Source organism: Vanellus vanellus (genome assembly GCF_965231255.1).
Source record: "Vanellus vanellus genome assembly, chromosome: 25".
NCBI classification, from domain to species: Eukaryota; Metazoa; Chordata; class Aves; order Charadriiformes; family Charadriidae; genus Vanellus; species Vanellus vanellus.
In genome coordinates, this window is record NC_138930.1 from 5,307,475 (window position 1) to 5,446,259 (window position 138,785).

At 57.2% G+C, this 138,785-nt stretch overlaps 2 protein-coding genes across 2 annotated transcripts; both read left to right on the forward strand.

Annotated features, from left to right (window-relative positions):
- The first annotated feature begins 42,753 nt into the window (after positions 1–42,753).
- On the forward strand, positions 42,754–120,775 carry TCF3 (transcription factor 3). Its single transcript, XM_082495219.1, has 19 exons — positions 42,754–43,281; positions 50,398–50,470; positions 86,234–86,307; positions 87,371–87,467; positions 96,006–96,073; positions 99,307–99,436; positions 101,126–101,175; positions 107,084–107,186; positions 107,477–107,616; positions 107,798–107,924; positions 108,809–108,867; positions 109,624–109,702; positions 111,304–111,377; positions 111,870–112,073; positions 113,440–113,563; positions 114,039–114,186; positions 115,248–115,486; positions 119,350–119,494; positions 120,321–120,775. The coding sequence occupies exons 1-18, from the start codon at positions 43,207–43,209 to the stop codon at positions 119,490–119,492; spliced, it is 2,007 nt and encodes a 668-aa protein (XP_082351345.1). The 5' UTR covers positions 42,754–43,206; the 3' UTR covers positions 119,493–119,494; positions 120,321–120,775.
- An 11,236-nt stretch (positions 120,776–132,011) lies between these two features.
- Positions 132,012–134,724, forward strand: UQCR11 (ubiquinol-cytochrome c reductase, complex III subunit XI). The gene is made up of 3 exons (XM_082495225.1): positions 132,012–132,106; positions 132,883–133,017; positions 134,451–134,724. Exons 1-2 carry the CDS (start codon positions 132,057–132,059, stop codon positions 133,001–133,003), a joined length of 171 nt encoding a protein of 56 aa, XP_082351351.1. The 5' UTR covers positions 132,012–132,056; the 3' UTR covers positions 133,004–133,017; positions 134,451–134,724.
- Positions 134,725–138,785: the final 4,061 nt, after the last annotated feature.

Here is a 138,785-nt window from a genome sequence, read left to right on the forward strand (position 1 = left end):
AGCAGCTCTGTGGAAAGGGACCTGGGAGTGCTGGTGGCCAACAGGATGCCCATGAGGCAGCAATGTGCCCTGGTGGCCAAGAAGGCCAATGGCATCCTGGGGGGCATCAAGAAGAGCGTGGGCAGCAGGTGGAGGGAGGGCATCCTCCCCCTCTGCCCTGCACCAGTGAGGCCACATCTGGAGCGCTGTGTCCAGTTCGGGGCTCCCTGGGTCAAGAGGGACAGGGAACTGCTGGAGAGGGTCCAGCAAAGGGCTACAGAGATGGTGAGGGGACTGGAGCATCTTTCTGATGAGGACAGGCTGAGGGACGTGGGGCTGTTCAGTCTGGAGAAGAGAAGACTGAGGGGGGATCTTATCAATGCGTATCAATCCCCAAAGGGAGGGTGTCAGGGGGATGGGAACAGCCTTTCCTCAGTGGTGCCCAGTGACAGGACGAGAGGGAACAGGCACAAACGTGACCATGGGCAGTTCCATCTCAACCCGAGGAGGAACTTCTCTCCTGTGGGGGCGGCAGAGCACTGGCACAGCTGCCCAGAGAGGGGGGGAGTCTCCCACTCTGGAGCCATTCCAAACCCGCCTGGAGGTGTCCTGTGCCACTGCTGGAGGTGCCCCTGCTCTGGCGGGGGGTGGGATGGGGGAGCTCCAGAGGGCCCTTCCAGCCCTGACCAGTCTGGGATGCTGTGAAGGTGAGGCAGGATGGATGGGATGGGGCACCGCCTCCCTGGCAGCCGCCCCGAGAGGGGAACAGGGACGAGCGGCTGCGGGTCCCGCTTGCCCTGGGGGGGTGGAATTTTGCCGCGTAGCACCCAAAAACCCCCACAGGCAGAGCCACATCCCCCCCACGCTCACCCCTGGCTCCAACCCGGGACATCATTTGGTGCTTCCCTGCCCCGTGGGCTGCGTCTGCACCCCGCAACCCCTCCGGCACCCAATCCCAACCCCTAAAGAGCCCTCCAGGGTGGGCAGCTTCCCCCACCCCCACCCCCACCCCCCAACACCTCCCACCCTTCGCGCTCTGCATCCCCTTTCCTGCGGTCAGCGTAACGGCCGGGCTGCGGCCGGGCTGCAGCCTCCTCCCCGCGCTCTGCCCTCGTTTCATTTTTATGAGCTTTTTCTTGCCATAAATATGGTTTTGAGAGCCCATTTATCAGGTCCTGCAGCTCTGGAGTCAGCCTGCCGAGCTGCCCGTGACAGGTCAAAATTGACTCGTATGATATTAGAATTGCTATTGATCCCTTCGGCACCTCGCAACGCTCCCGGCTCCGTGACCCGGTGTCAGGCTGGGAAGCCATCCCCGCCTCCGGCCGCCCCGCGCCTCCTCCTGCCTGCTCCCTGCTTCATCCCTCCGTCTTGAGGTTGGGATGGGGTCTCTCGCCCCCTGCCCGCCGGACACCCTACGGGGACCCTGGGACCACGTCCTCCTATGGCCATCAGCCCCTCCATCGCCTTCCCCACCGCTGCTTCGTTGGGTGATGCTGAGTGGGATACGGCCTCGGAGCTGCTCTGTGCGCGGCGCTGGGTGAATCCCAAAGGGAAATCCTGCTCCGGTCTGGGTGACTTTCAAGGCTCTCGGCCCCTTGCTCAAGGACTTTGGGGTTGGGATGGGCGCCGCACCCCAAAAAGGCCAACAAATCCTCCGTGCCTCAGTTTCCCTGCCTGCAAAGTGAGCATCTTTCCGCCCCCCCCCCCCCCCTCCTTTTCCTGCAGGTTTCCGCGCTGGAGGCGAGTGAAGACTGAGGCTCGAGCAGTTCTGGGTGTTGCTTTGATCAAAACAGGCAAACGCCACCACCAATTCAAGCTGAATTAACCTGGTTTCTTCCATCCCCGTTTCTGGGCGATCCATGCAGGTTCCTGCTGTGTTCCAGCCCTTCAGCAACTTCCCAAAAGACAGTGATTTTCACTCCCTGGTTCTTTTGACCTCCTACTAAATCCTCATCCTTTTTTCCTCTGTTTTCACCCCGGAGAAGGAGGCGAGGGAGAGACAGCTTTCTGACCCTTCTCACGTGGAACGAAGGGCATCAAAGGAGAAGAGCAGGTGGTAAGATCAAACCATGCAAGAGAAGGTCCTTCTCCACTGATATGTCACCCTGCGATGACAAGATGCTGTAGGCACTGCGAGGGTGGCCACGGCCAAGAAGCACATCAATGGGAGACAAACCATCCATGACCACGCATGACCAAGACACCAACCCAGCAAGAGAACCCCTGCAACTGGGGAGGGGGCGAGGGAATAGCTGGGGTAGAGTGGTTGCATGTGTGGTGGTGGTGGTGTGGGTCACATGTGGTCATTTCATAGCCATGCATGGTCATACGTGGTCATATACAGTCATGTGTGGTCACCCATGCTTGCGCATGGTCATGCGTGGTGGGGAGTGGTCATGTGTGGTCATGTGCGGTCATATGCACCGGAATATATGGTTATACACGGTCATGTGTGGTTGTGTGTGGTCATGGATGGTGGTGAGTGGTCATGCATGATTGTGCAGAGTCATACATTGGTGGTGAATGGTCATGCGTGGTCATATACAGTCATGTGTGGTCACCCATGCTTGCGCATCGTCATGCGTGGTGGGGAGTGGTCATGTGTGGTCATGTGCGGTCATGTGCACCGGAATATATGGTTATACATGGTCACGTGTGGTTGTGTGTGGTCATGGATGGTGGTGAGCGGTCATGCGTGGTTGCGCAGAGTCATACATTGGTGGTGAATGGTCATACATGGTCATATGTGGTCATATACAGTCATGTGTGGTCACCCATGCTTGTGCATGGTCATGCGTGGTGGGGAGTGGTCATATGTGGTCATGTGCAGTCATGTGCACTGGAATATATGGTTATACACGGTCATGTGTGGTTGTGTGTGGTCATGGATGGTGGTGAGTGGTCATGCATGATTGTGCAGAGTCATACATTGGTGGTGAATGGTCATGCGTGGTCATATACAGTCATGTGTGATCACCCACGCTTGTGCATGGTCATGCGTGGTGGGGAGGGGTCATGTGTGGTCATGTGCGGTCATATGCACCGGAATATATGGTTATACATGGTCACGTGTGGTTGTGTGTGGTCATGGATGGTGATGAGTAGTCATGCGTGGTTGCGCAGAGTTATACATTGGTGGTGAATGGTCATACATGGTCATATGTGGTCATATACAGTCATGTGTGGGTCACCCACGCTTGTGCATGGTCGTGTGTGGTGGGGAGTGGTCATATGTGGTCATGTGCAGTCATGTGCACCGGAATATATGGTTATACACAGTCACGTGTGGTTGTGTGTGGTCATGGATGGAGATGAGTGGTCATGCATGATTGTGCAGAGTCATACATTGGTGGTGAATGGTCATGTGTGGTCATATACAGTCATGTGTGATCACCCACGCTTGTGCATGGTCATGCGTGGTGGGGAGTGGTCATGTGTGGTCATGTGCGGTCATATGCACCGGAATATATGGTTATACATGGTCACGTGTGGTTGTGTGTGGTCATGGATGGTGATGAGTAGTCATGCGTGGTTGCGCAGAGTCATACATTGGTGGTGAATGGTCATACATGGTCATATGTGGTCATATACAGTCATGTGTGGGTCACCCACGCTTGTGCATGGTCGTGTGTGGTGGGGAGTGGTCATGTGTGGTCATGTGCAGTCATGTGCACCGGAATATATGGTTATACACGGTCATGTGTGGTTGTGTGTGGTCATGGATGGTGATGAGTGGTCATGCATGATTGTGCAGAGTCATACATTGGTGGTGAAGGTCATGCATGGTTCTACATGGCTGTGGTGACACCCAGAGCCCCATCTCCGAGCCCCCAGCCTGGAGCAGGGCCGAGCGCCAAGGACACGCGGATGCTACCCGCTCCCGGCTGCCACGCTACGGACGACCGAAAAGCGAGACCCGGTTTTCCGAGGAGTTTATCCGGAGCCAGGGCTGGCGATCGATCGAGGGGAAACTCCGCATCCTCCAGAGCAACCCAGGATTAATTTATGTTTGTCTGAAGGACGCTAATTAAGCCTGGTTAAGAGAAAGTTAACTTTAATACTGTGATCTAGTTGATATTAAGAAGCTGCCAAGGAGAGCTGGAAGCAGCTGATCTGACGTCTGGCCGCCGGCCGCCGTTTCGGAATCTGCTCGGCACGGCCCCAGGACCGGAGTCGGCTGCCCCAGGCTGCTCCCCGGGAGATGCCATTCCCTTCTTTAACATCCAAAGGGTACAGAAAAAGGACCTTGGGCTTATCAAAGAGGACCAAAAAAAAAAAACCAACCCAACCCTTTTTTTTTTTTTTTTTTCTTTTTCCAGTTTATTGGCAATTTCTCATGCCCCGCCTCAAAAAAATTAAATAGAAGTAATTAGATTTGAAATGAAAACCGGTTCGAAATCGTTACCAAATCGAAAGTCAAGCCAAAAACCCATTGTTCTGGGTCGGGCAGCAGGTTTGGGTTTGATTTCAGGCTTCGAGGCGCGACTCGACCATTTTAAGGTCAAAGTGAAGGAAATTCTTCCAAACAAATTCGCTCCGGTGGCAGAGCTGGAGCCGCTTGGCGCAGGAGCTGCTCCACCGCCAACCGGCAGAACGGGTTGTGCCGGAGCCCCGCGTCCCCCCGGGGAGGGGGTGGGGGGTGTCCTATCACCCCAGGGGTAGGGACAGGGCCCGATCCTGCTCCCCTGGGTGGCGCAGGGAACCCCGAGCTCCCTCTGGTACCCGCGGCCCCTGGTTACACCCGCCTTGGCGGCGGCGGCTCCCCACGCACCCCGGGGCTGCGACGGAGGTCACCGGTCCCCGGGGACGAGCGGTGACGGCAGCTTCTCATCCCACCGCAGCCCCGTCACCCAGGGCAGGGCGACATCCATCGAGTCAACAAAAAAATCTCCTGGCAGCTCCATCTCTTTTTTCCCCCCTTAAAGCAAACATCTTCATTACAGCTCGGAGTTGTTTAAATAAATGAATTAATATTGACAAACCATCAACGAGGCTAATAAATGATTAGTTAAAGGCATACATACATCACATTACGGTTAGCATTAGCCGAGGCTTAATTACTTGTGGAGAGGATCCCATTAGAGTAGGTGCTACGTCGCCGTCACCCTCCGCAGCCCTCCACCCCCGTGGGGCTCCGGCAGCGCCCTCGGCTCCACCGGGACCCCCCAGTGTCACCGCAGGCAACCGTCGCGGGGCCGTGCTGGGACGGGGGTCGCTGGCGGGGCAGGGGACGGCGGAGGAAACGTCGCCCTGGCACCGCGCTCCTGGGCACGGCACATCAGCGCGGCGAGCGGGGCAGGTCTCAGCGGGCGGCGGCGGCGCTGGGGTAAGAGCCACCGGCTGTCGGCAAGGGGAATTTCGGATGGTGGGTTGGCAGGAGGTGGTCAAACAGGCAGATCCATGCAGCCGGCGAAAAGAGACACTGACAAATAAAATAGGCAATAAATAATAATAACAATATCATAAAATTTTCAAATTTATTGAAAACCGGTCCACTCGCAAAATATTGGATTTTTCTATTATTTACACGGCTGCTGATTTTCTGTAAATATTTAATGCCCCATGGATTTTTTTCAAAGTACAAATCTGAACAATTTCTAAATTTAAAATCCATTGCGCAGCGCAACGCCACGAGGGCCCGATCCTGCCACCCACCCTCAGCGGGAGCCATCCCCGGAGCCGGGACGGGACCTCCGCCGCACCCCGAGGTCTCCACGGAGGCTCCTTCTGACCGGTGACGTTTTGCGTCTTCCTCTCCGTCCTCAGATATCAGAAGGGACAGACGGGTGAAGCAAAACCCGTAAAACCTCCTAATAACTTTCCAGCGTGTCCCGTGCCACCCATCCCGAGGGTTTGAGGCCACCGCGCCGGTGACACGGCGTCACTAGGATGGCCGTGCCCCAGTGCTGAAGTTGGATGGGGGGGGAGGGGGGAAAGAACCGAACAACCCAAAAGGCGAAAATTGAGATGAAAGGCAGCGTGCAGCCGGGCTCCCGTCCATATGCATTTCGGCTTCGAGAGGTTTGTTAGGACTAAAGAGGCCCTTTCATCCCTTTCCAAGGTGTTGTAATGTATCCCCAGCTGGCTTTCATCTCCGCCTGATTGATACTCAGGGCTCTAATGAGCGTGACGGGAAAAGTGGCTGAGAGAGGGGGGGGGGGTGTCTGGGTTGGGGAAGGGAGGGGGGGGAAAAAGGGAAAGAGACCCCTCTGCAAAGGTTTCAAAACGCTTTCCGCGTTGCAGCTAATGAGGGGATGAGGAGAGGAGAGCTGGAGTAAAGCGCCGGCGCTGAGGAAGGCGACGGGAGGATGGGGCTCCCCGAAGGCTGATGGGTCTCTGCCCCCACCTATGGGTGGTTGAACCCACGTGGCCATGGATCACCGCCCCCACCCCACCCCGGGATGCCTCTGCCCCACAGCCAAAATGGAGCATTTAAGGCCAAAGAAGGAGTTAAACCCTTCCGTTTTTCCTCTTGTCCTCCCTGGCTGTGTTTGTCCCCAAACTGCAGATTGGTGGGAGAATCCCAGACTGGTTTGGGTTGGAAGGGATCTTAAAGCTTATCCAGTTTCACCCCCCTGCCCTGGGCAGGGACACCCCACTGCCTGCAGAGGGGCAAGAGAGGGCTCAGCCATCCTCCGCCATCCCCCGGATCCTTCCTCTTCCCATCGGTTTGTAGATTCAACCGTAGAACAGCCCAGGTTGGAAGGGACCTTGAAAGGTCATCTGGTCCAGCCGTTTGTGGGAAAGGGAACGAGAATGGTTAGAAGTGTAAAAGGGACCTTAAAGCTCACCCAGTCTCACCCCCTGCCCTGGGCAGGGCCACCTCCCCCCAGCCCAGGTTGCTCCCAGCCCCGTCCAACCCGGCCTTGAACACCTCCAGGGATGGGGCAGCCACAGCTTCTCGGGGCACCCTGCGCCAGGGGCTCACCACCCCCACAGCCAAGAAGTTCTTCCCGATATCTCATCTCAATCTCCCCTCTTCCAGTGTCAAACCACCCCCCCTCATCCCATCGCTCCCCTCCCTGATCCAGAGTCCCTCCCCAGCTCTCCTGGAGCCCCTTTAGGCACTGGAAGGGGCTCTCAGGTCTCCGCGGAGCCTTCTCTTCTCCAGGCTGAACCCCCCCACCTCTCCCAGCCTGTCCTCCCAGCAGAGGGGCTCCAGCCCTCCCAGCATCTCCGGGGCCTCCTCGGGCCGTTCGTTCCCCTCTCCCCGGGGTGGAGAAGTGAGAAAGAAGCCCCATGGACAGAGCACCTTGATCCCAGGGAAGGTCGGATGCTCAATAGCCATCACCCTGCCGCCTCTCTCAGCCCCCTCCTCGCTCCTCGGCTGAAAATCTATATGAACACTCTATATGAACCTCTGCCCCCCCCCCCCCCCTTCCTTCACCTCCTTCCTCCCGGTCCCTTCCCATTCACACCACCATGGTCAGCGGGACGGCAGCCCTGGCACCACTCCACGCGCTGCCGCGGGGAGCAGGGAGGACCGTCACCTCCCTCCAGTCCTGGCACCCACTGCGGGTTCTCCAGCTGCCTCCCAGTATCAGCACCCCCAGTCCCAGTGCCACCAGCTCCGGGTGCTGGGGCAGAGCGGGAGCGCTGCCTTCCCGGGCTGCGGCCGCATCCTGCGCATCGTCACCGCCGAAACCATCTCACTTCAAACTTCATCAGCCCGGGAGGTCCCTGGCCAGGGCCCGCGTCCGTCCTCGTGTCTCGGTGGCCCTTCGGGATGTGGGAGGGATGGAGGCACAGCTACACACTTAGTGAGGTGTGGGGGGGTTGTCCTTGCGACCCCTCGGCACATTGTCTCTGCTCCCACAGGGGACGCATCCTGCCCTCCCTGCTGGTAGCTCAGCCCTGTACCGATGCCGCAGGGGATGTCCCCGAGCGCCCTTCTCCCCCCCCCCCACTCTGGCTTCTTCCTCACCCCCTTTCCCCCCACCCCCTCCACCTCCGGCGTTCACCTGTTTCCATTCCCAGCTCTAATGGGATGCTGAGGGATGACCACATGCCAATATGGACCGTGACAAACGCAGCCGGCGCAGGGGTCCTCTCTCTTCCCTCCGCCCCGTTTGTTTTTCCTAACGCTCCACTGGGGCCGGAGCTTCTCCCAACTTTTCCAGAAATCCCTGAAGCTGTCTGGTTTCACAACCTCCTCATCCACCTGCACCCGCTGGGGCCGGATCCGGAGCTGCCGCATGGCAGCACCATCCCGGAGACCGCCGCATTGGTGTCACCAATGGCCAAAGTGGGGGCTGTGTCTCCGTGCCCCCAGGCTCTTCTCCCTTCCAGAAGACCCTCAGGTAGGATTAACCCCGCTGGGTCTCAGGTCTTGGCTACCTCTCCCATGGAGAGGGCCACCAGAAGGACCCCTCCTGGCCCTGCCGGTGGGTCCCATCAACCTGAGCAGGTCCTTGACCACAGCAAGCGTGTGACACCCGGGCTGGACCGACCCTCACCCACGGGGCACCCGAGCAGGGTCCAGGGGCTGGAGCTGAAGGACGAGGTGGCAGTTGTCACTGGTCCAGGAGGGACAGAGCAGGGCTGCACCCTTGGGGACAGCAGGGAAAGGCTGGCGCGTCCCCATGGCGGAGGGAAGGGAAACTGCCCCTGGTGGGGATCCTTCTCCCTCCTGCTCTGCTGGTACCTCCCGGGAGGGAGAGGGAGAGGGAGAAGGGGAGGGAGAGGGAGAAGGGGAGGGGGAGGGAGAGGGAGAGGCAGAGGGAGAGGGAGAGGGAGAGGGAGAGGGGGAGGGAGAGGGGGAGGGAGAGGGAGAGGGAGAGGGGGAGAGGGAGAAGGGGAGGGAGAGGGAGAAGGGGAGGGACAGGGAGAAGGGGAGGGGGAGAGGGAGAGGGAGAGGGAGAGGGAGAGGGAGAAGGGGAGGGAGAGGGAGAAGGGGAGGGAGAGGGAGAAGGGGAGGGAGAGGGAGAAGGGGAGGGACAGGGAGAAGGGGAGAGGGAGAGGGAGAGGGAGAGGGAGAGGGAGAGGGAGAGGGAGAGGGAGAGGGAGAGGGAGAGGGAGAGGGAGAGGGAGAAGGGGAGGGAGAGGGAGAAGGGGAGGGAGAGGGAGAAGGGGAGGGACAGGGAGAGGGAGAGGGAGAAGGGGAGGGAGAGGGAGAGGGAGAGGGAGAGGGAGAGGGAGAGGGAGAGGGAGAGGGAGAGGGAGAGGGAGAGGAATTATTAGCAGCTTCTCCCTTTCAGCCAGACTCTTTAAATAGATCTGAAGGAGTCGGAGCGCGTTGGCTTAATTGATTGGCAAGTGCTCCAAGCTGCGTATCGGAGATGTGCCGGGGAGCCAAGCGCTATCGCCTCCCTCCATCCATCACCCCGGCACGGTCCTCTCCTCTCCCCCAGCCCGAGCAATACCTGCTACCCAGCGAGGAGACCCGGCACTGCCAGGCTCACTCCTGGCTCCGGCACTGGGCACCTTTCCCTGCGGTAGCTGAAGCCAGCTGGAAGGAAAAATAAATATAACCAAAACCAAAAAAAAAAAAAAAGGCAATCCAAACCACACACCGTTTCCCAGGATGTGTGAGGGTTTGGGGCAGAGCACCTGTGCGCACCCACAGATGTTTGCATACGCTTATCCAAGGGGAACAGGGATGGGGTTTTCCTCATTGTGTTACGCTTCATATTTCATTTTCATTCTCTTCCAGCCCTCGGAGCTGGCCAGGATGCAGGAACGGGAATTAACACAAGGGAAAGCAAGGAAAAAAAAAAAAAGAAAAGAAAGGAAAAAAGAAAGAAAAGAAAGGAAAAAAATAAAAGAAAGGAAAAAGAAAAGAAAGGAAAAAAGAAAAGAAAAAAGAAAATAAAAAAGAAAAGAAAGGAAAAAAGAAAATAAAAAAGACAAGAAAGGAAAAAAGAAAAGAAAGGGATAAAGAAAAGAAAAAAGAAAAGAAAATAAAAAATACAAGAAGAAAAAAGTCAAGAAAGGAAAAAAGACAGAGGAAAAAAGAAAGGAAAGGAAAAAAGAAAAGGAAAAAGACAAGAAAGGAAAAAAGACAGAGGAAAATAGAAAAGAAAGGAAAAAAAGGAGAAAGGAAAAAAAGGAGAAAGGAAAAAAGGAAAGGGAAAGAAAAGAAAGGGAAAAGAAAAGAAAGAAGGGGGGACAAGCAGGGATCATCACTTGCACAAGTGTTTGGAGCTCAGAGGTCAGCGCCACCAGCCCGCTGGGGAGCGGGCCCGGGGGGTTCGCCCGCGCCGGCGCTGCTGGGGTGGCGGTACCCAGCCCCCATCCCGGCTCCCTGAGCTCCCCAACCCCCCGGAGGCGCTCACCCGGAGCTCCACTCGGGCAATTCCCCGTGCGTGGGAAAGCCAGAAATGCACTTCAAAACCTCCCCAAATTCAGAACCTGAGGCTTTAAAACCCAAACCCCAACCTGGCCGGAGGCAATCCCTTTCCGAGCAACTTCAGCTCCCAAAGCAGCTCAGCCCCACGACCTCAGCACCGGCCCGGAGCTTGAAGACGAGTGGTTCCCAGGCCGGTCCCGCGGTCGCAGGGCCAAAACTCAGGGCTTGACGGGTCTGACTCAAGCCCGAGTTGGCAATTCCCATCCCTGCCTGTCCCGCAGAGAGCTGGGAGATGCCCGTGGGCAGCCGGGATGGAGGTGGCACAGGCGCTTCAGCCGCTGGCATCTCGGGCAGCTGCGACGGCTGCATCCGTCCCCCTCCCGTCGCGCGCATGCTCGGAGCGCCCGGTTGAGTGATCGATAGGTTTTGATGTTACATTGGGAGGAAGAAGAAGGGGGGAAAAAAAAAAAAAAGGAAGGCGAGGGAGGAGAAGAGGGTTTATTTAACACCGGAGCAGCTGCTGATAAGTGCCTGGAGTGAAACGTCTCCACACCCGGTGGCGGCTGGACCCAGAGATCCCGGTCTCGGTGCCGAATCACCAGCTGTGAGCGCTGCTGCCCGATGCACAAGGCAAGAAACAGCCTTGTTTTCCCCCCCAAATTCCCTTCTCCCATCTCTAACCAGTCTCCCACCACCACACACAGACACCGCCTTCCTGCCCTGAGGGTCCTGTCCCCTTCCCTCCCTGTCCCTGCCGGGGTTTGCTGGCCTCACCCCGGACACGGTGACTATGGGTCGCAGAACCGTGGCCGGGATGCTCGGGGACCCCCTCGTGGGGCTGCACCGGGAGAGCCGGGGTGGCCCCGGGGCAAAGGGGCGTCTCCGGGGCAGCCGGGGGTGGAAAAAGAGGGGAACAGCCCCAACTCCCACCCAAGCGCCGAAGCTGCTGGGGGGGGGTCACCCCAAAGTACATCCCACCTCCACCCCCCCCCTCCCGGCAGCTCCGTGATGCTCCCCTGGGCTGACCCTCGCCTCCTCCGGCAGCTGCCTCTCCCCATCGCCTTCCCCTCCCTCTCTGCTTTTAAACGATTGCAAAGCCTCTCATTTTCTAAGCCCAATTACTCCGGCACAATACCCCCGACCGCGCTCTAAGCACGGCGGCACGGTCCGTTGCCTCCCCAAGCTGCCCCGCGGCTGGCCGCGGTCAGCGCCGAAAGGTGACGGCAAGAGGCCGGGATCGATACGGCGCCTTCATCTCCCGGTCCCACCGCGCATCGAGGTCCAGGCACCTCCGGGGTCTCCTTTTGGAAAGGACCATCCGGCAGAAGCGGGATGAGCCACGTCCTATCAACTTGCCAGCAAGGGAACCGGCATGCCGGGGTTTTGCTGGGATTTGGGAGCTTCCTCTGCCCGAATGGGCGCTGCTCCCTCCCGGCACTCCCAGGGGAGGGGTGTGAGTCGACCCTCAGATCCTCATCTCATCTCATCATCGAAGAAGGCTCTGGAGAGACCTGAGAGCCCCTTCCAGTGCCTAAAGGGGCTCCAGGAGAGCTGGGGAGGGACTCCGGATCAGGGAGGGGAGTGATGGGACGAGGGGGAACGGTTTCACACTGAAATAGGGGAGATTAATATGAGATATTGGGAAGAAATTTTCCATTGTGCGGGCGGTGAGCCCCCGGCGCAGGGTGCCCCGAGAAGCTGTGGCTGCCCCATCCCTGGAGGTGTTCAAGGCCAGGTTGGACGGGGCTTGGAGCAACCTGGGCTGGGGGGAGGTGGCCCTGCCCAGGGCAGGGGGGTGGCACTGGGTGGACTTTAAGGTCCCTTCCAACCCAAACCAGTCTAGGATTCTATGATCTGGTTCCCAGGAGTCTGCCCAAAGTCGTGGATGAGACTGGAAGGATTCTCCTCTGCAAGCCAAGAGCACGTCTGAGATACGGAGCTGCAGGGCTCGGACTCGTTGAGCGACGCGGATTGCAAGCGGCAGTTGGCAGCAAAGGAGGTTTTTTGGTAAACCCACGTCCCTCGACGCCCACCTGCCCCCTCCGTGCCACAGCGATAGGAAAAACCAAAAATGGTGTTTAGCCAACTCACCTAAATAAACCCGAGGTGAAGCCCTGGCAGATGGGCTACAGAGGCTGGGGTGAACCCAAATGTTTCACCCAGACTGTTTCAATGGGGCTGGGTCCTTCCCTGGGGGGTTTCATCTTTTCCAAGGAAGCCGGGAGGTGGGAGTCGCCGGCGGATGGTTTGGAAGGAAAAGTGGGTTTTCCCACTTTTGACCAATTCCACAGGTATTCCCACCCATCTGATAACGCCCTTTTGACCACAAACCCTTCAGCCTCCATCCCTTTGACCCAAAGACGCCCCCAGCCGTGCCCCAGAGCACCGGATCCCACGCTCTCACACGTGCATCGAGCGCTGCCCGTCCTCAGCGCCGGTTGAGCTGCCGCGCAGCGGACCCTTCGCATCCCAAACCCTCTGCGGGGAGCTGGTTTACAAGAAGAAGAGTGCTGGCTTCCCAAACAAGCCTCCCACTCCACAACACATTTCCAGCCATACATAATCTAATATACGTTACCATAGCGCCAATCAATAACTCAGTAGGCCAGCTCCGAAATTATTCTCTTAAAGGGCCAGCACACCTCTTCTCCCCCTCCCTCCGTCCGCCTCGTGGTACCCAACGCTGGGCCCAGAGGAGCCGCTCGCCCTCAGGTCTCCCGTGCCAGGCGTAACCGGGCAGGACGTGACGCCGGGGCTGGTGGTGACACCCTTCTTCACCCATCGCACCCCCTTTGCGCCGCGTCGCTGTTGCGTGGTTTGCGGTGGGCGCGTGGGCGCCCGTCTCCAGGGCACGGCTCTGCCTTTGCCGCTCGGCAGCATCTTGCCTGCACACACACACACACACACACACACACACACAGTCGCGCTGGCAGTGGGCAAAGCGTGCGAGAAGCGGGTCGTGCTCCCTCACCCCATCCTCTCCCCAGGTTTTTCCATCCCTCCGGTTCCCGGGAGCTGACGGCATCCCGGCTGCGTGATGGCAGCACAAGACCGGGCAGCGCCCGAAACCGCTCCAGATGCTGCCCAGCCGCTCCTCCTACCCGTCACCGCGGGCACGGGGACGGGCACGGGGGGGACCTCAGCCCCCTGCCAGCCCCTGCCCCTAGGCAAACCCCCGGGAGCTGCCCCTCTGAAGCAGCCGGGACCCCCCGGGGGGGGGCGCGTTCCCAGCCTGGCTCCCACAGCATCATTAGCAATAGTTTTTCCTCCTGCTTCAACACCAAGGAGGAGGATGGGGGGAAATAAAAAAAAAAAAAGAGCTCTAAAAACTCCAGAAATGGCAATCGCCTCCCCGCAGCCCTCGCTGGCTTTAATCCCCCCCCCACCCCACCCCACCCCCCCCCCCCGGCGAAAAACCTCCTGAGAGAGCAACCTCGCACACGCGGGCATCGCCGTAACAAATCCCATCCCGCATCCCAAATTATGGAACCCGACATTGCGCCCTCCAAGGCATCACCCCTTTCCTCGGGCACCCGCCGTCCCAGCGGGAGCTGCTTTACAAAGGGGCCCTGCCGACGCTGCCCCCAGCCCGACTCACCCCGCTTCTGCTCCCGTTGGAAAAAGAAGGGGCAGGACCTGGAGACAGTTTTTCAGGCGGCCGCCGTGTCTCCCCGACCCCCTCGCTGCGCAGCCTGAGCAAAACGAGCCAGACACCCCCTACCCCGGGGTCTACCCGGGTGGGAGCTCTTCCATTCCCTGCCTGTGTTAACACTGAAACCTAATGATGCCAGCCAAGGTTACCTCTTCGCTGTCTCAATCCCAGCAAAGATGGAGCGCGAGTAATTACGCTCTAAGACCCTAACGAGCCGCAGCAAGTGGCAGGGGCTGCGTATCGCCTCATCTTGGGGGTGGGGGGGGGAGTTCGGGAGATTTCTGCACCCACCACGTGCTCGGCAGGTGGTTCTGTTTAACTTCCGTTACCAGTAACAGGAATCCCTCACCTGTGAAGGAGAAACGTGGGTGCTCGCGCCCCCCCCCCCCCCCCTCCACCGCTGCGGGAAGTGCTTTTGAGGGTTGGGGGATTTTTGAGGCTTGGCTTGGTTTTGGTTTTGGGGTTTTTTTTGTTTTTTTTTTTTTTTTCCAAGCTTACCACCAAACGCTCTGCGAAGGCAAATGAGACGTGGGAAACCTTTGCGCTCACTCCGTGCCCGTCGTAAGCGGGGTCCGGGTTACCCCCCGGCTTCCGGGGGTGCGGGGAACCTTCTTGAAAGAAAAGCCAACAGAATTTTATTGAAAGCTGGGCGGTTTTCTCTCCTTCTTTTATTTTCGACACGCACCCCGCCGAATGTATGATGAAAATTCTGACCGAACAGTCTCCCTGACAGCTTTTCCGTTTGACACAAGAAAACCTCTCGGTTTTAACATCCCCCCCCCCCCCCCCCCCAACCAGATTCGTGGCTCCGGGGGGGAAACGGATCCAGATGCGGAGCCGAGCACCTTGCCATGCCCTCGGGGAACGATGCTGCCTTGGCAGATCCGGGGCCCGAGGCGCACCAGAGGATCCCAAATTTCACATCGGGGAGAAGCTCCGTCCCTTTCCCTCCGGGCAGGATGAGAGCCAATTTTCCCCCGAGGGGGGGGGGGGTGGATGGACACCCTTTTGGCGACACCGCCAGCTGCCTTCAAGCAGCCCCCCCGAAGGGCAGCCCGGCCTCGGCAGCGCTGTCAGCCGGCCTCTACGTCTTCCATTAATTCACTTCACACTGTCCGTATCGATCGGTTCTGCTCTCTCTCCGGCTTTTCCCCCCTCCCTCGTACGTCCTCTCTCTTCCCCCCCCCCCCCCCCCCCAATTTCTCCCCGCCGGCTGCTGCACCGCTGGGCAGCCCGGCCCGCGTGCTGCCTGATCCATACAAACTCACTTACTCAGGGAAATCAATGGGCTCGAAAGAGCACACGCAGCAAGGCGAGGAGTCTGTCTGGGGATCGACCGCCCAACAAGGAGACACGGAGAGAAGAGCAGCCCCTACCCCGCCTCGCGCCCGGCGCCCCAGCGGGGCGGCCGAGGGACACCCCCCACCCCCCATCCGCCCCCCATCCCTGCGTCGCCCCGCTCCCGGGTGGGATGGGGGTGAGGGTGGCGCGGGGATGCGGATATCCTTGGGTATCCCTCTTTTCCCACAAAGGACTGGGAGGCAGCGACTTGGGTAGGAGCAGGGGGGTCTGGCGGGGGATGGGGGGGGGGTGGGGGTGTCCCAGCAGGACGCCTGCCTTTTTCCTCCCAAATTGAAGAGAAAGCGCATTCCCCCTTTTACCCTCCAGCCGGCAGAGCCTCCCCTACCCTCCCTTCGGTTCTCTTCACCTTCAGCCAAGTCAGGCTACATCCGTGCCTCAGTTTCCCCATCTTTAACCAGCAGGATGCCTCTCTCCCAGCCGGTTTCGGGGCTCTGCCGGGCCGCCCCGATTCGTGGCCAGGCCCGTGTTCAAAGCACCAATAGACGGTACCGGGCTGAGCGGAGAGCTGAAATCGAGGATTTTTTTGACCCCCCTCTCGGACCACCGCCGGCCCTATTTGCCCAGGGAAATAGTTTGCCGCTGCCCAAGCAGCGCGCCGGGGTGATTAATAAATCCTGCCAGAAGAGCTGCTGCTGTGCTGAGTTCGCCCATCAAGGAAGGAAATCTTTATTTATATATATTCTATAAACTAATTTTTGCATCATTGCAATAAATCCATCTTCCAGCCGTCAGCTACAATCTGCCTTCGTTGCCATTCACGTGCGGCTCCGGGTGGGATGCTGGGGTTGGAGGGGGGGGGGGGGAGCAGGCGCAGGAGCATCCCAGCACTGCTTGGCACTGGTTGGGGGAGGGGGGGGTGTCCCTGGGGTCCCCGTTGGGGCTGGAACCAAAATGGGAACTTGGGGTAATGTTAACGGGGTGGGGGGAAGGGAAAGCAACCACTGGTACCCAGTTGGTCCGTCACACCTCGGCGGAGGGATTGGGGGGGTCCCCAAGAGCATCAAGTGACCGGGATGTCACCGCACGTAGGACATGGGACCCCCGAGGGGCTTGGACCCTCTGCCTCCCTGGGGAGACCCCGGAGGAACCGGGAAGGCCCCGAAATGGTGCTGTCAACCCAATACCGGTAAATCCCAGCAATGCCCCTGCCTGCGGGCGACCTGGCGTGGAGGAGGGGGGCGGGGGGGGGGGGAGCCTTTTCCCAGCAGCCCCCCTCTCGGAGGTGAGTGTGGTTGTGCGCTGGAGACACCGTGTCTGTCCTCCACAGGCTCCAGCCCCAGACCAGAGCAGGGGAGGAGGGGGGGGGGGGGGGGAGCATGGTGGGCAGTAGCAGCGCTCCAGGCATGGCCGCTGCCCCCTGCCCAAAGCCAACTCCCCCCCCCCCCCCAAAAAAAAAACCCAAACCTGGGCTATCCCTTGGGGGTTCAGTTTGGGGGTCAGGAGGTGGCAATGCAGTGCCACCCTGAACAGCTTCTGTTGGGACCTTGGGGGGGGGCCATTTTTTGACCTGGGGGGCATTTGGGGACCTGGGGGGCATTTTCAACCCCGGGGGGTGGCTGCACCCCTGTGCCATGGAGCATCTTGAGGTGGGAGGGGGCAACAAGAAGTTGGGATTCCCACCCCACTGCTCTCCTGGGCAGCCTCCAGGGACACCCCCCATCCCCCCCGGCAGGCTGGGGTGCTCCCGAGGAGCGGGACCCAGTTTTGGGGGAGATTTCGGTGCTCCAACCCATCTCCCTGCCTGGGAGGGGGTTCCGCTGCCCAGACTCATCCCAGCGCTGCCCGGAGCCGGGACCAGTCGGGGCAGCGGCCGATCGAAGGCAGCCGAGCGCCGCGGGCAGGGCAGGCAGGAGGTGTGGGCAGGGATCCCACTGGGGAGATGAGTCTGTTGGGCCTCAGCCAGGGCAGGAGGCCCCATAGCCGCGGCTGCCAGCCCAGGGTTGGACGGGGATGGCAGGAGGATGAGGAAGCACCGAGGGGGGGGGGGGGCTGGAGGAAGGCTGCCATCGCTTCTTCTGCCTGAACCCCATATTTTCCCCATTGCTGGGGGGGCACATGGCTGCCTGTCCCCCTCCCCCTCCGGGATGGGGCAGGAGGAGGCTGGCTGGGGGGCAGCAAAGCCCCCTCCCCTCTCCGCTGCCCCTTCCCGCAGCCGCCTGCTGACGCTCTCCGGCAGGATGCGGTAACGCCGGTGGGAGTGGGCTCACCCGCGTGGGCAGGGGGGTTTCGGGAACCAGCAGCCCCCAGACACCGGTGTACCGGGCAGCACGGCCACCCCCACCACCTCCGCCCAACCCCACGCACCCGGACCCCCACCCTGCCCCGCGACACCCACCCAGGGCACATCCCTGCCCGGTCCCGAGACCCCCACAGCCCCTCTGCCCCAGAGGTCCTCTGGAGGGACCCGTCTCGGGGGTCCCCTGATGGGGCAGGGGCTGGGAGGGGACTGGGGGGCCACCGGAAGGGGACTGGGGGGGATGGGCTGGGACAGGCTTTTGAAACAAAATTCTTGGAGTGGTTTTTATATATATTTTTTTCCCCTTTTGTCCCTTTTTCTCTCCCTTTCCAGTGCTTTGCCAGCCCTGGCACTCGTTACCGGCACTGGTGGTAACGAAGGGCTCTGTGCATAGCAATGAGATTGATTGACCCCGGTGACCCCGGCCAGGGCCAGGGCTCCCTCCAGGGCGCCCAGGTCACCGGCTGCTGACCATCACTGGTTGCCACGGTGACACCGGCGGTCCCCGGGGATGGATGGGGGCTCTGGGATGCAGGAGGGGATGCCGGGGCAGGTCAGCGTGTCAAGGCTGGTGCGTTACTGGGATGCTACTGGTTTGGGGAGGGCGAGGGTTAAATTCCCGGCCTGGGGGGCACCCCACGGGGCAGGTCCCCTCCGAGGTGAGCGGGACAGGGGGTGCCAGAAGTCACCGGTGAGGGTTGGTGGGGTGTGTTCCCTGGGGAAACTGAGGCACAGCGAGATGCTTGGGGGGCACAGCAGGGACCCACGCGTGCTGGCCCCGGGTGGGAGCCGGCGGGGGGGCAGGAAGAAAGGCCGGGGTGGGGTGGGGGAGAGGTGGGGGGGAGAAGAGAAGGGGGGAAGGGGAATCGGTGTAGGGTGGAGACTGGAGGGTTGGGTGGAAAGGGGGGGGGTGCAGGGTGGAGGGGGGTGCAGGGTGGTGGACAGAGGGGTGCGGGGGGGTGCAGGGCAGGCTTCAGGGTGGTGGGGGGGTGGAGGGGGGGCACAGGGTGGTGGACGGTGGGGTGCAGGATGGATGGGGGGTGCAGGGTGGTAGATGGAGGGGTGCAGGGCAGGGTGGGGGGTGCAGGGAGGTGGATGGGGGGGTGGAGGGGGGTTGCAGGGTGGTGGATGGGGGTTGAAGGGTGGAGGATGAGGGGTGCAGGGCGGAGGGGGTGCAGGGCAGGCTTCAGGGTGGTGGATGGGGGGGTGCAGGGTGGACAGTGGGTGAAGGTTTGGTATTTGGAGGGGTGCAGGGTGGAGGATGGGGGGGTGCAGGGTGGGGGGTGCAGGGAGGTGGATGGGGGGGTGCAGGGAGAAGGGGGGTGCAGAGTGGCGGATGGAGGGGTGCAGGGTGAAGGATAGGGGGGTGCAGGGTGGAAGGGGGGTTCAGGGTGGTGGATGGGGGGGGGGTGCAGGGTGCGGGTCCCCCATCCCTGGGCTCCCGCTGCCCTCTAGCGGGCAGGTCCGGCCCGGCCCCGGCCCCGCCGAGGGCTCCGCGCTGCCCCCCCGCCCCGTCCCGCTGCCGCCGCCGGGGGGGGTCCCGCTGCCCCCCCCCCACTTTCTCCCCTGTACCCAGGACCACCCACTGCCCCCCCCCCGGTTCCCTCCCCCGCACCCAGGGGCTCCCACTGCCACCCATTGCCCCCCCCCCCGCGCACCCAGGGGCTCCCAGTGTCCCCGCCGGGTCCCCTCCCCTCTACCCAGGGCCACCCACTGCCCCCCCCCCGGGTCCCCTCCCCCGCACCCAGGGGCTCCCCCCACTCCCCCCCCCCGTACCCAGGGGCTCCCGCTGTCCCCCCCCGGGTCCCCTCCCCCGCACCCAGGGGCTCCCCCCACTCCCCCTCCCCGTACCCAGGGGCTCCCGCTGTCCCCCCCCGGGTCCCCTCCCCCGCACCCAGGGGCTCCCACTGCCACCCATTGCCCGCCGCCCCCCGTACCCAGGGGCTCCCACTGCCCCCCCCCCCCCCGGGTCCCCTCCCCGGCACCCAGGGCCACCCACTGTCCCCCCCGGCCCCGCGCCCCCCGCAGTGCCCCCATCGGCCACCAGGTGACGCCCCGTCCCCGTCCCCGTCCCTGTCCCTGTCCCCCGTCCCCCGGCTGTGCCTGCCCTGTTGTCCCCCCCTCCCCCCACCTCCCCTAACGCCGGGCTGATGCTCAGCATCCCGCGGTGATGACATCCCGTGTGACACCCCCGGGCGCTCCCCGCTCCCAGCCCGCCCTTGGTGGCATCTGGCCGGCTGGGTCACCCTGGGCAGCCCCGGGTTGGTGGCACCTGGGCCAGCGGTGCTGTCAGGGATGGACAGCCACACCGCGGGCTTCGCTCGGGGACGGGAAACCCTCGGTTCTGCTTCTGCCCCTCTGACGTGGGCCGAGACGTGGAAAGGGGGCAGAAGCCAACTCTGTCCCCCATGGGTTGGGGTCAGGGCACATTTGGGGACCGGGCAGCGGGGTTCGGCTGGATGCTGGCAGCTGGGATGCAAGCCCTAAACACCCTCCCTGGGACAGTGACACACGCGATGTGGGGTTCAGCGCCACAGGGGAAGCCAGACCAGGGGCAAAGCACCTTCAACCTGGGCAGCAGTGGGGCAGCGCCCAGCCCTGCCAGTTACCCCCGGGCTGCAGGACACCCCACCGCCCGCAGCGCCCGCGGAGGGGCAAGAGAGGGCTCAGCCATCCCCCACCGTCCCCCGGATCCTTCCTCTTCCCATCAGTTCGTAGATTCAATCGTAGATTCAATCGTAGATTCAACCGCAGAACAGCCCAGGTTGGAAGGGACCTTGAAAGATCATCTGGTCCAGCCGTTTGTGGGAAAGGGAGCCTGGATGAGGACATGGAATGGTTAGAAGTGTAAAAGGGAGCTTAAAGCCCACCCAGTGCCACCCCCTGCCCTGGGCAGGGACACCTCCCCCCAGCCCAGGTTGCTCCAAGCCCCGTCCAACCCGGCCTTGAACACCTCCAGGGATGGGGCAGCCACAGCTTCTCGGGGCACCCTGCGCCGGGGGCTCACCGCCCGCACAGCCAAGAAGTTCTTCCTCAGATCTCATCTCAATCTCCCCTCTTCCAGCGTCAAACCGTTCCCCCTCATCCCATGGCTCCCCTCCCTGATCAGGAGTCCCTCCCCAGCTCTCCTGGAGCCCCTTTAGGCACTGGAAGGGGCTCTGAGGACTCCGCAGAGCCTTCTCTTCTCCAGGCTGACCCCCCCACCTCTCCCAGCCTGTCCTCCCAGCAGAGGGGCTCCAGCCCTCCCAGCATCTCCGGGGCCTCCTCTGGCCCCGCTCCAACAGCTCCGGGGCCTTCTTGTGTCGAGGACTCCAAAGCTGGACACAATATTCCAGGTGGGGTCTCCCCAGAGCGGAGCAGAGGGGCACAATCCCCCCCCCCCCCTCGCCCTGCTGGCCACCCTAGTTATTTCGGGAGGTGGCACCTCTGTGCCCAGCCCCGTGCCCTGCCCTGTCCCGTGGTGCCAGCGGGAGCGGGGATGCGCAGGGCGGGCGAGGGACCGAGGCCCCGGGGGGAGGCGAGCCCCCTTACTCCCCCCCCAGCATGTTGCGGTTGGAACCGCGGAGTGGAAGTAACACGTGGTGACACCACGGCCCAAAAAGCCGCCGCCAGAACAATAGTCGGGAGCGCGGAGGACGCAGGCGGCCACGCTGCCCCCAACGCTCGCCAGGGAGCCGGCCGCATCCCCGGGACGCCCCAAAAGGGTACTCCACGCAAGGGACATCCCACGGTGCTGGGCGGCCCGAGCGGCTGACGAGGGCACTGTGCTAATGAGGAAGGTTTGACATTTCCGAGGGTGGCACTGGGACAGAGCCGGGCCATCGCGGTGGGGTCACGACCGAAGAGGCGCCCGCTGAGCCCGGGGCTGTGCCGCCTCCGGCCCTAACGGGGAGAAAATATGGGGAAAAGAAAATGGCAGGCAAGACAACAGAGGAGCGGGGGATGCTTTGCCTTTAAAATAATGCAGCAAAATTAGCAGCTCTGCAGTCATTAATATGCAAAAATGCAAATCAGGAGGTAATTAAGCCGCAGTCCTCCGGAGGATATTTCCATCATAATGAATTCTATTGTCAGGGAAAGAGCAGCCAGGCGGATTTATGTTGCTTACATGAATATAAAATATGAGTATCAAAGCGTCGTCCTTGCTGCCTGCTGCAGTCCCCTGCCCCGGACGGAGGAGGGCACAGACCACAACGTCCCCCGTCCCTTGCGCCGGCCTGGCCAAGGCAAGGTGGCAGCCAGGGGACTTGGGTACCAGCGACGGGGTGGCGGGGGGAGAAGGGGAATAGCGTCTCCCTTCCCCCTCCCTCTGCACCGCATCCCCCAGTAAAGCCCCCGACCGACCCCGCAGCGCACCAGTGCCACCCCCTGCGGTGTCCCAGCGCCGGGGGGGCTCTCCCCAGGGACCGAAGAGGGACTTGGGGACACCCAAGCCAAGGGGTGACTTTTCCCCGTGCGGTCCCAGGCGGTGGGGGTCCCCCAGCAGCACCCAGGGACGTGTCTCCGCAGGGACCCGGTGTCTGAACCCATCAGGATCCTCCGGTCCCACTCCCGGCTGAGCTCCCAGGAGAGTGGGATGCTAAATAACACTTTGTCCGTCTGTCTTTTCCCACCCCGTGCCGGGGGACCAGGACCCAACCAAGGGACTGGGGGCACAGCAGGACACTCGGACAGCAGGACGGCAGGGACCCCAAACTGGGGGGGGATGACATATGGGTACCTCCAGGGTTTGGGGCAGCCGGACAGCTGAGTGGTCAACCGAAGGGCCACCAGTCCTCGGCCACGGGGTCAGTCCCCATCCGCCGGGTCAAACCCTGCCAACCGAGCCACCCGGGGCTGCCACATCCCCCCCACTCCCCCTCCCCCACCCCCCCCACCTCCCCAGCAGCCCCCCGAACCCAGAGAACGAAAACCGGGGGTACACAGCCTTCCCCTTTCATTCCCGCCAGCGGCGGCCGCTGCGGAAAACAAACCGAAACCCACCCAAAAAAAAAAAAAAAAAAACCAACCCAAAAAAAAAACGCACCAAACCCGAAATAGTTGGCCGGGTGCCACCCTGCAGCTGCCGTCTCCCGGCTCAGCCTGGCATTTTTCAAATGTCAAGGCGAAAGGCTGCGGGGCCGCCAGGCAGCCCGGCTCGGGGGGCTCACGGCTGGGGCAGTGGGGGGGGGACGGGACGGGACATAACACGGGGGTCTGGGGACAAGGAGGGGGATGGGAAGGGCTGGGGAAGAAAGGGGGAGAAGGGACACCCGCAACCCCCCTACGTTGTCACCCTTGAGGTGGAGGTGGGAGGTTGGGGGGGAGGCGGAGGGAGCAGGTTCTGGGTTAGAGGGGAGGGAAGCGGCTCCATCTTAGCGGCGCTGCGGCCGAGGCGAGAAGATGATTTTTACCAAAAAAAAAAAAAAAAAAAAAAAAATTAAAAGAAAAAGAAAAGAAAAGGAGGAAAGGAGATGGGCAAACAGGAGCAGCTGCTCCCCGGAGACGCGGGGCTTTTTTCTTTCTTTCTTTCAAAGCCACAAAAGTTTTGGCTCACAGGCTCGGGAGCCCCCTCCCACGGCCCCTCCTGCCCCACGCCATGCTGGCAAGCGTGGCCAGACGGCTGGTGGCCAAAGGGCGAAGCCGCACTTGCCATCCATCCGAGGGCCGGAGGAGCTGGAGCTGAGCTCATCCCCATCCCAGGGGAACCCCTCAGCTCTCCCGGAGGGAGGGGTCCTCCCTGCCCGGGCGCTGGGGGGTTCGGGGCTGGCCGAGGACACGGGGTGGGTGGAAAAGGACCCTCTGCCCCCACCAGGACCATCCTCATCCTCAGCACTGCCGAGGGCCGGGTGTCCCTGCCCTTGCTCAGGGTGGCAGGCGGGTGTCTGAGCCGGCAGACACAACCCGGCGTTCCCCCCCCTCGCCGTCCCCAACCCGCCGCGGTCCCCGTCCCCCCCCCCATCACCGCGCTCAGCCCCACCGTGCACCTGCGAAGCCGGAAACCTTCATCTCCCCGGTGGAAGGGGAGGGGGGGGGGCAGCAAGGGGGTGCAGGGGGAAGGTTGCCTCCATTTCTCCCCCCCCTCGCCCTGTGCTCACCCTCTCGCCGTGGGGCAGAGGGGAAATCGTTGCCTTTTCCCAGGGGAGGCTCATAGCCCCGATGCCCCATCCCTGGGGGGGGGGGGGGCACTTCGTGGGTGCCTACACATGTGGGTGCCCTGTGGGTGCCTGCACAGGCACCGGGTGACACCTCCACCGAGCCGGTGTGGAGCCACGGTGGCCACTGTCATACCCGGGTGTCCCCGTCCCTGACACCCTCCTGAGCCCCATTAGGACCAGTGGGTGCCAGCGGGGCGCTGGGCAGCAACGGGGGGGGTTCAGGTCCGACGGGTGGTCCCCTCCTTGCTGTGTCCCGGCCCCGTGCCAAGGGTGGCAGAGCCCCACGGGGGAGGGGGTCCCGGGTTTCCCAGTGTTTTGGGGGGGGGGGTCATGCTCCAAGCGGGCTGTGGGAAGGGTCCGGAGGGTTACGTGGATGATGGAGGAGCAAAAGGGGTTTGCGGTGGTGACGGCCGACAAATCGAAATCAAACCGGCTCTTGAGGAGCCCAGAAATGGAGGGGGCTGAGGGCAAAACCCTAAATTTACCCCCTTGGCCCGGAGGACAGAGCCCCCCCCCCCCCCCTCCATGAGCTTAGGGGGTTGCAGCATCCCCAACGAAGCCACCAAATCCATCTCAGGGCGGGTGGCAGGGGTGGAGGGGTCGGGGTGCTATGGTGACCCCGAGAGAAGGGGACACCCTCGTGCCACCACCCTGAGAAGGATCCCTGAGGGCTTCAGGGCATTTTCTTCAGTCATTGTCACAGCAGCATCCCGATACGGTCCCCCAGGGGCTCCCAGTGCACCGAGGCCATTCCCTGTCCCTGGAGGGGACACGAGAGCCACACGGCCCCCAGCGAGGCTGGGAGGTTGTGGAAGAGGATGGTTGGGAGAGGAGCACCCGTGTTTACATAGGGTGACTTGTAAATCTGCTCTCCCCCTCCCCCCCGCACCCCCCCCCCCCCCGCCACCCCCGGCCCCGGCATCCCAGTCGCCCTCCCCCTCGGTGGCAGCTCCTCTTGAGGTTTGAGGTGACATCCTGCCTTCTGCGTCTCGCTGTCACCCCGGCCCGGGGGGCCCCTGGAGCAGGTAGGGAAACCGCAGAGGCAGCAGAGGCAGGGCTGGGGGGGTGAGGGGGGGGGGGGGGGGGCACAGCTCCCTGTCCAGCTCCAGCTGCACCCAAAATACGGCAACTATCTACCCCCCAAAGATGAGTCAAGTGCAATGACCACCCCCGCCTCATCCTCCCCGCACGGCTCGGGGGGGTGCACGTCGCGGGGCAAGGAGCTGGAGGGTTCCTCTCCTGAGCTGCCCATCCTTGTCTCCTCCCCTTATTCTGGGGAAAAAACTGCCGATATTGGGGTTTATAAGCTACCAGGAAAGGAGAACAGCAAGCTATAAATCAGGGTGACATCCTCCCTGCCGAGCAGCAGGTTGGAGCAGGTGAAGCCTTTCGCATCGGTGCTTTATTTTGGGAGCGCGTGTGCGCGTGCGGGGAAGCAGGATTAGAGATAAACGCCGGGCTCTGCCCCGCAGTCCGTCTCCCAGCCCCGAGCATCCTGGCTGCCCCACACCACGGTACCCGCGTGCCCTGGGCACCTTCAGATCTAGAGCCCAGCTGGTTTTAGCTTCACCGCTCACAAAAATAGAGACAAAGATGATAACTGGCATCTCAACCTCCCCTTCCCGGGGTGCTGGGGGATGGAGGAGGGATGCGGGGATGGAGGAGGGATGCGGGGATAAAGGAGGGATGCGGGGATAGAGGAGGCATGCGGGGATGGAGGAGGGATGTGGGGATGAAGGAGGGATGCGGGGATGAAGGAGGGATGCGGGGACGGAGAAGGGATGCGGGGACGGAGGAGGGATGTGGGGATGAAGGAGGGATGCGGGGATGGAGGAGGGATGCGGGGATGAAGGAGGGATGTGGGGATGGAGGAGGGATGCGGGGATGAAGGAGGGATGCGGGGATAGAGGAGGGATGCGGGGATGGAGGAGGGATGCGGGGATGGAGGAGGGATGCGGGGATGGAGGAGGGATGTGGGGATGGAGGAGGGATGCGGGGATAAAGGAGGGATGCGGGCATGGAGGAGGGATGCGGGGATGAAGGAGGGATGTGGGGATGGAGGAGGGATGCGGGGACAGGAGGGATGTGGGGATGGAGGAGGGATGAGGGGATAGAGGAGGGATGTGGGGATAAAAGAGGGATGCGGGGATGGAGGAAGGATGCAGGGATGGAGGAGGGATGCGGGGATGGAGGAGGGATGCGGGGATGGAGGAGGGATGTGGGGATGGAGGAGGGATGCAGGGATAGAGGAGGGATACGGGGATGGAGGAGGGATGCGGGGATGGAGGAGGGATGCGGGGATGGAGGAGGGATGTGGGGATGGAGGAGGGATGCGGGGATAAAGGAGGGATGCGGGCATGGAGGAGGGATGCAGGGATGGAGGAGGGATGCGGGGATGGCAGCACTCCCCATTCCCCTGAATTAACCCAGGGCAAAGCTGGCAGTGCCGGCTGCGAGCGCCGCGAGCGGAGCAGCCAGCGTCCCCGGTGAGGAGCAGGCGGGTGCTGTGCCGGCAGGATGCGGGTGCCCCAGCAGGCAGGAGCAGGAGCAGGAGCAGGAGCAGGAGCAGGAGCAGGAGCAGGAGCAGGGGGAGCCAAGGTGCTTGGCACTTGTTTAGCTGTGAGCAGAACAGCGAGATGCAGAGATAAGATAAAGCGTCTGAGGGCTCTGCCAAGTTAAACTGAGGTCGCTGCAAACCCTGGCAGGTGAACGTGTCCCCGCAGCCCCAGGTTACACACACACACACACACACACACAGACAGACAGACAGATGTATATTTTTCATTTCAGGCACATTTCTGTCCTTCCACCACCCGGCTCTCCCGTCCGCTTTGCTCAAAAGGCATCGTTTCCCACAGCGCCAAGCGACGAGCAGAGCTGATGGCAGGGCCGGGGGCTTCCAAACCAATTTTTGCCTGGTTTTCCTCAAAATCTGAGCAGGATGCTCTGCGGGAGAGGGGCAGCTTCTTGGGCAGCCGGGGTTGGGGTGTTGTTTTTTTGGTTTGGTTTTTTTTTTTTTTTTTTTCTATTTCACAGGTCGAGCAAGGTGGTGGGGGCTTCCCCTCCCGGAGCGAACGTGGGGCTGGGCTGCCAGGGCAGGATGCGGCCAGCTGCCAGCCTCCCCCTTGCTGCCCTGCTTCCCCCCCCCCCCCCCCCCCCCCCCGTGCTCCAGCCCCGTGGTCCAGCCGGCGGCACCCCCGGCATCTCCCGGAGCTGGCACCCTGCACCCCCTCCCCGGCAGCTCCCAGGGGGGCCTCCAATGCCGCCAACGTCACTGAAAGCTTTGAAAAAAGCCTCGAAAGCTGGGCTGGCCAGGAACCTCAGAGCGGGGGCTCAGCCGCACACGGGGGGGGGTTCAGAGCCTCCGGCGTAGCCCCGTGCACCATTCTGCCCTTTCCTCTGCCCTCTCCAAATGTGGTGGGGTTTTTTTTCCCTTTTAAGCTCCTGATTTTAAACAGAACTGTCACGACACACACACCACACTCCCCCTCCACCCCCAATTCCCTGACCTGGAGCTTTCCAGAGACCTCCAAAGAAGAGAAAGCCCCCGGGTGTCTGAAAACTGGGATGGAGAAGAGTCGGGAGCCCAGGCCGGGGGCTGCCCAGGGGAACAAAAGCCACATCCAGCATTTAATAAGGGTAAAAAAGCCCCTTCGCCACCCCAAGGCCTTACCCCCCCCCCCCTCCATCATCCCCTCCCCGAGGATGCTCCCCACAGCCGTCCCCGTCCCCCCCCCCCCGGGATGCGGGTTTGTGGGGTGGAGAGGGGATGCAGGAGTGGGGGGGCGACGCCGGGTTGGGGGGGAGGCATCGCAGCCGGGTTCGAACGGGAGACGCCTGACAGATGGGTCTGCCCTAGATTTCACGAGTGGCTGCCGTTAATCTGGCTTCCTGCGCCCTCCCCCCCCACCCCCCCCAGCCCACCTCCCCGCTGCCGGGGTGGGGGGTGGCAGGGCCCTGCGGGGATGAAGGAGGGGGGGGCGGTGTCATGTGGGGGGGCGGTGTCATGTCCCCAGCCCTTGGCGGGGCTACTGGAAGCCACGTGGCCAGAGCCACAGAGCACCCTGCTATGTCCTAAATGTCCCCTGCCACTCAGGCATGGCCCGAAATCCAGCCCTGGGGTGCCCATGTGTGTCCCCCCCCCCCCACCACTGGCAAACCCCCTCTGCAGCCTGCTGGCCACAGCCTGGGGGGGGGCGGGGGGGGAAGATGGGTTTTGCTGCCCTGTCTTTTCACACGCCCAGGGCTGAGTGGTTCTTCAGCCTCCTCCTCCTCCTCCGGTCTCCCTTCACCCACCTTTAGACTTCATCCCATCTCCCCTCCGCGCCCCCCCGCTCCCCAAAAACCCTGTGAAGCTGCAGGAGGGGAGAACACCCTGAAAAGAACACCCGGGGGGGGGACGACCCGACAGCACCCAGGCACCCACGGCCGGGCTGCAGGAGTTTTGGCTGCCCCCACGCGGGGACATCTCCCCGGTGACACCCCCCCCACCCCCCACCGCCCCCCCGGCAGCATCCTCTGCCCTGGCCGTAGCAGTGGGCACAGGGCACAGCGTGGGGCAGGATGCTCTGCTCCCCTCGGCTGCCCCTTGCCACGTCCTCTGGCCACCGAGGCGCAGCCCCCCCCCTGCCCCGGACCCCCCCCCCCCACCAGCGGTTCAGCCCTCCCGGGAGTTTCTGCTTCTCCTTCCTCTCCGCCGAAGTGACGTGAGCTCCCGGGGTTGCCGGCATCTAATTATATCACCGTGCCGGTGCGGTTGGCTCCCCCACCCACACGCCGTGGCGGCCCCGGGGAAGCGAAAGAGAAGCGGTGCCGCCGGCCGGGCTGGGTGGGAGGACGCGATGGAGATGCACCTGCAGCCGCGGCGAAGGAAGGGCAAGAGCCGGCAGAGCTGCGGCATCCCTGTGCCCGGCCCTTCTCCGGCGAGAGGGGTGGATTTGGGGGGTGTCGTTTGCCTCCGACCCCCGGCACCTGTCGGGACAAGGCGACGTGGGCCGCTGTGTCCTTCCAGGGGAAGCACATCCAGATCTCGGACCCCTTGAATAAATTTAGGTCACTCGGAGCCAGTTTCTCCAAGGCACCGGGTCGGTTTTTAAGTACCTGCTCACATCAGGTGGGTCTTGGAACCCAAGCCCAAGTTTTGGGGGAGTTTTCAGCATATTCCACCCGTGCCAGAGCCACGCGCGGTGGGACAAGGTCACGATGCAGCCACAGAGGTCCAAGGACTGGGGCAGTATAGAAGAAGACAGGGCCAAACTGGATCTTCCTCGTGCCGGTGGGGCTGGACCTGGCCGGGGAGGTGTGTGTGGGGGGGGACAGCGGTGCCCAAACCACCCCCCGGGCTGGGACCAGCAGGATGGAGATGGGACTGGGGACGGGACCCGCTGCGAGGAGGCTTGAGCCCACTCTTGCAAGAGTTGTCACCAGGACCTCCCCGTCCTCTCATGGCCGTGTCCCACCGAGAGAAGGAGGGGAGGGGGGGGGAAAGGAGCCTGAGCAGGGACTCACTCGGCGGGGTGTTTCTATTACTCCTCAAATGATGTTGAAACTCATGAAACCCGTTAAGGGAAGAAATCTGGGTAGGGAAGGGAAATCCCCCGGCAGTCCCAAAGAGGCACCATTCGTGTCTTCTCCTTCCCCGGCACAATGGCACAGAGGACACCGGCATTCCCAGTGTCCCGGCGGTGGGAGCGGCTCCACTTTGTGCAAATTGAAACTTTCTGCGCCTCTCCCGTGACGAGGAGGTATTTATTTAGCTCTTTAGCTTGAAGAAGCCGGGAAGGCTTCTGCGTTAACGTTAACCGGTCCCGACACGGTTACATCCCAGCAGCATTCCAACCCCCTCGACCCAGGCAAAAACCTGCCATCTCCTGCCCCGTCCTCACTGGGACTTCTTGGGGCCGGGGGGTGTGGGGGGGTGTGGAGGGGACTTTTCCAGCTGGCAGGGGGTTTGTTGCGGTCCTTTAGAGGGGTGCTGTCCACCTTCCTCGTCACGGGGAATATTTACCCTCAGGTGTGACAGCTCCTGCTGGTTTCCCTGTGAAAAGATGCTGGATGCCCTGTTCGGCATCCCGGCCAGCACCGATGGGCAAGGCTCCCATCCCTGTCCCTGTCCCTGTCCCTGTCCCTGTCCCTGTCCCTGTCCCTGTTCCCTGTCCCCTGTCCCGCACCCAACTCTCGAGACAGCTATTTCCTTTCCTCCATCTCCTCTCCTCTCCACCTCTTCCCTCCTCTCCCTCCCTGTCCCCATCCCCTCCCCGCAGCCTGTACCCAGCCCAGGCCGAGGACCCGCATCCCTTCACCCTTTTCCCAGCAGGATCTCCCCTCACCCCCCCCATTAATCTCCCCCCCACCCCCCCTTTAACCTTCCCACCCACGAGCTGTCTCAGCCGGCAGCGACCTTCACCCCTGCATCCCGGCGGGGGGGAAAACGGTCCCCACCAGCACCACCACCACCGCCACCACCCCCCCCCCGCCGGGACACCCCGCCGAGGGCTCCCCCGGAATTTCCCCCCTCCCTCTCCTCCCCTCAGAGGAGGTGCTGAGACGGTCTCTGGGTGCGGGGGTGCCTTTTTTTTTTTTCTTTTTCTTTTTTTTTTTTTTTTTTTTCCATTCAGAGGAGATTCCCCAGCTCCCCCCCCCCGCCCCCCCCCCCCCGCCCCGGCGAACGCTACAGAGGGTTTCCTGTTCGTAGGCGGATGCTATCCTGGGCCGCGGGCTGCAGCGGGGGGGTGTGCGTGTGTGTGTGTTTGGGGGGACTCTACTTGGGGCCGGGGACACCGCATTGCCTCCTCCGACACACACACTCCCCTCGTGACCCCAGTTCATTTTTGGTTGATTTTAAAGCAGCTTTTCCAAGTCCCGTCCCCCCCAACCCCAGGGCAGGATCGCACCCCCAGCATCCCCAGGCTCTGCTGTGCCGTGGGGACTGTATCCCGCTGCCGGGGGGGGGGGGGGGGGGGGGGATAAAGGGTGCCCTCGGGGGCACCCAGCGTGGGATTTCTTTACAACTGAGTCATCTAAACATTATAATTCGGGGACCACTTTCCCCTGCGCCCCGGGAGAGCCCGCGGGGCTGACGTGCGCTGCATCGTGGCACGAGCTGGTGTTTTCCAGGGCTCCCATCGGCACCCAGTGGTCTGCGGGTGACGGACTGGAAAACGTTATTCCTGGTGTAATTAGGGAGAGAAGCGGCACGGCGGCGGCAGGAGGTGGCCGGAGCGTTTGTGACCGCCGATGCAGCGGGGCAGCGTTTGGACGGAGCAGTTGTGCGTTTCTCAACCCTGGGGCCGAGGGAGGGGTTTTGCACACAGGAGAATTTCCCCGCTGAATTTTCCAACGAGCTGCCCCGAAGCTTTTCAACGGGCGGTCGAGAAGTTTCCATCCCGGCTCTGCCTGGGCTGGGAGGTGAGCGGAGGAGGGTGCTGCGGCCGTGCTCCTCTGCAGGGCTGGATCCGGCCGGTCCCACCAGCGCCCGGCTCTCCAGTGGGTCCCGAGCGAGGGCCGTGCCGTGCCCCATTCCTCCCCCAGTGCCTCCCCCCAGCATCTCTGCCTCCCCTCCATCCCGCTGCCGCTCCAGCGGGGATGTGGCCCTGCCTGTGGGAGACGCTCGATGGCCACCCAGTGCTGTTGAGGTCTGTGCTATGGCAGAAAAGCCGCTGCCCGTTCCCGTGCCTCAGTTTCCCCACCTGCAAACGGGGCTGGGGGCTGCGGGAAAGCCCCGAGCGGGGGACTGGAGGAGCAGTGGGGCTGCCTTCTGCCCGCCCATGGGACCCTGGGGACACACGTGGCCCCAGCGTGGGCTCCCTCCCCGGCCGGCCACGTGAAGCCATCGCTCACACCCAACCAGGAGCAGAGCCCGACAGAAGGGGATGTCCTCCCCGCAGTGAGGGGACCCCCGGGGTGCTGGCAGCGGGGGGTCGGGGCCACCCATGTCCCTGCTCCATGCTGTGCCTGAAAGAGAGAGTGGAGGAACAGAGGAAGAAGAGGGTCCTTGATGCCCTCATGCGAAGGCAGGGAGCAGGATGATCACTTCTGTCCCCACCACTGGAAGAAGAACAGCAAAATAAGTCAGAGAAGGGGACCCGTCACTGCCACTGGTGTCATAGAATCACAGAATCATAGAGTGGTTACAGTTGGAAGGGACCTTAAAGCTCACCCAGTGCCACCCCCTGCCCTGGGCAGGGACACCTCCCCCCAGCCCAGGTTGCTCCAAGCCCCGTCCAACCCGGCCTTGAACACCTCCAGGGATGGGGCAGCCACAGCTTCTCGGGGCACCCCGCGCCAGGGGCTCACCGCCCACACAGTCAACAATTTCTTCCTGATATCTCATCTCAATCTCCCCTCTTTCAGTGTCAAACCGATCCCCCTCATCCCATCGCTCCCCTCCCTGATCCAGAGTCCCTCCCCAGCTCTCCTGGAGCCCCTTTAGGCACTGGAAGGGGCTCTGAGGTCTCCGCGGAGCCTTCTCTTCTCCAGGCTGAACCCCCCCACCTCTCCCAGCCTGTCCTCCCAGCAGAGGGGCTCCAGCCCTCCCAGCATCTCCGGGGCCTCCTCTGGCCCCGCTCCAACAGCTCCGGGGCCTTCTGCTGTGGGCACCCCCCGAGCTGGAGGCAGCACTGCGGGGGGGTCTCCCCAGAGCAGAGCAGAGCAGAGCGCAGCAGAGGGGCACAATCCCCCCCTGGCCCTGCTGGCGAGAGAAGCTGACGGTGCTTTCCAGGAGCTGCCGGTGGCACACGCTCGCCCTTGGGCACAGGGACCGGCAGTGCCCCGGCGGGGTGGCCGGGAGGCGGAGGGTGCCCGGCTGTGCTGCGGGTGCTGCAGGGGTGGCCAGGAAGGAGGGGACACCCTGGGAGGAGAGGGGGACGGCGCGGCCAAAGGGTGCCTAACCGCTGGCCGAGCTGCCTGGGGAGCGCGAGCCCAACTCGCCGCCTGCCCTCGCCGTGGCAGCCCGGCCGCTGCGCCGTGGCGAAAGCCGGGAGGGAGCCCAGGATAAAGTCGCTGTAATGTGAGAGATGGGAGGGTTGGGTGTTTTTGTTGTTTTTTTTTTTTTTTAAAAAAAAAAAGAAAAAAAAAAGAGTTTTGAGGCCTTTTTTCTCTCTCCCTGTTGTTGTTGTTGTCCATAAATAATAATTAAACCACCATTTCCAGCCGAGGCCACTTGTTTTAAATTTCCTGGCTAAAGTGATGTAACAGCTGTGCGTGATGCAACGCCATGTGGAATGCATCATTCAGGAAACCAAAAACAAAACTGCCTTTCTGTCCAAATACTCCACATATCTCCTTCTCCCAACCCCCCGGCTCGGGGGTCCGCCGCCCCCCCCCCCCCCTTAGGTCCGGGCTGGGCACCCCCCGATGTTGCCGTGGGCCCCGCGGTGGCCGCAGGAGGACAGCGAAGGGCAGAGGGGGGGACGGACGACACACAGGGGGGAGGCAGTTCCCTGCTCTGTGCCGGCTGAGTTCCAGCTCTTTTTTAATTAAAAACGTTACAAATCGAGAACTGGCGCTTGGCTGAGGACAAATAAACCTGCGCAAGGCCGGCACGTACCCTGCCATGGAGCGGAGGGTCCGGTGGGCTTTTCTTGGGGGGGGCTGTTTCCTCCAGCTTATATCCCCCCACCCCCCCAAGTTTTGGCCTGTCCTGGGGCCTGACTGCGGTGGTCGGTGTAGCCGAAAGCTGCCGGTGGCTCCTGCCACCCCCACGTCCCCCCCCCCACCGTTGCTGGAGGGATGTAGGGGGCTCAACCCCCTCCACGGCTGGACTGGCTGAGGGGGTTTAATCCCCCCCTTCCCCCCCCCGGCTTCCCACTGCTACAGGGAAAAATAAACCCTCCGGAGTGCCCACGGCCATCCCTTTGCTCCGTCCCCCCGTCGTCCCCCCCACCAGCATCACGGCTGCCCAGTGCCGAATCCACTCCCATGGGAGCCCAACCTGCCTTCCTAACGGGGCTGGGCGGAAAGGACAGGCAAGAAAGGGAAGAAAAAGAGGAGAAAGGGAAAGAGAAGGGGGGGAGGGGGGGGAATAGGAAAAAAAAACAAAAACAAAAACAAAAAAAAAAAAAAACAAAAAACAACCAAACACACCAAAAAACCCCGAGGTTGCAGTGGGAAATCAGAAGTCAGAGCTGAGGCATTTCGGCAGCCGGGGCTGGAATGTCTGACTCACACTGTGACTAAATGCAAATATGAACTCAAACTTGCTCCTTAAAGCCGTCCGGATCCAGCGCGAAGCCCCGAGCTCCCACCGCGCCCCTCGCCCCGGGGAGGTGGCCCGAGCCCGGCCGCACGCTAGCCCACGTCTCGGTGGCTCCAGGACCTGGCACCTGCGGGAGCATCCTCCAGCGGTGACAGCGACCGGGCGATGCTCCGGCACCTCCCGGTTTGTTTTACCTCCCTGAAACTGGAATGAAGGGGGAAGCTGGGGGGGGCAGGATGGCACCCCCAGACCTCGGCTCCAGGTGGGAGATGCTTGCCCGCTCCTGCCCCTTGCTGGCCCCCACGCCGAGGGGACCTCCTCGGGCTTCCCTGATTTTTAGGGGCAGGGGGGGTTTGCGCAGGGACTGTGAGCAGCCCCCGGCCTCGCTGGGTGGTCCCGGTCCATCCTCTGAGCCGGACATCAGGTCCCTGGTGGTGCGGGTGGCTGTCACGCGGTGTCCCCGGTCGTTAAGAGAGTCTGGGTCCCAAACAGGCGGCAGGTCCCAGCAAGCAGTGCCATCCATACCCAGGGAATCACATCATGTCCCGGAAAAACAGTCCTGCTTGAAGGAAATTCCAGGGAAATGGATGGGGATTTTGCTCCAGTATCTTTTTGGGGGTGGTGTGTTTTTTTTTGTTGTTGTTTTGGATTTTGGTTGGGTTTTTTTGGTTTTTTTTTTTTTTTTTTTTAAGCTTGTTTGTTGCCCAGCACTGACCTGAACTTTCATTCATTTTCAGTTTGGTAAGAGGGGGGAGGGAGGCTCGGAGGGAAGCGGCAGCAGCCAGCGTCCCGCAGCCCCCGCCGGAGCCGCAGCCTCCCCCAGGCATTGCCGCAATACTTAGGCTGGACCAGCCCAGCACTCCCAAGCTCTCCTGGCCAAGGACCGCAGCGAACCTTTCCCAGACCCTCCCGAACCTCCAGGAGGTGACACGGGGACAGTGACAGGCCAGGGTGGGGGTTCAGAGGCAGAAAAACCTGTCCCAAAGATGCCTTTGAGCGAGTCTCCATCCATCCCGCTTGAGGATTCAGCCTTTGCTTTGGCACCAACAGCCCTTTCCCTGCAGACAGCAACGGGTCCTGCGCCTCCTCGGCCAGAAATTCAATGGCTGAGCCGGATTTTGGCTCTGGGAAGAGGTGGGGAGACGAGGCAGCCCCCTCCCACCCCCCCCTCCCCGCACACACACCCCGGGCTTGGGCAGGTTTCTGCTGTGAGGTTCAGGGTTCCCCTGCCCGGGGGCTGACACACCGCTGCCGTGTCCCCAACAGCACCTGCAAAGGTGCCATCCCACGCACAACCCCGGGCTGGGTGGGGGAGGGCTGGAGAGCAGCCCCGAGGAGAAGGGCCTGGGGGTGTCGGTGGGTGAGAAGCTCCCCAGGAGCCGGCAGTGTGCGCCGGCAGCCCAGAAAGCCCCCCGCCCCCCGGGCTGCATCCCCAGCAGCGTGGCCAGCAGGGCCAGGGGGGGATTGTGCCCCTCTGCTGCGCTCTGCTCTGCTCTGCTCTGGGGAGACCCCCCCGCAGTGCTGCCTCCAGCTCGGGGGGTGCCCACAGCAGAAGGCCCCGGAGCTGTTGGAGCGGGGCCAGAGGAGGCCCCGGAGCTGCTGGGAGGGCTGGAGCCCCTCTGCTGGGAGGACAGGCTGGGAGAGGTGGGGGGGTCAGCCTGGAGAAGAGAAGGCTGCGGGGAGACCTGAGAGCCCCTTCCAGTGCCTAAAGGGGCTCCAGGAGAGCTGGGGAGGGACTCCTGATCAGGGAGGGGAGCCGTGGGATGAGGGGGAACGGTTTGACACTGGAAGAGGGGAGATTGAGATGAGATCTGAGGAAGAACTTCTTGGCTGTGGGGGCAGTGAGCCCCTGGCGCAGGGTGCCCCGAGAAGCTGTGGCTGCCCCATCCCTGGAGGTGTTCAAGGCCAGGTTGGACGGGGCTTGGAGCAACCTGTGCTGGGGGGAGGTGTCCCTGCCTGGGGCAGGGGGTGGCACTGGGTGAGCTCTGAGGTCTCTTCCAACTCTAACCACTCTATGATTCGATGATCTCCAAGGGCCTGACACGGGCAGGGTTTGTCCCTGCCATCATCTCATGGAGGGGAAACTGAGGCACGGAGACCGGGGCAGCAGATAAATGAGAAAGACCCAACCAGAGTAATTGCTCGTCTTCCTCTGGAGACGCTGCGTGGCTCTGCCGGCTGTTGGAGCTCGTGGCCTCTCTCCGCTGACTTCTGCCTTATTACATGTAACAACCTGCCCAGGCCTCAGCAGTGAGAAGGAGGTGGCTGCGCCGGGAGCTGCGTGCCTGTGGCCCCGGCTCCACTTTGCACGTGGGGATCGAGACCCGTGGCCGGGAGTTTGTCACGGCCGTGGCCTCTGGACCTCAAGTCCAGGGCTAGAAAGGGATGTTTTTTCTCTGCAAAACTTTTAATGCAGGGAAATCCCCAGAGTGGGAACTGACACAGTGCTGCAAACACGGCGGTGCGCTGGGAGGAGGCAGTTGAGGAACTCGGGTTTGGCTCCAGTGGGATTTGTTTGGTTCCTGCGGAAATAGTAACTCACCCGCGCTTTCCAGGGCAGTCGGTGCCCTGTCCCGCGTCACAGCCAGTGGGTACCGCACTGCGGGGACCTGGGGCTGGAGCTGCTGGGGGGGGGGGGGGCAGGGGATGGGAATCATAGCATCAGAGAATGGTCTGGGTTGGACGGGACCTTTGAGATCACCGAGTCCAACCATCAGCCTGACACCGCCAAACCCACCACTAACCCACGTCCCTCAGCACCACCTCTGCCCCTCTCTTAAATCCCTCCAGGGATGGTGACTCCACCACTGCCCTGGGCAGCCTCTTCCAGTGCTGGACAACTCTTTCCATGAAGAAATTTTCCCCAATCTCCATCCTAAACCTCCCCTGGCGCAACCTGAGGCCATTTCCTCTTGTCCCATCACCTGTTCCTCGGGAGCAGAGACTGACCCCCCCTCGCTACCCCCTCCTTTCAGGGGGCTGTAGGGAGCGAGAAGGTCTCCCCTCAGCCTCCTCTTCTCCAGGCTGAACCCCCCCAGCTCCCTCAGCCGCTCCTCACAGGACGTGTGCTCCAGACCCCTCACAGCTCCGTCGCCCTTCTCTGGACACCTCCAGCGCCTCAATGTCTGTCTTGTCGTGAGGGGCCCAAAACTGAACACAGCACCAGCGGTGGGGCCTCACCAGTGCCCAGTACAGGGGGACGATCGCTGCCCCAGTGCTGCTGGCCACACTATGGCTGACACGGGCCAGGATGCTGTTGGCCTTCGTGGCCACCTGGGCACACTGCTGGCTCATACCCAGCCGGCCGTCCACCAACACCCCCAGGGAAGAGACCCTGGGAAGGGGACAGCGAGCAGCCCTGGAAGCGAAGCTGAGGGACATCGGCTGCGTTATACACAACAACCGAGGGACTCACTTCCACAGGAGCCGGTGGGACGATGGCAAACCCGGCGCGGGTACAACTCTTTGCTGGGGGTCCACGCTGGACGCTTGGTGAGCGGCTGGGCTGCTCCGGCCCCACCAGGTTCACCACTGGTTTCCAGAGCTGCGAAGCCCTTCTCAAAGGTACCAAATGCTTTCGCAACAACGACCGCTGTTCCTCTAAAGAAGGAGCATCATGTGGACGGGCTCTTCCCCTTCTACCGAGGCTGGGCCAGGAGCTGAGCCCCGCGGAATAACCTGCCCACGGGGGAAGGTCTCCGTGCCCTCCTTCGGCTGGGGCCTGCCCTGGAGCTTCCGCTACGCAATGTTTTTTTTTTTTCCTCTGGCTTCACCAGAGTCATCGGGAAATGTGTTTTATTCGTGCCCCAGCTCTTGGTGTCGTAGGGCTACGACACAATCTCAGCTCCATTTACTTATTTATTAGATGTGCGTTATTAGCGCTAACCGTCGCGAAGATGATGGAAACTGCTGTCCCCATCCCAAAGGTTCAGGGCACGGAAACACGGAGAACTCGAGGTGTCACCCATGCAACGCCGCTGGGTTTTATGCCGTTACGCAGGGGGAGGGGGCTGGGGCCAGCCGGTGTCTCACGTCACGAGGTGCTCAGGGGACATCAAGGTTGCTCCTGAGCCTGCGGACTCCAGCACATCTCCAGGAGGGGAATGTCACCGGAGCCCCTCCGGTGTCCTGGGTGGAAGTGTCTGCACAGCATCCCCGTGGTACCTCTTTGCGTATCCCCCCCCATCCCTTCTGCTTCCTCCTGCCCTACGCCAAAATAGCCCAAAATAGGAAACTAAGGGGGCCGTGCTGTGAACTGGAATGGGGAACTTCTCAGCTTCAAGAAAAAGCCATGATGCTGGAGGAGTTTTAAACCTCCCCAGGCCTGGGGACGGGCTCCTTGCTACCACGCTGCCACCAGGAAGGAGGAACATTCAAAGGCAAATTATTTTCAACATATGCAAAGACGCGCAGCCACCAAAACAGCTCAGAGCGGGAAAATCTCCTCACTGCTTTCACCCCGCGCTGTCCCAGTCGTGGATGCCCGGAGAAAGCCGTCGAGGCTCACGCCGAGTCCTGCCCACCGCGGCTCTCCATCACATACGTGGCTTTGCACAGCCGCCGGCGGCAGGATAGCCCGGCTCTGGGGTTTAATTGCCATTGTTGACAGGGAAATTATGGCCACGCACGCAAAATTAGAATATAATTGTGTTAGAGAAGTGTTTTACCTTCTCCTTGTCATCCCCGAGAGCGGAAGGCAGAGGGGAAGAGGAGGAGGAGGGCAGCCCCATGCGTGTCCTGCACGCCCTGCCACCCAGAGCCCAGGCAGCGATTCCCCCGGCCGGGCTCTTTCCCAGCGGGGAAGCGGCAGGGCCAAAGGGGGATGCTCGCACCACAGGCGGGATCGGTGCAGGATGCCCCCAGGGTGGCTGGATGGCAGCTCCTGGGGGAGCACACTCCTCTTGGAGGGGCTGCGTGAGAGCCAGGATCTCACCCCTGGGAATCTTCATAGACTGGTTTGGGTTGGAAGGGACCTTAAAGCTCACCCAGTGCCGCCCCCCTTCCCTGGGCAGGGCCACCTCCCCCCAGCCCAGGTTGCTCCAAGCCCCGTCCAACCCGGCCTTGAACACCTCCAGGGATGGGGCGGCCACAGCTTCTCGGGGCAACCTGCGCCGGGGGCTCACTGCCCTCACAGTCAAGAGTTTCCTCCTCAGATCTCATCTAAATCTCTGCTCTTTCAGTCTAAAACCATCCCCCCTCATCCCATCGCAGGAGGCCCCGCCGAAAAGCTTGTCCCCATCTTTTTAGCAGATCCACCCCCAGCTGACAGGAGATGACCTAGGTCACTGACTCCCCTTTAAATGCAGGTATTTCTTTCCTCTTTGGGGAGAAAAAAAAAAGCAAAAAAGCCAAATGGCCCCATGGTGCAGGTGACAGCTGGCCCAGGACCCCCGGCTGCAGAAGGGGGACATGGCAAAGCAAAAAGCAAAGCAGTTTTGGAGCCGGCCGGGCAGGGCGGGAGCAGTGGGCCGCGGCCGGGAGAGCCCCCGCTCCTGGCTTCCTTCTCCCCAGGTGCCATTTTCCAAAAGCCACCCAACGACGACCCGGCCCTCGTGGAGGGGGGGGAACGGGACACCCTGCCGAGCAAGCGGCAGCTCCCGGTGAACCCCGCGTGGGCAGATGGCACTGTACAGGCGGTACCGGGGCTCACCGGGCGGCACCTTTGATACAAAGCGCCCGCCGCCCGCCTTCCAAGCGCCGCCGGCAAAGTTAAACCGGGCGGAAAGATGTAAAGATGGGGCTATTATAAACTACGGACTTTATATCGCAACGCCCGCCGCGGTGGCGGGGAGCGGCTGCGGCTGCAGGCAGGAGCGCGGGCAGCGCAGACGGGCCTCGCAGCGCTCCCCGCTGCCCCCACGGAGGGGACCCGACGGCCACAGCATCCTGGAGGGGGGACTCGGGCGCCCCGAGGGGGCGGGAGGGGCCCGCTCGACCCCTCCAGCCCCAGGCGTGGGGCTGCCTCGGGCTATGCTACCCCATAGCAGGGCACCGAGGGGGTGTCCGGCTGGATGGGAGGGGGGGGGGAGGCGCACTGCCGGGGGCGGGACCCCCAGCCCGGGTCGGGCCCGCGGCCCTGCCCGCCCGAGCGCGGCGGGGGCCCCGTCGGCGAAGTCACGGCGGGGGGAGCTGCGGGCGGCGACGTAAACCAGCGACCGCCCCCGGCCCCCGCCGCGCCACGCCCCCCGCGCTCGGTGGGCGGGGAGGGGGACGGAGCGCGTTTTGGTTGGTCGCGCCGCCTGCCACTCGGAGCGGCGGGGCCCTCCCGTTGGACGGCGCCCCTCGGTCTTATCAGTCCATCTCCCGGAGCTCCCGTGTCGTCACGCCCTTCTTCGGAGCTGAGAACGCTTGTCCCCTTCCGCCAGAAAACATAGTCCCCCATTCGGGATGGGGGTGGGGAGGGTCCCCGCCGCCCCCCCGCGCTGCCCGTCCCGCCGCAACAGGTACGGCCCCACGGCAGCAATCTGTGTGCGTGGAGGATGGGGGGGGAGGAAGCGCACTGCTCCCGTTATCACCGTGCGGGCGGCGGAGTGATACAGTGTGGGGGGGGACGCTCCGCCGCGCAGGGGCGGGGCTTGAGGCCGGGGGCGTGAGGTGAGGGGAGGCGGTAGGCGGGGGAGGGGAGGGGGCCGCGTCTCACGCCGCCGCCGCCGCCGCGGGGGGACCATGCGGAGGCAGCGGGGCCGGCGGGCGCAGCAGAGGCAGCATCAGCAGCGGCGGCGGCGGGAGGCGGAGCAGCAACGGCGGCGGCAGCAGCAGCAGCAGCAGTAGCAGCAGCGGCGTTAGGAGGCGGAGGCCGGGGCGGGCCGGGGCGGGCCGCGGGGGCGCACGCGCCGCCCGGTGCGGGGCGATCGCGCCGCTTCGCTACATTGTATCCGCCGGCGGCGCGAGAACAATAGGCGCCGCCGCCGCCGCCGCCGGCTCTGGGCGCCGCCGCCCGCCGCTCCCGCCGCTCCCGGCCCCTCCGCGCCCGCGGGACCTTCATGCGCTTCCCCTCCCCCGCGCACGCACGGGGGGTGCGCTCCTGCCCCGGAACAGGTAAAAAAAAAAATAATAAAAAAAAAATTAAAATAATAATAACAAAAACAAATAAAATAAGAAAATACGGCTGCGTTGCTGCGGGGGGTGTAGCACCGGAGACACTTTGGGGTCCCCCCTCCCCCCCCCTCCTTCCCCGGCTCTATTGTCCCCGGTAAAGTTTGCCGCGGGGGGGTGTGTGTGTGTGTGTGTGTTACACCGCCGGGGAGGGGGCGATCCCCGGTCCCGCCGCCAACTTTAGCGGGGCGCACCCTCCCCCCCCCCCCTCCTCTTTCACCGCCGCCGGGGGGGTCCCGGCCCCCCCTTCGGGGCGCTGTAGAAGTTGGGGGACACGGGGAAGGAGGCCCGCGGAGACACCCCCCCACCCCCCCTCCAGCCCCGCGGCCCGGGAGAGCGGCGTCGGGGGCAGCGACCCCCCCCCCCCCTTCGCCCCACACTTTTTTTTTTTTTTTTTTAGGGAGAGGGTGGGGGGAAGCGGTTTGCGGGACCCCCGGGCGGGCAAGGCCTGGTGCCGGGGCTGCCCAGGCCGCACCGGGAACCGGAGAGGAGCCCCGGGGGCGGCCCCGAGTCTTTGTCCGAGAGAAGGTGCCGCCGCCGCCGCCGGAGGAAACCCGAGCGGGACGGGGACATCTGCTGCGCGTTAACCCCGCACCGGCGGGACACCCCCCACCCCGGGGGCCGGCGGGGTGTGCTCGGCCTTTGTGCTGGGGGGGCAAACCCGTCCCGGCCAGAAATAGGAGGGGGGGGTGGTGTGTAAAAAAATAGCAGTTTGGGGTGTATTGTTGATGGTGTCTGCGATTTTGGGGTTTTGGGGGGGGCTGAGGGGTGTTGGGGGGAGGGGGCGCATCTCTCCCTTTCCCCCGGGGGTTTCTCCGGGGTTTAACGGGGTCGGGGCTCGTCCGCGCCGGAGTGAAGGCAGGAGGTTGGGAAAGTTGCTTTAAAAATACTGCCCAGATGCAGCGATGACACTTAAAGAAAAAGGCTTTTTAAAGAAAAGAAAAAAGGGGGGGTGGGGGTGGGGGGAGAAAGATTAAAAGAAAAATATAAAAAAAATCCCCTGGCTGTTTTTTATAGCGGCGAAGGGTTTTTGCATGCTGGGCTGATTTCAGCGTTGTGTGTTGTTTTGTTTTGTTTTGTGTTGTTTTTTTTTTTTTTATTAAAAAAACTTCATTGAAATGTGGTGGCTGAGCCGGGACAGCCTACAAACGCTGTGGATCGCATGGAGTTTTCTTCTTTTTGTTGGTTTTTTTTTTTTTTTTTTAACCTTATGATTAATGAGTTAAATTTATTGGCCAGCTGCCCTTTGTAACCATGAATGAGTTCCTAAAAAAAAAAAAAAAAAAAAGGCCCCAAAAAAGGAATCTTTTATCTCATCCCAGGCCTCTCTTCCTCCCTCCGAAAGAAATATTTTTCTATCATAGTGAGTCGGCCAAAAAGATCAATCTCCCTTAAAAAAAAAAAAAAACCAAAAAAAAAAACAACCAAAAAACCAACAATCTGTAAAATTAGGAAGAATAATATTTACCTATCTTGCAAGATTGCCTGGAGGGCTTGATTTTTGCAAAACCCTCTGAAAACAAAATAAGTTGGTTTTGTTTTTTTTTTTTTTTTAATATATATTTCCCCCCCCCCCTGCCCCAAGTCCCTTTTGGGAGCAGAGAGGTTCAGTTCTCTCCGGGTACGGCCTGGTTGGGCATCCCCCAAATTCAGCTCCGGAAAAAGCAGCTGCAGGTGCTCGGCAACCCGAAGGAAAGAGGGAGGCGTAAGATCAGACTTTTTTTTTTTTTTTTAATTTTTTTTTTTTTTAAACAAAACTAGGCAAGGACAAGAGAGCCTCCTGCGGGGAGCGAGTGTGGGGGACGGAGAGGGGGCGAGCCGAGCCAGACAAGCGCCTGAGTGATAACTTGCCTGAACCCTTTGATAAATGAGTTGACTCTTTTTTTCTTTTTTTTTTTTTTTTTTTGCTTCATTCGCCACACGCCAGGAACAGAATTGGCCTGAACTAGTGGAATTGGCAGCAAAAAACTAACATACAAGTGTGTCTGGTCAATAGAGCGCTTGTTCCTGCCTCTGGGTGCGATGTGAGGACTCCGACTGTGCTCGCAGCCCGGGAGTTGCGGTGCTGGAGACGCGCAGAGGATTTTTCTTTTCTCACCCCTTTTTCTCTCCCTCTGCCTTTTTAAAATATTCAGCGATGGGGTGGGTAGTTCGCTCTGGTTATTAAAATATCTCTTTTTTTTTTTTTTTTTTTTTTCCCTCCCCCTCCTCCCCCCCCCTCGCTCTCTCCAGGACTGCCACTGTCGAGGCTGTGGGAGTATGAATCAGCAGCAGCAGAGAATGGCTGCAGTTGGGACAGACAAAGAGCTCAGTGACCTGCTGGACTTCAGCATGGTAAGCCAGTGCGACCCTGGGGTTGGGGGGGGGGAGGCTTTAAAGACCCCGGGGCTTTCCTTGTGTGCCGTGTTTTTGGAGCTGCAGAAGGGAGGAAATGTGAGCCTGTAAATTGGACATGATGGGTTTCAGATGTGCCGTGTTTGTGTGCGTGCACATGTGCTGCAACTTGTTTATTTTCAAGTTAAAGCAAAGCCTCTGCCCCTCCTCTCCTCCCCCCCCCAACCCCCCTTTCTCCTCAAACTTATATTGTTTCCTTGCAGAGGTGGGTCAGGGTTGGGGTTTGGTTGGTTGATTTTTTTTTTTTTTTTTTTTTTTTTTTTGGATGGCAAATTCTGGGGAAATGTAGAGGAGTTGTGTGTTCTCTGTTTAAATGCTCGCTGTTAAATGGGCCGGGTGACTGTTTCTGAAGCCCTGCAAAGATGTAACTTCAGTAGCTGATTAATTGGGCTTTTTTCCTCTCCCCAGATCCAGGCTATTAAACTTTTGCTCCCACAGGTTATTTTGTCACAGTTTGAAACGTGTCCAAGCTCTCCAGCGCATTATTTTTGCAGGAGTTGGACACTTGTCTTCCCCACGCTCTGTTCTTCTGTATCCTTCTGTATCCTTTAGCTGCATTTGGGAGCTGTTTATTTTCAAAGAAAGGGGACCTAAGAGTTCCCCCAGAAGCAGCTCGCAGGGAGAAGTCCCTTCTAGTCGTAGAGGAGTGAGGGTTAGTCCGTCTGTGCTGCCGTCGGGGGTCGGTGATGTGCTGCGCAGTGTAGGCTGTGCGCTTGCCGCACCGGTGCTGGCAGTCGTTGGCAGGTGACTTGCGGAGAGGAGAGAGAGCTCGTGTTCAAAAGAAAATAACTTTTCTGTTGGGTTCCCCTGTGGTGTGCTGCACCCTCACGGCACTCGGAGCGTGCATCTTGCTTTTTAGATAAGCAAACGTGCTGCGAAGATAGAAAAAAAAAAAAAAAAACCCAAACAAACAAAACAAAACCCAGCTCTGCAAGGAGGAATGACTATGAGTGTTGGCGCTGTGGCTCGGGGCTATCCTGGGTCACCCGGCCCACGGCCCTGCCGGGCTGATTTTCTTGTCCCTTGGGGTAAAGGGGGGAAAAGCGGCGGTAGAAGCAGGGGGACCCGCTGTCCTGGTACCTGTTCCGCCTGGGGGAAGTGCTGAGGCTCGGCTGCTCTTCTGCACCTGAGCACTGAGGTTTTGTGATGGGAAATAAAACTTTTTGGACAGCTGGGGCTGGTACCTGTCCCGGCAGGGGGTCGGTGCTGGGGTCTCTTAGTCCCCCAAAGAGCGATTCTCCTGCAGGAGGAGAAGCCCAGTTCTCCCAGTTTCATGCTTCTGTTGGGAGGCCAGTGCTGTTAAATTACCAGCGATGTATTTTTACAGTAGTATGTTTTACGGTTGGCAGAGGGAGTGCAGGGACGGTATGTGTTTAAAAGCAGGGCTTACTGGGGAGCGGTGCGTGGTTATTTGTCCCTCTCTCATCTCAGAGGTGCTGCGGGTTGGCAGGAGCACTGGCGCTTTCCATCTCCTGCACCGCAGAGTGCCAGGTTTTGGGTCGGTAACCCATAATCTGCTCCCTGGCTGGGAGTAACTCCTGCTTTGTTTTTTCTGCCCCTTAGGAAAAAAAATCAAATCCCACTTACTATTTAGAGCTTTTAAAAAAAACCAAAACAAAACAACAACCCACCTTAAGACCTTATTTTCAAATTTAACGAACCATCCTCATTTGCATGCTCAGAGCTGTATTCCCTGGAGGGGTCCTGACCCCTTCCCTCAGTACATGAATGTTTCTGTCCGTGGAGATTAATCTGCACCTAACGGTTGAATCTGGGTTCAATTCCAACATTCTTATGGTGGTGTAAACCTGGGAAAGACCAGAACTCGGTCTATTTTCGTGTACGGCTCGTGCGTCCCGCAGTGGCACTGGGGGCGGCTGCTTGCAGGATCAGGGCCTGCGAATGTCATTTGCCAGCAAATGAATCGAAGACGTTCCCTCCAGGATAAGTTGGCCGATGGGCTCCGGTGCAGGCTGGATTCCGGCCAGATCTGTTTCACAAACCCTCCTCTCCGCACACGCACGCCCTTCTCCTGAGTTTGCGTAAAAGGGAAGATTAACATCTCTCCTGAAGGATGAGTAGCTGAAATGGAAAGCTTCCTAGCTGGTAGATGGTCTTCACCCTGACATCGTGAGCTGCTCCTGCACAGCGTGGGTCTGTGGGAGAGGCTGCTCCGTGGGTCGCTCTCCCTCTGTCGTTGGATGCAGGCTTTTTGACCGCAAAGCTCGCTCTTTCAAGTATATTTCTATTTTTCTTTGAATAAGCAGGAGTGGATCAACGGTCCCCTAATCCTCTCCAGGAGAGTAGGTGGGAGGGAGGACCAGAGAGAGATTCAGAGCAGTTGGAAGCGTTTGCTTCAGATCAGTATTTCGATTCCTTTTTTCTAGGGAAAATATGTTCAACCCCAGCAGTCTGTGTTCCAGCTCTGCGCTGTGTTTTGCTGTGCAGTGAGTGAATTTTGAGGTCCGGCCCTAACGGGATTGCACAGTCAGACGTGAGTTTGTGGGGTCAGTAAATGGCAGGGTTGTGTGAGATGCTATAAACTGGGCTTACAGTCCTGAAAAGAAAGACTCGTGCCTTCTTTAATAAATAATGTATTGGGTAGTTATTGAGCTGCAAAGCGCTCGCCCAAAGCTTTGTGCCAACTTACTTTGCCAATAAGGGTGAAAATCAAAGCAGTCTGTAATGTTGCATCTAAGTGAGCCGGAGCCAAACACCCAGTGATGCGTTCTGATCGCTGCTTTGGGCTGTGCACGGCGGCGTGCTTACCTCTCCCTCTGAACAAATTGCCTTTTATAATTGCCCCGAAGTACAGGTAATTTGTAAGCTTTCTTTCACCACCGCTCCCTGGCCGTAGTCCAGGACGGGCTTGTGAATCTGGAGGAGAGAGCTTTCGAGAAAGCGTCGTCCTGCCTAATAGGTTTGAGTTTGCCAGCTTTACCTATTTTATTAGGTTTGCGTTTTGGTGCGTTGTCCCTTGACCCGCGGTTGCCGGGCCTTGATGGGTACGGGCTGCATCCGGCAGGAGCTGCCGTGGGGAGATGCTCGGTGGCGAGGACTTGCCGTGGTTATCACGGGTGGCGTCTCGGCCGTGCCGTGCTGCCGGTGTTGGTGCGGGCAGGTATCCCGGTGGGGCTGGGGTGCTCCCCACGGCACGGGGAGAGCCGGGATAGAGCAGCCTGGGCGGGAATACGGACGGGGTTGGGGGCCTGTCCGTGCCGCAGAGCGTGCCTGCCAAGCTAGATAGAGGCAGGCGGCTGCGTGCCAGCCGAGGTCCCTGGCAGAAGTGAGATGCTGTTAACAGCCATGATTATTAGCAGAGTATTAACCATATGCTGCGGGGATGGTAGTTGTCAGGGTGGGTTTCTAGCTCAATGCGACGTTGCAGGGTGGGCAGGGGCTTGAGCAGTCACGCAGGACCTGCCGTCTGATCTCTCCGCAAGCGACCGCTCTCGGTGCGTGCCAGCCCTCCTGGCTCCAGCCATCAAACTGGGGGTGCAAGCCAAAACCCTTACCAGCAAGCAGGGCTGGAGCGAGCTCCTTCTGCCCTCGCCGCCGCTGCTTCTGCCACGCTGGAGGATGCTGAAGCCATGCCCCGCTCCTGCGCTTCCGTGATAAAACTCTTGCTTTTGTTTCGAGTGAAGCAGTTGTAAAGTTTTGACTTTCCGCCACAGTGGATGTTTGGGGCTGCAGTCAGGAAGGTCTGTCTTAAATGAACACGTCTAAAATATCCTGCTGGCAATGTTTATTGAGTCAAACTCCCTATTCTCCTCGAATTAACAGCTGGATACTTTCCACGCTGCAAAATAGATTTCAGGTTGTGAGTTGAGGCCTGAGGTTGGTTCAGCCTGGGGTTCATAAGGTGGAAGAGCGGAGGAAGTGAAAACAGCCATTTAATTTGAAAACACTGATGCACTGGTAGAAGTACACGATAAATGAAATGCCGCTTGATGTTGTTACTTGTGTCTGGCAAATTCCCTTTCTTGCTTACGAGTTCGCTGTTGAAAGTGTGGGGTCTCTTCGCTAGAACCTCGCGGGCGTTTGGATTGTCCCATGCGCTGGTTTTGCATCTTTTAACCTGGGAGAAACAGAGGAAGAATAAATTCTTTGAGAGGGGTGGAAATTGAGCTACGAGGGTCTGCCGGAGTTGTCATCGGCTGTCGGGGAGGCTGGAGATAGGACTTGAGAAACCAAATACAGTGACTTAAGATGGGGGATTTTACCTAACCGTTTAAATCTACATTATTCAAATCCAGCAAAGGCCAAGTAATGACCTAATTACAGTTCCTCAGACACTGATGCCCGGGTCCCCTCTCGCTGGCCGGGTCCCTCCAGTACTTGCCAGCTCTGGTTCATCTCCTCCCTCCCCCTCCCCATTTATTTTTAAAGCAGCGTGCAAAAGCAGAAAGGAAAGTTGCAGTAGGTGGGTGAACTTTGCCTGTGAGTGACATACGCCAGCGAAGGCAGCCGGCACTTCACGTATGACTTGCACCGGGCTCCTCGAGGCAGTGTGCCCTCCATTGCCCTCAGCCCACACCACAGTGGAAAAACAAGCTGGCAGAAAAAAAAAAAAAAAAAAGAAAAGAAAAAAAAAAAAAAACCAAAACGCTTCCTGGAGTTGGCAAGCGCTGAGCCTCTTTGGAGCCTGTATCGAGGCGAGGGGTAACCCGGGGTTCCCCCCCCCCCCTCCTCCAGCATCACCCTGCTTTAGCATCCCTGCTTGCCTCAGTGTGGAAAGGGGTCCGGGATGCCGGAATCCCTTGAGGAGGGAGAGCGTGGAGGTGTTGCATCAGTCTCTATGTCTCTGGAGGAGGGGAGAGGTGGGGAGGGCATCCCCCGGAGGGGGGGGGGGGGAGGGGAGGTGGGGTGCGGGGGCGTGCTGGGGATTGCCAGTGGCGGGGAGGGGGGGGACGGGGACACCCCACGTCTTTTGCAGAAGTAGAAAGCGCTGGTTGCACAACGGAACAAGGCTGTTCATTTTCTCCACTGGTGTTTGCTGCTCAAACCTTGGGTTTTTCGGCATCAGCAAGTATTAAGCAGAAATGCTCGTGAAAAAAGAGCTAGCAGTGCTTTTTTATTTTTCCCTTTTTTTTTTTTTTTTTTTGGTTGCTTTTTGCTCGCTACTGTTATGTTCATGCATCCATCCCCCCCCCCCCATGCAGAACTGCCTCCTGCCGCTTGGAAAGGGGGTTTGTAACCACTTCATCTTCTTCCCTACCTAAAGAAGAGGGAGTGAGCACAAGCCAGCCGGAATCAGCCACGTAAATTCCATTTTTAGTCATTTTGGAGCTCTTTGCAGAAAACAACACTGCCCTGCAAGGGGAAAGGGGGGGGGGCAGGAGGCAGGAAAACCCTGTAGCATCGCAGAGGAAGGTAGGCTGTGCGAGTCTTTGGTGGCGTCAGGGTTTGTTGTTGTTTTCTAACCCAACTTCCTGAGGAAACAAAGCGTATTTGATGGCGGGGCTGCCAGCCCACCCCCAGTGCCTCTGGAAACCCCCCCTGGGGTGGGCAACAGCCCCCTGGCTGCCAGGAGGGTTTGGGGAGAGCGGGGATACGGCCAGGGGCGATGCTGAAGGCAGGCAGGTGTCTGCAGGCTGGCTGCTGGCGGGAGTGGTTGTCCACACGCGGGCTGCACACTTAAACGCTGTTTACACCTTTATTTAAGTCCATATATATAACATACACATGACGTGCGTGTGCGCATCTGTATATACGATCCCAAATTTGCGTTCTTTTGAATGGCAGTTGGTTTCTTAACTGCTCTTTTTGCATCTCGACCACATTTAACCGTGTTTTTTCTTTTTCTCCCCAGCGTTTGTGAAAACAAAGCTGGGCAGACGGTTTTGTACGAAGGAATGTTTCTGACCACAGCCAGACATCAGCTATGTCAGGGCATGAAACGCTGCATTTCTGTAGGCTCTTGTGCCATTACATTGTTTAATCTTCAAAGCATTAAACTTTTGAGTTACTCAGACATTGCAAAGCTAAAAATAATAAAAATTCAAATGACTTGGTGGTGAAAGTATCTTGAGTTGAGTAGTAAAAGGATATTAAAATGTTAATTCACTAAGCGTTTTCCCACCAGTTGTTTTATTGGCTGGAGCTCCATTTGTGTGGGGAAGAATTAGTTTTCTTTTCTGCTGCACGCAGGTGCATATAAATTTTTAAATAATAGCTTCTGAAACCCTCCCAACTTATATTAAAAATATTTATACAGGTTAGCTGACGAGGTATGCACTATTTTGGAGGAAGCTCCCTGGCAGGGGAAGATAAGTTGTGATCCTGAAGCTGCAGCAGTATAGCAAACGAGTAGCCAGAATGACCGATACTGTAAAAGACGTTAATCTTTCTAAATCGTGAGTTAAATACCTTTGCCCTTGGCGCAGCTTCTCCCGCCGGACCCCAGGGCTGTGTTAGCTCCCAGTGCTGCTCCGTGAGGCCGGAGGGTTCATCCCTCCGAGAGCTGCCATGAGCCTTCCTGCGCCAAGGTCCGGCATCGCCGGAGCGTGTGGCTTCGGCATCTCTGCCCGTGCCAGCCCAGGGAGATGCAGGATGAGACCCAGACCACTGCGGGTGCTGGGGCGTTGAGGGATGAAACGAGCTTTGCTGCGTGCTGTCGTTTTCCTGCTAGCTTTTTATGAATGGAGTTGGCCTTTCTGCATGGCCCCATGGACGGCCTCTAGCCTGGGCCTTGGTGAATAAGTCAGGGAAGAAACTGTTGGTTTTGACCACAGCGATGATGCTTTTTGGATGGTTTTCAGTTGCACCTAAGGAACCAGACACGCTGTGTACACAGGAGAAGTTTATGCACGTAGGAATGTGTGTGTATATTAGCGCACAGCTGCGCTGCTCTCCCGTCTCTCCTGCAGCTGATCTATGTAGCAGGGACACAAGGGGAGGAAAGTTTTTTGCATCAATAAATTGCTTCTCTTCCCCCTTCCCCCCCTCCCCCCCCCCCCGCCTGCCCAATCTGACCCCCTTTGCAGCAGCACAGTAAAACTAACATACTGAAATCTCTTTTCTCTTCCCTTCTCTCTCATCTTCTTGTTTTTCTAGATGTTTCCCCTGCCAGTGGCTAATGGAAAAAACAGACCCACGACCCTAGCGAGCACTCAGTTTGGAGGATCAGGTACTGTCATCTTAACTTTTTTTTTTTCCTTAACGCCATTATGTTTCTTGCAATAAATTTGTGTTTGCTTCCAGAGACCCAAAAGGAGGGGTTTCTGTAGTTCTGTGTTATGTATTTTTCTGGTGGTGCTCTGCTGCTATTGGGATGATTTTCTTGGTGCTCCTCGTGTCTCCGGGTAGTCAAAGCTGCTCTTGCCGATCTGTCTCCAATTAAGAAGTCACTACCTGGGCTGAAGGTTGTTGTCTCGCCGCTCCGATTGAAGCAGCCTGAGAGCAGACAGTCAATGCTATTCTCTTAAGCTGCTTAGAGGAACGCGTGTCTGCAGACGTATGCCCTGGGAGACTTTTGCTGTACGTCACCAAGAAGACACGGTGGTGGTAGTGGTGGTGATGGTTAATTCCTGGGGCTGCCCAAAGGGAGACTCTGGTGCGGTTTGGGTGTCTGCTCCATTCAGCCCCTCCCTGCTGTTGGGTATCATCTTGACATTCCCAAAGGGACCTTGGCAAAGCTCTTCTGACTAGATGCCTCCAGGGGGGTGGGCAGCAAGGATGGCTGGAGCCGGTTCACCGTCTTCCGAGCTGGACCCCGCTGCGGTTTTGGGGTGCTGTCGGGCAGAACCTCGCCTGTCCCGCCCTGCCGCGGTGTCTCCCCAAAGCCAGCTGCTGGCCCCGCTCCCCAGAAGTGCCGAGTGCCCGCATCCATCCCTGCCGGCCCGGCTGCTGAGGAGGAGCCAGGGGTGCCGACATCAAAGGGCTTTGGGAGCAGGGCGCCTGCGGGGAAGAGCGGGCTGGCGATCCGGCTGCGATAGGAGACTCTCTGAAGGGCGCGTAGCTTTTCATGTCTGATTGGGAAACGCGGCGCTGGTTAATTTGAGGCTGAAGCAGAGAATTCCCCGGCCGGGCGGACAGCGCGGTGCCGTGCCAGGCTTTTGATGCCCAGGGAAGCTGCTCTGTGTAGGGCTCGCTGCGGCCCCTGGCATGCAGGAAGTTCAGTTAATTTGTCCTTCTTGCTGAAACACGCTGACACTTTGTGGATGGTTAAAACTCGACTTTCTCTACCCTGCGCCGACTCGAGCTGTCCAGGGAAACTCCTGGCCAGGTGGAAAGTCTGTGCCCTGACACTGGGTGGCATCCCGGAGACTGGGGTGGGATTTCTGGATCACAGCTTTGATCATAGAATCACAGAATGGTTTGGGTTGGAAGGGACCTTAAAGCTCACCTAGTTCCAACCTGCCTGCCTTGGGCAGGGACACCACCCACCAGCCCAGGTTGCTCCAAGCCCCGTCCAACCTGGCCTTGAACGCCTCCAGGGATGGGGATGCCATCACCATTGCTGCTGCCCTGCGCTGTGGGGCAGAAGCAGGATGGGAGGGTTGTACTCTGCCTGCCCTGCTCCTGCTCTTTTTGGCCGGGGAAATGGGATGCTTTCAGATGGGGCTGTTTAGCTGCGTGTCAAGATGGTTTTGAGCAAATATTTTTACATGGAGGGAAGCTGTTGAGTGGGCGCTGGAGGAAATTTGAGGGGAGAAAACTCTTGGGTTAACCCAGATGGAAGCTGATCTCTCCAGTGAGTGTGATTTTTGCTGTTAAAATAATCCACAAAAGACACTCCGGTGAGAGAATAGTAATGGAGTAAGCTTGCGTTCATTCGTTTCCTGCTCGGAGGCTGGCTTGGCTGCCGGGTTGATAGTGCTGGCCAGCGAGGAGAGGCTGCGAGCAGGGCTCTGCGGTACAGCCGGCGCAGTGACCGGACCCCCCTCCGCTTGGCTGCGCAGCAGCCAAAACGACACCAAATCTTTTATTTCCACCATTCCCCCCCCCCCCCTTTCTTTTCTTTCGGGTGAGTGAAAGGTAATGTTGACACCACCCTTCCTCTGGGCTGCTGCTTTTTGAGTCTGGCTGTGAGCAGTTCATAAAAACAGAGGACTGGTGTTATACAACTGCACTGACGGTCGTTGCACAATCGCTGCTGTCCCGGGCTCGGGGCTCTGTAGTGGCTCTTTTGTCCTGCCATCGGCATCCCAGGTTGGACGCGCAGCTCCAGGGCTTGGTTTTGAGGAAGCCTTTTTGCTCCAGCGGTGAAGTTATCCCTCGGCCAGTCATTCTCGGCCTCGCCTTTGGAGAGCAGGGGACATGTTTGCTTTGCGTGTCGGCTCTGTGACTTCTCTGTGGTCCTGAACGCTCGATGATGGATTTTTGCTGGTGGGGTGAATAACTGCAGTAAGGCGTTAAGGAGATACGCGATGCACAGGGGTGCACCGCCTCTGTTAGAAGGATCCATGGTGTCTAAACTAGGTCCCAGATAGTGGCCAGTGGTTGTTTTTGTAGTTTGTTGATGTTGGTTTAGCTTAATTCACTAATTGACAGCAAGGTACAATCAGATACCAGTCCATCCCCAAAGGCATAGCCAACCATCCGGCTCAAAATTTGATTTGAAGTCCAGTTGTCACCGACCCTGATGTGGTCAGAGGGTGGAGAGCAGATGGTCCTTGGATTTGGGGACCTGGACTTGCTGAAGGAGCAGAGCGCCTTGCAGCCATGCCGTAATCTGGACCTGGAGATTAGCTCCCTAAATCTTCCTGCCTCGCAGGCAAGCCTAGGCTTCGTCTTAAATGGGGCTCCTGTTTTTCAAACTCTCCTGTGCAGTCGGCATCCCGTACCCCTGATGAAGGTAGCGCAGCGTTTACCCCGCACTGCCGTCCCTCTGCCTGGAAAGGAGAAGCAGACGCCGATTCGCTCGGTAGTGTGTCCCGTAACGCCGGTATCTCATATTTGGGGTTATTGTAGTAACCTTAAGATAATAAACTGATGTGCCAGAGAAATTGGTGTTCCGTGCTTCTGCCCACCCTTGGACATGTGAATTCGTGGCCTCCCGCTTTTCATCTCTCTCCTCCTCCTCAGGGAAATCCTGGGGCAGTATGTAGCTTTTATTTTTTCCCCCCTCCGGCGGAGTTGTTAACTCCGGGCTCTTCCCTCCCCGGGGGAGGTTGGGAGCGAAGGGAACGAGGCGGTGACCCTGCCGACTCCCAGCCAGAATGCCCTGCTTGCCAAGACACGAGGTTCTTGCTTCCAAAATCCAGCTGCTAAATAAGGTAGCGCCGTCATTTGAAACAGCGCTACTAGAAAATCGCAACGGTAAAATTGCCCCGAATAATCCAAATCCAATTCAAATCCCGATTAGTAATTGCCCCGGCCGAGCTGCTGGCGCTCGTGCGGGCGGTCCCTTCGCAAAGGGGAACCCGTTTCTCCCTCCCAAGTCCAGGAAAATTCAAAGTGTTAATGCAAGCCCCCACTGCTTTGAGATCCCTTTGCTTTTATATTTGTCTCATGGTTTTATTTTAAGCTCTGCCGCCGTTTCCCTCGTTTCTGTCCTTAAATGCACCGGGGAGGAACTGGTTTAGCTACCCCGCCGCATGGACAATTCAGCACCTCCGCTTTGCGTTTTCTTGGCAAGGCGAAACCCAACAATTGCCACTAGGATGGAGCTGACGTCATGCAGACCCTGTCTGCAGCATTTATAGCACATATAGGTCACCGCGGGGAAGTTGGTCTTCCTGGGGCTTTGAGCTGCAACCAGTGTTTTCCAGCGTGAGCCGTGTCATTTGTCGCTGGTGGTTTATTTTAGCCGGGACGCTCCGTGGACGCCTATTGTCCCGGTCCTCGAAGGCTGCGGTTTCGTCCTCCCCTCGACAAACTGTTTGTTTATTATTTGCAGTAGCAAAACATTTAAAAACCGTGTCATGCATCGTCCCCGTCCCCCCCCCCATGTCATAGTTCATAAATGACTAATCTGATCAGAAACGAGCTCCCCTCCCAGCGCGTTTAATTAAACTGTGCCTCTAGCAGGAAACCGCGCGTGCTGAATTTCACATGGAAATAACCATTTTTAATTGACATTAAGACAGTAGGAGTGGCAGGAGGCAAAGAAGTTTCATTGTCTCTTCCCAGCCCGGGCCGTGGCATTGCCGTTGCCTCGTGGCTGCTGAGTTTTTGGCAGGGTCAGCACGTGCCAAACCTGGCAAATGAGTCGGGGCTTAGCGGAGCGGGGAAAGAAAACAGAGGGAAATGGATGCGCGAGGTACCGCAGCTCGGGAGCAGTGCTTTGCCTCCACGGTTAACACGGAGAGCCTGCAACCCTCACCCCTGCGCATCGGGAATGGTGCGGGATGCTAGGATGGTGTCCTATCGAAATGGGAGCCCAGGCGGTCTCCTGCTGATGGGTGATTCTGCTCGTGACAAATAAAAGCTTTGCTAAAAAAATAGTTCCCCTCCCCCCCCCCCCCCCCCTTCCCTTTTGAGTAGTTGAATTCACCATGAAATATCTTTTCCTTCTTGCTTTGTGCTGAAGGGAGCTCCCTTGCTTGGAATGGCTTAGGTGGGTTTGGAAGGGAGAGTCCCTTCCCGGTCTGTGCTGTGATTTCCACCCCCAAAATTTGTTCGGCGCCTTTTTTTTTTTTTTTTTTGCTAGTGAGATGAGGCTTCTTGTTGAGGGAATTGCTTTGATCGGGGCAAGTTCATAAAATACATCTGAAGCTGGCTAACCGGGGAGTTTTTCAAAGAGTTACAAGCTGGTGCATGTAACAAATTTTAAGTTATAGTCTACTGAACAAAGTAAATGCATTCTCCCTGGAGGTGGGTGAGTCTGTATCCCCTTTGAAAGCCTGCTTTAAACGCTGTTCAAACTTGGATACCTGTGGCAACAGCGCTGAAAGTCATAAATCCTGTGAAAGGTGAGGTTGTCTCTTTAATTGGTGCTATGGGTGAGCTGTTTGAAGATTTAATTACTTTGTGTGTGCGCGCAGCCCGGCATTAGGAAGCTCCGAGGTGGGGAGGAGGGGTCGGGTACCCCCCGGCCGGGCTCTGGGCTCCCCCCTTCGCTTGCCGAGCCCCCCCCTGGCTGGGGAGTTTGCAGTAAAAGCATCGAAGTTAGAGAGTTGCGAAGAGCTAAGCGCAGCGTTTCTGTTGCCATGCTGTCAGCAATTGAGTTTCAGGCTGCAGAATAGCATTCGCAACTATTTACCATAGTGAGGAAAACGGGAGCTTTTATTAGTAAGGATGTATCACGTTTTCCTACTAACTGCCTCTCGTTCCCACATGTTTTGCTTATGCTGAAGTGGGAGTGATGGGCTTTGCTTGCTATTTTGATAGATGATGAAAGGCAGACATGAGGTGCGCAATATGTGACTTGATATTTAAAAACTGGCACTTTCCATTAAAGTACGTATTTCAGGCTGCTTGTTTATGTTGCGGTTGCGTGCGTGCCCATGCAGCAGGCTTGCAAAAGTGTCACTAAACACAAAGCCACCACAACAAAAAAGGCAAAGCAGAAAAATTTACTTGCCTGCCTACTTACGTGACCGTTTCTTTCAAAGGAAAAATTACTTTTTAGCCATTATCAAAGGTATAAAAAAAAAAAAAAAGCTTTGCCATGGACAAGCCGAGCTTGCAAAGCTGTGAGGTCGTTAGCCTGGAAAGAGATAATCCCTGTAGCCCTCCACTGCTCGAACATTGCCATTCCTGCCACCGGCAGAGCCCGCTCCCGGGGTGTAGGAGGACGCTGCCGACGTGCTGAGGGTATTGCAGTGCCGCAGTCCCAACTTTGCCAGTAACAAAGCCTGGAGGACTTTCAGTGAAGTTCAACTCCCACGTGCTAGTCAGGTGCGTTCAACGGCTTTGGTTTTGTCTCTGCCTTCGCAAAGCTCCTGTTTTCCTTCCTGGAATGGTTAGAGTTGGAAGGGACCTTAAAGATCACCCGGTCCCATCCCCCTGCCCCGGGCAGGGACACCTCCCCCCAGCCCAGGTTGCTCCCAGCCCCGTCCAACCCGGCCTTGAACACCTCCAGCGATGGGGCAGCCACAGCTTCTTGGGGCACCCTGCGCCAGGGGCTCACTGCCCTCACAGCCCAGAATTTCTTCCTAATGTCTGATTTCTCCTTTCCACTCCCTGTTTTTCCTGGGGGGTGGGTCCCGTTAACCAGGATACAGAAAGCAGGTTTGGGAGAAAAGGCTTGGAGGGCCCAAAAGTTGGGGGCAGGGAACGTGGGTCAGCAGGAAATCGCAAGCGTGGGGGAACAAATGGCAGGGGAAGATCTTCACGCCTGTCTCTCTTAATCCAGCTTCACACCCCGGTTACATCCCTGGTCCTCGTGTTCCTGCTCCCAGGGCTTCCCACCTCGGTGCCCATTTTCCGGCGAGGCTGAGAGCAAGGGTGTCCTGCTGGAGGCACAGCCGGTCTCTAATGGACACGTGAGGAGTGAGCCTGGGAAGAGCCAGGAGAAGGGCAACCGTGCTGGTGGGATGTGGGGATGCTCTGCCAGCAGCTCAGTGCTTCTCCAGCAGCTGCGGAGAAGCAAATGTAACCCGGTCCTTGTCTTGGTGGGGGCTTAACTTCAGGGGGTGAAAGGGTACAGATTTTCAGGGAAGAGGGGTTTTTGGGGGGTTTTGGAGTTGTCTTCTTTTTGTTCTTCCACCGTGGGGAAGAGGTTTCCTGGCTGGATTTGAGGATTTTGAACTAGGAAAGAGCATGGGGAATGTCAGGGGTGCCAGAGCTGAAGCTGCACTGAGATAAGCGACAGCTTTTGTTTAGAAACTGCAAATTTGACACAGACCTTGTTTAAGCACACAGTTTTAACTTTGCCAGAAGAGCTAAAGCAGTACAGCTATCTCCTGCCGGCAGAGCTTTTTCCTTCCCTCGGTGAGGCAATTCAGTCCCGGTGTAACTGTGCCTGCTCGAGGGGTTGTGGCGAGATGAGTGTATCTTATGTAAAAATCACGTGCCTCGCCTGGATTAAGGCTGACGTGAAGGAGTGAACCTTCTGTGTTTCAAAAGAACGTGTACGAGCCCAACCACCTGCGTTCCTTCTAATAAGAGGAGCTGGTTGTGTATTAATTGCACGCCTGATGCCGTTGCTGTCTTCCCACTGCCGTCCTCTCCTTACAGATGATCTGCTGGAGCGCAGCCCCCATGGGGTTTGGCACTGGGATGCAGCAGCTCTGCCTCAGCCCACCTCGAATCCTGCTCGCGCCAGGACTGCCCAAGCGGCACGTGTTGGTGCGGGGCTGAGATTTGAATTGTTTGCCTTTGGCTCAGCGTCCCGGCTCGAGGCCCTGCACGCTTGTTGTGCCCTTTCCAAAGGGGAGAGATGGCTTTGGAAGGGGCCCAGCAGGTCTGGCAGGCGTTTCTGCTGGACCTCGCTGCTGCTAATTTCAAATTCTGCATGCTCTGTAGGGTGCCCTACGCCAGCACGTGTCCCGCGTGTGACCAGTCACCGCCTATGGCAGCTCCATTGTTAATGTTTATATACAGTGAAACTCAAACTGGATTATTTATTTATTCAGTTAGTTAGTTTGAGACAGCAAATGTGTGTCTTAAGGGGATGGATTTAATGCATAGTGCTATTTTATTACTGTGGATGGCCTCACCTCTAGACTGACACTGCAGTCTCCAGTGTCATCCTCCAGGCTGAAGGATGCTATAAATGCATCTTCTCTGCTTGCTAGCACCCAAAATCGCCAGTAAAAGTGATATTTTCAATGCTCTTCTAACACAAGAGCAGACTCTGAACCCAACCGGATAATGATGTTATTTGCAAGCGACGTTTTCACAAGCGGAAAGGTGATGGTGATCCACCACTTTAGCTGGAAGAAGGACATGTGGACACAAGCCTCCCTGTGGTCATCGGGGTGAAGTCTTTAGTGTCTCTGTTCCCTGAGCGCTTTGAGCCGCAGACCCGAGAGCACGAGAAGAGTCTGTCGGCTAAACTCGACGGGCAGGTGAAGCCCTCGTGGGAAACGCCACGTGCCCTCGTACACGAGGCTGACACGAGATGATTGTCTCACCTGGGCTGATCTGCCCGTTGGCAGCGGCGATTAGCTAACTGCGGGAGCGGGGCTGATCCGCCTGCACGGGCTGGAAACCTGCCCCGGGAGCGGCGTGAGCCGAGCTGTGCCTGAAAAACACGCTGCGCTCCCGGGAGCGGGTTGGGTACCTCTCCCCCGCGGTGCAGGGAGAACCCCGGGGTGGCTGCTTGCTGGCTGTTGTTTCTCTTTTGTCTTGGCGCTCGCTCCCCGCTGAGGTTCCTCGCCGCTTCTGCTCAGCCTGTTTTACCTGCTCTGGGCGCAGGAGCGGAGGGGTTCGCCCGCCCGCACGCTGATGGCTGCCCGGCACCCTCTCCATCGCACGGAGGGCTGCCGAGCGGTGGGCCAGTGGTGGACGTGTGGCCGATGCAGCTGTCTCAGTTATGCCAAAAAGTTTGCCCACATCTGCCTCTCGGATTCCTGGCTGCATGGGTTGGGATTATCCTGCCCTCTCCCAATGCCTCCAAATAGCTGAGAAATCCCGGGAGCACAGCAAAGGGGTGGCAGAGAGGAGCAGCAGCTTGCCCGACTGTCCCTCTGTAGTAAGGGCAGAGGAACTGGGCAGTGTCAGGACTGGGTGCTGGGGCTTCCCCAGAACATCCCGAGGCCACCAGCCCAGCTGGATACGTGCAGTTGCCTGAACCTGATCAACCTGGGAGGTAAGGATGGGCAGTGACCCACTTGGTGTCATGGTTGCCAGCTATAGAATCATAGAATGGTTAGAGGTGGAAGGGACCTTAAAGCTCACCCAGTGCCACCCCCCTGCCCTGGGCAGGGACACCGCCCCCCAGCCCAGGTTGCTCCAAGCCCCGTCCAACCTGGCCTTGAACACCTCCAGGGATGGGGCAGCCACAGCTTCTCGGGGCAACCTGCGCTGGGGGCTCATCACCCGCACAGGAAGGAATTTCTTCGTGATTCTAAATCTCCCCTCTTTCAGTTTGAAGCCGTCACCCCTCATCCTATCACTACATGCCCTTGTGAAAAGTCCCTCTCTGGCTTTCTTGTAGGTCCCCTTAACATACAGGAAGGGGCTCTCAGGTCTCCGCGGAGCCTTCTCTTCTCCAGGCTGACCCCCCCACCTCTCCCAGCCTGTCCTCCCAGCAGAGGGGCTCCGGCCCTCCCAGCATCTCCGGGGCCTCCTCTGGCCCCGCTCCAACAGCTCCGGGGCCTTCTGCTGTGGGCACCCCCCGAGCTGGAGGCAGCACTGCGGGGGGGTCTCCCCACAGCAGAGCACAGCAGAGGGGCACAATCCCCCCCTGGCCCTGCTGGCCACGCTGCTGGGGATGCAGCCCGGGGGGCGGGGGGCTTTCTGGGCTGCCGGCGCACATTGCCGGCTCCTGGGGAGCTTCTCACCCACCGACATCCCCGGGTCCTCTGCCTCAGGGCTGCTCTCCAGCCCTTCCCCACCCAGCCCGGGGTTGTGCTTGGCGTTGCCCCGACCCATGTGCAGGACCCTGCACTTGGCCTGGTTGAAGTCCATGAGGTTGGCATGGACCTCTCCAGCCTGTCCCGGTCCCTCTGGATGGCATAGCTAGTGGGCAGCTCAGAGGCTGCAAAAAACCCGAAAGCGATGTGCTGGCCTGAATGTAGACACTCTTTGGTGACCGGTGCTGTGGGGGGAGGGATTGCAATTTCACAACATGGAGCTTTTCCACGGGGTGGTTGCAGACAGCCTGTGGTCCATGGGTTGATGCTTGTGTCCCTGCTGGACATCCCAGCAGAGACCATCCGACACAGAGAACATCTTGCTGCACGCTTCGGAGGCCCTTCTGCCAAAAGGTCCCCAAATACTTTGCAAGTCTTGATTAGCGCATTAGCTTAAACAAATTGAGTTATATATGCCACGGAGGGAAGAAAGGTACTGTGCTCCTTCAGTGTTGACTTTAAGTTTAATTAATTTTGTTGCCAAATGAGGCATGAAATACAGTGTGAAATATATTGTGGCGCTGAATGCGTAATTGTACGGGGGACTGGGAGCACAGCGAGCGCTGGGGATAGGAGATCACCTAAGGCAAGCTGGGGCACAGAGCTCTCGTGGCACCGAAACGTGTGCGTCTGGCAGCGGCAGTGCAGCCGGCAGCAGCGAGCCGATTCGGGGGGGACGTGTGTCCCGGGGGAGTTAGGACCGGGCCAACCTCTCCACCCAAAGTGGAAGCGGCGTCTGAAGACGCTGTTGTGCCCAAGGGTTTGTCACGGTGTTTGTGCTGGAGGATCCAACCACCGGAGCCAAACAGCCAGACAGGACTCGTGCCGGCGGCTGTCCGGGGTCTGTCCTCTCCGGGATGCAGCAGGAGCAGCCGCTGTGGCTGTTGCGTCTTTGCCGTCTTAAAATTGATTCAACCTGGGTTTGGGATAGGATGTAAGATGTAGGATGGTATTTTTGCCATCTGGTTATAGAGATTCTGGGTTTGTCTGTCCCGGGTGGCCTTGCAGGGTGGAAATACGTATGAAGGAATGGCAGAAGAGGAAAAAGCTGAACCGTGAGTGAAGATTTCTTCATTTGGCTTTTGAGAATTTTTGTAGCGGCTGTTTTGATGCTCTTCTCGCTGCCGTGATTAATGTTTCTGGAGGGAGGATGTCTTCACAGTGCCTTGCTCCTCCACTAAAGGAGGGAAAGAGGCAGTCCAGGACATCTGCCCCCTTTTTTTTTTTTATCTGGAATTTTTCAATTAACTCTCCAGGTAGCTGAGCTCCAAAGCCAGCAGGGAGAAAAATCTAAAAAAATACTGTCCATCTGCCTGTTAACCCCGAGAAGCGCATCCCCACCTCCAAAGTGACCTCAGGCAACGTCTTCCTCTAAATTTAGCTGGAGATTGCGTCAGGAGCAAGAGGGAGGTGAAGTTAATGTGGCATAAGCTTTTTCTAGCAGGGGAGTCTTCATGGTTAGACAGGGACTGAAAATAAGTAAACGGGCCTTGTTTCCGAGCATCTGGGGACCAGGCTGGAGAAGGGCAGCCTCCAGCACCCAGTATGCCTGCGGAGGTGGGTTTTTCATACCAAGAGGGGCAAAATACAGTTTTCTACAAAACCTTGGTCCATCGTAAAGGGGAAGAATCTTCCAGGAAAGCGGGTGACGCTACCCGTGTCCTGTCTGCAGGGCGCTGAGGGTGGCCAGTGAGCCGTGGGGTCTCATTTGGTGGCAGCACTCACCTCTTGGGAACCGGCAGGCAGCGGGTTTGGTGGCAGGTGGCCAGTGAGCCGTGGGGTCTCCTTTGGTGGCACACTCACCTCTCCTGGGAACCGGCAGGCAGCGGGTTTGGTGGTGGCTGGCCAGAGCTTACTGGCCACCACTCAAGGAAGAGCTGTTCCGCTCCTTCTCAAAGAGTTTTGAAGCATCTTCTGCACACCCTTCATACTTGGCCCTTGGGGACAAGGAATCAGTGAGGTTTTTCCTCCTCCAAAAACCCTCATGGGTCTCTATCACGGTGCTCTTTGGTCACAGACGTGGTGGCATCCAACAGTGCCTCAGGGGACAGCGTGGCCCTGACCTGGAAGAAGACCCAGCCAAACTCCTGCAGGACAAGCCCTGGAGGACACTGGTGTTCCCAGTCACCTCTCTTGCCTTTCTGCCTCATCCTGCACAACCCGGGGGGGACGGGTGGCTTGGCTCGTGACAAGGGACGGTACCCGTTCTTGTGGTGGGGGGTGTGTGTGTGTGACCATTCCTCAGAGAGCGGGGAGCTCCTGGGCCCCTTCTGCTTTCTGGGCCTTTTTTTATTTTTAAAGTGAGGTGGTCTCTCTTCCAAAGGCTTCTTAATGCCCCGTTAACATTGTTATACAAAACAGCAGTATGCCATTTAATTAGGAAAAATACGTACTAACCTCTACCATATGTTGCTCTTCTCCTCATATTTGCATTTGAAAGTCCAGCTGAATTTCAATGTGAAACTGGATTTTATCCAAATGATGAATAGCCCGAGAGGCTGTGGGAAGGTTGATGTGCCTCCCTATCGCACGTGGTTGGGGTTTTTTGGTTCGGTTGGGGTTTTTATTTTCCTTCTTAAAAAAAAAATTAAAGCAAGATTCCTTTCTTTCTTGTACCGTGGTTCAAAGTATTCACACCTTTCCTCTAAAACCTTAAGTGAACTCGTCTGGCTGGGTGGTCATTCCCGTGTCCTCTGAAGTACACTGGCTCCAGCCCCCCGAAGGACAGCGATTAGATTTACTCTTAAGCAACACGTTTTCAGTGGCGGGTCCGCTGGTGGCCGAGGACACGAGCCTGCTGCCGAGCTTCCCTGCGCTTCTGATTTCAGCCACGGCTGCTCTGTCCTCGTAGGTTTGTATAATCTCCTTTGCTGACTTAAAATAAGACTTAGGTATCGACTGGTGCCTTTTCTTTCAAAAGATGAGTCAACGGCCCATCTGTGAAGGCTCCGAGTCGCCATTGCCTTTGCGGCAGGAGCGCGGTGAGGGTTATTCGCATTGTTTTCCCAGCCTGCCGTCGGACGGGGTTTGTGCACGTGAGCCTCGGATTCTCTCCTGGCGTGCAGGGCTTTGCTAAAATTCCCCCGGCCACCGCTTCCGAGCTGGGGGCTGAAGCTTTTTGGCTTTTTATTTTTAATTTGTTGGAGCGGTGACAGCTCCAAGCCCTTTCCCAGACAGGGCTGAGGTTTCTCTGTGGCCGTCACTTCTCCGGCAGCATGGGACAGTGTTCCCCGGCTGCCCCAAAACGGGAGGGGGCATCTTTGCTGCTGCCTGGACTGCTGGAAGAAGAGCTGGTTTAGGAGCCATGTGGTGGCTGGGTCCGTGGCAGCGTGTCCCCGTGGTCCCTTAGAGCTGCCCGGACTGTCCGCTTGGCTGGAGGATGGATCTTTCTCCTCGTCTGAGGTACGTTTAAACAGAGTTAAGCTCTGTAACAAGCTCAGCATTATGTTGCTGAGCTGGGCGTGCTCACATGGCTCTTGGTGACCTTTTGCTTCACCTACCTGGCAAAAAAACCCCAAACCCTTAAAAATCACTTAATATCCTGAGTATTTCACATCCTCTGCCTCTGTGAATCATTCTTCGAGGATCGCTTGGGTGCCGGGCTGGCCGTGGTGCTCGCAGGGGGAGCTGGTTGCCACAGGTTTCTGACTTTTGTTCTCCTTTCTCTTGGCCCCTTGGAGGTCAGTTCAATCTTTAAGCCAGTTTTTGTTGGGTTTTTTTGTTGTGTTAATGCAGCTGAACTAATATGATTACATTTCCAGATTTGGGTAATGGAATAACAAGTCAGGAAGCTTCCCCCCACCACCTTTTTTTTTTTTTTTTCTTTTCTTTTCATAAAAAAGAGAGGAGCATTTATGTCACTTCCAAATTATCCAAGTCTCCAGTTGGGAAGATCTTTCCCTTTCTCAGTTACTCTTGGCACAAGGGTTCCTTGCTGCCATGGCCATGCGCGCGGCACCCTGGTCCTGGCGTAACGGCTGCTGCGCTTCATGCTCTGTGCCATGGTTGGCCACAGACTCAGAACACCCACGGGGTTTTCCTGGGTGCCCAAAGACTTGAGTCTTCCCTCCCCTACTGCTGCCAGGCCATGGGGGCCGTGTACATCCTCCAGTGCTGCATTCGGGGCAGACACCCATGAACACGTGCCCTTCCCTGGGGCAGTTTCACCGGCATCTCGAGGCGTGTTGGCTTCGCTCACCTCTGTGCTCACTCTCAGATTTCGGAGGAGCGATCTGGAAAACAGCTCAGCCAAGTCATCTCGCAATGGCAACTTCCTTTCTAAAAAGAGAAGGATGTTGCGGAGTTAGTGGCTTCCCATTATTTTCCCCAATTTGAGCGCTTTCTTGCCATCGGTCCCCCGGTGTCAAGCTGTGCGGTCTGCTTTGGTTTGGAGACAGCCTCGCCACTGCAAAGGCAAACCATGACCAGGGTGCCCGTGTCTCAGAGCCACGAGGGCTTTGGCTTCCTGAAGCACCGAGCTGCTCCTTCCCTCCTGGGACGGGGGTACTGGCCGGCGGAGCCCCTGCACCAGCACGGCACTGCCGAGCAGGAGTGGGGCCGCGGCGTTTGCCCTTCTTTGGGTATGCTGTAAGAAGGTAGTGAGTCACTTTCCATCGAGCCGATAGTTACCCTGCTCCTGTCTTGTATTTGTGTTGTGTAGCCAGCAGGATTATTTATAACTTAGCCAGCATCCCGAGTCTATTGTTTCAGCAAAGAGCAGGAATGACTAGATGACTTCCTGAGATTTTTTTTTTTTTTACCACCCCCTCATTTTTTATTTTTTTTAAAATCTGCTTTTCCTTCCAAGTATTATATTCGCCAGTTGGATGCTTTCCCCCCACATCTTCCCCTCCTGATTGTGCATTTGTGCTGCTGACAATCCCACTACCGGTGTTGCTTTAACTCTTAAAAACTCTCCCCGGAAAAGCCGGGGTCCGTGCCCCGGGAGGGCTGGGGCACCTCGGATGGCATGAGCGGCTCTCACCGGCCTCACAGGTGCTGAGGACTGAGGCACGAGGCTCTGGCAGTGCCATTAACGTGAAGGTGAGTGCCTGTGGGCTTGCAGGAATGACCTTGTGCTGTGGACGCCGGGGGATGCCGTACAACCCAGGTGAAGGGTTGGTCCGGTCCAGGCCACCAGCACAGGATTGCACCTTCGCGCTCTGGTTCAGCCTTTTTGTTGCTGCCCCTCTGGAGGTGTTAATTTGGGCCATCCAAAGGTCTCACCTGAGCCTGGGGCTGCGCGGGGCGAAAATAGTTTCCGCGCTGGTGGAAGTGACACATCCAGCCCCAGGGAGGTGGCAGTGGTGGGCATGGAAGAAGCGGGTCCTGAGCTCCTGTCCTTGCATGTGCGGCCATCGGTGGGCCCATCTGGGCAGTGTTCACCTTAAATCCAGGAGCTCTCTTGGTTCTTGTCTTCCTTCTATTTGTCCATCTGCCTGCGGTTAATTCACTGTCGGTATTGCAAGACCCAGCAGTCATCAAGGTTTTAATTAAGCCCTTCCCTGGAAATCAGTGGGTGGTAAAGGTGTGAAAAATGCAGAGAAGGGGCAGGGTGGGTGGTCTGGTGAACCCAGCTGATCTGAACCTTTGAGAGGGACCTGCAGGTTAAGCTTCCTTGAGGAACAACACCCAGGGCCCCGACGGCTGCCGGCCGCAGCTCCTCGTTGCCCAAACAGCCCAGGTCTCCTTTGGATCTTCTTGCTTGAAATTCATAGAATCATAGGCTGTTTTGGGTTGGAAGAGACCTTAAAGCTCACCCAGTGCTGCCCCCCTTCCCTGGGCAGGGACACCTCCCCCCAGCCCAGGTTGCTCCAAGCCCCGTCCAACCCGGCCTTGAACACCTCCAGGGATGGGGCAGCCACAGCTTCTCGGGGCAACCTGCGCCGGGGGCTCACCACCTGCACAGCCAAGAAGTTCTTCCTCAGATCTCATCTCAATCTCCCCTCTTCCAATTTAAAACCATTCCCCCTCGTCCCATCGCTCCCCTCCCTGATCAGGAGTCCCTCCCCAGCTCTCCTGGAGCCCCTTTAGGCACTGGAAGGGGCTCTCAGGTCCCCTGGAGCCTTCTCTTCCCCAGGCTGAACCCCCCCACCTCTCCCAGCCTGTCCTCCCAGCAGAGGGGCTCCAGCCCTCCCAGCATCTCCGGGGTCTCCTCTGGCCCCGCTCCAACAGCTCCGGGGCCTTCTGCTGTGGGCACCCCCCGAGCTGGAGGCAGCACTGCGGGGGGGTCTCCCCAGAGCAGAGCAGAGCAGAGCGCAGCAGAGGGGCACAATCCCCCCCTGGCCCTGCTGGCCACGCTGCTGGGGATGCAGCCCGGGGGGCGGGGGGCTTTCTGGTCTGCCGGCGCACATTGCCGGCTCCTGGGGAGCTTCTCACCCACCGACACCCCCAGGCCCTTCTCCTCGGGGCTGCTCTCCAGCCCTTCCCCACCCAGCCCGGGGTTGTGCTTGGCGTTGCCCCAACCCATGTGCAGGACCCTGCACTTGGCCTTGTTGACCTTCATGAGGTTGGCATGGGCCCACCTCTGCAGACCGTCAAGGTCCCTCTGGATATCTGGGGTGGCTGGACCCGTTGGGCCGCCAGCTCTTGCGGCAGCCATTCTCGGCCCAGCCTGGATTTGTGCTTGGGATTGCCCCGATCCACGTGCAGGACCTTGCACTTGGCCTTGTTGAACTTCATGAGGTTCGCACAGGCCATACAGGTCCCTCTGGATGGCATCTCTTCCCTCCAGCATGTCAACTGTTCGACACAGCTTGGTGTCATCAGCAAACTTTCTGAGGGTGCACTCTGTCCCACTGTCTACGTAACCAACAGAGTTGCTAAATAGTACTGGTCCCATTACCGACCCCTGAGGAACACCACTCACCACTGGTCACCACTTGGACATTGATCTGTTGACTGCAACTCTTTAAATTGGGACATAAGACTCCCACTTTGGGTTTGGTTTAGTCGCATTCTCCTTCTGCTGAGTGGGATCCTCTGAGGTGAAGCCTCAGTGGTGCCTGTCCCGGCTGTGTTTTCTTCGTTAGCTTCTTCTCGGCCGTGATGTAACGAGCAGCCGCTGAGGTTAGAGCGGCTGCAGCCACGACCTGCAAAAGCAACCTGGGGGCGAAACAGCTGAAGAGGAAGAAGTCTTTGCTGCCTTGTGGTCAGCAGAGATCCTGCAGAAGTCCTCTCAGTTTCTATTAGTTCAGAACTCAAAACTTTAGTGCTCGTTTATTTTTAAGCTGCTGTTTCGAGCCGAGGTGCCTGCAAGCCCTTGCTTGTCCTCTGCGCCGTGGTAAAAGCTGCCTCAGAGCCCCTCTGGCTCTGGACCCTCCCCGAGTGGGGCCACAGCAAAGCGGTGGAAGGAGCTGGAGGTTGCCTGGCCTGTCTCCGGTTCTCCCCCTTCTCCGGGCTAGTGGCACAGAGGTGTTGCTCTCCCCACGCTGAGTTTCCAGGAGCTGCTCAGCTCCGCAGGGAAGCGTGAAGTTGATCCAAATGGAGCTCTGCCCGCTGGGAACGCTGCTCAGTTGTGAGCAGCTCAGAGCGGAAAATGAGTCCTGAATTCTGTCCTGTGGGGTTTTTAGATACTCTTTGTAGCTGGTTTGGCTTTTCCAGGTTTTTTGTGGTTGCAGAGCACTAGGTATGGGTCAGAAACTGCAGGAGTGTCGCATGAGACCCCAGATTTGGGTCCTCTGGGAAGGGCCTGGGAGTTGAGGCATCTCAGGGAACTGATGTCCAGAGCCATGAGCGTGCAGCAAACTTCTGGGGTCCTCTCTAGATTGCTTGCTGCAGTCAAAATTGGAGGTTCTTTGGGCCAGGCACTGAACTCGCTTGTTGTAAGAGCTGGGTCCCAAAGCCTTTACAGCCCACACGGAGCCGTTTCAGGTCGCACAGGAGCTCCTGCATCCAAGAGGATGCTTGTGCATCCTCCTGGGCTGCCTCCTGCTGCTGCTTGGTCTTCTTTCTATGAGGTTTTCAAGCTGCTGTTCCCCTCGTTAGGGCACCCTTGTGCTGGCTCCTTCCCATCCCAGATTCTCAGTTAGTTTGGGTTTCTCCCCTAGCTGGAAGTCTACAGGCAGAGATCTCCCAAGCAAAGCGCCGGGATGATTCCCATACCGTCGGGCTCACCCCAGCATTTCCCTGGAGCGGTGGGAAAAACCGAGCCTGGATGGCACTGAATTCCTGCTCCCTGCCGCCCCGCAGGTTCCTTTCAGCTGAAGTGTGTGGAAAATAAAGCCGAGGAAGAAGATGGGGAGCTACGACTTACGCTCCCCACCATGAAACCTTGGGACCTCAGAGAGCAGGGCATGCGCCACATGGCAAGGAGAGCCCGGGCATCAGCGTCTCCTACAACACGCTGCCTCTTCCAGCCCTCCTGGGTCAGCTCCAAAAGAGAGAACAGCACTTCTCCCCCAGCTCGCTTTGTATTTTTAAAAGCATTGTGGTTTTTTGTTCTGTTTTCTTTAAATAATTTGCTAAACAGTTGAAACTGGAGGACTGGTGCTTTTTTACCCAGAGAAGAAAACTGAACGATTAGTGAGATGTTGTGGTTTGGATCGCCGGTTGTCAAAGATTTTTACGCGCTCCGGCGTGCAAGGCGTTCCGACCTGGTGGGCGCGAGTGCTTGTGCCAGGAGGTGGCTCGACAACACGCGGGTTAATAGTTGGAGATGTGTCTGTCCACGCAGGTATTTAAGGGATAATCTATGTTGCTTTATATTGTGCCAAGAGAGGCTGTCTCAGCTCTGGTCTCTGCTGCCGCATTTCCAGCTCTGCCCTAATTTTTGGGCAAGTCTCTCCATATGTACAATAGCTAGAAACAGTTCTGTTCCCTAGAGAGGCTTTGAGGTTTAACATTTATAAAATGCTTTGAGATCTGCAGATAAAGGAAAGCAAGACAATAAACAGCGACCAGGGCCGTGCCAAAGAAATACCCTGTATCGCCACAACAGAGCCACGCAGGATTGGGTGGAGATGGCTTTTGTTAGAGGGCAAACAACTGCTCCGGGAGCCGCTGCTGCAGACTTGGTCGGGAGCCCTGCTAGCAGGAGGGGCGCAGCTAAGCCCCGACCCTTTAGAAGGGCTTGTGTTAAGGAGATAACGTCTGCGGATAAGAGCACGATTGAGGTGCAGAGGTGAGTTTTTCCCTGCCATTCCCATTGCCCGGGGTGCCCTCGTGCTGTCCCAGGGGGCTCCCTGGAAGCAAACCAGGTCTGGAAGAGATGCTGCCGAGTTGCTCTTCGCTCTCCGGGCAGTGCATTGTAAAATCCCTTAGTAAACTTAATCCACTCCATAAACCCCATTAACTTTCTTTTAACTGCCTTTGCTTGTCCTTAGAGTGAACTCCTTTATAGTCCCCCAAACAAAGGCAGGCAGGAGTGGGCAGGGACGGAGGAACCGGGAGCTGCGCTCCTCCCCGGCACTCCCGGGCGGGTGGGAGGAGCGCGCTGGGGCTCGGACCGCTCGGCACAGGGGTGCTGGGCTCCTCGGACCGCTCGGCACAGGGGTGCTGGGCTCCTCGGCTGCTGGCTGCTCACTGGAGATGGCATCCCAGAACAAGCTGGCTTGGGGTAGGTCTTCCTGCCAGACATCTGGCGACGCTGGGATATTTTTTTTGGCAGAGGGTGAAGGGAGGATGGAGTGCAAAGGAATAATTCTTAGCGGATCAGTTGGAAATTCTGCTCTTGAGGGATTTGGAGGCAGGTGGGCTGGAGTGTCAGGCTGGATGTCTTCAGGGGTGCTTCTCTCCTCCTCCCCATGCTGTGAGTACCTGCCTTTCAGTGCCGTTCTGCTTTTGGGCAGGAGCAGAGAGCATTGATGCTGCTTGAGGACACAGGATCCTGTTTTGGGAGCAAGATCTGCAAGAATAGCTCACCTTTTTCTGCTGCTTCCCTGCCTTCCCCCATAACATATATTTAAGTCCCTTAAAACCTATTAAAGCAAGCTGTGGCGAGTGGCACGGCAAGAAGAGGAGAAGGGTACGTAGCTGGATGCCGGCTCCAGCACACAATGAAGTTAATTGCTAGCTGAGGGTCTCCTGAGTGAGGTGGTGACCCGTGGTCCCCGTGCTGGGAGCTGGTGGCCGGCACGGTTAACTGCTGTAGCCGGGTGGGTAACATGACCTGGTTGTGAGGTTTCCTTCCCCTACAAGAGGCTTGTGGGATGGTTTTCTTTTCAGCTGGTTTTGGAAACGAATCGAACCGATGCCCAGCTCTCTGGAGGTGGTCTTGCTTTAATTCGAACGGCCTGTCTAGTTTTAACTTGAGAGAAACCAGTTTATCTGAATCGCTACAAACGGTGCCTGCTTTGAAATGGGGAAACCTACACCTCATTGTTTTAAATAAATGTGGGCTTGTGTTTAAGTGAGGCGGTATCCTGTGTGCTTGGTGGTGGACAGGGTTCCCCCAGGGGTGCCGGGGAGCTGCTGAGGCTCTGGGATGCTGCTGAGATAAGGGGGAACGGGCAGGATGGACAGAGCTCTGCGAGCCCGGAGTTAGCTTCCCATGAGAGAGTTAAACCTCCGCCCAAGGTCACTGGAGGATGATGTGCGCTCCTTGTCCTGTTCAGAGCAGCGTGGGCAGGAGCTGGACAGCCAAACCCATGAGTGCCATGGATCCTGGGCACCGGAGGGGCTTACAACTGCCTTGTTTTCCCCTTGATTCTCTCTGGGATCAAAGGGGTCCAGTGGAGCAGCCGAGGCGGCTTGCACGGAGGCAGTTGTCCCCTCCAGCCTCTGACCTGCTCCCTCTGCCGCGGTGGCAGAAGCAAACGGGGCTCTCGCCTCGCCTGAAAGGCGCAAGGTGCGGAGCTGTGGTTTCGCAAACAGCTGAACTGCCGGTCGCTTGCTGCCGGCCGAGGTCTTCCTCTTCCCGTCCGTCCTGGCCTGCCCCATCTCGGGGGCTTCTGGGACACGTTGTGCTCCAAATGGGGAACTGATTTTTGTTGGGTTTCCTGCTGTCTTACATGTTCAGCAGCCCCTGGAAAGTCCGGTGAGCCCCAGAACTTTCTGAAGATACATGTGGGGCGTGAAGGGCCCTTTGGTTCCAGAGCAGCGAGTGCTGCCATGCCTTGAACCACCTCATGAACCCGGTGTGGCGAGGAGCCGGAGGGAGCTTGGTCCTTGGCCAGGGTGGCCCAGGGTCTCCCCAAGAGTGGAGGTGGGAGCTGCTGGTGGAGCTTGTGCACTGGAGGTGGTCTGGTCATTCTGTGATGGTTTTGGTCCTTTACATTTTCATGGTTTTCCTTGCAGTACTGAGGCTAGAGGTGGATTTTTTTTTTTTCTCGTTTTTATACATACATATATATTTATGTATTTAAGCTGGAGTACTGTGTCCAGCTTTGGAGTCCTCAGCACAGGAAGGACATGGACCTGTTGGAGTGGGGCCAGAGGAGGTCCCGGAGACGCTGCGAGGGCTGGAGCCCCTCTGCTGGGAGGACAGGCTGGGAGAGGTGGGGGGGTTCAGCCTGGAGAAGAGAAGGCTCCGCGGAGACCTGAGAGCCCCTTCCATTGTCATAAGGGGCTCCAGGAGAGCTGGGGAGGGACTCTGGATCAGGGAGGGGAGCCATGGGACGAAGGGTGATGGTTTTAAACTGGAAGAGGGGAGATTTAGATTAGATCTTAGGAGGAAATTGTTACCTGTGCGGGCGGTGAGCCCCCGGCGCAGGTTGCCCCGAGAAGCTGTGGCTGCCCCATCCCTGGAGGTGTTCAAGGCCAGGTTGGACGGGGCTTGGAGCAACCTGGGCTGGTGGGAGGTGTCCCTGCCCAGGGCAGGGGGGTGGCACTGGATGAGCTTTATGGTCCTTTCCAACCCAAATCATGCTATGATTCTATGATATATATTCTTTCCAAAGCTGCATTTGAAAATGCAGCCACTTTTCTGCAGGGCAGCAGCTTCTCATGGTGAGCACCTGCAGCATTTCACCAGGGAGCCGCCTGGCTCGGCTCTCTCCATCCCGACAAACCGGGCAGCTCCAGGGTTTTAACCCCTTTCAGACAACCAGAGCTTTGGCACTTATAGGTTGGGCAGCGGCGCAGCTCTTCTTGTTCATGGAGGAAAATATTCCTTTGAGCTTCTTGTAGTTAAGAGAAAGCAAGCTTTGAGCAAAATATCAGAGAAACTTCTTAATGGTGAATTTTACTAGACAGTTATATTGGCGTTCCTGATAAGGAGTGTTACTGCTTGTCTAGACAAAAGCACTAGGGAACAAAACATGATGTAGAGGAGAGACAGACAAGATAATCTAATAGGTCTCTTTTTGTCTCCAGCTTGTTCCTCTGAATAGCGCACAGCACTGATGTGAAGAGCATTGAAAGCGCTCGGACGCGGTGTGTGAAGCCGGGCTGGATGCTCGCGTGGGTTCACCGCGCCGGCTGCAGAGCAGGGGGAGAAAACCCACTGCCACCCCCTTCCCGGCAGCGCTGCGTCACCCATCCGCAACCCCGGCGATGGGTCGGTGCGTGCGCAGGGTAACGTGAAAGATGTAAATTAGGTGAAATGTTGCTCCTCAGTGTTATGGTAGTCAGAAGAATAAAAATGAGATCTTCATGGGGCTTCCTAGGAAGTGTGTGGTGGTTTTTTTCTCAGAGCTATTTTGTTGTTCAGCATGAGAGATCAGACCAAGGAGGACCAGCTGCTGCCGGCCATTGTTAAGCGATGCTAAAGTTGCACCCAGGAAATTATTTGAAATGTGCATGCAGGGAAAAAAGTGTTCTTTAGTCCTAGAAAATAGAGGAGCCGTGCTACACGTTGAGTGCCATCTACTGGCACCTCGTCCATGGTATGGACGTGTTTGCCCAGGGAGAGCTGTCACAAAGGTCAGCAGTGTGGGACCTACCGTGGGACCTATGGAGGGAAGGCTCAGCATGCCCAGCTGGTTGGGGAAGGGATGATAAGGATCATGGAATCATGGACTGGTTTAGGTTGGAAGGGACCTTAAAGATCATCCAGTTCCAACCCCCCTGCCTGTTCCGGTGTCTCACCACCCTCAGAGTCAAGAATTTCTTCCTTATATCTACTCTGAATCTCCCCTCTTTTAGTTTAAACCCATCACTCCTCGTTCTGTCACTACACACCCTTGTAAAAAGTCCCTCTCCTGCTGTCTTGTAGGCGCCCTTCAGATACTGGAAGGGGCTCTCAGGTCTCCCCGAAGCCTTCTCTTCTCCAGGCTGAAGACCCCCAACTCTCCCAGCCTGTCATGGGCGATGTCCTTGTTGTCCAACCAAATTGTAGTTCCACCCAGTGCAGGAGAAGCCCAGAAGTAGGTATCTGCTGAGGTTGACACATCCCAGCCTGAGCTGGATGCTTCATACCGTACCTCCATGACTGATGTAACATGGGATGCGTCCGTGCTGCTGTTGGCAGAAGCCGTGCCACCCTCCATTCCTGTCCCTTCCGTTCCTGTCCTTTCCCTAGAGCTGGCCCCAGATATTTATCTACGTACTGAATCACACCAGGTGAAAGATGGAGATTTTTTAAAAAACCAACCCACCACCAGCAGCTCAGCCTCTTAATCTCTTCGCCAGCATTTGGGCTAATGCACTGCTTGGAGACGGGTTTTACGGACAAGGGGAACCGAAGCACAAAGGGCTGGAGCAACTTTTTGGTGTCCCCTGGCTGTTGTGTGATTAGAAAGAGGGTCTCAGAGGCTGATGGACAGCCTAAACCCACGCTGCAGTGCATCAGTGATTTCTTCTGAGGTCAAGAGGCTGGTTGAGACCTTGCTTGGTGGGCTCTACGCCGTCTACACCATAAGCCTCTGTAGACCTTAAAACAAAACTGGTGGGTTTATATTACTTTTTTTCAGGTGAGCTCTTCCTTTTGGCTTTAGGTGTACAGAGGGGAATTCGGGGCATGGCGTACGGTTATGCAAAGATGTGCATTCTTCGCAGGGAAAGGGACAAGTGAACATCTTGAAGTCTTTATATTTAAAGAGGCGGGGGAAAAAAAAGGGTCGTGGTTCTTGGAAATGGTGCTTCTTAGTAGCAAGTAGATCGAATAGAGCCCTTTTTAATGCAATTTAAATAATCGATGGTATATTCAATTACGGAAGTATTTGGCAGAGCTCTAAATAGGTCACATCTGTCCTTAAACTGTTCTTAAGGTAAATATCTCACCGTGCTGTGTCGTGTCGACCAAAGTCTGTAGGAACTGGGGCCTGGGAGGGAAAGAAAACTCCTTGGTTGGATGTGCAGTTATCCCCAACGCTCTGTCTGTTGTGCACTGCTGGCCTTTGGCTTTGCTTTAGGGATGCCTTAGTAAGCCTGGCTTGTATATTTTGGATATATTCAGCTACAGAAATTTGCAATCCTGTGGTTCCAGCACTGTAACTGGGCCTGGCCGGGGGGGTTCGGTATCGGAAAAGTCTTCGATGGCTTCTGCGTTGGCCACCAGGTTGCTCTCGGGGGGCCGGGATGGCGGCTGTGAGCCCGCCGTGCGCTGGGCGATGCTTGCTTGGGGCAAGGAGGAGGCAAAAAGACGGAGCTTTGTTGTGGCGACCATAGTCTTGAAGTCATTTCCAAACAAAAGCTGGAGCGGAGGGCTTGCCCCGGCCCCGCCGAGGGAGGCAGGCGGGCAGGTGGTGTTGAGAACACTTTGTTTGGGAAAGTTTTTCTCATTGTGTCGAACAATTCTTCTTAGATGATCCTTCCTGTGGGCTGAATCATCGTCTCGGCGAAACACGGTAGCTATCCCAGCCAGCCCCGCCGGCCGCATCCTGTGCGGTCCAGGGCATCCTGCGCTGCGGGCGGGGGGCACCCAGCACCCCGCAGGATTGCCAAACCCCCTGCCTTTTGGGTTCGAATAAACACGGCTGGATGCGCGTTTGCTTCAGCCTTCCTCCGCCCTTTGGGATGTGTTTTTTCCCCTCGCTCCAGGGAAGTTTGCAGGGTGAGCGCCGGCTTCGTTAGCCATAAAGCGCACAAGTCATTAACCCCCATCCCTCTGCTCGGTAAGAGACGACTTACAAACAAACTACCAAGGCCGCTGTGATTGTGCGTGTGCGTGTTTGGCCGTTTCCCCACGTAATTTCCACATTATTTGGGAACGGTCTTTAATTTGGCTAATTTTTAACCGCCTCCGGGCTCCCTACCTGCTGGCGCCGGAGCGCGGTGGTGGCAGGGACGCACGGCGGGCGCTGCTGCCTGCACGCAGCCCGGGGACGCCGCCAAGGAAAGCCTCTTTTTTTGTTTGATCTGAAATGTCTGTCTCGCAAACTTTTGTGGTTTGTTTATTTTATTTTATTTTATTATTTATTTGGTCAGGTAAACAGGCTTTTGTGTCGTCGTCGTTCCCCCCCTCCCCCCCCCCTTTTTTTTTTTTTTCGCTCAGTGAGTAATGGAAAACCAAACGGGAAAAGATTTCTGTTCCCCGGCAAAAGGGCAGCGTTCTGGGTGCATCTCTGGTACCGTAATTTTATTTTACATTGCAAATGAAACAATACTTGGAAAGATGCAAATCAGAGCGGAAATAGAGGTATGTGCTTCTAAGTAAAGAAGTGGGGGTGTCTGCGCCTATGCCGTGCATCTGCCTGGACGTGCAAAATACACAACTGCCTGCGAAATACGAAAGGTCAATACGCAGCGTCTCGGGGGACCCGCGGCCGTCGTATTTCATTCCTCGCTGGCATCGGGCTGCTGTGCGCGCTCAGCAAAATGAATTCTTTCTTTGGACAACAATACGTGCGTTAGTGTCGAGTGTCTGCATCTTTCATGAGTGTGCAACTTTGTGGTAAAATAAATGAGCTGGAAAAAAACAGGATGTGGATTTACTCTCGCTCTTCTCCCTAAAGCTTTCTGTTTAATGGAATATAACCCCTTGCTTTGTGAATAAGCTTGTTATCTACTGAATTTAAATTGTTTAGCGGGAGCAAACGCGTTGGTTGATGTTGTTGAATGCGTGTGATGCAGAACACGAGGAAAAGTTCTCTACGGGGCTGTCTTCGCGTTGGGGTTTGCTCTGCGGGATTGCGGTTCCCCGGAACCCTCGGAGGTCCTATAGACGCACGTGTGGGCTTCGGGCCGGGGGCTCCGGAGGGACTCTGGTGTTGGGGCCGAGGATGTCACTCCTCCTAGATCCATGGGTTTTAATATTTCGTTAATAGAATTAAATGTTTTCAGGTTGCATGCCTGGAAACAGCGAGGAGCAGCGTTGGGTAAGCTTGGGATGAAGGCTTTTGCTTGAGTTAGTGTATTTATTGCTTTTTTTTTCCTTAATCGTATAAATCTGTGGCATGGTCCTTATGCTCGTGTTACCTTACTCCCTCAAACTCCGTATTTAGCATCTCAAATCATGTTGCCTGAACTGATTAATTTTAATCTGGAGGCCCTCTAGTCCCTTTTTCCCAGGAGTCGCATGGAAAAGACGAGGAGTAACGGGTACAAGTTAATTTCAGGGGAGATTCCAGTTGGGCACAGGAAGAAAACTTGTCACCGTGAGAACAGTCAGCTGTCAGAAGAATCTCCCCAGGGAAGCGGTGGATTCCCCAGCGTTGGACATGATTGAGATTCAGCTGTGCGGGTTGCTGGGCCATCTTGTCTAGACGGGGCTTTTGCCAAGAAGGGTCGGACCAGATGATCCTCGAGGTCCCCTCCGACCTGGGATTCCGCGATTCTGTGACTTCGGGGAGGTGACGGGGCGGCACCGATGGTGTCTGGCGCCTCCTTTCTCTGCGCTGAGATTTAGCAGCCCCGAGTCGGACCCCGATTCCGAATGGGGGGAGTGTTCCTCATCCACCCCTCGAAAAGCACTTTGGGGAGAGCCGAGGGGCTTCGTGGCACCCTCCTGCTGAGGGGGTCCCACAGGGTGGGCTCTGAGCCACCTCCTCCTCGCTCTTCTGCAGGATTGGTTTTATCTTCAGCTGCCACCAGCAGCCTCGGGGGGCTCATCCCGAGGTGTGGGGCAGCCCCTCCTGCTTCTCCCACCCTCGGCGGTCCCTGTAGCCCCGCTTTGCCGTGTCCTGGAGCAGTGGGACCGGTGACAATGGGGTTCCCGCTGTCGCCACGTGTTGGGGCTCTGTTTCCATCCAGGAGCAGGGCAAGAGAGCTGCTCCTCTGAAACACGCGCTGATCCAAGGCGCTAGCGAAGAAAAAGCGGATTCTCCGACACCTGTTACCGGTCTGACTCAAACCGATGTTATTCTTGGCCCATTTCCCTGCGCTTTTGTTCCTTAGACCCTCCGTGACATCCCGCTTCTTGCCGAGCGCGGATGGGCTGTTGGGCTTGGATGGAGGCTGGGGACAAGGGACATGGGGAGGTTTGTCCCGCAGAGGCTGGGGACAAGGGACGCGGTGGGTTCGTCCCTTTTGAAAGCACCGACTGGTCGAGCCCCGTGTTATCCTCCGTCCCCTTTTCATGCTGCTCCTTTGTGCTCTTGTTTGGTCATCGCTGTGCCTTTGTTTTTACAGCTGGGGGAAGTGTTTTGAGCTTTAAAGTTTATTTGCTTCCCTCTGGTTGTCGTCACAGGTTTGTTTTCTTTCTCCCTGTGGCATCTTGCTGGTTTTCCTAGGGGCCGGGAGGTGGGACCCTCTCTGCTCTCCGTCCCTTTCCGCTGGAGGGGGCGGGCTGAGACCCGGTGGCCTCGCTGCCTTCGCTTCGTCTCGCTGGCTTTTTGTGAGCTGAATAAATCCTGTCCGGTTTGCCCTATCCAGGGAGAGGATGAGCATTTTGACCATGAGCCAGCAATGTGCCCTGGTGGCCAAGAAGGCCAATGGCATCCTGGGGGGCATCAAGAAGAGTGTGGCCAGCAGGTGGAGGGAGGGCATCCTCCCCCTCTGCTCTGCCCTGGGGAGGCCACATCTGGAGCGCTGTGGCCAGTTCGGGGCTCCCCAGTTCAAGAGGGACAGGGAACTGCTGGAGAGGGTCCAGCAAAGGGCTACAAAGATGCTGAGGGGACTGGAGCATCTTTCTGCTGAGGAAAGGCTGAGGGACGTGGGGCTGTTCAGTCTGGAGAAGAGAAGACTGAGGGGGGATCTTATCAATGCGTATCAATCCCCAAAGGGCGGGTGTCGGGGGGATGGGAACAGCCTTTCCTCAGTGGTGCCCAGTGACAGGACAAGAGGGAACGGGCACAAACGTGACCATGGGCAGTTCCATCTCAACCTGAGGAGGGACTTCTCTCCTGTGCGGGCGGCAGAGCACTGGCACAGCTGCCCAGAGAGGGGGGGAGTCTCCCACTCTGGAGCCATTCCAAACCCGCCTGTACGTGTCCTGTGCCACTGCTGGAGGTGCCCCTGCTCTGGCGGGGGGTGGGATGGGGGAGCTCCAGAGGGCCCTTCCAACCCTGACCAGTCTGGGATTCTGTGAGAGGGGTAGCCCAGCAATTCAGCGCTACCATGAACCTATGGGTCCCGTCCTTGGCCACACTGTGGACACTGGTGGTGGCCATGCCATGGTGCAGTGTTGTCCCACGGCCGGCACTGTGTGCAGTCATTTTGCAAGGCCTTGACGAGGTTTGGGCTGGTCTGGATGATTTATTTCCTTAACTATGACTTTTAAGCAGGCAAACTCTCACTTTGATGACCAAAAAGCCGCCCCTCAAAATGAAGTGAGGACCTTCCTGTAGGGTCTCCAAAAAAACCCACTTGTTGGGTTTTCTCTTTCAAACCTTCCTCGCCCCTGTGCTGGACACTGTTTTGTATGCTTATTTTTTCTCTTCTGGGGCATTTTTGGGCTGTCACCGTAGCACCCCCAAACCAGCCTGGGAGCTGCCTGGGAGCCTGCCCCATCCTGGGGGAGCAGTTGGAGTCTCCCGTGGGCTGTGCCGTCGGAGCCAAGCGGTGTCCTGACCCACGGCAGAGACTGGGAATGCAGTTTCGTTTTGAAATGCCACATGCATCATCTCCCAGACCATCTTTTAAAAGACCAGGAGTAACTAAAGTACTTCTTTTAGCTCTTTTTCCCCCCTCTTTCTGGCTTTTTTTTTTTGGTGTTGGCTGTAGATTTCATTTCTCTCCGTACTCATCCCTCGTCCGACGCCAACGGGGAACGGATCATCTTTCCCCGCTCCCGTCTTTCCCCAGCCCCAAACGTTTCCTAACCCCCAGCTCCAAGCGCGGACCACGCAGAAACTGCTGAACCAGAGCACGGGCGCCGGAGATGCCAGAGCAGATGCTCAGCGGAGGAATTAATGATCACCGAAGTGGTGGCATCAGCTTTTTTTTTTTTTTAAGTCAAAAATTATCCCTGAGTGCGCGTTTGGGGAGGGGGGAGGGAGGCAGCAGCGGGCGCTTCCCTGGGGACGGGGGCGCGGGGTGGATGCGCGTGTCTTGGCTTTGAATTCTCGGTACGTTCATCATCACAAAGATAAATGGGCAGAGTCTGACCTGTCAGTTTCGTAGAGATCTGTGTTAATGGCCAAACAGGAGATCAACTGGTTTGTTTAACATCTCGGCGTGGTTGTATGTGTCCCCGCTGCGGGTGCCTGAGCTGGAGGATGGCATCGCTGCCCTCTGCTTCACCGTGTTCTCGTGGTCTGGGGCATCCCCTTGTGCCGCCTGGCCCATCCTGGCCGTGTCGGGAAGCCGGCAGCACGGAGGAACAGGGGCCAGGACCGAGCTGAGTCCTGGGGAGCTGTCAGCTTCTTGGGCAGCATGGCTCCATCCCCTTCCTGGGACATGACATGGTGGCTTTGGGTCCCTCTGGGCAGGGATGGCACTTCGCTGTCCGGGGGACAGTTACGCGGCGGTGCTCATCCTCGGGGATCACCCCCGTGCCCCTCAAATTGTGGGCTTGGCCAAAGACATCCCATCTTCATTCCAGCCGTGCCATCCCGCGTCCGACCACGCTGGATCCCTCGCCCAGGACCAGCCGTGCTGCGGCTGCCAGCGATGCGGTCGAGGCACAAAACCGCCCCCTCTCAAACGAGATTCCCCCAAAATACTATTATTTCTTCCCAGGAAGCAGAAGAGCTGAGGCTGGACCAAAGCTGAGAAAAGCTTTGGTCCAACCTCAAATTTCAATGCAGCGGAGGGGATAAAACGGAGCTCCTCTACCTGGGGCGAGGACTCCCCGTCTGCCCCATCAGTGCTGTATCACCCCACGGTGGCATCACCGGGGACCCCGTGCTGCCCCCCAGGTGTTCAGCACTGCTCGCTTTTGGGGTTTTTTTTGGTTGTGTGTTTTTTTTTATTATTATTTATTTATTATTAAATTGTTTTGTCGTGCGCCGGGAAAAGGAAGTGAACAAATTGTATAGTCCCATCCACAATCCACGTCCTGTAAACAGCTCCCGGCTGCCTTCCATTCACAGCTGTTTTTTCCTATTTGGGGGTGGACGGGACTGGTAAATAAACAGGCAGAGCTGGTGGCCGCTACCAGCGCCCGCTTGTCCCCTTGCGGGGGCTCTGCCGGCACCCAGGGACCTTTCCCGCGGGATACCTGAGTGCCGGGATGCGTCGGTGGGATTTTCCTCGCCGAGCAGTGTGCGAGTCCAGGGAGCCGACTCTCTCCAAGAAAAACAACTTTGCTGGTTTGACTGGGACTAAAGCTAATTACTAGTCGACTAATTTTATTGATTTCAAATCCCTTTTAGCAGAGATTTTGCTGTGAGGCTGATCGCCAGAGCGATTAGGACACAAAGCCGCTTAATTTGGAAGTGTTTATCAAGCCGCCTTCTGTCACCTCTGTTTCAAATCAAATTACGGTGGCCCCGGTGTCTCCATCCGTGGCGGCTCGTGCCGTCCCACCTCCGATGGAGGCGGCTTCTATCTTCTTGGGGACTAGCGGAGGTGAAGTGTCCCCATCGCACGCGTGTGGTGGGCTGCTAGCTGCGGGGGGTTTTATTCCCAGCTGCCACCGTGGCCCCTGTCCCGTTCCGGCCCGTGGCCACCGCTGCGGCTGCAGAGCTGAATTTGCCGCCCGGCTTTCAAAACCTCACTGCGGGCACCGCATGGGCCGTAGACCCTGGAAGATGGAAGATGCCATCTTCGCGGCAGCTGCGGCTGCTCCCGAACCTTGTCCAGCCACACCAGGGGCTTGGCCTAAATATTTTTAATAGACTTTAAAAAAAAAAAAAAAAAAAGCCTAGCCTAGTCGTTTTGATGGGAATCAGATTAGGGAGAACGCTTTGGTGCCGGCAGATTGCGGAGCTTGGGGGAGGGAAGCTCAGCTCGGCTCAGCCGCAGCTCCACCAGCGCAGCGTCCCCGGCGATGTCCCCCGCTGTCACCCGTGGGGCTGCTGTGACGGTCCCCTCTCTGCACCCTCCTCCTGACACTAAAAACCGGGTGCCTTCGAGTCGTCGGAGCCTGCTGGGCCGCAGGTTTGCAACAGTGCATGTTCTCCTCCGGATACGGGATTTAAGAGCAAAAGCTCTGGGTCTTGCTGCACCAAATGGTGTCCGAGAGGTCTGAGGAGCAGAATGTCCTGCTCTGCATCCTTGTGTGTCCTCCGGGTCCACAGGGACAGCTGCCCGCTCCCCCTTGAGCTTTGCTCGTGGAGGAATCATTAGGGATTGAGCTCGTTTTGGAAGACCTTGGCCTGACGGCACAGGCGGTGGGTCCGGGAGTCTTTGGCCCTCTCCGGGTGGGCAGAGCAGGGGGTGGCACAGGAGCCACGCTCCCCGCAAGCCGCATCCCGGAGCCGTCCTCGTATCAGGGGGTGCAGAGCTCCAAAAGACTTCGGGGTTCATGGTGGGCTCCAGGACCTGCACGTGTGCCCGGGCAGCTTTCGGGGCGTGGGTTATTGGAACCAGAGCAGCATCTGGGTCAAGATGGATGGACGCAGAGGAAATGGGTTCAAGTTATGTCAGGTGAGGTTTAGATTGGATATTAGGAAACATTTTTTCACTGAAGGGGTTATCAAACATTGGAAGAGGCTGTCCAGGGAGGGGGTGGATTCTCCATCCCTGGAGGTGTTTTAAAAAAAGAGTAGATGCGGTACTTGGGGACATGGTTTAGAAGTGGTTTTGTCAGGGCAGGGTAATGGTTGGACTTGATGGTCTTAAAGGTCCCTTCCAACTTCAGCCATTCTATGATTCTGTCTCTTGGTATGGGATTTTTGGCTCCAGGGACCCCGTGGGTGGGGGGTGTGTGGGAGCCCCGGACCAGGAACTGAGCGGCTGTTGGGATGTGGGGATGGGGCAGAAAACCCTACACCCTCCTGAATGCTGTTTCTTGTGCGTTCAAAGTGGTTTTGTCCCTCCTGGGTGGGGAAAGGCTCCCGGTGCCCCGTGTCACCCATCACTTGTGCGTAGCCTTTTACTCTGGCTCGTTATCAGGTGGAGGGCTTTTTTGCTGAGGCTAAACGTGGACAAATTATTTTTATCCGTGCTGAGAGCTTAGGATGGTTCTTGTCTATCAGCTCTTCTTAGCCGCGGCGCAAAAATTGTAAGGGGAAAAAAAAAATTACTGTCTGACAGCTACATCTTATTCTATTAGTATGTTTTAATTAGAACATGAGCAAGAAATGCGTTATGAATATTCATGATCAGGGTTATTAAAATGCACAATTAATCTGTACGCTCTTTAATAACTGTATTAATGGAGAGAGGAGGTCGTTCCTATTTTTGTCTTTTCTGAATTGGAATGTGCGCCTTAACTTGGTTAGTTGGAAAATGGGTTTATTTTAAAATAAAGCTGGCTCCCGACAGCTGCCGGCGCACGTGGGCGTCTCTGAAACGGCGCACACGCCCTGCGCTGGAAGAGGGCTGTAAATGTCGCAAAGCCGAGCGCTCAAAAGCGGGGATATGCCAGAATTCGGCTCGCTTGTGCAAACGTAATTCAGCTGCGTGCCACGTGAGTTTTGACACGAACTCGGTTGGTGACTTGGATTTATGATTTTTTTTTTTTTTTCTGTTTTGGCCCAGGATTGCACGTGCTTTAACGCGGAAAACGTGTGCCCGGGGATGAGGTGGAGTTGGGGGGCGAGGGAGATGCCTGCGAGGTCTCCGTCTCACCCCAGGGGAGCGCGGAAGCACGTGAGCAACGCCATCGCCGGGTGCCCCAAGGTGCTTCTGGATGTCCCCGGGGCTGGGACAACGAGGGTCCAGCTGGGACACTGGGTGCCCTTGGGCGAGCGCTCGGGGACAGCCCCGGGGATGCCGGCGTGGGGCTGCCTGAGCCGTGTCCTTCCCTCCCCAGGCTTCCCTGTCTCCTGCTCCTTCTCCATCCTCTTCCTCCCGCTCGGTGCCAGGCGGTGCCCGCAGGAAAGCCGGGCTCATGGGCACCGCCGGTGAGCGCCGCGGGCTGGGGAAAGCGTGAGCTGGTTTGGTGGTGGCACCGTCTTCGGGGATTTTATGGAGTGAATGGAACAGAACCCTGCCGGTTGGGGCTTTCCCAGGAGCGCCTGCCTTTGGCCAAACTTTGGGGTTTCGCAGGGTTGGCAGAGGGCATTTGCTGCCAAATCTTAGATCCTTACTCCGATACAAAGGGAGGGAAGAGCAGGTTGGCGCTGAATGTAGGACATATGCCAGAACTCGAAAGCGGGCGGTCTGCTTTTTTCCTGGCTTCATCCCAGAAATCCCTGAATCCTTAAAACACCTGCGGGCTGAAAATGGGGAGATTTTTGCTGGCTCCTTTCATGCCAGTGGCTGCAGCTCGGCGAAGGCATGAGACCTATTTTTTTTTTTTTCCAGCAGGCATGGGATAACGGGGCTGGCCCAGAGGCGGCACGCTGGCACGGGGCCGCGCTCGGAGCCGGATGAGCTTTTGGGGCCACTTCCAGAGCCATGTGCCGCTCGGGTGGGAAAAAGGCCTTTTGGGTTTCCCCAGGGGTGGGTTTGCTGTTGCAGGATCTGCCCAGTTGCGAGGTCGGGGTTTTCCTCCCGGCTCCCACTGTGCTGCTGCGGGGAGGGCGGTGGGGGGCTGTTTGCCCCCCAAGAGCAGTGAGAGGGGTAAAAAAGGGGCGGCGTGGGACTCGCACACCCTCTGGGAGAGAGCTCGCCTTCCGCCACCTGCCGCGGTGCCCGCGTGCCATCGGAGCACCCGGTGCGGTTTTTGACCCCTCGTTGGGGCGTGCTGGTGGCACCACGGCGTGGATGGCACCCGTGCAGAGGGTTTCTCCGTGTTTAGGGGACACGTGAGCCTCTTGGCCCCAGCGATGTCACCCGTACCACCCGCTGTCTCTTCTTCTCTCCTTCCTTGGGGAGGCCGGGCAGTGATTTTTTATTTTTTATTTTTTTTAAGGAATTTTGGAAAAAAATTCATCCTGGGCTTCCAGGCACCCCAAGTCCCTCCAGAGCCCCCCGAGCCTGCCCCACTGAGCATCCTCTCTCGGCGCATCCTGGCCTGGGGATGCTCCTCTGCCGTGGGGTGGGTTAGGGACAGGACCGGGTGGCTCTGCGGGAGGGGAGGGTGACGTGGGACCCATGTCCTGCACAGTGCAGGGGTGGACATGAGGATCGGGACCCCCGTGCCTCGGCTTCCCCTCTGGCTCCGGGGCTCCCGTGGTGCCTCGTGGGGGCACCGGCTGCAGCCCAAGCCCGGTCGGTGCCGCGGTCCCTCGTCCTTCCAGCGCAAAGGGGCGAGTTTACCAAGGATGTCTGAGGCTGCGGATCCTGCTCGTGTCTTCGCCCTGACCGTTAGGGAGCTTTAAAAATACCCAACGAAAGCAAAATGAATAGAAGGAGCGTTTCTGCCTCCTGATCTCCGTTGGTGTTTGCAGGGTATGCAGATGAATTGCTTTAGAAAAACACATTAGCAAAGCAAAAGTTTATTCTAGGAAGTAGGAGGTGGGAGAATTGGCAGTAATTCTCCCTAGTATCCAAGGTATTATTAGAGGCTTATCCCTGCTCTGCACAGTAATCACATTGGAAATTTTTGATTAGAAAACAAAATCTAAATGAGAATTATGAATATTCATTAGGTGTATAGATTAATATGCATAATTATGCAAATTAGACAGCAATTAAACACCAATTCTCTGGGGAAATGATTAACACAAAGGCACAGAAATAGAAGGATGTAATTTGAAAGAAGTTTCTGGTTAAATGAACAGTAAGGGGAGCGGAGGAGACAAATACATGGCGTGTTTGCCATAATAATCAGCTTTGCTAAAACGAAATTGGAGTGCGCCCCGCAACCCTGCCCCCCTCCGTGTCCTTGCTCCTGCCCGCACCCCTGTCCCTGCCACCGTCCTGCGCCGCCGCTGTCACCCCCGCGCTGTCACCCCTGCTGCGAGCAGCTCTCTGCTCCTACAAGAAAACCTCCCGCGAGGCCCTGCCGGCACCTGGGTGCGGAGGGGGTCCCCAGAGAGCCCCCGGGTCCCCAGGCGCTGCGGGTGGCAGACGGTGGGTGATGCTGGGCGCTGCCAGGAGCCGCCGCAGGAGGTTTCTCGTGCTGCCACATGGCAAGTGCGGCCCCGCAGTGGGGTTGGGGTTTCCATGGGACGAGGCAGAGATGGCTCTGGATGATGCCATCCGTGCTGCTCCGTCTGGGATTTCTCCCTGTCCGCCCTGGCTGAGCTGGCAGTGTCTGCCTGGCATCTCCGGAGCCCGGCTGCAGGGCAGAGCGATGCCCCGGCTCTGCCCAGCCCCGCTCAAATCCCCGGCTTTACCGGGGAAAACGCCAACTGCCGCTCACTGAGCCCTGATCACCCACCGGAGCGGAGGAGACGGACCAGCACAGTCAGGAATCCCGCTGCCGAGCTGAGTCGGGGCTGGGCTGCCAGGAAGTGTTTCTTCCATGCAGTCACGGTGCCAGCTTGGACTGCGAGAGCTTTGCTGATGCGGCTCCCCAGGCTTTTTTCTTTTGTCCCGGCGGACATTCGCCGTCTCCCGCGGGTGCCTCGTGTGCGGGTAGCCCAAGAGGCGCAGCCTGGGTGGACCTGGCAGACGATGAAAGGAGGCGATTTCCTACCGCAGCCTGCGTGCAGGCGCATTGCAAAACCCTCCTGGTTGGTCCCATGCCATTTTGGGTCGGATGCCCTTTGTTTGGGAAGGTTAAAAATGAGATGGACGGGAGCGTGCTGTGATCGGCCCCGCGTTGAGAGCGCACCTTCCTCGGTGGGACCACAGGGAGCTGAAATAACAAATGCCCTTGAACGAGTGTGACCGAGCCACAGGTAACGGTCTACCCCCAGCAATTCCCGTTGGAAGCTTTCAGCTCTGCGCCCTCTTTTCATCTGCACAAACGCAGTGAAGAACAGAGTTTGGTCCATGACCTGGCAGCACCACGGGCAAAAATCCGGTCCCACTGGAGCATTGGGATAGGTGCATTGAGTTTTTAATTTGTAGTCCTCTTCCCCATCGGTCCCAGGGGAGAAGAGGTTCATGGGCGCTCTCAGGAATAAAGCGAGTTAAAATACTTGTTTCTCCTCTTCCCACTGTCCCGTGTTTTGAAGTGTTTCCAGGCTGTGGTGGGATTCGCTTTGAAGTTTGTGGAATAAACTCCCAGCTGGAGTGGGAAGGTGAAGAGGGAGAGGGGAGGATTGGTCACGCCAAGTGGAAGTGGTTTATTAATGAAAATATTGTTTTGTTTGTAGAAGGAAGAGTTAATTTTGCGAGAACACCTTTGAGGCTTTGCTGATAAAGCAAGAGTAACCTTTGTTCTTCCTGTTTTTCGGTAGGTTTGGATGAAAGACCGGGATCAGGTTCCTGGGGAACGGGAGATCAAAACAGCTCCACGTTTGACCAAGGAAGGGTAAGGACAAAGCACAACTACCGAGCTCCAACCAAAATAAACGGGGGCTTTGCTGTGGCTTCTCAGGGTGTGTGTTTGTGCCCAGGTCGGGTCTAACCCTGCAACAGCTTTTCTTCCCTCGTTTTGGACATCGGTTCTGTTAACCCTACGAGGTGACAGCGGGGGAGAGGACCCCCCTGGTCCCCATCTCCCCAGGCTTTGCTGCCTTACGGTCTCCTTGGAGAAGGCTTCTCCTCCAAAAACCTCCCCCAGCCTCACACCCTGTGTGGTCTCCCTGCGCTCGGCTTTGGTGTGGGGACAGGGGGAGCTCCTGGCCACGGGGTGGGAGAGGTCCCCAAACGGGGTCTTGGCCGAGCAGGTTGAGGGATGTCACCTGATGGGCCTTCGGCAAAGCCGGCTGGGCACCCACCGCGCACGGCTTGGGGAACCCGAGGGGCCGACTGGGGCTTGCTTTGGGGAGAATCGACCTTGGCGGGGATGGAGAGCACGGGAAGGGTTTCGCAGGGAAGGAGTTGACGCTGCGACAGCGCGTAACCAGAGCCTGAGGAGGGGAAGAGAGAAAAGACATTAACTTAATTGAAATGGTGTTATTTTGACAGATGCTCATGTTTTAATGGGTTCGTGTGATTCGTTTTTGCAGTGGCACCTTTCCCTTCCCTTAGGTCAGTGGCGGAGCAGGCGCTGTGGTGTCTTTTCTCATTTTTATAGGCCTTTTCCTCGCCCCTTCACGTCCCCCCCCCCCCCCCCGGCGTGGGGAGGGGGCTGCCTGGCACTCACCTGGTGGGTGCCGAGCCGCTGGGCGAAGGCAGAGGCACCCTGAGAGCTGCCAGCGTGGGGCAAACCACCCCCAGCATGTCCCTGCTTCGGTGCCATACCCCCCTCCCAACGCTGTGGCCTCGTGGCTGCATCGTCCTGGGGATAAGATCGTTTCTGTGCCCGTTTTACCATTCTTTGACTCTGACCCTTCCCGCCGTGGGACAGACTGAGCTCCGACAGCCTCACGTTTCGGCTTTTCCCTCGGCATCCCCACGCGCCCGGCGGTGACTCTCCCGTCTTGTTTCAGCAGAGCTATGGCGAAGGCCCCCACTACGGCGAGCACAGGGACCTGCCATCCCACAACAGCATATCCTCCTCGCCGTTCCTGGGAGCTGGACTAGTGGGTAAGTGCCTTTCGGCGGGCGGGTGGTCAGAGCAGGGGAAATCTTAACGCGGAATGGTGGTGGGAGCGTTCGCAGTGGCCGGCGTTGCCATTCCCCACATCGGATCCACTCCAGAAGATGTTCTTAAAGCCGTGGTTGAAGGAGCTGCTGTCCAGAGGGTCTCGTCAGTGCCTGACGTGCGTGACAGCCGCTGTATTTTATAGACGTGATTATTTTTCCTTGCTTTACAGTAGCACCCAGAGGCAATAGAGGAGATTGATGCCCGCTGTGCTGGCACAGGATGGGCTGAGTTTGCTCTTGGGAGCTGGTAATCGAGGGTGGAAAAGCAGCGGGAGGTGGCACGTGGAGGGGGGGGGGAGCGAATACACAGCTCATCGTAAAGGTCTCGCAACAGGCTGGTGGCTGCTTCGCTTTCCAGCCTCGCCGCCCCAGGGCGGTGCGATCTTTGCAGAGAGCTGGAGGTGCTCTCCGTCGCTGCAGTGGGGTTTGGAGGGCTTCTTCTTGTGTCCCACAAGGCTCCGACAGCCCCGTCCATCCCCTGCTGCAACTGGGCAGCGTGCAGAGCTTGTGGGGACCAGCGAGTGCCATGCAATGCCGGAGACCTGCTGTGCCGGAGATGGCAATCAGGCATGACCGGATGCATGCCACAATTTACCCAGTTACCTCTCCCAGCTCGGGGGCGGGAGGAGAGATTAAGAGCAGAAAATATCCATCCTGAAGGGCTTAGAGAGCTCTAATGACATTAGGTCAGGAATTGGGGTTAGTCCTCTCCACCTCTGCCCACGCGGCAGTGGTTAAAACCCTCCAGCGAGCGTCGGGGCAGCGAGCGGCGTTTGCTTGTGGTTTGAAGGGTGGGGTTAGGAGAGGGAATTGCGTTTGAAACAGAAAATCCCCACCGCGATCGGAGGTTCCTCCTGCGGAGCTGGGCAGAAAGGGGAAGAGGAGCGGGGTCGTGCTGGGAAGTGATCAGCCACACGTTTGCTCCTCCTGGCTCAGGTCTGGGACGAGGGCCTTACTCTCAGCTCTGCTCCCCTCTTTCGCTCCTCTTGCTGTCGGGGGGAACGATGTTTACTCACCCCTCGGGGGTCCCACTCAGGCACGGAAGAGCGTTTCCGAGCAGCTCCCTCCCTTCCCCCCCAGCCCCGTCCCTCTGCAAGGGCGGTTATTCCTTCTCATTTTCTGCCCCAGGAGGATGTAAGCAAAGCAGAAGAGATGTTTCCTAATAAGACGGGGGAGCCTTGATGCAGTTCAGCAAGGTTTCTTGGGGGTGTGCGTGGGGGGGAACCCATCCCAACCCATCCCATGCCTGGGGCCAAGGCAGCCTTGAGAGTTTCCAGCTGAGAAGGAGCTGCCCGGGGAGGAACACGGAGGTTTCCCCTTTGATGTGTGCGGGGAAGACGCGTTTGGCTTCCTCTCAAAGACAGGGCTCCCAGTCTTTGGCAAGCTCTGCGGCACTCCCCGGCAAGGCTGCGAGCCCGACCGGTCCCCAGCACGTGGAGCCGGAGCCTCCGCTGCCCCGGCGGGTGATTTCCACCGGCTGTCTTCGCAGTGGAGGGCGAGCTGTGGCCTCGTGGCCAGCAGGATGGCAGCCACGCACTGTGCCCGAGGCTCGAGTCCCACTGGGGCTGCGTCTCCCCACACCGGCACAAGGTCTCGGCCACTGGCCTGGGCAGTCGGGTGCAGGACCAGGAGCTCCACGGCCGAAAGAGGGGCTGGGGAGGCTGGGAGAGAGCAGCCAAGAAGGGCAGGGAGGGCTCCTCACATTCCAAAGTTGCTTTTGTTCCTACAATTGAACGTGGTTAAAGTAGAAAACATCGATTCCTGGAGCAGGTTCCAAAAGACATAAATAAGTTTTGTTTTGCCTCTGTGCTCATGCGCTGAGAAGGATGGACCGGAGGAGGACCACGGGTGGGATTTTCTCTTCCTCTTTACCAAGCTGCTTCTGAAAACTTTTCAAGTGGCCAAATGGAAGGGGAGAGAAAGGAGAGCATGAAAATAAATAAAATAATGCTTTTGCCTACGGTAGTGTAAAGGCAGTGGCAAAGTGGGAGGGAAAGGTGAGTTTTGGAGATGTGTCACTTCAGCTGCCAGTCCCCGGCTTCCAGCAAGGTTGTGTGTCCCCCCCCGGGGGCAGTGGGATGGGCAAACTCGTGCTAATGGATCAATTGAGTTGAACCGATGAACTTTAAAATGTGAGGAGATGGAACGAGTAGATGAGGTGCAGATTAGATGTCCAGTGGTACAGGGTGGACACACGGTGCGTGAGACTATCATCTAAGCCCTTCAAAATCAGAATTTGTATCTGTTTCCCACTCGACCTCTATTTCTTCAAAGAAGATTAGAAATTGCTGGAAGAAACATTGCGGGAGGAACACGATCTGTGTTGGAAATGATGGGCTTGGCCAGCTAGAGAGGGAGGCTGAGCTGAAAGGGCCCCAGAAAGAAAACGCGCGCGTTGGCATCTCCCATTGGCACAGGCTCTGAGCGCTGGTTTCTGCTGGCTGCGGGGGATCTGGCCTCCTCCGGGAACCCGTGTCCTCTGGCTTTTGTGTTCCTTGAGTCAGCGCAGTGTCCCAGAGGCGGCCTTCAGCCAGCCGTCCTCGAACGATGTGCACTGCGGACAACGAGCATCCTTCCCGCAGCGAAGGGACGCTGCTGGCCAGCCAGCACTTGTTGGAGAAATGGAGCAAAACTGCGAGGTTTTTGGCTCTATTTTCTACATAAAAATGGAAAGGAGTCTCCACTCTCACCGTGTCCTTTTGAGGGTAGAGACTTCACCCACCCCTGAAGGCTGATGCCGTTTTGGGGCCGTGGTGTGCAGGAGGAGGAGGAGGGGTGCAGCCGGGCACTCCCCATCCCACAAACTGATCTGACATGAGCAGAGGTGTGAGGAGGGAGATTTGGGAGCTGCAGGGTGGGGGTGGAGTTGCCGTTTGCATGAAGGAGCAGTGGAACCTGTGAGTTTATTCAGCCAAATTTCTTCCTGGCTTGTCCCTGCGCTGGGAGCTGGTGTTGTGGGGCTGTCCGGGGCAGCTCTGTCTGCCGGTGGGTCTGGCTCGTGAGCAGCGGTGATGGCACATGGGAGCAGCGCAGAGCATTGGGATCTGGTATGGTTAGTTCAGGAGGGGGAAAACTGAGAGTAGTGCCAGGGCAGCAGACTCGTAGAATCGTAGACTGGTTTGGGTTGAAAGGGACCTTAAAGACCACTCAGTGCCACCCCCTGCCCTGGGCAGAGACACCTCCCCCCAGCCCAGGTCACTCCAAGCCCCGTCCAACCCGGCCTTGAACACCTCCAGGGATGGGGCAGCCACAGCTGTGGATGTGTTGGGTTGGACCGGGGCTGAGCAGGATGAGCAGACCCACAAGTATCCCTCCAGCCACCCACACCCCCCAGGGCAGGGGGGTGGCACTGGCTGAGCTTTAAGGTCCCTTACAACCCAAACCATTCCAGGAAGAAAAACAGGAGCTTCCCGAAGGCAGAGACAAAACCAAAGCCGTTGAACGCACCTGACTAGCACGTGGGAGTCAAACTTCACTGGAAGTCCTCCAGGCTTCGTTACTGGCAAAGTTGGGACTGCGGCACTGCAATACCCTCAGCACGTCGGCAGCGTCCTCCTACACCCCAGGAGTGGGCTCTGCCGGTGGCAGGAATGGAAACCCAAACTGTTCTGTGATTCCATGATTCCAACCTGCTCTGGGGATGATGTTCCTGCAGATCGCAGGGTGCACACCGAGTCCAAAACTGGTTTGGATTCACATGGCACGCTTTGAAAGGAAACATACAGATTTCTGTTCAGCTGGGGGACACACAGATGTGGTATTCGGGGCTTATGGATGTTCTTTAGATGAACATATAGCATCCGGCACAATGGGAGCCTGGCTTTGAGAGGCACCTCGAGCGCGGAGCAGGACAGCGGAACCCGCGGGTGCTGCTCCCAGAGCCTTCCCCTGCCCTCGGGGTTCCCCGAGAGCTGCGGGTGCTGCCACTCGTGCACTTTTTGAAGGGGACGGTGCGAGCACAATCTTCAATCGGATGCTTTCCAAAGCCCGAGTTGCGCTTCTGCCACAGCTTCAGCTCCACAAGGTGATGGGGAAAACCGGAGCTGTGTGCTAACTAACTGGGCGGGGACTCTGGGCTGCATCGCACTGGATGGGATAACCTAAATTAAAAAAAAAAAATAATAAAAATGCAGTAAGTCAGTCCCTGAATGGAAATACTGTCAGTGCTCTGAGTAAAAGTCACTCCAGGCTGCCGGGGGCGGGTGAGCGCGATGAGCAGGGTGCAGTAGCAATCAGTGCCTGCGAGCTCCATCACTCCAAGTTTCCAAGCTTGGAGCCCTCGGTGTTGCTCCCCAGGGGACGGGTGACATCCTGGCGAGGTGTGAGCATCCCAGCCTCTGGTGGGGAGAAGTGATGGGGACCGTCCCTGGCTGCCCGGGGTGGTGCCAGGACACAGAACCGGCTCGTCCCAGCGAGTGAGGAGGGCTTTTCTGTCTGGTTTAAATCACCAATCTTCAAAATCTGCTGCTCTTTTACCATTCATCTTCAGCGGAGGCGGGCAAGGGGGGATTGCTTAAACAGCGGGGAAACTGATAAGCCATAACAGATTTCTTTCTAGTAATTATTTCTAGTAATTAGCTTCTTTTCAGAGGAGTGTTTCTAATCTTGTGTGTATTGTGAGCTGTTGTGGATTGGGTTCTTCCTGGACAATGGTTTTAATCTGCCCACAGACGGGGGTTTCTTGCTGCTCCTGCTTTTTTAACATTTTTTTTTCTCCCCCACGTCCCTCGTTCCGTCCCCCCCCCCCCACCCCGTTTAATCCCCGGCTGCAGTTTTCCTCCCCTTTTTCCCCAGGCTGCGGCTCTAATGGAATTACCGGTGCGGGGCTGCGGGGAGACACGCGGTGGGTGGCAGCGCCATGGCCATGGCCAGGGCGGTGGGTGCCGGGGGCTGCCCCGGGGCTCCGTTTCGGAGCACGGGGACGGGGTGATGCGGGGACACCGAGCAGTGTGAACACCCCGTGGGCTGGCAGGGCTCGGCAAAGCACCTGCCTTCCTCCCAGTAGGCGCTGGCAAAACCCGTAGGTAGCGTTGAATCACCTTCTCTTGGCTTTATTTGTACTCACCTCCGAGCAGGGCTTGACTTGGGGAGAGAAACAGCAAAACCGCGAGTTTACTTAAAAATGTGGCTTGCTCTGGTGGAGGTGAGATGCTGCCACGGTCCTGGGCGCTGAGGCCAAACCAGCTGCCGGAGCTGGCGATGACCTCGGGAAAGAGGATTTTTTTTTATTGTGCCACCTTGTCTCTGAGCCCGGCAGCGAATCTGCCTTTGGGAGGAGAGAGTGCGAACGGCGCGCGGGGGTTTGTCCGCAAAAGCCCTGGGTGAAGGCAGAGCTGGGGGAGGCTTCGGCTGAGCCCGGCACAGCCGGATCCTGCAAGAGACAACACGCTGGGGAGAGGAGAGAGGTTGGGAAATCGCTTATTAAGCAGGGTTGAGAGCAGCGCGGGCAGGCGAGGGGCCAGGGAAGGAGCTGGCGGGGGTGGAAAAGGCAGGAGGGGGGAATGCCAAGACCGGCAGCGCGGCAATGCCACGAAGAGCTGGAAATACCGGCGTTTTCTGGATGCACCTTGCTCAAGGTGCCCTCCACCGTGCTTCACCTCTGCGTGCTAAAATTGGCAGAGGGAAATCCCACAGATAGGATTTCCAAGGGAAACCTCTTTCCCATTCGAGGGTTTTCTTCCCAGTATCTTCTGATTTTTTTATTCACGCCCCCACCACCTCCCAAGATCCCTCAAGTCTGCAGGATTTCAGGAATTTGGTCATGAGTGAGACGGCGTTTGGGGAGATCCCTGGCGTTTTCTGCCAAGTCCTGCCTCCATCCCCATCCTTGCCATGGTCCTGGTGTTTCACCACCTTTTCTGGTTGGTGCCCCTGGGCTGTGGCTGCAAAGTGGCAACTTGGGCAAGTCCCGGCGCGGCCGCCTTTGCCGCCTGTGCCAGCTGGCGTCTCCCCAGCAGCAGAAACAGCACCTTCTGCTGGCAAGTTCAGCTTTTTCTCCCCCAGCTTGTGAACTTTTTATTTATTTCAATAAGCTAGATATATTCCGATCCACAAAAGTTTGCCGTTCTTCCCTTCTGCCTTGTTTTCCTAGACAATTAAATGTAAAATTCCCAATTTCCCCCATCCCGTGAGATGCCGGTCCATCCAAGTGTGCGGCAAATCGCTGCTACTGGGCACGTTGGCACGAAAGACCAACCATCGGGTGACGTCTACGTGAAAGACCAACCAACCAGCAGGTGACGGCAGCGGGTTTGGAGCTGTACGGTGCAGCGTTGGCACCGGGTTGCAGTCCTTCGTCTCCCTGCGGTTCCGCCTCCCGGGTTGTGCGGTGACGGCGGAGGCGTTTGGCTCGGCGCTTCACCGCTCATGCCACGCACGGAAGCGGCAATATATTATCAGCCGGGAAGCCTGGCCTGTGCTGACCAGTTAAACCAGCGTGGCATCGCCCTGGTTTTCCTCTGGTTTAGGAATAATCGCCATCCACCCGATGCCACAACCTGTTGAGTTATTTGTGTTCCGGCGCCGCGGCAAACGGAGCTGCTAAGCTCTTTTAAAAATTAGGTCATTTAGGAGATCCGTCCTCTGACATTTTGACCTTTGTTTACTTAACGTTTAAGCCTCTGAAATGAAACAGCAAGCGGCGCCCGGCGTGTCCGGTTGTTGCTGGAGGTGAGGGGCTGTGGGATGCTGTCACCCCCCCCGGCACCCGTGAGGTTTGGGGGTTGTAGTGGGGGAAACCCCCTCTGAAATTTGGGATTGAGCTCGAGGTCCCCGTGCTACGGTTGCAAAACTGAGCAGCCTCCTCTCTCTTCCCAGCTCTCCGCTCTGTGCTTCAGCGGGGGAATAGTTTAGGGAAATTTGGTCTTCCCCCCTCCATTTCATCTGCCCCCCAAAACCTCTTAACCCCGTGCGGAGCTGCCTGCCAGCCCAAACGTCGCCCCGGTGCATTAACCGGCGTCTCGGCAGACTTCGGTCAGGGCTTTAGGTTAAGCAGATTGGCAAAATCCTCCTCCTCCCAATTTTGCTTACTAAGCCAGACCGGAGGCAGGATGCGATAGCTCCTTTTTGGGGAAGGGCTTTTGCGGGGCCGTGGCGGAGGTTGGGGGGGGGGGGGAGGGGGATATGTTGGCAGAGTCCCCTGCACCGGAGCGGGGCCGTCCTGCCCCAGCTGCAAAACCTGTTCGATCATCACCTTCCATTTCCCGCTTCCTGGTGGCACCATTATTAGGCTGTAATTAACAGCAGGGAAGAATTCCTCCTATATTTTCAGTCCAGCTTTTCTTTTTTGTTTTTTTTTTTTGTTTTTTTTTTTTTAAGGAAAAAGTGCCTGTTCCCCATTAGAAAAATGTAATTTTGCTTTGGATGGCGGGAGGGGGGACCCCAAAGCAGACTTGTTTGTGCTGTTGACTGCTCTGGGCGCAGCGCAGAGCTTCTCCCTTTCTCCCTGGCCTGGGCTCCTTCCCCGGCGCTGCCACGCTGCCCTGGCACCCGGGGGTGCTGCTCGCCGGGGGCCACGCTGTCCTCCGGGGCGGTGACGGCGAGGGAAGACACTGCAAGGACATTTCAGAATGGAAACATTTCACCCTGTGTCTTGGGTTTCTTTTTTATTTTGTTGCTTTTTCTACACCACCACCACCCCCCCCCTCCCCGAAAATACTATTTTCAGCAGCGTGTGGGCAGGGTGAGGTTGAGCGTGTTTGATAAAAGCCATCGCTGGGTGCTAAAGTTCACTCGGCAGCGTTGGGGCACGTGGGCTCCGCTCGCACGGGGCTGCTCCCGCGCCGCATCCCGGTCGGCAGGGATGCTCCGGCTGCTAGGAGCCCCGCGGTCCAGGAGGAACCTGCTCGGTGCGACCTAACGGAGGGGGCTTGGAAAGGAAGGAAAGGCTTTTTCCATTGAATGCCTGCTCTTTCGGTCTGGATGGGGTTTTGGGAAGTTGAATCTCCCATCAGGAAAGGGGAAGCAGGTAATCCCCCCGCCGTAAGGAGCAGGAGCTCAGCTCCGCACGGCGCTGCTCAGCGCGCGCTGGAATTGTGTTTCCTATTGTATGAAAAGCGCCCGCGGAGCCTGGTCGCTCCTGCCTGGCTTTTGGTTTGCTCTGTCACCGCCTCTGCCAAATTCGGCTGGCTTTTTTTAATATGTCTGGAGGGATTTTTTTTTTTTTTTTTTTTTTTTTTCTCTGGTCTGACGCTGCCAGTTTCCATGGCCACAAACACTTCCCTGCATCGCCGCAGTTTGGGGGTTTTGCTGTTTATGGACCAGCCGAGCCCTGCTGTCCCTGAACTTAAAAGAGCTCCTGTTTTAGCAACAAGCTGTGACGGGAGGCGGTCACCTCTGCAGACGGCGGAGGACGCTGCGTTAGGAGAGCGGGCTGCGCACCTTGGCGGGACGCCCCGGGACGGCGGGCGCACGGGGCTGCGCGCAAAACCTCCCCTTCCCTCTTTCTCAAAACCTTCTCCTTTTTTTTCTCCGCCGTAGGGAAGAGCAGTGAACGAGCCTCGTACTCCACGTTCGGAAGAGACACAGGGATGCCAGGACTGAACCAGGTAACGATAAAATGCATTGAGATTTTTTTTTTTTTTTTTTGCTTCATTTGCTGGCTAAGCTGCTCGGAGCCAGAGCCTGGGAGTGGAAAGGAACCTGGCGGTTTGTGTCTCGCCTCTCTGCACGAGGTCCTCTGCTCTGCTCAGAAACGTCTGTTGAGTGTCGGGGGTTTATACGGGCAGGCGTCGCTGGCTCAGAAGAGTTGTCGGAGTTTAGAAAACGGGGTTGTAGCAGCTTCTCAGTTCTTTTCAAAACCTCTTCAGACTCACTTATGTTATTATTGTTAATCCTGTTTCTAGCTGATTTGTATTTAATCAGATATGACCTAGCCAGCGCTGCCCTCGTGGGGAGTTTCGGTGAGTCGGATCCAAGCGACACCTTTCCTTGTGCCAGGGCGGCCACGGGCAGAGGAGCGCTCTGGGAGGCACCATCTCCCTCCGGCCGGCCGGCCGGCCGCCCTGGGGGACTCTCGCTGTGCCCCCAAGCACCGCGCCTGTCCCCGAGCACCACTCTCCCTCCCCGGCCAGCATCCCCCTGCGCCCCGGCCAGCAGTGTGTCCCCCGGCTCACCAGTTAAGAGGAGGGAGAGTCCGTGAGATGGTTTCTGTGCTGGTGGAGCATCATTTTGGTGCATATCGGGCGGTGTTTGGGTTTTATGGTGGTTCTGGCGATGCAGGACCTGCTGCAGATGCTCATCTCCGCAGTCAGGGCAGGACACGGTATGGGAGAGCTGCCTCCTTGGGTCACCCCGTGTGAACCCCAGTGGGAGGACCAGGACTGTGCTGCGGGGGAAAATTTGCTTCCCATGGGGAATACCACAGGCGTAAATCAGAGCCCGGGAACGCAGTCGACCAGCCCTGAGATAATCTAGCCTGCTGTCGCCGGCATCCAGAAATAGTTTTTCGGGAAGGAGCGCGCACCTCCGCTTTGATGTGTTGCTGCAACTGCCCCGTCCGTGCCCGAGCACGGCCCCGGGGAAACAGTCCCACCATTTTATTCAAGGGAGCAGTTTTTGGCCGGACAGCTTTTTATTTTATACATGTACACACGCACATATTACATGTTTTAATTTTACACAAATTTGTCATAATTTCCTCTTCTCTGAACTGAGGATGTTTCCTTTGCTGAAACAGCTGTGCTGGCTGTCTGTGCCAGAGTGGATTTAATTTACCACTGAAGCTGCTAAAATAAAAATGGGACAGATGCCAAGCCTTGCTTTTTAATGTTATGGTTTTGCTGGGGTTTCGTGGAGGAGGGGGAGATATAAGGTAACAGAAATGGGGTGGGCAAATGGTGCCGCAGGCTGGGAGAGGCCCTGGCGCGGGCACGTGGGTCCGGATCGGGTGGCAGAGCGGGAGACGGAGCCCGTTTGATGTGGAGGGGAGACACAAAACCCCTCTTGTGCGGGGCGGTGGGAGGTGAGCGGGGCCGTCTGCGCGCTGGCGGTGGCCCCCAGAACAGTTGTTGCTTCTGGCTCCAGTTTTGGGGGGGAAGGTTGATCTGGTTTTTCTTTTTTCTTTTTTCTTTTTTTTTTTTTCTTTTTAAAAAGCGCTGGAAAATTGTCCGGTGGCAGATGCCGTGGATGGGGAACGTGTTCCTCCCCAAAACATCCTCCTCGTTTAACCCTTAACCACCTCTGGAGGCATCCCCAGGGAGAGGGAAGGGGGAGAAAATCCCTTTCTCTGGGAAATTGCCTTAAAAATCTCAGCGCCTCTCTGGAGGTACCTGCTGGAGGAGCCGGGCAGCAGCGACTCAGCCCTCCGGGATGTCCTCCGGGGTGCTGTGCCGCTTGCTTTTCTTGGGCGCGCTGCTCCGTGGTGCGTAGCGCTTTCAGCGCAAAGGTAACATGACCGGTGGAACAGATTGCAGGAATTTCACCAGCTGTGAATACACGAGCTCCTCTTTCCCTCCCCGACCCCTTTCTGGAGGAGACGGAGTTTTAAAGCAGTGGGTTTTTCTTTCCAGTTTCTCCAAAGCCTGAAATCCTCCTTTATTTCAACGTTTTGCCCTCAGAAGATGGGTCAAAGCTAAGCTTTTGTTACTTAAAGGCCCTTTGCCAGCTCTCTTAAATTCCACGTAAATACATTTCGCTTTCTCCCGAGGTGAAAGCGGGCACGCTCCTGGAGGAGAGGCACACTCTCCCTCTCCCGGGAGCCAGCGAGCGCCCCGGGCTCCGGCTCCTGCCGGCTCCGCGCCGCTTCCCAGCGCGCCCAAGGTCAGCTGGGATAAACACGAGGGAGGAGTTTCCTCTTTTTAGAAAGAGGGATTTGACTTTTCCCTGATAAAATGCAAGAGAAAACCACCCCCGGCAGAGGCGTCGCGGCTCCATCGCGTCGCCCGCCACTGGTCCAGCTGCGTGGCACTGGGGGTGGGAGAGAAACCTTCAGTGCCGGCACCCGGGGCTGGAGCCGATGGCCGGGGGAGGCACGGGGAGAGGCACGGTCAGAGGGGCTGCCGGCCGTGTAACCTCTCCTGTCTCTTGCGGTCAGTTTAGGCGCAGTGGAGAGATGTGACAGTGCCGGGTTTGCCGGTGGGGCAAGCGCTGTATCTGTCCTCTGCCCGGGTCCTCGGCGGGGGCGAGGGGCAGCGTGGGGCCGTTCGGTCGGACGTGCGTTTTGAGGACGGAGGGACACGCTGCGCCCGTCAGGCGTGTCCCCCGAAGCACCGATCGCGTCAGAAACTGTAATCCCTTGCCATAAAACCTCGGAGGCGGTGAGGGAAGAGTTTTGTCCCGAGTGAGTCCGTTTGCCCCCGTGCGGGCAGGGGTCGATGCTTGCGAGCCCTTGGCTTTGCGGGCAGGCTGGCGAGGCAGGCGGGGAGCGATGGCCAACGAGCCCCTTGGCTCGACGGTTCCCTCCTCTTTGCTTGCAGCAGGTTGGGCCGATAAAACCCGCAGCGGGGTTTCACTCTGCCCTCGTGGGCGGCGAGGCGAGCGGGGGACTGCGACGCTCCCCGCGATGACACCTAGTTTGCGTCCTCGGTCTGTAGAGAGCTTCCTCGGTGGGATCCAGCGAGAAAACACAGCTTGAAAAAGACCCTTTTCTAATTGCACATCACTACTTCCATATTTACATATTTGTTTTTTCCTTCTGACCCTTTGGCTTGTGTTTTTCTTTTTTTTTTTTTTTCCCCCTTGTGCGAAGGCGGCTCAAGGCGGTTCTGTTCTCTCCCAGCGAGCGCGGTGGTTTTCCAGCGTAATTACACGGAAGGGCTTTTCTCTGTCTCCTTGTTTGCAGACTGGTTTCCTGCCCAGCGAAATGGGAATCGCGAGTCCGAGCACTCTTTCCCCCACCGGGGTGAAAGGGGGGTCTCAGTATTTTTCTTACCCCAACAATCCTCGCAGGAGAGGTGCTGAGAGCAACATAGGTAAGTAGTGGCTCCGCGGCACCCTGGGGTGCCACCGCTCCGGTTTGCTTGGTCAGGCGTCCGCGGGGGCTGTCGGCTGGGCGGGCGCCCGCGTCGGCTCTGCCCTCGAGAATGAAAGCATTGATGTCACCGTGCGTGCGCATGGGCGTGAATTGGACATTTTGCTTTTTTTAGGAGGGGGTGTGTGCAATAATACATATATATATATTTATTTTTTTTTTAAAAGAGAGGGTTTGGGCTCAGAGTCATGTAGAATTTCCTTCTTTCCGGAGAATGTCAGGTTGGGTGAAAGCAGCTTGAGGTTCTTCTAAAAATGCCTCCTGCCACACTGCACATTGGTAGTGGTTCTTGGAAAACCTGGGGCCGCCTTGGAGGCTGTTCCTATGGCCGGTGGCCCTCCTTGGAGCCCCTGTCCTGCTAACGGGGCTGCCAGGAACAAGTCGTTCAGAAGGGGCAAGAGGTCTGGGCGCTCTGCTGGGACGTGGGAGCTGTGCCCTGGGACACAGGCGGTGTTTGCTCCGGGACCTCTCCCTTCCCACCCTCCTGCTTCCGTGTGCCAGAGCAGGAGTTGCCCATGCCTGGATCTACCTGGGAATAAGCCGTTTTGCTTTTAACAAAGGCTAAGGTCGGATGTGAACTTAACTTGCGAGTGAAGACAAGCCTCAGTTCTCCAGAACTCATGTTTCTTGTCATAGTTCCCCCCCACACCCTCTGAAGTCACTTTCTTGCTGCTATTTTGGGCTTTCCCCAACAAATGAAACCAGAAGTGACCCAGTGTTACGGGTGGGTTTTTTTCCAGTGCTTTTCAGAAAAAGGCATCCACTTTGATATTGCCAGTTTAAAATGTTGCTGGGTTATGTTGTCAGTCTGGAAAATGATTCTTTTGCTATTCTTTCGGTCATTCTAAGTGATGAATTTCTCCTCCTGAGCTACCACCCAGCAGAGTCCCCGGCTTGGCAGATGCTGTGTTAGTCTCCTGCAACCCCCCCCAGCTGGGGCTTTCCTTAATCATGAACTAAAAAAAAAAAAAACAAACCACCAACCACCCAACAAATTTTTAAGCAGTGCTTCCCCTTGAACCATTCCTCTGGATGTTTTCCCCACCACCTCCCTGAATTTTCTCCCTTTCCCCAGGACACTGTGTGTCCCCCCTCGGGGCTGGACCTGGAGAGATGGGCTGCGGAGGGACCGGCCGGGGGTGAGCGCCGTCCCTGCCTTCCTGCAGCAGCAAAGCTTTCCCAAGTGTGTTAGTGTATAAGAAGCAAATGAAAATACAACCTCATCCCTCCATTTGTTCCCTTTCCGCATCCTCTCTCTGCAAACCCACTTCAAGTTAAATTGTTTCAAAAAAGGAAAAACAACAAGGGGGTGTTTGGGGGGGGGGGAGCGAGCGCAGCCCTTCTCTGCGTGGTGAGCACCTCCCATCATGGTGTTTTGGGAGAGAGACTGTCCTGTGAACTGTGTTTGTAGGTGAAACCTGCCCTCAAAGGGTGTAGACGAGACAAGGAGGAGAGGTTCATCCTCAGACATTTTCACTATTGACACTTTTTTGGCTACTGGGCGTTTATGATCTGAGCCCTGTTTGTGCCTGCATCTTCCATCCTTGGAGACTTTCAGCTGTAGCGTGTTCTTTTCCCTCCCACTAACACCCTTCTAAAGTTAGATCTTCTCTTCTTTTCTTTAAACCAGAAGGACAGCCCAAAAAGGTTCGGAAGGTGCCTCCTGGACTCCCCTCCTCGGTAAGTGGCTGGAGCATTTTCCCTGCAGGTATCTCTTCACCATTCCTCCATCCCCTGGGTGTCCCTGCTCCCTCTGCTGCGAGAGCTGCTGGCCCTACGGGTCCAGCCACCCCAGATACCACAGAGGGACCTTGATGGTCTGCAGAGGTGGGCCCATGGCAACCTCATGAAGGTCAACAAGGCCAAGTGCAGGGTCCTGCACATGGGCAATGCCAAGCGCAACCCCAGGCTGGGTGGGGAAGGGCTGGAGAGCAGCCCCGAGGAGAAGGGCCTGGGGGTGTCAGTGGGTGAGAAGCTCCCCAGGAGCTGACAGTGTGCGCCGGCAGCCCAGAAAGCCCCCCGCCCCCCGGGCTGCATCCCCAGCAGCGTGGCCAGCAGGGCCAGGGGGGATTGTGCCCCTCTGCTGGGAGGACAGGCTGGGAGAAGTGGGGGGGTTCAGCCTGGAGAAGAGAAGGCTCCGGGGAGACCTTAGAGCCCCTTCCAGTGCCTAAAGGGGCTCCAGGAGAGCTGGGGAGGGACTCCTGATCAGGGAGGGGAGCCATGGGACGAGAGGGGGGCCAGTTTGACACCAAAAGAGGGGAGATTTAGATGAGATCTGAGGAAGAACTTCTTGGCTGTGAGGGTGGTGAGCCCCCGGCGCAGGTTGCCCCGAGAAGCTGTGGCTGCCCCATCCCTGGAGGTGTTCAAGGCCGGGTTGGACGGGGCTTGGAGCAACCTGGGCTGGGGGGAGGTGTCCCTGCCCAGGGCAGGGGGGTGGCACTGGGTGATCTTCAAGGTCCCTTCCAACCCAAACCAGTCTATGATCCGATGAAACATTGAGGGCTTGGATTTTAGCTGGACATGGAAGGGTTTTCCCTGCTCCAGCTTCCTAGGTAGGAGAAATGGGGAAGCACTGTGCGACTGCGGTGCCGGGGCACTAATCCAGGAGAAGGAGCCACGATGCTCCCCGTGCCGAGCAGCCGGTGGCGGCAGTTCCCCGGCCGGAGCCCGGAACCCCCCCCCCCCCGCCTCCTGCCCTCGCTGGCTCTCGTCTGTTTGACGTTATGTCGCGAGTGCCCGAGCGAAATGTAATATTCGTTGCGATCGGGTTTCAGTCCAGAAGGGAAACCAAACCAGTTGTAACGCGGGCGGGCAGCTGGGGCTGCTCCAGGTGTGTGCGCTGCCTGGGCTGTTTTATAAGAAAGCCGAGCAGCCTGTAGGAATATGTTAGCCATGCTCCCGCGGCTGTTACAGGGGAATAAACTGAACAATGTCTTTGTGGCTAGAAGTAATGGGATCTCCAGGAAAGCTAATTGGAGCGGGCTGGAGGGTTCCTGCAGGAATATGGGAGCTGTCTGGCTGTTGCGGCGGCCGAGGCTGCATTCCTCGCTGGAGCGTTTTGCGTGTTTGCAGGGGGACGGGCGGGCTCTGTCCCGCAGGCGAGCTGGATCCCGGGATGGGGCTGGGCTGGAACTGGGGCTGTGCTGGGGCTGGAACTGGGGCTCTGCTGGAACCTGGAGTCCAGGCTGGGGCTGCTGCCCTGGTGATGTGCCCTTGCCTGAGCGTGTCGTGCCGCTCGCTGGCAAAGCTGATCCTGATGCGACGTGAAGCGGGCGCCCGCTGCCCCGTTCCCGCGTCTTCCCGTGCTCCGCTTTGGCCTTTGGCCACTTACAGGGTTAACCCCAAACTTCAAAGAGGCGAGCGGTTCTCGGAGTGCTGGTACCAGCGGTGTTCTGCCTAAGAAAGATCCAGTGGTTAATGACAATGTCTATTAGATCAAATACTTAACAGCTTTAAGCCGCTGATGTAATTTTCAATTTTTCGGCTGTGAAAAGATGGAAGAAATGGGGAAAGGGAAGAAATGAGAGCGAAGAGAAGGGCCGAGGAAGGGATGAGAGGGCGGTAGAAGAAGAGAAATGAGCAGATGACCTCCAGAGGTGCCTTTCGACCCCAGCCACGCCGGGACTGCGGTGCTTAGAAAGGCTTTTAAAGGGAACCCAATAAGAGGACTTTTGAATAACACCGCTCTTCAGAGCCTATATATCCACATACACAATATTTTGAAGGACGGTTGGCAGTCCAGTGATTCATCAGGGGTGAGCAAATGGTCTCGGTTTTATTCCTAACGCTTCAAACTATCATCTTGAAGCATTTATCTTGTAGTATTTATCATCTTTAAGACATTGGGCGATTTCCCGTGGGGGAAATCTCATGCCGCGGCGTTCCCTCGCTGCTGGCACAAAGCTCGCTCTGTGACCTCCACCGCAGGCTCTGCCTTCGGAAAAGGATCCCGAGATCCCGATATTGGGAGGATGGAGGGAGAGGAAGGCATCGAGGGCACACCGAATTGGGCTCGCAGACCGCAGGGAACGGGGAAAAAAACTGCTGGAAGCAGAATCCCTATCGCTGCGTGGAGTTTCTGTGTGAAATTCGGAGCTTTTAAACCCCGGTCGACATGTGGAGAAAACATCGCTCCCGACAAATGGCCCTTTATTGGTCTCGGATTTCAAAGGTGACGGGGCTCGCTGCCCGTCGTGCTGGCGGTGCCCCGAAGGGCCCCGATTCCCACTGGTATTACCGCTCAGCCTTTGCCAAAACTCAGCCCCTTCCCTGTGTCCGAACCGACGCCTGCACAAGGGCTTTTCCAGCCCAGAAAGCGCTGGCTGTCGCCTCGGCTGCCCCTGCGCCGCAAACGCTCCGTTTTTTTTTGCCGTATGGACCGGCGCTGCCTCTTCCCGCTGCCCTCTCTTTGCCATCACCTCCGGCTTTGGGGTTTGTTTTTGTACTTGGGGAGAGAAATCGGCACCGAGGCGGCCGGAGGAGCGTGGAGCAAAAGGAGTTCAAAGGCTCTTTCTTGTCTGATTCGCCTGCGCAGGAGCCCACCCCGTGGTATCGCTGGACCCCGCGCAAAATAAATAGGTTAATCAGCATCTTATTAAAATAAAGTGCTTTAATCCCTAATTCCCTAGCTGCTTTGAAAACTCGGAGAGGTCCAGCGGCTGAAATAGTTGAGGATGGCTGAAAAGGGGAGTGATTCCGCCAAAGGCACCGAGAGGCGCTGACGGGGTGAGATGGTTAAAGAGGCGATGCCGGGCAGAGGCACCGGTAACCCATAGCGTTTTGGGGTTAGTTCTTGTGAAATAGGTGCTGATCTGGGGCACGGAGCCCCTTCCTACCCTCCCTGCGACACGGAGCTGGAAAGCAGGCTTAGCGCACTCGTGGCTGCGCTCCCTCCCGGGCACAGGACCCGGGGCTGGATGGACACCCCCCACCCCCCCTTCCCGCACTGCCGCACATCGACCGGCTTTGCCGGAGGAAACCGGGGAGGGATTTTGTGCGAGTCGGTTTGGTTCCTGCAGGGTTTTGTTGCCGCAGCGAGCGTGGTGGCTGGGAGCCGTTTCAGCCTGCGAATTTGCAGTCTGGTCACCGCTCTGTTTAGCTTTAGTCTGCCTGAAGTCCCACCCCGGTTCGTGCATTTAAGCAAGAAAAACAGGGAAGGAGGGGGGGGGGGGGGGGGAGGGAAAACCCCAACCAACACCACAAAGCCCTGCGAATCCCAGCGCTGGGGCTTTTCAAGCGGCTCGCTCTCGCCGCGCTGGCAATTTTAACCGGAGGAAATGACCTCACCTGGAGGTCCCCGAGGCCGGCGGCGGCGCGAGGGCTGGGGCCGCGGCGTGGGGAGCGGGGACCTGGCTCTGATTTACCGTTTCCTGCGGCGTTTGGCCGCCGGCCGCCGTCTCCCCCGCGCGCGACGGGGCTGGGATGCTCTTTGCTCGGCCGGTGCGGGGAAGGGGGGGGGGGGGGGGGAGGGGGGTTGGCTTTTCACAGCCACCCCCCTCCCCGCCCTACACCGAGCAGGGAAATTAAAAAAAGATTTGGAAGAGCCATGGCCATTCCTGGGGTGAAACCTGGTCCCCCCCTGGGATCCAGCAGGAGATCTGGGGGAGGGGGGGGGAGTCAGGGATGGAGCAGGGCGGATATACCGCAAAGCGAAATCCCCCCAACCCCGGTCCGCTCATCCCTGCTATTTTATTCTTCTTATTTTCGCTCTGGATTTATTAAATGGATGTTGCCGCTCGCCGCGGCCCCCCCGGGCGCCCGCTCCGCTGCCGCACAGCTGCCTCGCGCGCTGGCCAGGTGCCAGCCCCTGGCAGATGGCGCGGGGCTATTAGACGTGCTTCATTCGATTCCCCGTCCCAGCTCCCGCTATTTAATCAAATTATAGGAAAAGTCAATTTACTGGATTCTCGTTCTTTGCAGCCTCCTCCATTCCCCCGCTCGCCCCCGGCCGCACGCGCTGCCCACGCGCGGCTCCCCGCGCCCCGCTTCCCCCCCCCCCCCCCCGACGCCGTCCTGCGACGCCGCACAAAAGGCGAAGCGCCGTGGATTTTCTTTTTTTTTTTGAGCGAGGGACGAAGGGCAGCTGCCAGCGTCCGTCAGGTTTTTCCCTTCCCCCTCTCTTTATTTTATTTTATTTTTTTTTCTTCTTTATTTTACAAGTCCCCCAGTCTCAAGCCGTAGCACCCATACCCGCAAGTAGCTTTCGACTCCCCCATCACCCCGTAGGGTCCGGCCGCCCGCGTCGGGGGCGAGGAACTCTGAACCCCCTCCCCAGCTCCCAGGGAAGCTGCTCCGAGAAGCAGGAATGGGGCCTGCCAGCGGAAAATGAAGCAACGTATTTAAGTGTAATCACCGGTGCTTTTCAGAGCTTTTTTTTTTTTTTTTAACAAAAAGACCCCTATTTTCTATTCCCCCACCAAAAAAATGAAGAAATTCATGGTGTTCTGGCCGGTTAGAGAAATAGAGAATAGTTTTGCGTTTTCTTGCCGGGTGAGGATGAGGGGTTGGAGGGAGCTGGCTGGGTGTGGGGAAGAGAAACTCGAGGCAGGTTTCCTTTCCAAAGAGAGCCGTGTGTTCCAGGCAGGGCTGGCGGAGCGTGCCCGGCACCCCTGCACCCGCTGCTGCTTTCGTGTGTATTTAAAAAAACAAAACAAAACAAAACAAAAAAAAACCCAAACGGTTTCAGAATGAATCAATGGGGATGAAAATAAGCTGTAACTAAAGTTCTCACGTAATTTTGAGTGGCATTTCAGTTTCTCTGCGTGTTGAATTTCTGCTTTAAAAAAAAAGGATGTTTTGCGCTGGCACAAGATGATTTTCGGTAAGGGCTTTCTAGGATGCGTTTGGTTAATTTAGAAGGAAAAAAAAAATAGCCTTTTTTTTTGCTTAACATGCTGTTAAATAACGTAGCTGAACGGTTCTGCAGAAATCTGGCCAAATCTGGGAGCCGACCCCTCCCGTGTGACATCCCTTTTTGAAGGATGCTCAGCCCTTACCTTCCCCCGTGCCTCAGTTTCCCCTGGAGCGGGACGGGCTGATTTCCGTGGGGGGTTTGAGCAGAGGCCGTGCTCGGGAGCGGCTGCTCCCGGTGCGGTGCCGCAGCCCGGTGTCAGCACAGGGGTGAGCGGGTCCCGAAGCCTCCCCGGTCCCCCGTCCCCACCGCCCAGCCCGCGCCCTTGCGTGCGGGGTTAGCACACAGAAATGATGGCTTTTGCGGTTACCCCATAAAAAGTTATAACCGCGGAAAAAGGAACTAGAGTGGAGAGTTGAAACTTCTGCTGGTGCCGGCGTCTTCTGCAGGAGGGGGCTGCGGGGATGCGCTCTGTTACGGGAAGGCAGGCGGGACGTGTCTACTCGCCGGTCCCGTTCCCTGCGCCGCTCCCCGGCACAGCCGTGCCGTTCGGTACCGCCGCCGTGACTTCAGCTGAGCTGCTTCGGTTCCCCCTCCCCTGGCTTTGCCGTGGGATCGATTCTGTCGGCTGCTTCGATGAACAAAAGCGAAGCTGCGCGGGGTGGGGTGACCCATGGGGAGGATGTGAGGCCATGACGGGGCCAAGCACTTCTCTTCAACCTCTTTCCTTCCCCACAGGTGTATCCATCCAACTCAGGTGATGACTACAGCAGGGATCCAGCTGGATATACTCCCTCGAAACCTCCCAGCACTGTGTATCCTGGAGCCTTTTATATGGCAGGTGAGTTATTAATACCTCCGGCATCCCGCAAGCCGGCCAGAGCTGCCTGGCCCGTTACGGACAACAGGAGGAATTGCACAGCACGTGGGATGGATGGAGCTCAGGGCAGGAGTGCATGTGACACGAAGCAGCCCCAAAATGGCTCTGATTTGCTCAGCGGGTGATGCTTGGTGTAAATGGGACACGATGGGGACAGACACAGCCCCTCAGCTGGGGCTGACTTGCCCGGGCCTGGGCTGTGGGACGCACGGCCACGTCTCTGCCCTGCTCAGCTCTGGTTTTCTTTCCAGACGGGCTTCATAACTCGCCAGACCTGTGGAGTTCACCGAGTGCCATGAGCCAGTCGAGTTACGGTGCCATGCTGGGCAGCTCCTCCTCCCCGCTCCCGCAGTCCAGCGGCTTCAACAGTTTACATCAGCACGAACGCATGGTAACGCGTCCCCGTGCTGCCCCGTGGGCGGGCTGGGGGGGCTCTGCTCGGCCGGCCAGTGGCGGCGTCACCTTGTCCCATAGCTATCGACTTGGGACGGCTGCTGACAGGTCCCGGCCCGGACGCCGAAGCCCGGCAGCCTTTCGAGGGCATCTCTCACCTCTCTCCCCTTCTCTGCTAGAACTACCAGCTTCATTCAGGAGAGGTTAACGGCGGACTCCCCTCTGTGTCTGGCTTTTCCTCTGCCTCCACGCCGTACGGTGTCTCCAGTCACACGCCCCCGATCAGCGGGACGGACAGCATGATGGGTACGTACAGCGCCGGGGCGCGCGGTGGTCCCCAGCATCACCCCCCTCGCTCCACTGCTGTGCACAGGAGCTGGAAAATCAAAGTCTCGTGCAAACCTCTGATGTCCGAGGCTGTGATATCTGTGTCCGATGCACCCAGACACTTTTTATCCTTTTTGTGTCACCGTGTGTGGAGTTACTGCGTGAAGAAGAGGTGCAGCGAGGTTATTGCTGCTGGATACCTAGGCAGGCCGTAGCAGGGGGACGGGGTGCTGGTTTGGGGGTTCACACCACGCTTGGTGGATCTGGGAGGAGACCAGGATCCGTGACATTATCTCTTGGAGGTGCCGTGGCTTAAATGAGTTGTGGGAAGGCGGGGGTACGTGTGAAGCCATTCATCTAAATCTGGAATAGGAATGTTTATGCTGCATTTGGATACCACGTTAAGCCCCGGAGTGCTTTAATCTCTAACCCTGCTGAACCTGTTACAAAACCTGTTACTGAAATGAACTCATGTTCCCCAAGAAATGGAGGATCCTGACCTTGATTCATAGAAAAATCCTTGTTTAGAGGAGGAGAAGCAAGTTGAGGATTGTAGGGGCTTAAGATGCCCCACGAAAATGGGCTGTGCTACAGCAGAGACGTTTGATCGCTGTTGATGGCATGATGCCTTCGACCCAGTGTCTTATTAAGAAGTTCCTGCAGCCCTGTGAAAGCGGCCAGGGCGCATGTGCCCTCGCCCTGGCGGCTCTGAGCTGGGCGTCCGTTTAATTTTCAAGCAAAGCAGTAAGAGCGAGAGAAATTTCAATCTCAGAGCAGGTCACCGCAGAGAAGGTCTTGTACGGGTGCCTTGTCCTGCTGGTTTGCGGTGCCCTGGCAGTGACATCTGTGTCCTCTCTCGGCAGGTAACAGAGGAACCACAGCTGGGAGCTCGGGAGACGCGCTCGGGAAGGCATTAGCTTCAGTAAGTTCCTGCAGATCCTTCATCCCGTCCCTGTCCTGTTGGAGTGTTGGACCTCCCTTCTGTAACAGGAACCCTCTGGGCAGTGGGGAGGATGGACACATTGATAATTTTGGGTTAATGCCCCCCAAAACCATGGCGGCCTCTAAGGGGAGGGTTTTCCCCCCTCTACATGCCGCCATCCTGAGTCCTGGTGCTGTGCAAAAGCATCTTTTGGCAGATGGGGAAACTGAGGCACTGGATGTTACGGTGACCCCACAGGCCCCACATGAGCTGGCTCTGTGGCCACCAGCCTGGTACTGGTCTGGCCAGGTGACCCCACGCAGCCCTTGTGGCAGGACTTGCAGCTGCCAGTAGTCCTGACCCTGCGTGTGCTGGTTCAGACTGGAAGGCACTGGTCCCACTGGGCTGTCAGAGCTTGGGGTTCCCATTCAGTGCAGGGACCTTTGCTTCTGCGTGGTGGCAGAGGGGCGCTCAGCACTGCACCCCGCAATCATTCCTCGGGGCTCTCGCTGCCCTCCGAGGCGGGACCTGAAGAACAGGGGCTGTAGCTTCAGCGGTGGTGGCAGTGGGGACAGAGAGAGCCCCCGGCATTAATGGGGGAGCTGCGGGGGGCCATCGCGCCGGCTGGGAGCTGGTGTGGCTATGGGAAGGGAGGTGCCATCGGGTGGTCCTCGCTCGGCGGCACTGCTGGGGAGGGGGAGAGCCGTCGCAGGGGTGGGCGCTGGCTGACCGTGCCCCGCTTCTCTCTCGCTCCAGATTTATTCCCCCGATCACTCTAGCAATAACTTCTCGTCAAACCCCTCTACACCGGTCGGCTCCCCTCAGGGGCTTGCAGGTAAGTGAAAAACGTTGCTCTGTGTGTAAAGAGGGTTTGCTTTCGGGAGGTCCAAAGCAGCATACGTCCCAGATCAGCCCCAAACCCTCATTAAGGACACTTTTGGCAATCTCGCCAAATCCCGTTTATTTTTAAAAGCAGGAGAGTGAAGAAGAAGGACGGGCAAACTTGAAGATACTTTTTAAATGTCTCCCGTGAAGTTGCACGTCCATCTGCTTCAAATCAGTTGTAGCTATTCCCCCGGTTGGAGCCGAGCGGTGCCCAGGCACGGCGAACACCTCCTGCCTGAGGGCGACGGCTCTGCCTGCCCCTGGCTTTGCCCCTGCAGAGGAGTTTCCGCGGGCGGCTGCGCTGGAGGCGCGAGCCTGGCCCCCACGGCAGCACCGCCGCATGCCTGAGTTACAGCGTCGCTGCCACCCCCGGGGACCCGCTCCTGCCATTCAGACAGACCCCGTCCCTGAGCGTCCCGCCTTGGAGAGGCTGGGAGAGTTTGTGCCCGGTTTTATCTCCCGTGGGAGGAGCGCAGTGGGAACTGGGAAGCAGCCAACTGCTTAAAAACCATTTTCAGCGCCCGATGAAAGCCCGCGTCTGCTCCCGTTCAGCAGGAGAGGTCTTGTTCAGCCGGAGAGGTCTCGTTTCTGCCCGGCGGAGCTGGCGCGGAGGCTCCTCGGGGCGCAGCGGAGCGTGCCAGCCTGCCCTGGGGTGGGAGCGAGCACAGCGTACGCGCTGCCTGCCCGCTCACTGGGGCGATAGAAATTGAAAAACCTCTCGAGGTCTGAAGGCCTCAGCTCAGGTTCCTGCTGAGGCGGAGCGGAGGCGAGCCCGTAGTGCCCTGCGGTGCCGTGGTGGCCCATGTGGCACCATGCGGTGCCGTGGTGGCCCATGCAGTGCCGTGCGGTGCTGTGGTGGCCCATGTGGCGCCATGCGGTGCCATGGTGGCCCATGCAGTGCCGTGCGGTGCTGTGGTGGCTCCTGCAGTGCTGTGGTGGCCCATGCGGTGCTGTGGTGGCCCATGTGGTGCCATGTGGTGCTGCGGTGGCCCATGCAGTGCCATGTGGTGCTGTGGTGGCCCATGCGGTGCCATGTGATGCCGTGGTGCCATGTGATGCTGTGGTGGCCCATGTGGTGCCGTGGTGGCCCATGTGGTGCCCATGTGGTGCCCATGTGGTGCTGTGGTGGCCCATGTGGCACCATGTGGTGCCATGGTGGCCCATGTGCTGCCGTGCGGTGCTGTGGTGGCCTACACGCTGCTGTGGTGGCCCATGTGGTGCCATGGTGACCCGTGCGGTGCCGTGGTGACCCATGCGGTGCTGTGTGGTGCTGTGGTGGCCCACATGGTGCTGTGGTGGCCCATGCAGTGCCATGAGGTGCTGCAGTGCCTGTGCAGTGCCATGCAGTGCTGTGGTGGCCCGTGCAGTGCCATGCAGTGCTGTGGTGGCCCACACAGTGCCATGGTGGCCAGTGTGGTACCGTGCAGTGCTGTGGTGGCCGGTGCAGTGCCATGCATGGCATGGTGGCCCATGCAGAGCTTGGTGGACCGGCTTCCAGCCCCATCTAGTGGCAGCCGTGCCCAGTCCTGAGCTCTCCCCGTTTGTTCGCAGGCACATCCCAGTGGTCGCGAGCAAGCGGACAGGGTGCCTTATCTCCCAGCTACGAAGGGAGCCTCCACACTTTAGTAAGTGTCGCCGAAAGATCTGCCTTCTCCTTTTCTCCTCCATCCCTTGTTCACCTGGCAGTAAAGGGCTTTTGAGTAAAGTCCTGTCCCCCAAACATCTGGGGCCTGAAGGAAGGGGGTTAGTTGGTAGATGGACATTTGGTTGGAAGCAGCGGAGAGGAGTCGGGCGGTGCTTCCTTGAGCCCGCAGCCTGGCTGGCAGAGGCGCAGCCTTGCACCCTCCCCACGTTTCGGGCCCATTCACATTCCTGTGGGTCTGACGCAACCAAAAAGATTTCTGGCTGGTTTCTGCCTCCCTTTCCCGAGCGGTTCTGCTTGTGTGATCCTTTAGGGGATGGCACTGATGGGTTCGGGGTGTTATTTCTCCCCATACCTGCCTTGCAGTAGCTGAGTGCATGAGTGCCACCAGCCGTTCTTTGGTGTAGAGAGCTGCAGCGGGCTGCTGGCTTTGCAGGCGTTAACGCAGACCTATTTCTTTGTCCTGTCCTTCAAGCAAAATAAAATGGAAGACAGGTTGGACGAAGCCATCCACGTGCTGAGGAATCACGCCGTGGGCCAGACAACCACCATGCCGAGCAACCACGGGGACATGCACGGGCTCCTGGGCTCGGCACCGGCCCACAGTGCCACCGTGGGCAGCCTGGGCCAGGCCTTCCCCGCCGCGGTCATGTCCCTGGGGAACAGGCACCCGAGCCTGGTAAGTGTGGAAGCATCGCGGGCAGCTGGTGGGGACGTGCTGGGGACCCACGTAACAAGGTGGCACCCAGAGGGGTGACAGTAGCTGAGTGTGGTCCAGCTTGGGTCAGCTGTGGACAGCTTTGAACGGGTGACGTTCACGGAAGCGCTGTGTGACATGCACGGAAATGCAGTGTGACGTGCGTGGAAGCGCAGGATGACGTGTATGGAAGCGCAGTGGCTTGGCGTGTTCACGCAGGGGGGATTGAATCCGCGCTCAGCACAGCGGTGGCTCTCGGGCACAAGCCCTGCACACAGTTTGCTCGTGCCCCTTCTCGGGGCAGGCAGAGGTGATGAAAGATCTTCTTTTCCTGCAACGTGGATGGAATTCTCTTAAAACAGCTTCAAGCCGTCCCCGGGAGATGCAGGGAGAAGGAGAGGGATCTGGTGGAGGGCAGGACCATAGGTAGAGGGAGACAGGTATCGCCAGGACTCCTCTGCTCTGAAGGGTTTGGGCAGGCACCGGGTCCTTCCGTGCACACGGGGAGTGATGTGTGATGGCTCATTCAGGCTCCAGGGAGCGCAACAGGTCCCGGGTGCCCCGAGCACGTGGATGCTGGGGTCCCATGCTAGGTCACCAGGATACCCCCTTGTCCAGAGGCTGGTGACATTTTTGGCAGAGTTGGTTGCCTACCACAGCACAGAGTAACACATCTCCAGTCTCTCTAGAGAACCAGACGTGCTTCTCTTCTGAGCTCCCCGGGCTCTGCTACTAAGTGATGAATCATATGTGTGTCCTCTGCTGCAAACTGCTGCCAGCCACAGAAACGAGAGCGTTTGCAGCAGGGCTGGCTCTGTCCCGCTGGTCCCTAGTGGGTGTAGAGCAGCCTCGGGGAGTGCCAGCTCAGAAAGGGTGCCTGATCCTCTCCCTTTGCATCCAGGACCTTCAGGGCCAAGTTCATGCTGCTGGGATGTCCCCTGCTCTGGTGGCACTGGGGAGGTAGCAGAAACGTTGGTGCTTGGTGGAGATGGGACATGTGCAACCCAGGCTGCGTGTCTTCTCCAGTGTGCCAGCCTTGCATCCAGGCAGAGAGAGGCTTTTCCGTGGCAGGGGGAGGCAGCACTGGTGGGGGCTTTCTGCTTGGTCCAGCTGATGTGCAGGGCATGGAGCTGCTGTCTGCAGTCCCCCCGCTGCGGTCCCCAAAGGGGAGCTGGAGCAGATCGGCTCTTCCCTCCCGCTTGGCCATGCTCTGGGTGGAGGGAGTGTGCGAGGAGAGCACGCGGCTCTTCCTCCTCCTGCTCTGCAGAGCCCTGGGGGTGACTGTGCCCGTGCCCGCCGGCCGTGACACTACCCACCCTCAAGGCTTGCTCTGCTTATTCTGCTGTAGGTGGGAGGAGGTCACCCCGAAGACGGGTTGTCCAGTAACCCCAGCATGCTCCACAACCATGTCACACTTCCGTCACAGCCCAGCTCACTCCCTGACCTCAACAGGCAGCAGGACACGTACAGCGGTAAGGCAGCTCTGCACGCGTGCACGCTTGAGGCTCGCCTGCCACGGGGGTGTTTCGGGTCACCCGTTAGGTCCAGCCCAGGGGGAGATGGGTGCCCTCGCGAGGCTGGTGCTTCCTCGCAGCATCCGCAGGGCGGTTTCTACCTTGAGCCTTTTCCAGAGGTTGGAGCTATATGTTCCTGTCCCTCCTGCCAGCGGTGGGTGCACAGAGCCCCCCGGGCGCTGCTCTGCTGTTTGGGAGGTTGGGCTCTGACCCCGGAGGGCCTGGGAGGTGGGAGGAGAAGAACAGAGAGAGGTGGCAGGGCAGAGCCGGCACCCCTCCAGCTCCTCTTGCTGCGATCTGGCGATGCGGGATGAGTCTGGGATGCCGTGCGCTGGCGATGCAGCGCAGGAGGAGCGGGGCCCGGGGACCCCCCCAGCCCTCCGTGTGGGTCAGACCCCTCCAACCTCCCTGTGTGGCTCTGTTTCTTCAGCAGGCTTGTCGGGGGGGCTGGGGCGAAGCAGCGTCTCTTCGGGAACAAGCGAAATAAAGAGGGAAGAGAAGGAGGACGAAGAGAACACGTCAGTGGCAGATAACTCGGAAGAGGAGAAGAAGGAGCTGAAACCCTCCCGGAACAGAACAAGGTGCTCTTTGAACAGGTCTCTCCCTTCGCTTTCTCTGTTACCAGGCTTGGGGCGTTTGGGCTGGGGTCCGGCTGCAGTGACCCACCGGGCGCTGGGCTCGGCCCAGTGAGGCCGGGGGTTATCCTGCAGCGCAGACCCGCCAGCTCCTGCCCACCACGGGAGCCTTGTCCGTCCTCCCACAGAGGCGGCACAGCACCAGCTCCCGCTGCTTCCCTGCAGCCGGCCACTTTAAGCCAAGCTGGGAAAGGGTCCCTGCCACCCTCTCCTGCTGGCTGCCGTCCCCGTGGCCGCAGGGCTTCCTCGTGCTCGTAAAGCAGAGGGTTTGTGCCTCGTCCACACGAGCTGCACCCGCCTGCGGCGTCACACAGGGTGTTGCTTGTGGCCGTGCGCGGAACAGAGTGAGCGCTCAGCTCCCCTCAGCCAGAGGCAGGGAAGGTTTTGACCTACTCCCTGCTTCGGGTCGTCTCCGCTCTCTGCTTCAGGCTCCTGTATCCTCTGTCACATCCAGCCAGATACGTGGCAGCGGATCAGGTAGAATCCTTCCAGCGCGCTGGCTTATCTGCGACCTCACCGTCGGCTCGGAGACCTCACCAGGGTGATGCTGCCCAGAGGGGCAGTGCCAGCCCTGCTCCTGCCGGACTGCAGCCACCTCCTGCCCTGGAGGCAGAGGGCTGCGTCTTCCCAAAACGCCACCTTGGTCACTAGTGTTGGCCCCCACACCTTCTCCGGGCCACCCTGCAACCTCCCAGCAACAGGCTCAGACCTTAATCGCGTTGTTGTGATTTCTTTCTTTGTTGTTTAAAAACAAAACAAGCAAAGAGGCAGAAGAAGAGCCTTAATTGCTTCTCTCCAAAGTCACTGCGTGTCCCCGTGACTGAGCACGCGGCACCGGGCTGGCACGTCCCAGCGGGGACATGCGGGGTGCAGTGCCCGGGCTCACGGGGCCGCACGCGGGGCTTGGCGTCTCGGTGCCTCAACATGTGTTTCTTTTCTGTGAGTTGACCAGTGCTGAGAGTGCACGCGAGGAATGTCCCTGTCTCGTTCTTATTTTAAACCATTAGTCAAGATGAGGATGAGGAGGACGATCTTCTTCCCCCAGAGCAAAAAGCCGAGAGAGAGAGAGAAAGGAGGGTCGCCAATAATGCCCGTGAGCGCCTGCGGGTCCGTGACATCAACGAGGCCTTTAAAGAGCTCGGACGCATGTGCCAACTCCACCTAAACAGCGAAAAACCGCAGACCAAACTGCTAATCCTACACCAGGCCGTATCAGTCATACTGAACCTGGAGCAACAAGTTAGAGGTCAGTGAGGGTCCCGGAGTGGTGATATTTTACGTATCTGATCGGCACGGGGCTGTCTGTCTGTCTGTCTCCTGTGACATGTGCTGTGATGCCTCACACTGTCTCTCTCCCCTGTGGCCTTGCGTTCCCAAGACTGTTGATGTCCTTTTTTTTTTTTTCCATTTCTTTTTTTTTTTTCCTTTTTTGCATCCCTGCTGTTCTCTCTTTCGTTCCCCACTGCCACTGCGTGTGCTGCATGCCGGTCCCCGAGGGGCCACCTGCGCCGTCTTCGCTTTCCCACAGCCAGGTGTTTTGCTCAGCTGCTTGGCCAGCAAAATGAAAAAAAAAAAACCAAACCCAAAACCAGCAAATTTCCCAGAGGGGACCCAGATCTGACGTGTCTCCAAGTGCTGCCCCCAGCACAGAGCCCGTCTCTGCCCACAGCCGCGGCAGCGGTGAGCGATGCCCCGTCGTCCCTGCCCGCCCGGCGCAGGGCTCTGTGCTCCTGTCCCCACCGCTGCAGGCACCCGGCAAACCCCTGGGGATGGCTGGGGCCGGGCGAGGGGGCAGCGGGACGGAGACACTGAGCCCAAGGTCGGGCAGCCCTCGCTGCCTGTACAAACTCCTCTCCGACGCAAGCTGGGAGCACCGTGCATCCCTAGCAGAGCCTGGAGCTGCAGGCGGGTGCGCGCAGGCTCTCCCCCTTGCCGGGGCACATTTGCTCCCTTCTCACGCCCGTGCGTGCCCGTCTCGGCCGCCCGTTCTTGCTCCGGGTGCCACGTCCCGGTGGGAGGGGAAGTGGAGGGCTTGGCTTCCCGCTCCGGAGGTCTTTGCTGCTTTGTTCCTGCATCCCGCAGTGCATGCTCCCGCTCCCCGGCCCCGCTGCGCAGGGTGCCGTGGCAGGTTAACCCCCTTTCTCTCTGCAGAGGCTGTTGTAACACGCATCGGTGGTTTGTGCCTGGCTGCGCTCCTCTCTGCTGGCCTCTGCTGTTGCATTGATGTTGGAGTCCTTTGTGCCTCTCTTCAGTTTGTAATTTTTTGCCTTTCATAACATGTATATTTTTTCCTGTCTCTTTTTTAATTTCCCCTTCCTTTTTATTTTTTATTTCGAGTTTTTATTTTTTGGTTCTGTTCTTTCCGATCTCCTACAGACAGTCCCCAGCCGTGACCTCTCGGTGGTCCCACTCTCTACCTTGTACTTGCTGCTTGCGGATGGAGGCAGGAGCCGAGGGGCGGCGGGGGGCAGGGGCTAGACAGAGTTGGCACCGTGTTCACTTTGGTCTCCCACGCTTGTCCCTTTTTAAACCCTTCTTGGACGCAGCCGGGGAAGCGAGCTGAGCCCCCGTGCTGCTGTCAGCAGGCGTTAGCGCAGGCAGCTGAGGTGTCCCTTATCCAGCAGGTTTGGCCGTTTTGCAGGAGAAAAGGTGTCCCCGTGTCTCCTCCTGTGTAGGAGCGGGGCCATTGGGTCCCCGTGTGCCCAGCCGGGGCTGCCGGGATCCTCCCACTGCCGCCAGCAGCTAACGGGGCAGGAAGGGAAAGGAGAAGAGCCGGGGGGGGGCAGGCAGGCAGGTCAGTGCCCCCTTTAAGCAGGGCGCAAGGCAGCCAAGGCAGCGCACGTCCTTATAACCCAGAGGACCCCACATGGCCCTGCAAACCACCCGCAGCACTTGGTGGTGACGGGGAGATGGCTCCATCCTGCCCGGCGGTTGACGTGCAAGGTGCTGCCGGAGCTGTGTCCCTGCTTGGGGGGGGAGCCACCAGCCAGGAACCGCAGCTGCCGGTGTGTGTTCGGAGGAACGAGCTGGGCTCCTGCCGCTGGTGGGCTCGGGTGCCGGGGCGGCTGGTGGCTCCGCTCCCCCGACCATCTCCAGTGTGCTGGAGAGAAGGCGGCAGTGCCGGCTGGGACATCGAGGCAGTGAGGAGGGGACACGATGGACAAGGCAGCGAGGAGAGGATGCAGGGAGGGGACAGTGGGCAACCCGCTGTCCCACACAGGCAAATACTCGCCTGGGGAGCCCTTGCTCCCCCTCCCCATGGCCGGACACCGGTCTGGAGGCTCTCCAGACCCCCCCTGGCGCACCCAGGAAGGCTCTGACTCTGCGGCCCCTCTTCAGTGAAGGCTTATCCCCGCAGGGCTCCCCCGGAGCCGAAGGCCACAGTTTGTCCCAGTGCCAGGTCTCACCCAAGGACCCTCCTCAGATAGGTGTCTTTCCTGCAAGAATTTTTGCTCTGGGGGGAGAAGGTCGTCTGTACAGTAAATTGGGGATTTGGAGGGGACGGGCTACGGGCGAGGCCACGGGTTAAGATGCTGCCAGCACGACTCTGCCTTCCCCCCCCGTCCCTGCCTGGTTCGGGCCCTTCTGGGGTGCTGCCAGTGGCGGAGGCTCTCCCAAATCTCCTACCCGTGCCTGGAAAAGAAAATCACCCCCTTCCGGAGTGATTTTGGCTGTGTTGAAAGACCGGGATACAGTGTCTGCATCTGAGACTGATCCTGGGCAGCAGCCGGGGCGCTTGGCTCCTGCCCCCGGTGCTGCCCCCCGCCCGTAAGCGGGGGCCGGGCCGGGCTGCCCGAAACGCCTTTGCTGGGAGGATTTTGCTGTGGATGGGATTTTTTGAAGGAAATCTTACAAAGAGGGATTTGCTTTCTGCCAAAAAGTCTTTTTCCTTGGGGGATGAACTCGAGCTTTTTTGGCTGAGACCCCCCTCCGCCACCACACCCCCTCCCCCCTCGGCCCTGAACTTTTAAATTTTCAGCCGAAAACTAACAGGAAGGCAAATTTTTGCAGAGGGGAGAAGGTGTCGGTGCCGATACTGCCCCCACTGCCCGCCCTTGGCCTCCGGCAGCAGCCTCCGGCCCCCGCGGGAGCCCGGCCCCGTGCTGGCAGCACCTTCCCGTGACTCGCAGAGGTGACACGCAGCCCGGGTCGCTCCAGGAGGGGCCCGAAACGAATTGGCTTTGCAAAATGAGGCTGTTTGAGCCCTTTCCAGTGGACACCAGAAGCACTACCAGCACGGCAACGTATAGCGCCCCCCCAACTTGATACCACCCCCCTGACTAATCCCTGTGGTGCTATGAACCCAGCAGTACAGACGAGGCCTTGTCACTGGAGGACAAAGATCTGAGGGACCGGGAGAGGAGAATGGCCAATAACGCCAGGGAAAGGGTGCGCGTGCGGGACATTAACGAGGCCTTTAAAGAACTGGGACGCATGTGTCAGATGCACTTAAAAACGGACAAAGCACAGACCAAACTGATCATCCTACAGCAAGCGGTGCAGGTCATTCTGGGCCTGGAGCAGCAAGTACGAGGTATGGTAACAGCTGGCAGGTGCATTTCGGGGCTTTTCTCTCTCCTCCCCCACCCCCCAAAATCTCTGCCTGCGCGGGCATCTCCGTTGTGTCTCCTGCTTTCGGTGCGAGGGTGCGTGTTTGCATCGCCTGCGGCGCCCTCGGGTGCGCCGCGCCGCAGGCTGAGCTTTCCAAAGCCCCGACCCGGGGTGGGATTCGAAGCCGCTCCGTCCGTCTCCCCTCCTGCTTAATGGGAATTCGGCACCTGGATCCCATTAAGCAGCTTTGGAAAACTCAGTCCTCAACTCCCGAGCGCTGGCCTCGAGGCGCTTGGGGTTTTCTGTAAGCAAAAACGTGTTTAAATTGGCATGGCGTTTGGGCCGGGCATGGGGTTTTGCTCTAGCAGGGGTCTGGCCAAGTTACCGCAGGCGCTGCAAAGAGCAGCTTGCACTGAGGTTGTTTCCTCGCATGGTGCCGTGTGTCCGTCCTGGGACTCCGTCCTCGCTCTCTCTTTCGGATGCTGCTGCCGTGCGCGATGCTGTTGCCCAAAACTGAGGTTGCTCCCCTCCCTCCCTCCCTTGCTGTTTTTGGCATAGAGCGCAATCTGAACCCTAAAGCCGCCTGCTTGAAGCGTCGGGAAGAGGAGAAAGTGTCTGGAGTAGTAGGAGATCCTCAGATGACACTTTCAGCTTCACATCCTGGTCTAGGAGATGGTCACAACCCTGTTGGACACATGTAAAGGTATCGTCTCCTTCCCCGCGATCCCAACACCCACCCCACTGTCGGTCCAACCTGACGCGCGCTGCTCTGCTTTGGCTGCTCAGCGCCGCTCGTTCCGCACCAGCCAATGTCCTTCTTCATTTACCTTAAGTAAATGACTTGCACGTGCATGTCGTTTGGACACCCAGAGCCTCTGTCCCACAGGAGAGGTGCAGCCCTGTAGCCGGGAACGGAGCGTTTCGGTGCTCTCAGCACCCTGAGCGAGCTCAGCTCTGCTCTGCGCCTCCCAGCCCTGCCCCAGTTGGCTACTGGAAACCAGCAACTCCTCTGCCCGGTGGTCCTATGGCAGGGAACGGGGCAGGTCCCAGAAATGCCGAGAAAGACACAGAAGGTGAAAATTCCCCCAGCGGGACCGTGGCGGGCTCAGGCTCTGCTGGGCTGTCCCCATTTTTAAGACAACCCCGTGTTTGGCCGGGAGGAGCTGAGCCTGTTTGGCCGGAGCGGTGCGGGGCTGTGGGTGGGGGATTGAGCAGATCCCGGATCGCTGACCCCGTCAGTGACGCTCCCCTCTGCGGGGCTGCAGCGCCTCAGCCCGCAGCACCCGCGCATCCCAGAGCCCATAGAGGGGCTGTGGTCACCCGACATCGTCCCCTGCACTGGTGGATGCCTGGGGCTGCCCTGGGGAAAAAAAAAAAAAGAAAGAAAATAAAAAAGAGGCAAAGGTGGTGTCTGGGCAGAACAGCGAGCTCGTGTCTCAGCTCCGCTGCAGCCTCCCCACTCTAGGAGCAGAATTTTATTCTCATTTGGGTTTCTCTCACTTTAGGCTTTTTTTTTATTTTATTTGTAGATCTTTTTGTTCCTCTGGATAGAGAGATCTGTAGGAAGAAAACCCTGGGTGTGACCTGCAACCTTCTCGAACCATAAACTTTAGTACTGCTAATACTGACACACGTGGACGGATCCTGGCATGACGTAAGGGGTGGAAAAAACACTTTGTCAAAAAGAAAACGAAAACAAACAAAAAAATTGCCTTAAGTATAAAGTGCGGAACAGTCAATACATATCACTCAGTTAGGAGGGGGTGGCGTGTTCTCTTGGCTTGTTCACAAGCAGCCAGCAGCAAAATTGTGCCTAAGCTTGATATTTCTTTTTTAAAAAAAAAGAACATTAGTTATGAGATTTTTTATGTAGAACAAATAGCAATGCCTTTTGGTTTTTTTAGCTTCTTTTGCATATGTTTTGTAAGCAACGAAAAGAATTTTTTTTTGTATAAAAAAAATGTCTTGTACCCCATGCTTTTCTGCTGCTGTTTCTATAGTTAACGTTGCATCTTTAGGATCAACCAGAATATTAAAATTGTATTAAGAGAGACTGGATATAAAGAGAGGAATTCTCAGATTCGGCTCTGAAAGCCACTAAAAGCGAATGTAGCCACAGCGAGGGGATGTTCTCCCTTGCCTGGCTTGTACCTTCCATTATGAAAAAACAAACAAACAAACTCATGTGCTGAATTCACCATCTCTTTGCTTTGGCCACTTCTGATTTGGGAAAAGGAAGTTAAACAGCAAAGCAAGTTGCAGCAGTATCCCCCAGCGGTGCTCCCGCTCCTCCCGGGAGGTGACCGAGGTCCATCAAGGGTCTCTGCAAGATTTGGGTTACTCCTGGAGCATCCCGAAGGCCGCGGTCCTGCCTGGGAGAGGAGGTGCCCCCACGGCTGTCGCAGAGCGTCGTGATGGCGAGGACGAGCTGCTGGGAGAGAGCTGGCCTTGGGGGTGGAAGAGAGCCGAGGGACTGGGGTGCTTTCGAGGTAAGCAAAGAAGCAACACGGATGCAAGAGGAAAGCCTGGGGTGGAAGAAAGCGCCTCTTGCCCATGCGTCTGAGCAAGCGCCCGCTGTCAGAGGCGCTGCCAGCGGCAGCACTGAACAAAGACGAACTGAACAAAGCTGGAGGACTGGGAAGAGGCAGAGTCGGACGGAGCAAAGGCGGCAGCGGGACGCTGTGTCCGGTGACCTTGCAGCAGGTGGACCCGCAGACGCTGGCGGTAGGACGGGGAGCAGCTACCCGGCATGTGCGCTCACTCCAGCCCTCAGCGAGCCATGACCGGCGGCAGCAGGATCCCCGTCTTTGCGCAGCTTCTCCCCGCACTGGAGCCACCACCATCGGAAGTGCAAAACGCTGCAGGCTTGGGGAGAGGGGTGGTTTCACACTCCACCTTCACCCACTGTCGTATCTCCAAAGCATCCTCGGAGGCAAACTCAGCTCGGCATGCTTCCCAGCTCGCCATGGGGATGCAGAGTGGCCGCTGTCATCTGTATGTGGGCTCCTCTCTCCGTGCTGGAACGGAGGGGAGCAGTAAGCGCCTGTCCTGCACAAGATGCTCCAGCAGCTGAGCTGGGTCAACAATCCCTTCGCTCCAAGGGCTTCCCAGTGTCACTCCAGGCCGCTCCAGTGCGCTCTGCGGGAGGAAGACCCCCGGCAGCCCCACCGCCTGGCAGGGTGCCCTGGAGGTGTAGGAGCAAACGAAGAGGTGCTGGGCAGTGCTGAGCTGTGGCTGCCGTTCTGGAGTTGGCAATGGCAAAGCATCCAACCAGGAATTTATGCCTGTTTCTTCCCTCTCCTTCCCCTTCTGAAACATTTGGTGCCCGGTTCTTCCCAGCTCTGCAGGCAGACGGGGTCGGATCCCCAGGGGGACATTAAATCCCATCTCAGCAGTGTCTGTAACGCTCTCGGACTGGGATCGGCGGCTGCCCAGATCTGCCTGGCAGAGCCCGATCAGGCAGGATATTTCACGGGGCACAGGTGCTGGCCTGGGGGGGACGTGGGGACAGCGAGTACGGTAGGACACCCGGCAGCAGGCTCCGTATCTCCCTTCTCTGGCCTGTGCTCCTGGGGAAGCTGTATTGCTTTGGCACAGGGAAAGGGAAGGATTGGCGAACAGGATTAGGTCCTGTGGCACTTCCTTGGCTTTGGCATAACCTCCTCGTGCTCCTCTGTGCTCGTAGCTATGCTTTGTGCTCCAGCAAAGCTTGCTGGAAATGCTCAGGACATTACTCATCTCCTATCTACACCTGAGTGCCGTGGGCTCAGCCCCTGTAGCAGCTCAGAGAGGAGCCACTTACTTAAAAGTGCCGGAGCAGCACGGGATCACCTCTCCCTGCTGCCCCTGGCACCAGCGCTGCCCAGGACTCTGCAAGGTCCAACCATAGCTCTTGAGGCTTTCGGGTGCTCCTGCCTTTCCCTGCCCACAGCCCGCTGCTCCCACCGTCGCTTGGGTGTGCTGAGACCTGAGGTCACAGCAGCCTCTAGTGCTGTCCCCAGGAAGGCCGGGAAAGGGCAGTGGCTGTGGTCCCTGCAGCCCAGGAACACGCGTCCTTCTTGCCTGTGTCAACAGACATCTTTCAGCCTAATTAACTTGTCAGGTTACGATACTCTTCCCTCCCTCGGGTTCTTCTGCCTGCTTAAGCACGGGGCAGAGTGAGACAGATGAGGTTTTCCTCTCTGTGTGACATCTTTGCCCCCGCGGAGCTGCTCCCTTGCAGCAAAAGCCGTGTCTTCCCGCAGTGTCCTGCCGGCTTGGGTTGTGCTTCAGGTGCTGGAGCGAGTTCAGTTTTGAGGATGGTAAAACACGCAGGGAGGGGGCAGTGCCCTTCCATAGCCTGCCAGCCGGGTCCGGAGATGCAGACAACCCCGATTTGTGCTCTGGGGTAGGAATTGAGGACTCACCGGCTGCTTTCTGCAGCCTGTAAGAGGCTGCTTCATCCCGCGAGCGGTTCTGCCCAGGCGGCAGGACGGTGCTGGGGCCGGCAGGGCGCTCGCTGCTCGGGGGGGTTTTTTGCTGGTTCAGTGCCACTGCCCCAGGGGCGGGTAGGGATGGAGCAACGTCCCAGCCCTGGCAAGCTTGAAACCATACCAAAAAAAAAAAAAAAAAAGAGCTTCCCCAACACTTTGATTTTGCAACAAGAATTTGAGGCGGCAGTCGCGTACAGCTGGATTTAAAGAAGAGAGACTGTAGATCCAGAAAGTCCACAAAATCGGGAAGTGGCAAAGATTTATGATTTGTTCCAAATTTTGCTGAACTCCTTCATCCCCTCCGAGTCCCAGCTGATGCTCTGCAGGCTGTAGGGGGGGAATCCTGATGAGACAGAGCCTTTCCCGTCATCCCCAAACCACCAGGCATTGCAGCAGAGATGGGGCTTTTCATCTGTGTTTAGGTGGTTTATCTGCTGTTTTCTTGATGGCAAAACCAGCTGATTTCCATGGCAAGGCTTGGATGAAGGTCCTTGAGCATAAACCCCCGGTGCCAGGGTTTGGAGGAGATCCTGGTTCCTCCAGCAGGAAAGCACAATGTCAAGGGTTGGTAATACCGTGCCCGGGAGCTGCTTGGATGGCGCAGGGTACTTTGTGTGCCATCACACCAGCCCAGCGCAACCTCGGCGGCATCTCTGCTCTCCGGGCGCACAGGGAGAAATCGCCGAGTGCGGCAAGGAAGAATAACTTTGGCTTGCCCAGCGTGTTTGGCTCAAGCGTGAACGTGGTGCCTGTAACCTGCCAAGGAATGCGGCTTTTCTGCAAATGAGCACTGTCAGGTGCTGTCCCCAAAACCCCACCAGGCCAGTCCTGAAATATTGACCTATTGCAATGAAATTCGTGTCTTTAGGTGTCACAGTCAGAGAGGGAGAGGGTCTGCACCCTCCCCAGCCCCACGGCTCTGCTGGCATTCAACCGTGCAATCTTACAGATACCTTTTCTCCCCCAAACTTGCTTCTCTGCCTGTCTGCATGTCCCCAGCGGTCCTGCACGGAGAGGTGTCATGGAAGGGTGACACGCTGCAGTTTTCTTGCTTCCTCTCCCAGCCTTGCACGCGTGGGTTCTCCTGGGCCCGCGTGTCCCTCAACGTTGGGGGTGATGGAGCTCCCACAAAGCTTTCTTCATCAGGCAGGGCAGCGGGGAAGACGCCGCCTCCCCCTGTGTGCATTTTCTCTTCCCAGGCTGCGGTAGCTGAGCTGTGTCGCGGTCAGGCGGTAGGACTGGGCTCCCCGGCGTACGGCTGCCGTGGGACGCTTCTTGTGTGGCAGGGCCAGCCGCTGGAGCACAGTCCTCGGGTCCCCAGCCCAAGGGACCTCCTCTTTCCTCCCCCTCACGCAGCCCCCTGCCTCCCCGCACGTCCTGCCCGAGAGCTCTGCACGCCGCCAGGTGCTGGGGAGCGGCTGGAATACGGTTTATTAACAGTAAAAACTGCAGGTTTTTGTTCATTCTCCCTCTTCATCTGCTTTCGCCCCAGAGGAAAACAGCTGCAGCTTTCCAGAGACTGCACCTTTCTGGTCTCCTACCGACAGCGGCGCTCGGCATCGAGGGCTCACAACCCCCCAGCTGCTGCTGGCGCGCTCCAGGGAGCAAAATTCCAGTTAACCCCTGATTCGTGACCCACCAGTCAGACCTACTCACAGCCAAGCAACCGTCTGGCTTGAGTTCAGCCCCAGCACCTTGCCACCATCTCCTCGGGCTCGCTGCTCGCCTGCGTGTACAGCTTGCGCTGGTGCCCTGCAGAGGTGTGTGGGGCGGGAGGGACGGGACCTGGGACGTCTGGATCCCAGTCTGTGTCCCTCCTGTCAGCACTGAGCTCCAGCCTGGGAGCGAGGGGCGCAGCAGTGCCTGGGCAGATGGTTTGCAGTTAGCTGGGCACCCCAAGGTCCCGCATCCGGCTGTCGGGAGCAGGTCCACGCCAGCCCCACGCGGTGGGGTCACCGTGCTGCCCCTTCCCTCTGCACTGTTGCTGCAGGGCCAGGGGGCTGGCTGCTTTGCAGGTGGGGTTTTTTTTGCCCTCTCCAGTGGAGAAATGCAGAATGGTGATGTGAAACCTCCCCAGCTGTGACTTCAGTGAACGGCTTTTTCCTTCAGCCCGTGTGTCGGCAGTGCGCCCGTGTCCTAGAGGGTTTGCCCTCGCCGCCCTGTAGCGATTGAACGGGAAGGACGGAACCAGGCTGGGATTTCCCCGGGAGGCTGCAATTTCAGGTTCAGTGCAGAAGGTGCTCTCAAAGGTCCTTTGCGTCTCACGCATGTACCCGCTGAAGCCAGCAGAGCCTTCGCGCCCTGGGCCCGTGCTGGGACAATTCAGCGCGTACTCCCCCCTCGGCAGGCGGGGGGGGGGGGGGGGCCTTGGCAAACAGGAGGTTTTTGAAGCCCCCAATCCCCTGCACCCCCCTGAGCTTTGCTCCCGTGGGGCGGCTGCCAAGCATCAGTGCCAGCGGAGCCCACGGTCCTATCGCAGCCCCTGCTACGTGCTGTGCTGGTGACTCTGGGCGAGCTCCAGTTTCAGCAGGGCCCTGCCCTGGGATTTTAGAGAAGAGCTGGGAACGGGGAGGTGAAGCAAAGCTGGGCCAGGACAAGCCATCAGCCCCCGAGGTGCAGTGCCGGCTAACTTGGAGCAAGCCGTGGCCACTGGATTCCCCCCATTCCAGCTCGACACCAGCAATAGCAAGACCTGTTTTCCGTACCACAAGCTTGCACAAGGTCTTTGCCCTGTTAAATCCTATGCAACCCCCTCTCATCTCCCCCGGCGCTCTCCAGATCCCGTCCCAGTCCGTTCTCTCTGCTCTCGTCCATGCCTGCTGAGTTCCTGCTCCCCGCCGCTCTCAGTGTCCAGCTTCATTTCTAGCAGCTCCAAAAGCATTTTGAGATCTGTGCCCCAGAGCTGGAGGGGGGTAGATGAGGGATGGGACTGCAGGAACACCCCTTCCAACTCCTGTAGGAGCTGAGCACTGAATTGGAGGGGGAAAAGCCTGGTCCTAGGGCTCCTCCACGCACCCTTCACCCTCCTGTGCCTTCTGCTCGATGCTTGGCAGCCCACTGCCAGTATCCTTCATCTCGCACCATCTCCCCCAGTAACCCTGAGTGGAGAAGCTGTGTCCCACCTCGTTGTTGCCCGGCTCTACCGACCGCTCTGTTAATGCCCGAGCCTCAGGCTTGGCTTGGCTGGTCTTCCTTCCACCGCCTCGAGCCTGAAGGTGTGTCTTCCTTCCTCCTGCGCTCCCCGATCCATCCCGCCAGCACCTCCGAGCTGTTCCCCTTCATGCGTGGCCACCGTAGGTTTCTTCACGGTGGGGCAAGAACCGTGCCACCAGCTGCCCATCCGCTGGGGCGGAGGCGGGAGGATTTGGGAGGTGGATGCTGCAGGTCGGTCCAGCGGCACGGCTGCCTCTCCCTGCCGCGCTGCCCTTGGGGCAGGCATGGGGGGGGACACGCAGTGCTCTCTGCAGAGGGTTGATCTTCAGGGCAATTCCCCCGTTGTGGAGAGCCGGCTGCTGCAGTGCCTTTGCCCATGGGACTCCCGCGTGAGCCGAGCGTGGAGGTGGGCTCTGGTTGGGAGGACGGTGCAGGCTGCAGGCGTCCTTTCTGCCAAAATTTCTGCATCCAGCTTGCATCCCCCCCCTCTTGAGGGGCAAGAAGCAGCCCTGCCGTGGGTCTCCGCACTGGTATTTCTATTCCTGCTCTTGTACGCCTCTTGCTCCTCAGGTCTTGCAATACCCACCCTGGTCCAGCCGAGCACCCGCTGCGTTGGAAGGAGAGGGAATAAAACTCGTGCCCTGCTATATCTTGGCACAGTGCAGCTGCGGGCACCAGTATGGGAGAGCAGAGGGGTTTGTGTTTCAAAATGGGGTGTCCCGGGTAGCGAAGCCTTTTGCCGAAGAGCATCCCCGTGCCCCGCATGCCTGGGCTGTGCCCTGGGGAGCCACGGAGCTCCCCACCGCAGCCAGCTGGGGACACCACGGTTCCCCCTTCCCGGTGCCACGTCTTCCCAAATCACTTGAAACCCACCAGCTTTTGAGCAAACCCTGTAACACGGGGCCTCTCGGGGAGGGAAGGAGCTGTGGGAAGGCGCGCACCCTCCCGCCAGCGGTGGCTCATGTCCCGGGAGAGGAGAAAGAGGCACCCGGTGAAGCGGAGCAGGGATGACCCCAACCACAGGCTTGGACCTCGCGGTCTGCAGAAAATGACCCATTTTCTCCGGAGGACTCCAGCTCGTTGGGGAAACGAAGCGTTACTGGGTTGCTCTTTCTATATATTTTTGTAGGATGGGGGGTGGGGGGGTTGGAGGGGTGGGAGAGCAGATGGGAGATGCCTGCGGAAGTTGTTTATTTTTAACCCGGTAGAAAGTTTTGGTTTGTTTTTGGTTTTTGTTTTTGGCCTTTAAAAAAATGGTCCTTGCTTTTGATGTTTATGCTGCCTACCTGTAAATCCAGATGTACTTAAGTGGCTGAAATCCTTGTTCTTAAATCAGATACACATTATAGTTTTGAACTATATATATAGTAAATATATATATATATATGCCTAACCCAGCAAAAAAAAAAATAAAAAAAATAAAGTATTTGGGGGTGGGGAAATGCATTGTTCTTTGAAAGGAATCACAATTGGGGGATAAAATTGTGTTTCTGAGTGCCTCAAGATATGAATTGTTTTCATTTTTTTAAATAATTTTATACAAGTGTCAAAACAGCTGGCTGGATTATTTGGAATTTTTAAATAATCCTAACTTTTTTAAAGTAGATTTTGAGAACTGTCCTGTATATAACAGTAATGTAGCAATAAATGTGACATTTTATAACAATATTACTTTTTTTTTTCCCCATATCTGTCTTTCAGATGTTGTATACCTATGAATGAAAAGTTGTAATAAAGGTTTTACCTTGTACTAAAAAAATAGAGAAAGAGAAGACGAGACAGGTTTTCAGACACTGTCTGCTCGCTCTGGTCCTGTGCTCTGGGCACGGGTTCTGCCCACCGGAATCCGCAGCATGAACTCACGCACGGCGAGGGGAAGGTTTCCAGCACTGCCCATCACCGTGGGATCTGGGCGCCTTCCCCAGCAGCCATCGGACACGCCAGGACAGCCGTGTAGGCACTGGGGTCTCCCTGTCACAGCACAGCTTCTCCTGTGGCTTCGCTGTGGTCCGTGGGGTCCTGCGTCACCTCGCCGGGGTGCTGGTCTTGGGGCTCAGCATGCGTTTTAGTCCGGGTTACACCTGGCAGGGATGACATCTTCAGTTTTTATAGCTGAACAGGTTTGCGTTGGGAATGCAGCCCCTGCCCAGCTGGAAGGAGGGGATGGTGCAGCATGGCTGTTGCTTCCCTGTCACTTCCCTGCCCTGGGGAGCACACGGTGAGGGCGGTACCAGCAGGGTGCAAGTCCAAAATCAGGTGAAACGCGCCCAGCCCGTACCAAGAGCCCAGCATGGACTGGTAATGGGGGAGACTGCGACAGAGCATTTAGGAGGGCTTAAACCCTGCGAGAATGGGCTGGAGGTAGCCCAGCCTCCTAGGTTCTCACCCTCCCAGCCTCATCCATGGGGTTAGGCTATGCCCTGGCCATGCTGAATCCTGTGGGATCTTTCTCTGTCACCCTCTGCCAAGGCCCTGGCCCCGGCCACAGCATCTTCAAACTCACCGCTGCGCTGCCCAGCCGGGCTCTCCCTGTTCTCATCCTCCAGACTTTGCTGGGCTGTTCCCCACTGTGTTGCCCCTCTGATCAGTAGGTATTTATCATGGAATCATAGAATGGTTTGGGTTGGAAGGGACCTTAAAGCTCACCCAGTGCCACCCCCCTGCCCTGGGCAGGGCCACCTCCCCCCAGCCCAGGTTGCTCCAAGCCCCATCCAACCTGGCCTTGAACACCTCCAGGGATGGAGCAGCCACAGCTTCTCGGGGCAACCTGCGCTAGGGGCTCACCACCCTCATTGTGAAAATTTTTTTCCTAATATCTCATCTAAATCTCCCCTCTTCCAGATTGAAGCCATCACCACTAGTCCTATCACTACATGCCCTTGTGAAAAGTCCCTTCTCCAGCCTTCTTGTAGGCCGCCTTCAGATACTGGAAGGGGCTCTGAGGTCTCCGTGGAGCCTTCTCTTCTCCAGGCTGAACACCCTCAACTCTCCCAGCCTGTCCTCCCAGCAGAGGGGCTCCAGCCCTCCCAGCATCTCCAGGGCTTCCTCTGGCCCCGCTCCAACAGCTCCGTGTCCTTCTTGTGCTGAGGACTCCAGAGCTGGACGCAGCACTCACAGGTGGGGTCTCATGAGAGCGGAGTAGAGAGGCAGAATCCCCTCCCTCGCCCTGCTGGCCCAAATCATCATCACTTCAACCCCTGTAGTTTCAGTGCTTGGGTCAGCTCTCTGCCACCAGCTCGCTCGGCACATTAGTGACTACCTTGTGGGGGAAACAGTTGCGGCAGCTGCACCCAGGAGCACTGAGCCCTTGTTATAGTTTGAGAAACCCACAACAATTTGTTGGCGTTTACACAATTATTCTCTCACCTGATGACCCCTCCCCACACGGGAGGAGAATTGTGGAAAAACAGGAAAACATGAGGGTTGAAATATAAATAGATTTACTAGGATAAGACTAAATAATTAACATTAATAACAGTAAAGAACCAGTATAAAGACACCAATATAAAATACAAAAGGATCATACTCAGCCCATTCTGTCCGTAGAAGCTGTGCACTCCCAGCAGGGACAGCAAATGTGGGACACTGTGAGCGCTGCAGCTTCGGGAGGAAGGGACGGGCTCAGGGCTGCGGCACCGGGGCGAGGAGTTCTCCGGGTGGCAGCCAGCACGGGAGAGAGAGAACTTGGCAATAAACTTTCTAATTGATATTGAATGTGACGTTCATGGTATGAAATAACCCTGATGGGCAGCATGGGTCAAGTGCCCGGGTCTCTCTCCTCCTCATCCCCTCACCCGGCGAAAACACTGAGACCTTGAAAGCCACACACCATAGCTGGCTAGAAAGTAAATATTTTCACATATTCAGACACCAGAGTCTTCTAGAAATGCTGTTTTCCCAACCAGGCTCACTGCCCTTTCTTTTCTGCTTCAGAATCGAAAATGACACCTGTGCCACAGAGGTCACCCAGAGAAGTAAGTGACCCTCACCTTCGGTGGCCGCTCACCTTCAGCCATCTGGCTTTGGAGGCGCAGCCGTCCCTGCTGCGGGTGTGAATGATCTCCCAAAAGCCGAAAGGAGTTTTGGCGGGGAAGGAGCAAGTGTGGTGTTGCACAGTGCTTGAACTGTAGATGACAGCAAAATACATTGAAAGGATGAGCTGCTAATGTTGCCGTTGCATTGTTTTAACCCAGGAATTGGTGGTATTACTGGATCTTTCCCTGCCTGCCTTCACAGGGGTAAAGCAGTAGGATACACACCCCCCAACCTGCCTTCAAAACCCCAAGGCTTTTCTGAAGATAAACGTTGAGCTGGTTTTCATAGTTTTTTGAGTCTCGAGTTATTTTGCCTTTATTATTAATATCTTTTTCTTTTTTGGCATCTAGGAAACTTTCAATGCAAAGCGAAAGCTGAGACTCTCCTGCGCGTGCATGACTCCGTGAAGCTCAACACACATTAAAAAAACAAACCCTGTGTGGAGCCTGTTTGCCGGGCTCACTTCCCCCATCGTACCCTCGGTAACGCAGTCGCTGTGGCAAAGGCACTGATTTTCCTGCAGGAATGCACGCCACAAAGCTCTCGTCTGCCTTCCTCGGGCACCAGCTGGTGCGTGGGCAGCGGGGAAACAGCTCGCAGAAATGAACCCAAAAGTCTGCGTGGTTCAGTGACCCGCGTCGCCCTGCTGGCATCCAGGCAGAGAAACACTCGACCCATCAGTAAGTATTGTGATGTTGAGTCAGTCACGCAAAGGGCAGATAAAATAGTTGTTCTGTGCCCTGGTGAGAAAAAACAGGAGCTGGATTTTTGCAGCAGGCTCCACACTGTGAATCTCAGCTCTCAGCAGCCAGTGTGAGGGAAGACGACGGCTGCCGGCGTCGCTGCCGGACACCGTTCCTGCAGGTTTGCGCAAGGGAGCACACGAAGCGTTTGCAGCTCTGAAGCTCCACCAGTCCAGCCGCAGGTCTCGGGCAGCCCAGCGCTTTGGGCTCCAGCGTCCCCCAGGAGCTTCTGCAGGTTCACAAGAGGCTGAGCTGGCTCGGAGCAGAGCCTGGGGAACATTATGGAATTGATGGTGGGTTTAGGACCCTCTGACAAAAAAATCTGGCTTGAAACTCCCTCTCCTGTTGGGAGTGGCTGAGCGGCAGTGACAGGAGGGTTTGCAGAGGGAAAACTGGGGAAACTGCTCAGGAAAGGGGCCACTCTCCTCCAGCACAGAGGCCCAGCTCAGTGCGAGGACAGTCCTACTCCCTCAGAGCTCATGTCCCCTCTCCAATGCGGGGACAGTCCATCCCCTGAGTGCTTGTGTCCCCTCTCCAGCGTAGGGACAGCCCACCCCCTCAGGACTCCTGTCTCCTCTCCAGTGTGGGGAAAGTCCATCCCCATAGGACTCGTGTCCCCTCTCCAGAGGGAGCCGGGAACGCAGTCCTGTGGCGGGCCTGGCGCCAGGGCGCCACGAGTGACGACGACCTTGGGGCTGTTGCCATGACAACGCCGCTTGAGTCAGGCAGCGCCGCGGGCAGCCCCGTCCCGCGCGCATGCGCAATACCGCCGCGGCGCGGAACGGGGGTCCTTTTTGGCGCAGCGGCGCGCCCGCGCCTGCGCAGTGGGGGTGACTTTGAAGGCGACGGTGGTGTCGGCGGGATGCTGAGCAAATTGGTGGGGCCGCGCTACGTCCAGCTTCTCCAGAACTGGTGAGACCCGGCCCGGGGTTGCCCGGTCCATCCTTGGGCTCCTCCGTAGTGGGTCTTGGGTGCGCGGTGGGGGTTCGCGACCCGTCCCGGGGTCTGCGGGACCGGCCAAGGGCAAGGCCGGTCCCGCGGACCCCGGGACGGGTCGCGGCCCTCCACCCCGCACTTAAGAATCGTGAAGTGCTTCCCGAGCACCTCTGCGTTCCTTTCCGCTTTATTCCGCCGCTCTGTACTCCGTGTGAGGCCCGCTGGCCCCGGCCCCGCGGGTTTGAAAGGCTGCGAGGGGTGGTTTGGTGGGCGGGGGGGTTGTCTGTCCGTCTGTCCGTCTGCCTGACGGTGGTTTGGCGGAGATGGCTTTGGTCTCCGGGTTGCTCCTGGCTGTCTTCAAAGTGTTTCAGAGCCATAAATGTTTGTCGCAGTGCCAGCAGGTGCTGCTTTGCAGGGTTGCGTAAGGGAGAATGAAGTAGCCGGCGGCCCAGAGTAAAGGGGATGCGAGTTATAGCAGTAGAATAGGTAAACAAATACGTTTGTCTATTTTTTGACTTGGTAATGCCCTTTAAAAATAAACAAATATTAACCCTTTCCTGTAAAATATCTTTATCGCCCTGGGGACTAATACTTTTCTGTGTATGTGATGTTCTTTCAAGATTTTCTGCCAAGCTTTTTTCTTGATTGCAATTACTTTCCCAGGTACCTTAGTGATAAGCATTTGCCAGACCTTCCACAGTGGAGAATTAATGTTTTTTACTTGCACGTGTGTGTCTGTGTCTTTTCTTTAGGACTCCCACCCTTGTTACATGGGGTGGTGTAGCTGGTACCGGTTTAATATGGTTCACAGACTGGAAGTTGGTCCTTCAGTATGTTCCCTACGTTGGTGGCAAGTATAAAACTAAAGACTAAGCTTCCCTCTAATGGTAAGTTTTGTTTGTGCATCTCTTAGCATAAGCAGTAGTGTTGCATTGATGTGACAGTTGATGTGTCTTGTTTGTCCACGGCACAATCATATTTTTGATCCAAACCTGCTCATTTTGATTGTTCAGGGCTTTTTTTTTTAATACGGGGCTTCATAGAGTCCCAGAAGGATGAAATATTAATATGTTTTTCGAGTTATTTTTTTGCAAGCAGTGGATTTTTTCACAGTGTGGTGTGGTTCTTGAGAAGTCAAATCAAGTGTTCTGTGGTAATATGGAACTTCTGACAGATCTGTTTACTTTTAGGTAAGATGGCTTCAAGCTAATGACTAGTTTTGTTGCTAGGCTAATTCAGACTCCTTTCTGTTCTTCATAACTGTTATTAAAAGCAAGTTGAATGTGCAGGGCTGGTTACTGTGTACCACAAATTCATTGGAAAGTTTGCTTTTTCAAGTTTGGGGTTTTTTTCTTTCTTTAATTGCATATGAAATGTGCTGTTCTGAATATTCTACAAGACTGACCATCTGCAAAGTTAGAGCAGCAATTAGATGATATCTTCTGTTGGGCGTCTAAATGCATATTTGTGTAGTAGGCAGGTTTAGAACTTTTTTTTATTCTTTGCCGCAGATAGAAGGGAGTTTAGGAAGATTTTTGCCTTGCATTAAAGGATGCTGATGTATATAGTTTCCTCTGGACCTTTTCCCAACTCAATACTTGTTTCTTTCAGTCAGAATAACAGTTACATTTAAGTGTTGCTAAATGAAAGTAAAATACTTGACTTGAAGCTACACTGTATTTTATAGGGAAATTGGTGAGTCTGGAAGTCACAGAGCAAATCATTAGTACTTCTGTAAGTCTCTTTTTCCAGAGATACTTGTTGCAGTTTAAACAATTTACTGTGTTTTCCACGTTTTCAAAATATGTATCACAGATTCTTGGTGTAACCAAGGGGTGAAAGAAACTTTTCCTGAGAATCAGCTGCACTTGTAGCATCTCAGGTGATCATAGGTGTTTACGGACAATTCAGTGGAAAAGCTCTCAATTCATGTAGAGGCAAATAAATTACCTAGTAAGGCTTTTTTTTTTTACTTAAAAACTGTCTTAGCCGGTAGTAGGAACATGGATACATTCCTGAGACTGCAGCACATGTTCTCGGTTTTGAAGCCAGAGCTTTGGTGTGTCATTGTGTATAAATCATCTGGAAAGAGCATATTCGTCCACAGGAATAAGAGAAAGAGGATGTTTCTCTGGTGGCCTGTGATTCCTTCCAAAGAGACTCTAGGCCCACGTGCCTGCATTCTGCTGTGCCTGTATCAGCTTCCGTAACAGAAACTTCTTGCCTGGGTACTGGAGGCTTTTGAAATCTGTCTGTAGCATTGGCTGCTGTAGCACTTTGTAGGAAGCACTGCTTAATGACTGCTTTGTGTTTATTGTAGGAAATTTATTGCTGGATAGAGTGTTTTGGAGCCATCCGTCCACTGAGACCCTGCTTTGAGGTGACCTTGAAATGCCCAGTACAGATTCTGCAACAGGTCGTGGTGTCCCTCTCTCTCTCTCTCCCATGAACAGTTGCGACCGCTTGGTTGTGAACAAATCTGACTCCACTGACCAGCCTGCCTAATACTCTTCTCTGATCACTTTCACAGCAGATCTTGTCCTAATGGGAGTAATTTATAAACCTGATGTACAAAATAAACCAAGTGAATGATCTTTTTGGTTTTATTTTTTTTCTGTTACCTTCTTAGTCCATGTTCTTTAGACTAGACTCCTGGTTTGATTTATGTCTTCAGCTTGTTTGAACACGTGTCCTAAGGAAGGCCTGCCGCGTGTTTGCCTCTCTTCCTGTGCAGGTTCCTCGGCCACCAGCCAGTGGTTGCTTGGTTTGGTGAGCCTTTTGTTTGTCCCTATGTAGTTGTTCCTCATCACTCTTAATACTGCTGTAGTTCTTGAACTATTCTTAGTGATGTGTTGCTACTGATCTAGAAATGATTAGCTTAAAATCAACTGTGGACTCTTGCATGTTGTTAAATATAGCCAATATTGCAGAGTTTCACAGTAACACAGATTCCTGGTGTTTAGTTTAAAGCAAGGTTTTGTTTCTTTTTAACATCAATTTGTGGACCCCTTAAACTCTCTGACTGGGCACGCACCATTTTAAAGGAGTGTGTGCTGTCTGAAAACAGGCAAGCTATTCTGGCTTAATCTCGGGCTCAAGGAAGGCAGTCCATAAACCCTGGAAGGCTTTCCATGTACCAGGGTGAAAACCAGTACTTTAGAGAGCCGCTCAGTTACTTTCTTGATGTGGGTTTTGAGTAGGAAAAGAATATATATGTATAGATGCATTCATGGGTATAGTTATATTTGTAAACGTGAATTGGTGATGAAACAACCCACTACCAGAGCCCTTTAGGTGAAGAAGTTTTCAGCTGTTAGAAAAAAGGAAGTACAAGGATTATTGTTGATCTGGTCTCTGCCTCTAAGCCGCAGCAGATGACTCGGACTTAGGGGGGAAAAGTTCATCCCTTTCCACAAAGACCAGAATTTGCAAACAAACTTATCTCTGTGAGAACAGGATCACTGTTTTCTGTCTGTTTAGTGCCAAATTTCACCTCGCTATAATTTTTGACTGTAATGAAAGGTTCGAATCTCGTTAGGGAAAAATCTCTGTTGTAGTAGCTGGGTGTCACATTCAGGGCTGAAGGCTTCTGAGTGATGTCTCTACAGAAAACTGTTGTAAAACCTGCCTAAACGGTGGCACTGTGCAGGACGTTTGAACTACTTATTTAACAAAATAATTGCTTTAGCATTGCTTCGGCAGCATCATTGATAATTAATTGGGGGTGGCGAGGAATATCATTTTTGCATGCAAAACTCTTTGCTGCCCAGCTACGTCCAGTAAGATGATACAGAAGCTTATGGTGTAATGGGATAACCGTGCTGTTTCCTCAGTCTGTCCCATTCCGCTGCTCCAGTAGCGCTCCTGAACTCCTGGCTGACTCCCAAAAGGCCAAAGCCACTGTGCCGTGAAACGTTGAGAGTGTGGGATTGACAACAGCAGCCCTACGCTATATATGGGGATATTGATATCAATCCATTCTCATCCAAAGCACGCCTTGAGAGTGGACATTATATTTGCCTGTACTTGTACGTCATCAGGATTGTAAGCTCAGACTGGAACAGTTAGAGTTCCAGTTAGCTCTTACCTGTTTGACATGTCTAGACAGGACAAGCGTAATATGCTGCTGCTGCCTTCAGAAATGACCTAGTTTTGGCTTGTTCCTGCAGGCAAGCGAACCTCTGCTCCCACAGCGGAGAGAGTTCTTCCGAAGGTCCGCCTGTGTTGCCCATTCCTCTAAGGACCCTGGTGTCCCCGAGGTATCACTCTGCTGTTCTCGTTACTGAGAGTTACCTCTAGCAAAGCCCCAGTGACAGCGTTGTGCGCAGCAGATGAGATTAGCAGGTATTAAAAGGAGAAAAATATATTCAAAATACCAACTACCTGCACAGGCAGGCACTGCAAGAGATGTACAGGTTTTGGATTTGTTTGCCCTTTGGCGATTGTTTAGCTGCTTGTGTTTTCTGTAGCATTTCAAATGATGGCTTTGTCTCTAATTAACCCTAGGATTAGTGTATAACTGATTTAATTTCTGGTATTATTCCTTCACAAGAGCAAGCATTCTTCAGAAATGCTCTATTAGAAATATCTTTTGCATTGTTGGGCAAATTTCTGTTGAAATTCAAATAATCACTGCTCAAGTGTCATGAGTGACCTTCCCAATTTTTAATATCCTAGCATTGCCTCTTTTCTAACAGTTAATTATTTTTCAGAATGACCTAACCAAATGTCACATACATTATATGAACAAATTAGTTAGAAGACAACGACCTGTCAAGAGGAGGAAAAGCTTCCCCTTCAAAACCTGGAGAGTTCCACTAGAAGGCACAGCGGCAGCTGAGCTCACAGGGTTTTGGAGCTACAGAAATCAAAAAGCACCATCAGCTCTGGGTTAATGGTGTCACTTCAAAACTGCCTCCAAGAAAAGAGGCATTCCTGCCTGCCTCTTCCGATTGTTTGTCCATGCTGGCACCTCCACTTGACTTTCATCATGAAAGGTGTGAGTGGGGATGGGCCAGGGAGTCGTTACCTGCTATGTTTGGCCCCTGTTGGTCTCTTCTCCTGCCGTCATATCCTGGACCAACCTCAGATCCTGCCCCTCTGCCGGGGCTGGCTGGCTGGGTGCTCCTGGCGAATCCTGCTCCCAAATAAGCTCATCTGGTGGGTCTGGGATATTTGGCTGTGGAGCAGAAAGGTTTCAACTAGAGTTATCTGCAGGGCTAAATGGAAGAATTTTTTTTCTATCAGGATATCCTGTAGCTTGCTTCCATGGCTGACAACAACTGATTTTGGTGATTTTTGGATTATCTGCTAGTCCTGGAACAACACAGACTCTCTGGCAGCTGCACACACTTTCAGCTGGTGGCAGTATATGCAAAGACCTTATCCTCTGTACCTTGGCAGTGTTCCCACAGGAACACTGGAATATTTTCCCTTGGGCTCAAGAGATAGTTTCTACCCAAACATTTCGTACAGTCCTGGGAGAGTGAACATCTTCCCTTCTGCAAGCTGTTGCTGCACCAGCTCTCAGTGAAAACTGGTTTTCTATCTACTGTTACTGTGAGCTTGAGGTTCAGTGGACGTTTAAGAGGTCACCTTCTCTATCCCCACCCTGCAGCAGGATCCGCTCCCCAGCTTTTCTAGTTTTTTTCTTAAAAAATGCCATTGAGAGAGATTTCACAGTCCCTCTACACAGTCTGTTTCTGTGCTTAACTTCTCAGTTTACATGTTTGGAAAGAAGAAATCCTCTCCTCTCCTGCAATATGAGCCCAGTAATACTTTCCTTCGAAGGATATTACGACATCTTATAGTAGCCCTCCAGTACATAAAGAGGTCCTACAGGAGAGCTGGGGAGGGACTTTTTACAAGGGCATGTGGTGATAGGACTAGTGGTGATGGCTTTAAACTAGAAGAGTGTAGATTTAGATTAGATATCAGGAAGAAATTTTCCACTGTGTGGGTGGTGAGCCCCTGGCGCAGGGTGCCCCGAGAAGCTGTGGCTGCCCCATCCCTGGAGGTGTTCAAGGCCGGGTTGGACGGGGCTTGGAGCAACCTGGGCTGGGGGGAGGTGTCCCTGCCCAGGGCAGGGGGGTGACACTGGATGATCTTCAAGGTCCCTTCCAACTCTAACTGGTCTGTGATTCTATGATCTTGGCTGTTTTCCTGAGACTAAACAGCCCTGGTTCTTTCCTCTTCCTTCCCAGGTCAGCTGATTATGTTCGTTGCTCTCATCTTGGCTTGCTTCCAGCCACTCTGCGTCTTTCTCAAAACCCAGCATCTGAATGTGGGCTGTGTGCCTTGCACGATCTCATTGCTTAGTGAAAGTTTCACTCCTTTTTGTGGCTTTGATTTGAATCGGTGAAAGAGGAAAACAAACAGGCGGTTCGCATGAAAGAGAGGGCTACCAGGTTTCCGTCGCTGGTGCTGAGGGTCACTGGTGGTTTGGAGCAGAGAGACGAGGTATGGGCAGGACTCTGCACCTGCTTTTGCTCCCTGGTGTCACTGCCAGTGGGATCGAGTGGGTAACCTCACAGCGTGCCAGGGTTAGGACTCCACTTTCAGGTGCGCAGTGCTGCAGTCTCACCCTGACCGGGTGCTGCAGTCTCACCCTGACTGGGTTCTGCTCCCAGTTTCCCTGTTTGCTGTGCTAAACAAG

Bases quoted from the DNA above. Each gene is read 5' to 3' on its own strand.
- TCF3 (XM_082495219.1), top strand. From the start codon at position 43,207: ATGAATCAGCAGCAGCAGAGAATGGCTGCAGTTGGGACAGACAAAGAG. The intron at 96,074-99,306 runs GTAACGATAAAA...CCTTGTTTGCAG, and splicing joins GGATGCCAGGACTGAACCAG to ACTGGTTTCCTGCCCAGCGA. The intron at 99,437-101,125 runs GTAAGTAGTGGC...TCTTTAAACCAG, and splicing joins AGGTGCTGAGAGCAACATAG to AAGGACAGCCCAAAAAGGTT.
- UQCR11 (XM_082495225.1), top strand. From the start codon at position 132,057: ATGCTGAGCAAATTGGTGGGGCCGCGCTACGTCCAGCTTCTCCAGAAC. The intron at 132,107-132,882 runs GTGAGACCCGGC...TCTTTTCTTTAG, and splicing joins GTCCAGCTTCTCCAGAACTG to GACTCCCACCCTTGTTACAT.